The sequence below is a fragment of the Lycorma delicatula genome, chromosome 2 (assembly GCF_047948215.1).
Source record: "Lycorma delicatula isolate Av1 chromosome 2, ASM4794821v1, whole genome shotgun sequence".
Lineage (NCBI taxonomy): Eukaryota > Metazoa > Arthropoda > Insecta > Hemiptera > Fulgoridae > Lycorma > Lycorma delicatula.
In genome coordinates, this window is record NC_134456.1 from 260,760 (window position 1) to 382,655 (window position 121,896).

Sequence of the window (121,896 nt, forward strand, 5' to 3'; positions counted from 1 at the left end):
TCACTGAACTGATTGTTCTCTTAAACCGTAAATTTTTTTTTCTAGATTCTAGAAGTAGGTTATACTTACTTAAAAATATTAATTTAAGTTCAGAAGATTCTTGTACTTAATTTACTAACTACTATGATAATTTCCTTAAGGAAAGAGGTAGTTGTCCCTTCCATTTGAGAATGCTGTGTTGGGAAATTTAGATTAAAAAAAAAATTATAAATTGGACAGTTTGACAAAAATATAAAAGCAAGATTAACTAAACTGTGGATGAGATAGGAGAAATGTGAATGAAAGACACAGAGTGAAATGGTAGTGTATAATTCCTACTGATTTAGGTTACTGCATTAGGAAGGAAAATATATAATTGTATTTGAAATTAAAAGTTTTTTATTACATATTAATAAAAATTAAGTAATTTGTTAGAGGAGAAGAAATAAAAACTTGCCTGGATACAACTTGATAAGAGCTAGATTCTGGTATTTACAAGCAAGGAGGTTTTGGGCCACAACTTTGATTTTTAGACTATGATAAGAAATAATTTTGGATATGGTAGAGATTCTTAGTTTGATTTTCAGTAGGATTAATTAGTTTGTCTTTATTTAAACATTTTTGCGGTTAATAAATGAGGAAAAAGATACTGGATAAAAAAGTTTATTGTATGAGCAGGACTGCTATTGTTTTTCACCATGTTCTAACAATCTCACCCAGTTTCCTTTTTTATCAGACTTATGTATAAGATAGTACTGTATATTCAGGAACTTTGATATAAAATTAGTTAGAATTTGCCTAACTATAAAAATGTTAAACTAAAAATGCTTAAACAAATATAAGTGCTGAAAATAAATGATACATAATTCTTATTACACTTTATAAATAATAAATTATCAAAAGGTAATGTCAGGGATTTTGAGTTTCTTAACCTTAAAGAATGTATTATTAGTAATCAGGTTTATCATGTATTCTTTACAGAATCCATCTAGATCTGTTTAACTTATTTTAGACATTAACTGATTTTTGTTTTAATATTGAAAGAAAATGCTAATAGCAAAAATATTTTCTTTTTACAGAGGTACATACTATTCCTGCTAAAATGTTTCGACGTGTATTAACCATAGTTCAGTCGCATTGTAAATTGGGTTTAACTGCAACTTTGTTACGAGAAGATGACAAAATTGCAGATCTTAATTTCCTGATCTGATATTTATTTAGTTATTAATTACTATTATCTTAAAAAATAATATTAAAATAATTAAAATTTACAATAAATTATATTCAATTAATTATACACGATTGTAGGTGATGTTTATTTTCAATGTTTGTTAAAAAGCCATTTCAGTTTCTGTATGTTGTTAAAAGCAAAAACATTGGTTACAGACAATCGTGTGACTTCCAAAAATGATAAAAGTCATCTTTAGGAATAATCCCATGTCAAGTTTACTTCAATCAGCACATCAAGCTCCTTAAAATACAGGCGATACTTGAATCTTGTGAGTTATACTGTTGTTTTGTTGACCACAAGAAAATAGTGAAGTTCATTAGTTTTAGAGAAAAAAATTCTGCCTAATGCCTCTTGTACTGCAATAAGTTTACATGTATCAAAATCATAAGAAATATTAGAATAGATAATAAAAAGCAACAAATTTCTGTAATGAAATATTATACAATGGGCACTAGGAAAGTTTTGCAATATGACAGAACATATCTACCATAGGTGGTTACAAGTTTGCGTAGGGTTGATAGACAGGAGTCTACCAACCCCTACTGTAGCCACACTAGTCACTGTCTCAGTGTCACTTGCTTTTTAGCTGCATTAGTGAAAAAAATTACTGATGTGATTGAAAACTGAATACCAGGAAATTTTTCATGCGGGTTAAATATTGATCAGTGTGCTTACAGGAAATAACTCCTGTGGTTTGAGAGAATTGTCGTAATCGTACAACAATATTTAAGTGATACCAAGAGTTTGAAGAGGAAATTTTGGCCTCGAGTCTTCAAGGTCAGGTCGACCGTCTTCATCTATGACTAAGGGAAACTTTGTTACAATGTGAAAAATGCTAGAGACAAATAGACATGTTACCTATCACCAAATAGAGGTGTCCTCTGGAATTAATGCACCAGCAGTTCTTGCTACTCTGCGAGATCATCTTCAAATTAGAAAATTTTATACCCTTTTGATTCCATATAACTTGATTGATGATCAGATGGCATGTCGTGTTTCATGCTGCCTTGAAAAATGGGAAATCTCCCTACATGAACAGAATTGTGATAGATGATGAAACTTAGCTGATACTATTATGACGTCCTGACCGAGGCTCAGAACAAAGTGTGGGTGTTCGAAGAGTTATATCAATGAAAAATATCTGTTAGCTGCATTCAGGGGAATGTCAGTATGGAAGGAGTACTATATGATGTTCAGTTGTTGATTATTTTCAAGTATATAATAGAAATATCATTCTTATAATGATGCTAATATTTATGTTATGGATGGTGATTGTACAGGGACATCTGCTGCTTCCCTCAACTTGTGGGAAGGAAGCTATGTGCACAACTGAATTTATTGAAATCGGTGCCATTGCCATCATTGTATGTAGCGTTCCACTACAATAACTGGGATATTCTGCTAATATTTGAGAGGGTTGTCAATTCTCTGCTTTGCTGAAATCTCACAGTGACTATGTATTTAACAGACACAGAGTCTATACAATAATAATTATCCACCTTTAACTCTTTGACTTATATGTTTGTACTTTATTTAGGATTAGAATCGTATTTTTATTGTTGTATGCAAGTTCTATTATAATAATGCAATAAAATCAACCAAAAAAATTATTAAGAAAAATTATTTTTCAGTAAGGAGAAACATATTGTGAAATTCAGTCCATTAACTGAAAAATTACAATAACAGATTACCTCTAACTAAATTGTTTACACAAAACATCAAAAAATGTTAATTTTTTCAAATTATTTACTTCATAAAGTTAACTTACTATAGAAAAGATGTCACTAAATTCTTCGCTTTTCTCACCACGATGAACCAGAGCATAAGTATATGCTGTTTATATAATTACAAAACAAACGTGTGCCATAAACAAGACTGAAAATATTTGTTTTATTTTTTTCCATTTTAAAAATATGAATGCTTCTATTAAAGGATGTTGTATTATCTTAAGTTTTTCTGATAATAATGACAGACACCATTGATTTTTGCTTCATGTTATTTTTTTGTATTAAGATGTCAAAATCAAGGGTTATCTGTTGGAAAAAATAAAAAAAGTAGAAAAATTATTTGAATCTTTTCCTAAGAAAACAATTTGTTAAACATAATAAACTGCTCATGAATTTAATACATATAATTATATCAGAATAAAACATTAATGTATCTATTAAAAAGAAAAATATCAGACCAGAGTTTTTCAAGAAAGCTGCAACAGTATCATGATTTTCAAATCATCTTTAGGGAAACAAAACCAGTAATTTTAACTCGATTCATACACAGAACGCATAAATACATTCCAAATACTGCAAAAAATTAAAAAATACTAAATTATATGTGAGAAATAGTTACAGAAAATATTTACGAAAAAATCATGATTCAAAAAATTGTATACAAAATATATCTGTAAGTAGCATTTAAAAACAATTAAAATGTAAAGAAAATGCATAAAAATAAATGGCATCTACTCAAAATTTAATACTACTGAAAAGATTCATCTCTTTAAAACCATTACTATGCGTCTTACAGACTGAATATTGGAGTTGGGAAAAACCCTTCTTCATATTTTCCTGGTAGATGGCTTTAGGATCATATAGCTGGTAATATTAATCAAATATAATAACATGTGTGGTTTTGAAAGGTGACATAACACTAAGTATTTTTAGAAAGGTTATAATTATATTAGTTTATTTATTTCAGAGTTATCGCAACTTGAAAATAAAGAAAAAATTCAATAAATTTTGAAATTTTATAAACAAGCGAAGAATATGACTCAGGCTACAAGAATAACTTGTGACATTTATGTATGTGATCAGTATGTATGGCACAAAACTAGTTCAAACATTTTCAGTTTGGAAATTTTGATGATGCACCTTACTCTGAAAAATTCAATGAAATCATTTAGAGTTGACACATTAACAGACATGATATCAATGATGAATAAACATAGACTACAAAACAGTTTTAAACCAGAAGATTGAATGGAACTAAAAAACAATGTGATGTTTGAGTGCTACATTATTTAACAATGAAAAATTTAATGGATTAAATTTCCATTACAAATCGTTGCTAAACTGGAATAAAGTCAAACCATTTTTTAAGGCGATGAAATTACAGGCGATGAAAAATGCATCACACACAACAAAAATGTTTGGAAAACATCTGGCGAAGCGAGGTGAAACTCCACAAACAGTAATAAAGCCCAGAAAAGTGATTCTATGTATGTGTAGTGGGATCTGAAAGGAACTGTTCACTATGAACTGCTCCTGCTCGGTTAAATGATTGATTTTAACCTCTGTTAATAACTGGAAAAATTACTCCAAGCAGTCAAAACTGATCTGTAGGAAATTTGGAATCTTCCATCTTTGGTGACGTATTGAAAATTGAGAGAGCTTGGCCAGGAAGTTTTAACGCACCTATTTCATAGTCATGACCTTGCCCTGTCAGACTACTATTTGTTACGTTCTGAGAACTCTCTAAACATAAAAAATTGGCTTCAAAAAAGGGCTGTGAAAATCCCTTTTCAGAGTTTTTCGTTCAGAAACAAAAAAATTCTACAACTAAGGGGTTATGATTTTACTTAAAAATTGGCAAAAGGTGGTCAATCATAACAGTACATATTTGATCAAATAAACTTCATTTGAAATACAAAAGGATTATTTTATTTTGCATTAAAATATGAAAAAAGTTTTCTTTAAAACCAGTATATACTTTAGGTAATATAACCAAACAGGTTGTAAACAACACGACAAGAAATCCAAGTTGCTCTTGAAACCACATAACTATTCTCAATGTAACAAGCATACAATGCCAAGTCTGCAAAAGAAAATCAGGTGTGAAGTGATTTCCTGTTCGCTCTTTTTTTGCACATGTACATCAGCAAGTGTGCCAAGCCCACTAAAATGCAGATGTTCTGCTCTGCAAAATTGATCTTCAATGTGTTCACTGTAGGGATTGATAATTAAAATCATTATCCACACAGATAAAGATAAGAACACATTTTTTTTTTTACAGAATCAACAAGAATGTGGTCTTATTGAAACGCAACACATTTAAAAAAATAGTCATACATTAATGTTCAGTCACAGTCACAGAGTGCCTAGTCTTAAAAATTTAATGTCAGTGCCAATTATTAATCATTATGAAAAATTGTAAAGAATGTTAATTTTTTAGATAAAATAGGTGAGAACATTTGACATAAAAACTGCTTCTTTTTAATTTGTGGGAGATGTTGCAAACAGATAATCTCAGAAAATTTTCTTTGGGATCACTTTAATCGGTTGACTGTCGGTCTTGAATTTTTTCCTTGCTGCCAAATTGAGATACTTGTGGTCATGCTATCTTGATTGTATTCTGGCTCATAATGATGGATCAAGGCCTCATATAAGTTATACTTTAAAAATTTCATTCTTTTCATCAGAAATTGAGTTGAAATTCCTCACTGCCAAATTCAGGAATTTGTTCATGCTACGTCGTTTGGATTCCAGCTCATAATGATGGATCAAGGCCTCATTATAAGTAATTACACTTTAAAAAGATTCATTTCTTTTATCAGAAATTAAGGTAGCCAAAAGCATGAAGTTTGATTTCTATATGATAAACTGTTTGGAATTTATCTTGCTTATTATTGTTTACAGTTTTTTTTTTTTTTTTTTTTTATATGCGGAGCGTTATGAATAATTGAGTGAACTGTACTGATGTTTAATAATTTTTAGGATTTACTACTACTGTAATTTGGCTGCCGTCTTGTTCATTACACATTGAATAATCCATTAGTTTTTTAATTCTGTAAATCAGTTATTTATAGGTCACAATGACTCACTCGTTGATCAGAAATAATCAATTTATACTGGTTACTTGATGGTAGTTACATGCTGGTCATTGATGTAACCATTATCTTAATCAAATCTCACCCTCAGATTATCAAAAAGATAAAGTTATCAAGATTGGAAGATCATCCTTTTTCACCGTTTCTTTTCCTAACCCTTGATCCCTTCTTTACTATCAATTCTTTGAGTGCAAGTCTAATACCACTAAGCACTTCTTGATATAAGGATTTGATCAAGATTCTATCAGGTAAAGTCGGGTTATCTAATGCTCCCCCCAAAAAAAACAACCCTTTCCCATTACTCTTGATCCATTCATCCCCATTCTGTGAATTTTAGGTTGATTTTACTAATTTTATGTTCCTTTATGGTTATTATCTGCTTAATATTGTGTAGTTTGATGTAGAATAGGGTTCATTGATGGACTTACCCACTGAATAGGAAATTCAGGTCCTGTCAGATGCTGTACATAATACCTATCTAGTAAAGTCAAGCTTCAATTCATTCCTAATATATATATATATATATATAATCATACACAGAACCTTTTGGCATGACGTGTCTGTTTTGTTTAAAACAAGGTTTTTTAAAAAATTCATGAACTAATTAAGAATTTTTATGTAAAATAAATAAATCATTGATAAGCTTAAAATACCTTTTTTTTAAATAAGAATAATTTTTTTACCTTAAATCTATGATCATTGATTGGTACATCATTTGGAGTAATTTTAGAATCTAGTATTTTGATCAAGAAATCTTCAGGACGTGGCAAATATGTAAATATTTCATCAACAACAGTGAGACCAGTATGTGTTTCAGCAGTTAAATCACCACCATTATTTAATAAGATATTTAGACACTCCTTGTTGCCACTGAATGCTGCTCTATGCATTGGTGTATAACCTTCCTACAAAACATTGAAAGACATATAAGATGTATAATGAAATATATTTTACAGTCTGCCAAATGTAACTGTGGACTTAAACTGAAGTGTACCTGGATCTTAATCACTAAGATACAATTTATTTGTTATTTGATATAGTCACTAATGAAACAGTTTACTTTATACTTGGATATTTTGCATTTTCATTGTTGACTACATTTTTTATTTCTATAATTGCTGAAGCTTTTGTTTCCATTGTGACAGTGTTTTAGCTTGCTTGAAGATTGCATCTTTTTATTGAAAATATATTTTGTTGTGGTGACTGAATGAGTAAATGAGTGACTGAATGACTGAATGAGTATACAGAATGTATGAACGAGATGTTTTATCAGAAGTTACCAGACATTGTTGTTTCATATCATAATGCTGTGTGAAAATTAAAAATAAGTTCCAAGAAAGTGGATACGTCAATGATGCACTCGAGTACAGAAGACCATCTATCCTACAAAGAAAACGTTAGATGGTATTTGTAATCGCATAGCTGAAAGTCCCAACAACTCTACCAGAAAATTGGCTCGACAAACAGAAATCTCAAGGAGTAGTACGCACAGAGCACTAAATAAACATTTAATAAAAAAGATGACAATCTTCATGTGACTGTTTTTTCAGATGAAACATGGTTTCATTTATCGAGCCATGTCAACAATCTGATGTGGACTGTAAATAATTCTTGCCAGATCTTTGAATGACCATTACACAATGAAAAACTGAGGTTTGGCATGTTATATCATATAAGCAGGTAATCAAACAATTTTTTTCAGAATACAGTACTCAAAATGTTATTACAATGAAATCATTAATTCTTTATCGGTCAATTAAATGAAGAAGAAATTGCTTTATTTTACTTCCAACAAGAGAATCATGGAATTTCTAAATTAGGTCAACAAATGTTTAGGAAATGAAAACATTTTAAAAATAGTATACAGTTCACTTTATTTTAAGGTAAAAGTTACAGAAACCTTAATTGTATCTGAGCTAGATTTTGACCTAAGTTAAATTCTCTTATAATATACAGGTAACATTTTTATAATTTTTCATTTTAAAATAAAATGTATGGTTGTTTTTTAAAATACAATAAAATCATGAATATCAATATCCTAACATTTAAAATGTGATCAAAAATAGTAATGGAATTGAACTGGATCTATTACACTTATATTATTGTTATGTATGTTTATTTATTTCATAATGAGTATTAAAATATAAATGCAGTTTTGCATGTTTAAAACAAGGTTGTTCTTAATGTTAGTGGATTTGTGATCAGCGGTCTACAAGACAGTCAGCAAATGTTGATTATATGTTACCATGGAGACCTTAAACGCTTATTTTATTTTTTATTAAAGCTGAATTCCATTTGAACGATGTCTTACTTAAGCAGTGTGAGCAGATCAGTTTATATTCTAGGAGCATTATGTTTGTTTGGTATTGTATTTTTTTTCTTTTGAATGGTCTGCTTTATTTTGCTTTTCCTAGGGCCATATTGAATCCAGATTTTTTTTAATTCATGAACTATTTTCTGACTACTTAATTATGCATGCTTTTGATGTATTTTTTTTTTTTATAAGTAGATCAATAATGAGTACATTTATGAATGATGAATGCTTTTTCATCACATATTTATTCATAAGTAATGAATACATTAATAGTATATACATTTAATAGTATATGTTTAGTACCATTTATATGTTAAATATTTTATTCTAAATCAAGAAATTGTTTGACCACATTCTAAATCCATATCTGCCAAAGTTACATGTGATCATATCTAAAAAAAAAATACCAGTAAAATTATTGGAATATATGAATTAAAAACAAAAAAAAGGATTTAAATAGAGAATGTAAGATGCTGACCTTGTCAGGATAATTAATAATATTTTTACAGTCATTCATTAAGATAACACGAAGAACATCAATGTTGCCGAATTTAGCTGAAACATGCAAACATGTCTCACCGTTTTCTTCTGTAGAGCTAATACTAGCACCTTTTTAGATAAGGATGGTGGTTGCTGTAACTGAACTGATTTCTACCGAATAATGCAATGGAGTACATTTTGTAATTTCATTAGTCATGTTAACATTAGCGCCTTTTGAAACTAATTGATTCACGATATTCTCATATCTGAAACAAAATAAATAACTGTGAGGTCATGATACTGCATGGTACTGAATGTATATACAGAGTATTTCTAAATTAGTTATATAAAAGTAACCTTTAATAATAAAAAAAGTAAATAACTTACAGAAATGTTTGACAGAACACTAAATACATTATATCTTCAAGTTACATTTATAAATGTTCAATATGGCTACCTTTTGTAACACGGCAGATGTCCCATCTGTAATCAGTTTCCTGCCAAATCCTATGAAGCATGTCTTGGATCTATGGTGGCGACTTTGTTATTTGGTACCACAGCTCGTCAACATTTCCTGGAAGCAGGGGAACAAACATTCTGCCTTTAATGTAATTCCATACAGAGAACTCTACTGGAGTTAAATCAGGCGATCATAGTGGTCAGGAAATTGTTCCACCACATTCAATCAAAGTCGCCACTTTGCCATTGAGAAATGGGACAACTGCATAATGATAATGTGGTAGCGTAGCATCTTGCTGAAAAATGAATTCTGTGCCCATACCCTGTTGTAATTGTGGCATAAGATAATGTTCAAGCATGTCCAGGCACTGTATGCCAATTATAGTTGACGTGGCTGATGGTTCCACCAGGTGGGGAAGAACTCGATCAATGGTCTGATGAAGCACAGTTACACCTCGATAGATACATCAATACACAGAATTCACCTGTTTGGTGTACAGAAAATCCACATCAGCTGCACGAGTCTCCTTTGCACAGACAAAAAGTGGGTGTTTGGCATGCAATTGCAATGTCACATAGCGAATCTTCATGACATTCTTTCATGGCTCAATGAACACTGAGTGCTACATACAGAAAGTGCAGCAATTCGTAAAATCTATTCCTGCAGACCAGCTAGAGTACATGTAGTTTCAGCAGAACAATGCTAAGCCAATAACACTATGAATTTCATCAGTGTTTTTTTGGACAAGTGATTTCAAAGGGATTTTGGCCCCCATGGTCTCCTGATTTATTCCTTCCTGACTTTTTCTTGTGGGGATACCTTAAGGATGTTACATACAAAAGTCATTCTCTCACCATCCCTGAATTGCAGAGCAAAACTGAATGACATGTCGCTGCAATTCCTCAACAAACATTACAATATATGTTTAAAAGCATGCAACATTGTATTCATTTATGTGAATTACATAATGGAGGCTAATCTTAACGACTATTTTAACTTGCTCATTACTAGTATATGTATAAAGGATTGTCAATGTTGAATTTAATAATTAATTGTTTATGTTGAATTATCAGTGTTCTGTTTGTATGATGTTTTCTGTCATACTGACATCTCTGGTCAATGGTTACGAATGACTAAGTAAACCACGTATAGTATCAGTTGCTCCATCAGAGTTACCTCCTGGCAATATAATGATTATCATTCCCACTACAATTATGAACAGAGTGAAGATATCATTTGTAGAGCTGAATATCATGTGAATTTTTTCCCTAGTCTTACTGGTGTGTCATAGTACATTTGTTTTATGAAGAAGGCATTGGATCACTCAATCCAATTTTTCCCTAGTGGACCAAGAATGTAATGCTTATTATCATTGAGAACAATTGTATTATTTTCAGAATCAATCTATATCTCATACTAGATTACGTACATGTTTCTTTTTGTTATCTAATAGGCAATTTTGAAAGATTGATTAACCCAATTTGTTGATGATTCACCTGGATCTGTTTAAAATTTAAATAATTGTATAATTATTTTTAACAATGCTGAACTTTTTTTACCGTTGTTATACTTTATTCTGCAACTGGGAATACAAACTGCTGAATAATAAAAAATAAATAAAATGTTTAATTTAAATTGTATAAATAATATTCCATAAAAATAATACCTTTCAATGCTTAAAATTTTGTTATTGCCAGATGTTACCTCTGCACTTGCCAATAATAAAGGGCTTAGACTATTTTCATCTGATGCATTTACATTTGCATCTTTTTCCAATAGTATTTTAACACATGTAATATGTCCACCTTTTACTGCTTCATGTAATGGTGTACGACCCCCCACTGGCACTGGCAGCTATAAAATAAAAGATACAAATATCATAGAATTACTGATAGGTAGTAACTAAATTTCACTATCATAGTTTTTCCTTTTTTAATTTTAAAATTTATAAAAGATAAATAACCTAAATATTGGCATGCAGCCACACAAATATTACATGTCATTACAAAATGTTTTAATTAATTTATCGTTATTCTTTTAATGTAAGTAGATTTAATGTGTAGCACAATCTTGGAATGTGATAAAAAAACATATGAATTTTTTTTTTAATAGAAACCAATATCTTAATAGCAAAGTAAAGAAAGAGTAAATATATTGTAAATAAAAAATGTCTCTTCATAAAGAGCATGCACTGATTTCTAGTAATTGTCTGTAGTAGGTGTTTAGATATGATTTAGTTTGTAGGTAGGGTTGATTAACTTAAATATGAAATCAAACCATCCGTTGTATCAATAAGCGCATAGAACAGAATTAAAACTTGTTAGAAAATTTCAGTTGACCGTAGTTTGAAACTCTTGAATCATTGGCATCATTGGTTGAAACCTTCCTTGAAGAGTACAAATTCACATTACTCAATTCTGTGTTTAGTTGGTGAAACAGGAGGGAAGGTAATGATATATTAATGAAATTTATTCAGTAGGTCTCCCTCCAAAACTTTTAAGAGAGAATTTTATCGATTCGGTTTTTCTGAGTGATTCTGAAAAGGGTCTCGCTTCCGTAGGTGACTTCTGGCTGAACTACAGTTTTATAATGTTTAAGTTTTGTTTTAGTCTTTAAGTTTTTTATATATATATTAGCTATGGTGTGGGAGGGGGGGGGGGTTTAATGCCACTATGTATCGCATAGAATTTACAATCGATCACATGTTTGGTGTAATATACTACCATACTTTTACCCCGGCAAGGTTAGAAGTCATTAAGCTGAGGGCCTATCTCCCCACATCATTATCATAACCCCCATTTTAATTATGCTTCAACCATGATCATTATTCCTTTTTTTTTCTGAAGTTATCTACCAATTTATATAAATAAGTTTTATTATTCTATGTGCTACTTTTCTTTTTCTGTTTCTTTTATAATTACTGTTTTCATGAATTTTGAATTAAATTCAGATACGACTTTTTGCTGTTGAACTTCTGTTTTCCTTATCCTTTTTTCTGTGAATTTCTCTTTTATAGTTGTTATTAAAAATGAAATAAAGATTTTTATTTATTTGATGAACCAGCAAATAATAAAATATCTAGAATTAAACCTAAGGAGGTATTGAACCAAGATGGCATATTATTCAACAATTATAACAAAAAAGGTATATATAACAATGCTAACTGTTAACATTAATAATGTAAATTAAGAAATATGATTATGATATTTATAAATATAAATATAATATTTATAAACTATTTATAAACATTTATTATCAAATCTAACACTAAATTGCCATTTCGATTGTTAAACAATCATTATTTTCGTTAGACACTAAAGGAAGTGTATATATTAGAAAATAAGCCATATAAAACAAACAAAAAGGTAAAAACAAACAGATCAGTTGTTTAACAGCTGAAAATCAGCTGTTAAATAATAAAATAACTGTTAAATAAAACAAACAACTGATCACTGTTTGTTTTTACCTTTTTGGTAAATCAGCTTTAACAGCTGATTTTCGGCTGTTAAACAACTGATTTGTGACGTGTTAACTACTAGACCAGCCTGGTGGGCCAAATAAAATTTGACTAAAGTGATTTTGATGAAATTTGGCACAGACTCGTGTTAATGAGCAATTTATTGGTAAAATTTTTGGGGTCAATATCTCCAGGAAGTGGGGTTTCTTTGGGGTCAATTTTCTTAAAATTTTGCAAACATAACACCACCTTGCTCAGTACATGCATACATGCTTAACTACCGTCTTTAAAAAAAAAATGTTGCCCCGCCAAATTCTTCCCTTCTTCAGAAATCAAAAAAGCTATTTTTATTTATTGCATATTTTTAACCCAATTTTTTTTGTCTTCCTAGGTGTAGTAGTATTACCCGCCGGGTTGGTCTAATGGTGAACACTTCTTCCCAAATCAGCTGATTTGGAAGTCGAGAGTTCCAGCGTTCAAGTCCTAGTAAAGCCAATTATTTTTACACGGATTTGAATACTAGATCGTGGATACCGGTGTTCTTTGGTGGTTATGTTGAGACTGTACAAGACTACACTTCATTTGCACTCATACATATCATCCTCTGAAGTATTATCTGAACGGTAGTTACCGGGGGCTAAACAGGAAAAAAGAAAAGAAAAAGGTGTAGTAGTATTAGTTCAAATGACCCAAAAAAAAAAATGTAGAGGACAATATTGGAGGTAGGGGAGCTGATCAAAGTTTAAGAATATTGATTTTTTAAAACCTTTTTTTGTTTATTTAAACTTTTAATTTACGATAAAATTTTATCATAATTTACCCCCACCCACCAAAAAAACAAATCTTAGATAATTTTTTATCGGTTGTACATTTTCAGTGGAATTTTTTTAATCTCCTCATTTATTGTAGTAAACGTAGACAAATTAACAAATTTTCTTTAGGAGGTGATTTTGTGGGTGGGGGAGCAGAAAAAAGTAAAAAAAATATTGATTTTTCAAAACTTTTTTCATGTGTTATTTTTCACTAAGTAAAAATAAATAATCAATACCAGGAAAACAACTACTTTATTGTCAGTTTTTTCAACTTTTAAAATGTTTATTTGTGTTTTTTTTTGGTTTATTTTAAATAAATTAAAAATATTTATTTATATTCAGATATCAATCACAGTATCTCAATAAATATTCAGTACTACCTCCTACTGTTCAATATATAATCTTTTACTACCATACCAATCAAGATATGATCAAAACTACCTACGTGATAAAAAAATAATTTATGAGTTAATTATTTTAAGAAGTTTGTAACGGTCAAAATCATATTTAAAGATTATTAGTGTTTACACTTCCATAAAACCACACCTTAAAATATTGTACTATATTCAAATTAGTAACATTATTTGATGTTTTTTGCTTATTTTGGGAAGTTTTGGCTGGCAAGTGACAATATGTTAACTTATTGGGCTAAACAATTATTTTCAATTGTAAAGTTTTACCGGCTAATACATAATCTATTGTAGAAAAAATTTCCCATTTTCACCCTCAGTTTAAGAAAGATTACAGTTGCTAATACAACATAATTTAGTAATATATATGACATTATAAAAATTTATTTCACTTACCTTAGCACCATGATCTAAAAGTAATTTAACAATATTAGCTGCATCCTGCTGATTTTTTAAAGATGATGCTAGTTGCAATGGTCGTACCTTCATTGCCCCACAATGACAATTTACAATTAATTCACTATTACCACATGTTCTAGAAAAATCGAGAACATTTTTTACTTCATTATAACTGGAGCAATGTATTGCAGTCATTAATCTTGCAACAATTTCACATTTATCAGTCTTTACCCATTCTCCCATAGTTGTTTTGTAAAAATTCATTTTGTTATTTTTGATTTTTTATAACATAATAGACTTAAAATTAAATAATAAAATTAATATAAACTAAATAAAACTTTTTATTAGCACCAAATACAGATATTTGGTGCTAATAAAAAGATAAATATTTTCATCAGAATGAAAATATTATACCGCAAGAAATAAATGCTTATCATAAAAGTTTAGATAGGTTTAAAAGAAATACATCTTAACACTGAATAACTGTGATATTTTATGGCTAAATAGGTTTATTTAGATAAGAAGTGGTTGGTATTTGGTTGCACTGAGGTTTTTTATTTACATTATCAGGAAATGTTTGGTGGTTTAATACAGATTAAACTACAAGATAATATTATACATTAAGCCACAAAACTGTATATATGTTTGCAGTTGTTGAAATTATAAAATCAGAAATTCTAACACATTTTCCCCTTAATAAATTATGTTTTTGTCTTTAAAAAATTACTATTTAAATCAGTAAATCAAATAGTGTAATTGCCATGCTATTTGAAGTTTATTTTTTAATTAAATAATTTACAAACTAATAGAATTTATTTTTATAAAGAACAATGTAAAAAATAAATATAAAAAAATAAATAAATTATTATTTATTTATTTATTTTATAAATAAATATAAAATTTAATTTACCCTCAAATATTTAAAAGCAGTAAGATTCTTCATTGACACTATGGTGGCTGCGTAATGTTGCAGCATAGAAGCATGGAATAATGGCAGAACAAGGTCGTAAAAGGACTTCTTTCAACGTTTAAAATGATTTTTAAAGTTATTTATTGTAAAATAATAAATTTTTGTTACTTTTATTTAGAGTAATTTTTACTTTTACTTTCAAATATTCACTTTAAATGTCATACTCTATTAACTATATATATATGGTTTTCTTAAAAATGCTATTTTATTGGCCTAATAGAATATTTTAAAATATAAGTATAAGTTGTGGAAATGTTAAGCATAGATTTATTTTTAAACCAAAATTAATGGGGCCAAACTGTTACCTGAGCATTTAGTTATCCAAGGTATGGTCCGTTTATATAAACTTGACTGAGCAATATTCTACTGCAGTTTAAACAATAATGCTATAAATTAATTAAAATGGTTTTAAAAAATAATATGAAGATGCTACAAAAAAAAACATCAAATAATTTTCACTTGAGCCCTCTACTCTACCTAATCCTCCCAAACAGTATTTGAATGTGAGGTAATAGAGAGAGAACTAGTAGAAACATTTCTGCGAGACGTACCTTAAAAAACTCTCAAAATTGTTGGCCAGATCAATTGTAATCTAGTTAGTTTGCAGTCACCCAACTGTTTGCACAAATGGAGAACCAACTGGAAAAATTATACAGCGAGTTAAACTTTAGCAGAAACATTGCAGAATTTAATAGATTCAAGGTTATGACTGAGGGGTGGAACTCTGTTTCTTTAGAGATTGATGCTGGGATTTCTGAATGTTGTGTTGCTACCACTGGTTGCAATGTAGGTGTTCAAATCGGGTTTTGAAAGGTAATATTTATTTACAACAAGTACGAACAGCATGCATGATTTTAATTGTTTGTGTTCATTTAATTAAGCAAAGATCTTTTAAAACCTAATTAGAACACTAGTGCCTTGTCTAGAAGCAGAGCTGGAACAATCCAGTGGCAGTCTCTGAATTAGCTTAACATAGAGCAAAAGGTGCAGTAGGAATGTTTTTTTTTCTTGTCTATAAAGATTCAGTAAGCCACTGACTGGTAGGAACTTTCACATTGTGGTAGGAAATCTGATGAGAAAATAATAATACTTGATAATGACCCTTTCCAGATGAATCGCACAAATGAAATTAATGCGCATCAGTTTTTAAGCCCTGAAAATCAGGACCGCTAAAAAATCAAAAGTATACAAAAGTATTGGTATATAGTCCCGACTTAATTTTCTGTTGTAACACAATATATTTAATTGAGAAATATCTTGAAAATCTTTGTACAGCTTTCTAAGTAAAGTAAAAGTGCAGGCGACGGTCCTAGTTCTTGCATGGAACAAATGTAACTTTAAAAATATTTTTATAGGTTAGTTTCAATAATTATAATAAAGATTAAGCGAACGTAATTTACTATACAACATAAATGCAATATACATTACAAGCATTATGTAAATTTCCAGAGAAGAAAATAAATCATACATAGATAACATTTACCGCTTAATAACTTTATCATTATCATAACCTCTACAATATGTCACTGAAATAGTTTAAGATAAATATGAATTATTAACACAAGTAATCTGTCTTTATCATGATATGAAAAATAAATTTTAACTTAAGATTGTATACATATTCTTTTCTGACAGAATCACTTCTACTTAAAAATATTAAATGTTTAAAATATACAAGAAAAGTAAGTATGTGTGTTTATATTTAAAATATATAGGCAAAATCATTTAAAAAATTATATAATTGTACTCAGACACCATCATGTATAATTACATTCAAAATTGTTTTACACTTCATGTCGCTAAATGCATTATTTGAATTTACAATAAAAACCTTTGAACAACTAAGTTTCATTAAAAATATCTATAATTATTGGTGGTGCTAATACAGGTACTGTAGTAAAGTTGAATTCTCCAGCAGATTAGCAGTTAACAATAATGGCATGCTTGATATTCCTGTAAATAAAACCATTAAGTTAAACCCAATTCATGTTAAGTTAAAGTCAATTAATGTCGAGTTACATCCATTTTTTACTGCAATACATTTTATATCTATTTCTAAATCTAGTTTTTCTTTATTATTATGTGTGTAATGCATTACTCTACTTAACATGTTTGTAAATGTATTAATTCTGTGTGCCCAAGGATGATTTGAACTTATGTTTATAGTTGTTTTGTTAGTTGTTATTGGTTTCCTATATACAGCTGTTATAATTTTATTGCGTTTACTAATTCTCTGTCAACATCTACAAATTTATTTTTCTGTATTTGTCAGTTTCGAAGATAAATTTTAAATTATTATGATAGGAATTAAGTTTTTTTTTAAAATTACTAATTGTTCATTATTCATAACAGGTTCATAGACTACCAAAATATAACGAACCCATAATTAAATTTTATGAATATGGATAATCCCATATACTATTCTGTGAATATAATTCTCCATAATAGAGCCGATAATGGAAATCACACGGGTAAAGTATTATGTTGAGTGTAAAATTCATTGTTAAACTCAAAATAATTTTGTTGACATATATTTCTGATGATAGTTATAATATTATCTATCTATAACTTAAGATCAACCAGTAAGTTTAGGCCCTAAAACTTTACTGGTCTTCCAAAGATACATAAAAAAGATAACCCAATATGACCATTAATTAATTTCAAATCTGCTCGTTGTTACTTTATTACTAAAATAATAGATAAAATATTCAGATCTAAAATCAGTTTGCCTAATAAGAATATTATAAAAAATGGGTACAATTTAATTAAAAATTAAATAGTTTAACTGTAAACGAAAATGATAAGTTATGATGTAACTAACATGTGCCCTAGCATCCCTAAGATTAAACTGTATCTATAACAAGAAATAAACTGAAAATTAATAATGAAGAACTGAAAAACAATTTGAACAATAGTTATTTGATAATTACTGATTTACACTATGAAAAAATTATTTTTATTATCATAAAAATCATAATAGTAAGCCCCTATAGCTTAAGCAACTCTGGAGAATATTTTTAATTAGTGTTTTGAATTTAAACTTTCTAAACCTTAAACAACTGAAAAATCCATCTGCACTTTTACAAGTTTGTGTTTAACGCAACCTACTTATATACACAATAGTAATCTGTTAATATTATAAATTGAATAAATATATTTATTTTTTATTTTTATAGGGAAAGATACAGTATGATTGTAATTATAAGAAAATAAGCAAATAAATGAAGAAATAAGTAGAATGATTTTTATTCCTTCAACTGCATTAGTTTTGGATTTACTAACAACGAAAGTGTGATTTATTTTTAGCTGTTTAACTTTGTATCTCAATGAGATACAAAGTTGATTTGAGTTAAAATTTTATTATAATAGGATGTACGGTTTCTATAATTTTGCTTGTACCATTGTTTATTATTAAAAAAAAATCATTCAGTTTTTTAGTTAGTTCTGACACATTAAGTCTTCATTATATCTGCTTACATTTGTAGATTTTTGTGCATGAAGTTTGATAAAAAGGAAAGAGTGAACCCTGTCCTTTTCATATAGGGTTTTCCATAGGGGGGGCTTAATCTTCATTATTATTTTGGTTTTGATATTATCTGCAAAATTTTGTTCGTACAAGCTTTTATTAATATGTTTGTTTTTTCCTTCCTTCCATGCACATTTTATTGTTTTGATTGCATTGAGAATACTGAATGTATGACTATTATTGGAAGGATATTGGATTATTGGAAAACTGAAATATGATTTTGACTGAAAGCATTTTTTCTGTAGTCAAGGGGATGGTTTTATACATTGAGTTACAAGGTCATTAGTTACAGATGTTGCATTTGTTACAGTTCAGGGCAGGAATATGTAAATGTTTTGCGATTACACTGGTCATCATGATGCAATGTACTTAGTGCAGTTCTTCCTGTTTTCAAATATGTATTCGGGTGATGTTGAAATATGAATTTCTCATCACCCACAGTTTTTTTAATTTTTTAAAATATTATAAAACGTTCTTTCATCCATTTTTCCGTTGTCAAGTAAAAGCTCGTACAGCATTGTATATATGATGGAACCAAATAAGCTAACTCATGGGTAACGTCGCTATTATTATGCAGGTTCAGACGTGTATAGATATGTACACATATGTGTACAGATATGTATAGATGTGTGTAGCTATTATTATGCAGGTTTAGACGTGTGTACAGATATGTGATCTAGTGTAGCACACATTCATCAGAACGATGCCAGTTGTGAGATAGTAGTGAACCAGTAAACATGTCATTGTGAATGCTTTGTGTGTCTGAATTGTGTATAACTTATTTACAACTTTATTTCTTTTAATTAGTCAGTTCAAAATGCCTAGAGTATGAAAGCTTACTCCATTAGTAAAAGAGTGTTATGAACTTTATTTTGAGTGTAAAGTCATGGACCAAACAAGAGCCTAGGCCCCACATAACTGTTGTTTATTGTGTTCTAGGCTTCTCACTGGACGGAAAGAATGGCACACGCCACATGCCATTTGCTATCCCTATGATTTGGAGAGAACCCAAAGATCACTCTCCTCACTATTATTTCTGCTTAACAAATATTAAAGGGATTACATCAAAATAAAAATGTGCAGTGGTATACCTAACTTGCAATCTCCAATGAGACCAGTTCCACACTGCAAAAAATTGACCAAACCAAAGTTTCCAGAACATGTGACATTAGTTGAAGAGAGCTCAGAGTCTGGTGAAAGTAAGGAAGAAAAAAAAACAGATTCTGGTGATACAACTTTTGAACAAAGCAGTTCATCTGTATCTAATTTACTGACTCAAGAAAGTCTTAACAATCTCATATGAGATTTAATGTTAGGCAAAAAACAGTCTGAGATGTGTGCGTGCCAGCTAAAAGGATGGAATCTTCTTCAAAAGAATACAAAAGATATGCACTTATCGTAATCGTCATTCTGAATTTAAAGAATATTTTTCTGAAGAAAATGGCTTAGTGTTTTGTAATGACATTTCTTCTCTTATGTAGACACTTTGTAATGATCATAACCCAACAGAATGGCACTTGTTCATTGATTCCTCTAAAGTTAATTTAAAGCGTGTACTTCTGCATAATGGCAATAAATTCCCATCAGTACCTGTGGCTCACTCTGCTAATATAAGAGAAACATATGAAAACTTTCAATTTATATTGGAAAAGCTTGAAATGTATGAATGGAATATTTGTAGTATTTGAAGGTAATTGCACTTATTCTTGGTCTGCTGCTTGGTTACACAATGTACTATTGTTTTTTGTGTGAATGGGGTAGAAGGGACGAAAAAAACCATTTCATTAGAAAAGAATGGCCTAAATGCAAATCACTCATTCCTGAACAGAAAAAGTGAAAGATGACCCATTGTGTAATCCTTAAATTGTGTATCTGCCTCTGTATCAAACTAGAATTAACAAAGAATTTCATCAAGGCCATGGACAACAATCCTTCCAAAAATGAGTGATGCAAAAATTAAAGAAGATATATTTGTGGGTCCACAAGACAATCACTAATGCATGATGAAAAGTTTGAGGAACTATAGAATCCACTGGAGGATGCAGCTTGGCAAGTATTCAAAAATTTTACTCAGAGTTTTTTGGGAAATTGAAAGGCGGAAAATTACTGTGATATTGTCAGTGATCTTATAAAAATTTGAGTTGCAATATTTCCTTAAAAGCACAATTCCAGCACTCGTACCTAGATTTCTTCCTGGAAAATCTTGGTACAGTGAGTGAGATGAGCATGGGGAGCAATTTCATCAGGAGATTTCAGCTATGGAAAAGAGGTATCAAGGCAAATGATCCTAATGCTGGTCTATTATTATTATTGGACCATCAAGAGAGATGCTTCACAGTCAAAATAGAACAGAAAATTGTCATTTCGTACTTTCTAGAAGAGTCAAATGTTTTAATATTCTGTAGTTAAGAATGCAGAAAGTATTGAAGTATTTAAAATTATAAATGCTTGTCTCTCAGCAACCTTGCATGATGGGGAAAAACTGATATCATATTTGAATTGAGGAGAAAAAATATTACCATAATCACATTCTTTTCTTCCAGAGACAAAAAAAAAATTTTTTTTGTTTCCTAGTATTATCTAGAAAGATTAACTTTGTGATACAATTCAACAGGATATATCAAGTATTTATGGATAAGTATTAATTTCCATTACTATATTGGTGATATTCCTGGAATTTGTAATATTATTTCTGTATCATGCTTAAAATGAAAACTATATGACATAATTTTAGCTGTAAATAGTATTTTTTTTAGTGCACGCTTCCTTCTATTGTTTCTTTTTCATGACTTTTTACTAGTACTGTAAGTAGAAGCCAATCTGTCTATTAGAAAACTTGTTAATATAAGCGTCTACATAAAATCAAGTCCATGTTTTACCTGTAATCTGCAGGGCTGTGTATAATAATAATAATACTTAATTTCTTTGCTTGTATCCTAGAATAATTGTATAGCCTGAACTGCAAATTATTTATTTACAATTAGCCTCATATAAAAACTAAATTTACAAATGATTATGAGAATATTAATTTTAATCAAATGAGTTATATTTTAAAATTTGATAATGCAAATAAGTACAGAAACTTGTGTATTTAATGAGGAACCCTGGATTATTAAATTGAAAAATTTGTCTCTGAAAATCTGAATTTCCAGAATTGTAAAACAAAAATAATAATTATTTTTAGTAAGACCTTAATATTCTGTATGAATGGTATTTTTAAAAATGTGCTATTTGAATAATATTTTTTTCTACTTTTAAAGATTATATAGCATATTGTAAAAAATTCTTTAATTTTTTTTTTAATTTAAAGGTATTATAGTATTTTCACTTTTCCAACAATAAAACAGTGTGGTACATTGAGTTATTGAACAATTAATATAATAATATATTAAGTGTTATCTTATCCCAATTTGTTACAATTGTTGTCTCTACTATAATTAAATTTGTTGTGAGTTATAATTGTTCACAATTCTGGTAGAACTATGTAGAAATTATTCTTCTACAATTAATTATGTAAACTCGTTTGCCCCTGGAGTTACCAGCAGCTCTGTTGTTAACGGCATACATCGTAAAAAAATTAAGAAACCCTGATATATGCTGTCATGTTGTAATTCTTTAAAAACCTTTATTTTGTTTTATTTAGTTTATTAAACACCCAATGCAACATACTAATAAAAAGGTTTTGTTCCATTTTTAAGTCAAGCACCATTAAATAGCTGTGTTACTATTTACTAGTAACATCAAATAATAAAAAACGAAATACGAAAACCAGCTTCTACCGATGAAGAAGCTGAACAACTATCTCCAGAAAGATCTCTAAGAATAATTTTCACATAGTTTGAAAGTCATTTGATAACATTTTTTAAAAGTGTGGTCATATTTTGTTATGCCGAGCAATGTATTTTAAATAATATTTTATCATCAGAGAAAGCTAGGAAATCTAGTAGGCGGATGACACTTAAAAGTAAGATCATTTTTTAAAATATTTTAATTGATTATTCTTATGTTTAAGTATTTATACAATTTCTCACCTTAAGAATCACGAGGAAGGTTTGTTAATTATAATTCAGTATGTATGTTATTGGCAGTAACTTACATTGTTTAATTTTTACTTATTTTAGAAGTTAATATGTCTGTAATGGTATTTTGTGCCAGTAGTGTGCACTGTAAATTTCCTCCTGTTTTACAGATAGAAAATAAAATGTTATCATTCCTATTTAAGTGTAATTGTTCACATACAGAAGTACTGCTCATTGATAAGTAAAATAAATTATTCTTAGAATAAGGGTGTATATTTTATGCACAGGTAAATTTTACTTTAATCTTCTTGTCAGATGGCAACACTTTATTCACGGTTAGTTGCACGTAACAGTTGAAGTAATCCTGTCTTGCACTAATGTCCATTCAGTATGTATTCCTTTGTATTGTGTCAGCTGTGTTGTTTTCAAAGGATGACAAGTATGTAGTGTAAATGACCTGAAAAAATAATAGTAATTTGGTTTGATTTTTTGTTAATGAGAGTTGGGTTGTATCGCTGGATCATATTTATTTTAGTAACTAAGAGTTTATTTTTTCACCTTAGTATATACAGTTAAAATTGGCAGAAGTCCTTACTCTTTCCACTACTACAGAAAAATTGAAAACTTGTAGTTTTTCAGAACAATTCTTATATTCAACTAATCAAAAACTTATTGAGATTTTAAATATTACTGAACAAGCATTATGAAAAGCGACTGTGAAAGGAGGACTTAAAAGTTTCTTCTTTGTTTTTCCATACTGTAATCATATATAAATGTGTTTACATATGTTTTTCCATACTGTAATCATATATAAATAAAATACTATATAAATATATCGGTTACCTATGGTAAAAAATTCTTAAAAATATTTTATTGGTTTCTTAAGTATAATCTTTGGTTAAATAACTTAATATGACTGTAATCTGAATAAAATTGTAATTGATTTTATCATGTATAAGTTATGTATTAGATTATAATGTGGTGATTGTAGGTAAACCAAGTAGTGATGAAGGTATTGATGACATTGAAGGTGATATTGATGATGATGAAAATGATGATGATGATGACATTGAAGGACCCAAATCGGGAATCACACCCCTCACTGATGTTTTGGTGATGGGGGAAAAGGAGAGGTGATGGTGTAATATGTAACTGATGCTTGCTTTTGCACGCTACATGCACGCTTTGTAGGATGATATGATATTGTATGTTTTTAGGATTATAAGTTTATTATAAAGCTAGAGCTGCTCTTAGGCTTTTACAGTGTTAATTTTTTTTTTGTATTTAGAAGGTTTTACTTAATTTTATCTTTGTAATTGTTGTATTGTATTAGGAAAAAACAGTTGCTGGTTAATTTGGATATAACTGTAAAGGTAATCTCAAAAAAAGTTAGGAACAACACGTAGCAAGTGTAGTTTTCCGTACAATGTGTAGTGCATGGAGTACTGAGAGAATGATTTGAGTTACCAGTACAATGAAAGGCAGATTTTGTAACAGTCCATTATATTTTTCAGAAAATTATTTACTAATAGAAAGTAAAAGTTCAGAATCTAAAAAAACATTTTTGTCAAGCAGTTTGTATCATTAATTGTACAGTTTCAGGATATGTTTTTAACATTTTTATGTTAAAAAATATTCAGTGCTTTATTTTAGTCATTCAATTTAAATTAACTAAATATTTATACTAATATGTATAAAAAAGTACTCTACTTTTTCCTATTTTCTCCATGGTGCAAATTCATCATTCTATTCTTTGCCGTATATAAAAGTAGGTGTTAAATATTTTTAAGATTGAGTTTACCTATTGTTTTTAAATTAAGGTATTTTAAATGAAGTATTTTTTTTAACTTCCTGATGGTTAATTTATAACCATTTAAAAAACTCATAATAAGTAAAGGAAATGAGTAAAAAAGCAAATATAAATATAAGGGGTTTAGTAAAAAAAATAATAAGATTGTAGAAATTTTCACTTTAAGAACTGGGATCATATGTATTCATATTAAGGTACCTAAGGTTAATTTGGTAATGGAAGGTTGTAGGATAAAACCTATTAATAGTGACAAAGATTAGAACGTGTGAAAAACAAAAATACCTATAGTTGTTTGGGTATATCAGTTTTGTTGAAATAAAATTTAAATCCACTATAAAAAGGTTGGGTGGAATCCAATTAGACAAGTAATTAATAAAAATTTTTTTATATGCATGGATATACAGTGAAAAAATTCAGAAAATCCCATGAAAAAATCCAGAAAATCAACTGTGTAATGTCTTATTTGAAATTTTTTTACAGGTGATACTGTTTTAACTAAAATGCAATAATAATAAAAATAGTAGTAATTGTTCTTTATATATATATATGTATTGATATAGAGCCAAGCAGTGTATTTATTATTGCCAAATTTTTACAGTTTGTTTTTTTTACTTTATTTCAAATATTTTAGTTAACATTTGTAGCTTTTGTGTTTGGTGTTTGTATTTTATTTTGGTGTTTGGTGTATTTTATAAATTTTCTAGTTTTAATTTCATGGTATAATAATTTTTTTATAAATTTTTTTTAAAAATTAAGAACATCTGTTGTAAAAACAATTAAGTTAACTTGCATGGAATAAATCTATTTTTTATCAAAATAATCTAAAGTTTTAAAATTTAAGCGTAGTTGGAACTATTTTGACAGACTTTCACCTTATCTTTCTCTCCTACTCTTTACTCACCATGACATTTTTGGTTTTAATTACAGATGTTTTCATTACCCATTGTTTTTCATGAATATGTTAGTTATTTCTCACCCAATTTCTTTGAGATTTTTCCTTAATTTTCTATTCCACTTTGTTGTATTTTTTATTTTATTCTACTCTATTTCCTGTATCATTGTTCCCCCTTAAAAATGTATTACTATTATTAAAGTTGTGTGTAGCTGATCCTGTATATTTCAATCATGAAACTCGGTTAATGGAGAGGAAACATATGACATATAGTGAGATCCCTTTGTTAAGTCCCCTGTTAAACGACAAATCTACCATAATAGCCAGTACTATCCAAAAAGCTATAAAATATAAGTTTTTAAATATCTTTTCTGCCTAAAAGTAGATGCCATAACAATGGTCACAGCTATCAGCAGCCTGACATACCTGAGATACAAACTGCAAATTACAATCTGTAATTGGCGAATGGCAATTATATGGCCATTCTCAAGAATAAAAAAGTATCTCATTCCAGACTTATAATGAATTAAATTGTTTCTCATTGCTTTCTTTAGTGAGCTAAATACAGTGTTGTACTTAATGGCCAAGTTCACCCAAGTGAAGGGTGATATATTCGGTTTACACAATGGTATAAAGCACACCTTCCATGTGTTTGCATCATGGACTTATTATGATGTATAGTAAATGAACATTGTCACTTGGAGAAAGCAACTCTAATGTGTTGCTTTTGCAATATTCATTTATTCACTGACATGTGAAGACTAGGATAGACATTGTAAAGGCACAGTAAGTTAACTTACCTTTTTCTGATCTTATATATTTTTTTAAACATGTTTAAAAACCACTTTCAAAAGTGGTTTGAAAGTTTGACAAACACTTTCTTAAATAAACTGTCATAAAATTAACCATAAATTAACATGAAAATAAATTTACTATAATTCAATTTTTTAAATAAATTAACCGGTTTGCAAAATTGATATGAAGTTGACCACTTGAAGTAGAATTAGTATGCACGTACAGAAATCTCTAGTATTAACTGGTTGTTGTTTTTTTTATTATTATATTTAAGTCATAAATTGTTATACCACATCACATTTGTTTTTTTAATTGAATTGCTTATGTAGAAGTGTTGATAGTACCACTGCTTTGAAAAATGATTTCCGTGAAAGTACAAAATCTAGCTTTTATAAGAATTTGCGGTTGTTTTGAACACTAGTTATATTGTTATAAAGTTGTCAATTTTTTTTTTTAATTTGTAGAAAAACAACAATTTATTAACTGGGAAAAAGTGGGTAATTTCAGTAAGTTTGTTCTTAATTTATGAAAATTTAACTCTTCTCCTGATGAATTTTCTAAGTGGTACTGCCAACTTGAAAAATGTTTCTCTTTGTAGAAAATAAAGTTATTATACAATTAATAATTAAAAGAACCCGCTTGCCAACAATTCTTTTATATATACATTCTTCGAGCTCTTTCAGAATAAAATTCCATTATCAGAGACTTAAACATTTTTATGTTTTCGTAATAAAACTAAAACTTCTTTGTCATGTAAATTTGTTTATGTAACATAATATAACAGTGGTTGACATATATTTAAGATTGTCGACTTAACATCCTGTCATTATAAATGTTTCCACTATTGGTGGTTTTAGTTTTTAAGATTATAACAAACATTTTTAAGTTCCTGATGATGGAATTTTATTCTGAAAGCGCTTGAACAGATGCAGAAGAATTGTTGATAAGTGGGTTCTTTCATTTTTAATTATATAATTATACCAACGGGCCATGTTTGATAAAATTATTATAAAGTTGTATACACTGCCTGCACTCAGTTGGAAATCCTTGTTAAAACTATTCTAAAATAAATAAATGTGTATTTTGCTTTCATAGAATGATACATAATGGTTGTAGTTCATTCTATATCGTATAACTCGCCTTAATCTCTTGGTGAGTACAGTGTTACTACGTTCATTACTGTAGCACTTTCATTCTTAATGAAACCTATGGCAAAATAATTATTGAAATTTCATATCAAGTCTCTTAGCAATTATCAACGTAGCAATTATCATATAAGACATGAAAGGATTTTGTACGCAGCTGGAGTTTGTCAGTGCTGACAAACTATAATAGTTAATGTATGGTAAAAGTCTATGATATTATTAATGTTTTGTAGTAAAATCTGTTAAGCTTTTTTATGTGTATAAAAAAATTTTTATTTACTAGAGAGTAAATAACTGAAATTAAACATTTTAAGAATCATTGTTTTATATGTTGAAATTTATCAAGTTCAGTTGCCTTCCCAAATTTTGTAAATGTTTTTTGCTGAAGTTTTAGGGGAATTTTAGTTTTTATAAGGATCTAGTCATTCATTAGCCAATTAACTAATTGTATTTATATCCAATTTTTTATGTATTATGCTGAAATTTGTTTGGTTAATAAATATTGGTATTAGTTGTTTTGATTCAGTGTATGTAGCTTTTCTGTTTATGCATGCATAAGTCTTAGATTGGATATTTTATTTCATGGTTTAAGCTATTAAGCAAATTAAAAAATAGTCTATATATAAAAATAAACCAATATATATATATATTGCTCTAAATAAAATGCATTGATTAACTGTTCTATAACTTTGTTCTGTAACTGCATTTCTTTAAAATTTTATTACATTATTAATTACTGGATATAGTGATTTGCAAAAGATTTATGACTTCACAAGTAGTGAAACCTCTCCAATTTCTCTCTTTTAATTCATTATCATTAACAATTTATCATCTTAAGAATTCTTAAGAATTTGTGATTACTCATCTCAATGAAATTTTGTTTATGTAGTTTTCACTGTAATAGATTCAGAAAGCTCTTAAGATGAATTTAGAATTAAAAGGAGATGAAGATTTAAAAACTAGTCTAGGCCAGTTATACAGATTCAGAGTGTTCCATGGAAGTTTTCAGTTTGACATGAATACAAAAAGTTAAGCAAAAACTTTATAGAATAGACAAGAGCATTCAGCATTCATTGCTGATGTTAGAGAAAATTGCAAGTGAAAATGAAACCAATAAAACCAAAAGAAAATCTAGTTTTATGTGTAGAGGTAGTAAAATAATACGATCTGCTTTGACAAGGGGAATATTGACATTTTCCTTTCCTGGGGTAATCTGATTTCTTTTTGGCCAATCTTTAACAGCGTAGTGTTGATCTGTAGCCTAACTAATCCCACAAACACAAGAAACACATATATTTTGTAAAGCCACTCTAGAGACTAAGAAGAAGCCCTATTGCTTTCAGATCAGCAATGATTCTCCATGAGTAGCTTTTAAAATTTTTGACACACTTTCATATGTTTCTTTCATTCTACAGCATGTGTAGAAGAAAACTTACTCGAGTTATGTAACAACACTGCCTTTTGATGAATCTATAAATGCCGATCATGAATAACATTCTCAATGTCCAGTTCAGACATTAGTCCCTAACATCATGGCAGGAACAAATTAAACCATCCCTTCTAAAGTAATTTAAGTAAATTTTCGTTTTGATTTCTATTTACTGAAACTTTATTATCATTGTATAATAATTTGCATTCTTTTAAGATGTGAACCAAGGAATTCTGTATGCTGTTTCAACAAATACATGTCACAAATTAGGTCCCTCAGTTCTGCTGAACTCATGTGATGAGATGAGGTTCAGTATTTCATTCTTCTGGAATCAATATCTATTGAAGATAAGGGTTCATTGGTCGAGCCTTCTGGAGAATCAGGAATTTCTTTCCAAGAAGTTGGAGCAATCTGAATCTGTAAATCAACATCATGAAGGTACTGGTCTCATAGCTGAACGAACATTGGGTATGCAGTACTGCTTTTATTGTTTGAATTAAAATCAGTAACATTTGTTAAGCAAAAATAACAGTCATCATAATGGTTAGTAGGCTCTTGCCAAATTATAGATATGCCAAAAGGCAAATGATCTTTTTTTCCTTTTAACCACCGGGTTAGTTTAACATATGACTTGATGCATGCCGATCATGAATAACATTCTCAATGTCCAGTTCAGACATTAGTCCCTAACATCATGGCAGGAACAAATTAAACCATCCCTTCTAAAGTAATTTAAGTAAATTTTCGTTTTGATTTCTATTTACTGAAACTTTATTATCATTGTATAATAATTTGCATTCTTTAAGATGTGAACCAAGGAATTCTGTATGCTGTTTCAACAAATACATGTCACAAATTAGGTCCCTCAGTTCTGCTGAACTCATGTGATGAGATGAGGTTCAGTATTTCATTCTTCTGGAATCAATATCTATTGAAGATAAGGGTTCATTGGTCGAGCCTTCTGGAGAATCAGGAATTTCTTTCCAAGAAGTTGGAGCAATCTGAATCTGTAAATCAACATCATGAAGGTACTGGTCTCATAGCTGAACGAACATTGGGTATGCAGTACTGCTTTTATTGTTTGAATTAAAATCAGTAACATTTGTTAAGCAAAAATAACAGTCATCATAATGGTTAGTAGGCTCTTGCCAAATTATAGATATGCCAAAAGGCAAATGATCTTTTTTTCCTTTTAACTACCGGGTTAGTTTAACATATGACTTGATGCATGCTACACGTGGAGCCCAGGATTTATCTTGGGTCTCCCAAGGAACAGTCAAAATAATGTTTATAAGCAGTTTTCAGCAGATTCAATACTGGTTTTTGCTGACTTCATAGTGAATTCTCTGCAGATGTAATAAAAAATATTTGGAGAATTTTACAAGCTCAATTTTTATTCATTGTAAAATTCCAAATTTTTAATGAATGAAAGTAAACTGAAATAGCACATAATTACTTAAAATAATTCATAAAATTGTTTCACTATAGAGTGCAATAAAATACAGAGTGAAACACATGCGTGCACGTGCGCACACACACCTTAAAAAATCTTGATGTTCAATAAAATAATACCAAAAGTTCTGTCGTAAAAATGTTTCACTAAATTTATGACATCACTTGAGTATGATAAAACCACTACCACAACTGAAGAAGCAAGTCATACCAAGAGCTCATACTCATACTGAAGAAAGTTTCATCATGTTGAATTACTCATTACTTGACTTACTGTCATGGCTGGCTTGACATCATTCGACTGTTATGTATCAAATATAGGTCTACAGCCTGCATCACAATATAAATCAGATGTCAGTAAGCAAACATATACAGACGTATTAACTTATTTATATTGTTTGTTCCATGAATGATGGAACAAATAAATTTAAGAGGTTTTAATTTAAGAATGTTACATGATGGGTTGTTTCGGAATACATATTCGAATTCAATACTATATAGAACACCTACTCCTTTTTCAGTTCCAAATTTTATGTTGATAGTGTAATAATAATAATTTGTCTACTATTTCCTTATTTTTATTTACTTGGTAAATAGCCCTAATTAATTTTTTAACATTAAAGTTACTTTTAACATATTTTATTTATCTATAGTTAATTAGAACACAAAATAAAAAATAAGTTTTTCTTTCTTTTCTAACAATTAACCTCCATTACAATTATTAGTATGGAAATACTAGTTATCTTTTATTCGCTTATTGTTAAAAAAAAATTCATCACGATCATCTGGGGATTTAAATAACAAAATGAAAAATAAACTTTTTGAAACAGTGTTGATGAAAATAAATACAGTTTTTTGATGATGTAAGTGTTACACAAGTTTGAAAAAAAATTGTACGAGGGTTATTTTTTTTCAAGGTCCGATCGGTCATGAAATAAAAACCCACGCAAAAATCGGATGTACCTTTGCGCATATGTGTTGCACAGCGTCCCTAGTATGGCCTTCAATCACGCCGCATCACTTTGTTTAGTTCTGAACACGCAGCTAGCACGTAAACATGTCTACAACAGTAGCATCTCTCGCCAAGTGTGAAGTGCGTGCGGTAATTCAATTTCTTCAGTCTGAGGGGTGTAATGCAGCTGAAATTCATCGACGAATAAGTGACAGCAAAGTGCGACAATGGTGCAGGAACTTTAAAACAGGACGTACAGATGTTCATGATGCAGGCGGTCAGAGAAGGAAGCAAGTGTCAACCGATGATCTCGTTGAGCAAGTGGATGAGGCAATTCGAGAAAATCGTCGGTTCACAATTTCTATATTGAGTGATTCGTTTCCTGAAATTTCAAGGTCAGCTCTCCTACACCATTGTGAGTGAGAGACTTCAGTACCGCAAATTTGTGTGCAAGATGGGTTCCCAAGATGCTGTCTGACCATCACAAAACAATGAGAATGGACATCTCCCTAACGTTTCTCCAGCGCTACCACAATGAAGGAGAAGATTTTTTGAACAAAATTGTCACGGGATGACACATGGGTCCGTTTCAAAACTGAAGAAACAAAAGAACAATCCAAACAGTGGATGCATTCTCATTCTCCCAGTAAACCAAAGAATTTCAAGCGAACCTTCTCCAACAGAAAGTGTATGGCTACTGTGTTCTAGGACCGGAATGGAGTTCTCTTGGTGGAATTCATGGAACGTGGCACGATAATCACTGCAGCCTCATACTGCGTGACTCTTCAACATCTACGAAGGGCAATTCAGAGTAAGCGGAGGGGAATGTTGTCATCAGGCATTGTCTTTCCCCATGATAATGCTCGGCCGCACACTGCAGCTGTAACAAAGAAGCTCCTGCAGCGTTTTCGTTGGCGACTATGTAGAGAAATAGCGTAACTATGTAAGTACTTGTTACAAATAAAAAATTTTTTATTTTCACTGTGGTTTTAATTTCATGACCGATCGGACCTTGAAAAAAATAACTCTTGTAAAATGTTCATACTGGAGTATGCTTCATGACTATTTTACTGAGTCTCCCTGCCTAATGACTGCTGTGAATTTTCAAGCTTAATATATATCTTTTAACTACTTGTTCTTTTCATTATCCATTAGTGTACTTTTCCACTATAGACTCTTAGACCTCTCACTTGTCACTTTAAGAAAACTTATTCTAATCTCCTCATATTCCAACTGTAGTTATACACATTTATTTGCCTGGTGAAGCAGTTATTACACTGATGGGTCTAAGCATAGTAATTCCTTAGATGGTTTTTTTTTGTCACAAAATTTGATATTTCCTTCATTGAACGTGTATACTTTTGAATCGAATGCTATACTCATGACTCATCATGTTCTGTTGTGCATAGCTCAGCAAGTGCTCTTTAAATATTCTTTGATACTTACTCTACACATCTAATAACTGTAGATATACATATGTCGATCTTTAGTTTCAGTTGGGTTTCTAGTTGCTTAGGAATCCCCAGTGACAAAAGTGCCCAAATAGCCACATAGGAAACGGAAACATATACCCAGCTAGCTTTATTGAACTATTCATACGTTCTGGTTGAAGGCAACTTGGCAGAATGAGTGATTGACAGTTATTGAAAAGCTGCGACACAATTGAGTATTACCATAAAAAGTAATTGGTGAAAAACAGTTGTGAAGTGAATTTTGTTTATAATTTGTAGTTTAACATAACAGGTTAATTTATGGATTCCTCATGTCATGGTAAAAGAGGACCAATGTGACCCTTGAGTATGCATAATATTCTTTTTGATTATTTACATTAATTCATTTGTAGTATATTCAGTTCATCTGTATGTATATTATTGCTTATTTATTTTAAATCTATTCAGTTTTTTATTTCTATATGTGTTTTCTGACTGTTGTTTTGTCAATTGTCTGAATAAAAGATTTTTCTTTTTTTTTAGGTCTCTTTAAAACTTAATTGTTTCAGTTAGTATATACACAAATTGTAAAATCACTCACATTGGAAGCAGCTACTTATGGGTTTCAGTGATTTATTTGCAGAAAAGCAAAGATTTCACCCCATCTTAACAAAATGTAGTTTATCTTACACAAAAGCTATAGACTAAAACTACAAAGTGGATGCACTTACGTATGGGTTTTGATCAACAAAACTACTCAAGATACCTGGAGAGTTACATAAATTATGTGAATCTATTTACTTAGTAAGATGTGGAAAAATGTTTCTGTTTATGAGCTTAGGTTTATGTTTTTAAAAGTGTGGCTGTTGTTTCATAGGCAAAAGCCAGTATCAAGCTACTATTGTGGTCATTTACTATGGTTAGTGTGAATATTAGAGATTGACATTTAGTGGAGTATTAACTCCAATGAATGTTTTCAGTGTAAATCTTTGTATACATGAATCTAATTTGTTGCATCGTGGTATTGTTTTTATATATATTGTTCAGTTTTTCTTAAATGAATTTTGTTGTAATTTTTGGCTGTAGTTTGACGTTTTTTTTGTGGTTTTCGGGTGATAATAATACTTTTTTTTGTGGTTTTCGGGTGATAATAATACTTTCAGTGTCTTGTCTGCACTTATGCGAGTTTTTTGGCCTCTTGTTATAAGAAAACAAGAGTAAAATAGTTTCTTTTTCAGACACTCTCTGCATTAAATTAATGACTCAAGGGTAATTAAGGCTGAAGATAGCTATTTGTAAAACACACACACTAATTCTTTTACAGGAAGTATTACTAAGTACTGAAGAGAATACTACTTAATTTACTACTTTATCAAGTAGTAAATTAAATATATTTGTCAACTTTTTTATGCTGTTAAATATAAAATAGTCTACGATTAGTAATTTAACTGATTTTAAGCATGATGAAAATTAGTGTAATTTTTATTTTTTACTTTAGGACTTTGTTATATTTAAAGTAATAATTTCTGATTTTTAATGTTTAGTTATTATTTTATAATTTTTTTTTCATTGTGATAATAGGTAACACATTATGAAATGTAATAAATTTTGAAAAAAGATATTGCAGTAGTAACATATTTCATCATTTTTGTAATCATCAGTTATTACGAATCATTCAGTCGGGTGTTGTACTGATTCTGTTAATTCTCCTATTTTGATTGTAGTATTTCCTTTTTATTTTTGTTACTTTTAAGAGAATTTTCCAATAGTAAACTATTTCATTAAATTTATTTATTTTTGTCTGTTTTTTCTTTTTTCAGATGATGAGGGTATTGCTGAATCCGGTATGTAAAAATGATGGAAACCAGTATTGTGCCATTTCAGTAATAGTTTATTAATTTATAAATATATGATTGAACTAATTATAGAATTATGTATAAATTGTTGTATTTGTATACGATGTGCTCATCAACGTTAATATTTTTATATTGCACAGATATTACATCTGTTAAAATAGATATATCTGTTGTTGATGTTTGCTGTAACAGTTGATTTGTAGCAGCATGTGATTTAAGTTAAATGTACCTTACATATGTAGTTATTATGTACATAAACATAATAAATATTAATCAATAATGACTAAAAATTATAAAACCGTTAAAAGTGTGTGTGATTGTTACCGGTGGTGAGGCATGACCTTTTTGTATAAATAGCGGTAATTATATCTTCCAGTTGAAGTTTCAGTCGCTTTGTATTTATTTGCAGAAAAGCAAAGATTTCACCCCCTCTTGACAAAATGTGGTTTATCTTACATAAAAGCTATAAACTAACACTACAAAATGGATGCAGCTACTTATGGGTTTCGATGTATTTATTTGCAGAAAAGCAAAGATTTCACCCTCTCTTAACAAAATGTGGTTTATCTTACATAAAAGCTATAAACTAACACTACAAAATGGATGCAGCTACTTATTGGTTTCAGTGTATTTATTTGCAAAAAAGCAAAGATTTCACCCCATCTTAACAAAACATAGTTTATCTTACACAAATGCTATAGACTAAAATAACAAAATGGATGCAGCTACCTATGGGTTTCGATCAACAAAATTACACAACATATATGGAGACTTACATAATATTATATGATTCTATTTACTTAGTAAGATGTGAAAAAATGTTTCTGTTTATGAGCGTAGGTTTATGTTTTTAAAAGTGTGGCTGTTGATATAGGCAAAAGCCAGTATCAAACTACTATTGGTGGTCATTTTCTATGGTTAGTGTAAATAAATTGAGATTGACGTTTAGTGGAATATTAACTCCACTGAATGTCTTCAGTGTAAGTCTCTGTATAAATGAATCTAATTTGTTGCATCGTGGTATTGTTTTTATATATATTACTCAGTTTTTCTTAAATGAATTTTGTTATGGGAGTACATTAATAGGCTTAACTCAACTCCTGAATGCATTTGGATGGACAGACATGCTTTATTAATTAATTTTTACCTCTTTTTTAATGAGATTTCTTTGAATGGTTTTTCTTTTAATTTCTACCTTGATGTTAGGCAGTGTTCATAAGAGTGACTGAACCATTAAATAGCTCATTGTGGATAAGTGCATAGAAAAATTGTATTGAAAATATGAGTTGATATTAAAGACTGCATGCTAGGGAGAGTTCTTACAGTTAATTTACATTAATAAATGGAAAAATTTGTATGAATATTCAGTTGTTTCTTGGCTACCATTTGTCTTAATGGTTTTATTGTAATTCTTTTTATTATTTGTAATGGTAGTACAAGTGTATTAATTTTATTACTTCTGATCTACAGTAGTTTGTAAACCGTGTTATTACCTTAGCATTTGAATTAAAACTAAGTGCCACTAAAGCTTCACCACTGGACACTATTTATTTTCATTGTTTCTTACTTTAAATAATTTTTTATTATTTTCATTATTTATTTTTACTATTCCTTGATAAAAACTTATTGTTATTAATTTTATTGTTCACCGAGGGCTTGAATAATCTTATAGTTCTATTTTGATATATATTTCTATTATTGTTAGTGGTACAGTTAAACTCAGCCTTTGTTTTTTTATTACTATAAATTCAGTCCTATTATAAATACAGCATTTATATTTATAATTGTTTCTTTTGATCCTAATGTTATGCACCGCTAAATGTGTAAAATTAGTGGAGTAATTTTGTTTAATTTTTTTATAATAGTAGAATCATTTTAAGCCTTTTAATCTCATTGTTAAATACTAGGGCCGGTTTTTTTTCATTCAGTTCAAGTATTGTTAAGGCTAAATTATCAGATGGTAACCCAGTATTAATGTTTTGATCAATGTGATTTTGTTTATGTTTGCCGTGTCAGAAATGGCTAAATTAAGGAGAAAGTTTTTAAATTAGATTACTTTCTTGTAATTTCAAGTTTAATAAATTTTCAAATTGTAATATTTTGTATTTATTTTTAATATGGAAAATTACTGATACACATTTTATTAACAAAATTTGTTGTGCAATACTGTCCATTTATTGTATAAAATTTGACTTTACATTTCTGAGCTTTATATTGTTCTTTGTATTTACTGAAATAATATCTATTTTTCCAGTAAAAAAAAAAATGTAAAAGTAGGTGTGAATTTCAAGTTGCAGCTATGTTTAAACATATTTTTAAAATTGTACAAAATTAAAACTGGGTTTAACTGTATGTTGTTAACACGATATTTTAATTCAGTTAATATAGGGTATTTGTGTTTTCTTTAAGAATCTTAATGAGTGAATCTCTTTATATCTTTTTATAAGATTTTTTTTATACTTTTTATATAATATTCCACTGTTATTTCTGATCTTATTTTATATAATGTTACTAATATTTCTATTTATTTATATTACAAATTATATAATATAAATCTGTATGGTTGTTGAATGACTATGAATTTTCAAAAGTAGGTGTGTGAGATACACTTCCTATTAACATCTTCAGACTGAAAACAAATGTGACTTGTTGCAAATGAGAACTGATGGTGTAACATGAAGTGATGGCTGGCAAAAGCACATCTTTATCAATTAATATGCAATTTATTATTTTTGTGAATATACTGTGATAAATTCAAATAAACTGTATAATTTTATCAGTTTTTTTAATATTTTCAGTTATTAATTAATGATTACATATGTTGTATGTAGTTATGTGATTTTTCTCTAGTATATTAAAACAACTTTTATTACTTTCAACCAAATTTTATGTATTACCTTAACATTGTTATAAAAAATGTACATCTTGCTTTGTTTGAAAGTAAAAAAAAAAAAAAAACATATTTATTTAAATAAAAAGTAGTAGGGAAAATAGTTTTCCTGCTTTACTCAACCTTCTCTCATGACTGTTCTTGCTCAAGCTACTGTACAGTTTTTTCTATTTACTTATTTAATCCATTTCACTCTTGTTTGTTGACTAAGACCAAGTTGTGCATTTTATAAGTTGTAATAATTAATATCCATTTCTTTAGCACGCGTGCACACACATACGTGCATGTAGCGTTTCATTGTTCTTATCTAACATTATATTCATAACATAGTGTTCTTCATATTTACTGAAATACCTTCATAGTTTAAACACAAGCATGTCAAGTGTTTTATTTAGTAAGTAATAATCCTTATATATTTTTTTCTTCTTTTTGTTAATCACAGTTTACAGCTATTACGCCCCTAGCTGTTTGCTATTGCCAATCCCTGTAGTTTATAATTATGTTATATTTGATTGTAATTATGAGGTTTGTACACTTCATAAGTGTACATAGTGCATAAAAGCAGCACTATGTAATTTTTTTTAAGTAGCATAATGGTCTATAATCTATAATGATTACAGTTTATTAATAGTCATTTAAAGGAAATTTTTAAGTCCTTTTTTTGTTTTAACTGTGAATTTATCCTATATATTCGAAATAACTTAGAAAATATTTCAAAACAAAGTTTAATTTATTATTTGCCTAACAAGGCAAGTGAAACCAGTAATTTTTAGGAAAATAAATTATGTTCGTTTTCTTTTTCAAATAAATGCCTTAACATTTGAATTGTAATATTTTTCTCATGATACCACTGGAAAGTTTTCACATTTAATGTAATTTGAGTATTTTGTATTTGTTTTATTTAATTTTTTTTACATATAAATTAAAAATATTACTTTATTCAACTACATAAATGTAATTCTATTATTTTTAAATTAATAAAAAATAATCTAATTTATTTTATAATATTATTTCATGTTTATTTTCTTTTTCTAATAGTTTTAAATTTTTTTTATACTAAATGGATTGTACTAATTACATTTGTATTTAATTGCTATTTTACACCATTATTAAAATTTAATTTGTTGCAGTGTATTAAATTTTTCACATAATTGTTTAAAAATATAAATTTATAAAGTAACATAATGAATGGATAATTTTGTTCTAATTGTGTATTTTGATATAGAGAATAAATGTTAATTATTTTAGATTTGCTGTTTGTTAATTTAAAGAAAAATTTTGGTTTATGTTTAGTGCTTTTAAATTACTAAAGTATTGCAAACTTGTTGTTGTTATTAAGAGTAAAGCATCATTTTGAAGACTGTTTTGTTGCAACTATTAATAATAATTTTCTTAATTATTTAGAAGTTCAACATTCCATGTTTAACATTACTTTTGAAACAGAACATTTATTTTTACTATATTCAGTATTAACCTCTGAACAATATGATAAAAGGAATTTCATTACTGACTTTATTATATTATGTCTTACTTCTTCCTTCTAAACAAACAAAAAAAAAAACTTATAACAAAAACAAAAAAGAGATTATATTTATGAGTTTATGTAATCTTTATCTGTTATGTAGACATTTTCATAATTCCGTTTTATAAAAGACATTACAAAAAAACGTTTTACTATACTTGTCAATTTTATGTTTGTGTTAAAAATGATATATATTTATAAACAAAAAACATTCATTTTTAGAAATGAACAAAGTTCATTAGATTCAATTGTAAAATGTTTGACTTACTTTACTATCTACTTTGTTCTAAGATTTAATACAAAAGATTTTTAAAGTATTAGTGTTTTTATTGTTAGGCTTCTTTTTTTTCTGAATTTTTGTGATTGAAATTATGTGAAACTGGAGGTAACAAATGCACATGGAATGTTGGCTGATTTAAAATTTGTAACCAAATTTTTTTGATTAAAGATCTACATTGATCAACAAGATGAAAACAGTATGAAAATTATAACCAACAAACATACATTGAGTCTTTAACATGTTTATGATGTAACCCTCTACCCTAAGATAATTAAAACTATGTAGTTTTAATACGTAATACAGAATTGTGCTTTTTATTTATTTAAGGAACTGAATGTTTTTGTGTTAAATATTCAAGACGTACTTTGATTTGAAAGCAAAAATTAATTTTTCCTTATGATCCATTTATCTTTAATTTGAAAAAAGATGTGTATACAGTTACAGTTATTTTCTTACTAATAATGACCATTCATTTAAAGTCTATTTTTAAAAATATGACAATCACATAAGTACTATATTTATTATTGATACTGCCATCTCATGTAGAATTCAATAGCTTTCTCATTTACGAGTATTGCGTAGTGTTAAGTATTACAATTTATTTCCAAATGAAAGAAATGGTATGATATTTTTATTATTAGATTATTTCTTATTAGATAGCTTAACAACAGAATTATGCAGTAAATTTTGTTTATATATTTTGTGATAATAAAACCTTATCTAAGTAATACAGATATTTTTAGGTATACAAATGTGGAATAAACTGCAATATTTATAAATGTAATTTATATATAAATAAAAACTACTTGGAATTTTGTATTTTTTTAATTGTTCTCTATTTTGCAATAGATTTAAATTCATTTGATGATGTGTGCTTACATATACTCATTTCATTACATTTTGATTGGAATATCTCTTACAGTATTGATTACATTTTACTATAGATTTTGTTGTACTCTAGGATGATTGCTTTATACCTTCTCTTTAAAATTAACTCGCAACAAAGAAAAAAAAATCTAGGAGAGATGCAACCAATGAACATGGAGTAAAAAGATTTTCAGATAATTTTTTATCATTGAAGAAGTTGCTAAGCATCGTAATTATTTCACTGAAGATTTGACATGGCCTTGTTGTAACCAACAGTAATATTCATTGCTGCAAGCACACCTACAGATTGATGTATGATGTCTTCTTCATACAATCTTAATATGTCAAATAAAAATAAGATTAACAATTCATTGACTAATTGATATATCACATTCCTTCTTTTGCTGGATCTCGTGCAGTGAATGATAATTTTTACAGCCTAAATCTGGATATTCTGGCTGTTAAGATATAAAAATAAAACTAAACCCCATCACTCAAAAGAATAACATAAAAATGTACTAAAAAAAAATTAACTACATTATTATGAGCGAGTCTCTTAAACCACTTATAACAGGCGTTACAGTTTTTCTGAATCCAAAAATGTAGTTCTGGAACTAATCAAATTTAATATGATCATAGCTTCAGATGTTTAATAGCCCTTTGGCAGGTTAAGGTATTCTTCAACTTGCCGAGGCAACTGCCACAGTGATTTACCCAAAAGTAAGGCATCTTCTAGGCTATTTTTAACATTACTATAATCACAAAAACGCTGAAGAATCATGGTTGTTTCCCTTGAATAAGAGCACATTAGGAAATTCCTCTTGAAACAACTTAATGCAATAGTTATGATTTACAATATAATTGCAAAGTGCCCTTCTGATTCTGTGTCAAATTCATAATAGACAACATTTCTTGCCAATTTCAACACATTTGATTGTGTAGAGTGATGATGCTCATCCTCTAGCATGATCCAAGATCACCCATACTTTTGATTAGCAACAATATTAACAGTCTTCCTTAGTTTTACAGCAGATCATTTAAAAAGCTAATTCTGGGGATATTTTAATCACTATTATGTATGGTACGTGTTACTGAAGACATTTTTGTAGTTATATACATATTAAATAATATATTACAATCTCATAAAAATGAATATCATATTTTCTACTTTTGCCTCTCCAGTAATTTCATTTTAATTACTGTAGAGTCCTTGTAATGTAAAAGTGATTTGAATTTATGAGCGCTTCTGTTATAGTGTGTGTTGTTTTCTTTTTAATTTTGTGATTTTAAATTATTACTTTCTTCTATTTGAGTTTACCTGTTTTCATTTATAGCTTATTATTTTTCATAGGAAGGATAATTTGCGTGTTATCTTGTTTGTGCTTTTATATTGTAGTTCAAATGTAGGTGAGCTCTTGCAAATTTTTCTTGCTTTCAGAAATTTTTTCCAGTTTGCTAGTCTTGTACTCTCATTCTAATGAAATTTAGTTCTAAATGTTATAATTACCTGATCCAGCAGCTTACAAAATAATAAGTAAATGTAAGTTAAAGAGATAGTCTTTTTTTAAAGGGTAATGTATGCAACATTTTAGTTCCTTTTTGTTAAAAGCAAGTAGAATTAAACTAAGTCAACAATTATTTATGTAGTTTAATACCGTATGTAGAAAAAATTTTTTGAGCTTATGAAATTTCGATTTTATGTTTATTAAAATTTATTTTAAAATTTGACATAGTTTGTTCAGTTATCTCAATGTTTTAAATTTATTTAAACTTGCAAGTATTTGAATTGAACTAAAGAAATTTTTCTTGTTTTATGTACAGGCTGTTCAAAAGATCTGAGTTTTCATTCAAGTTTAATATTATAGATTGTCCATATGCCCTCTGCCCTAGAATTTGAGTGAATGTTGTATATTTATATTAAAAATACAGTATTCTTCTTATAGGTATTTCTGATTCTCTGTTTAAATGTGTTATAGTTATTAACTTTAAATATGATAGTTATTGAAACTAGTTATTATCAATGTTTATTGTCACATTTCAAAAAAAAGTCAATGCGAATAAACCTTTTCATTTAAAATATTTTTTTCTATTTTAAAAAAAAGATTTCTTTTATTTTTCTACTTTTTTAACTTTTCCTTATATAACTTAAGGAATGCTAAACGTTCTTTCAAATTTTATCTTTTTAGAGCTTCTGGGGTCTGATTTGTGTACTTTTCTTTGTTGGAGAGTATTTAAAAATCGGTTATGAAATTTTTTGATAAGTTTTTACATAATAGGCAATGTATTTTTCCTTTAATGAAACATATAACTCTATAATAGTAATTATTAAATTTAATAATGATGTAGAATTATGATATTTATTTACTGTTACCATTTTATTTTATTTTTTAATAAATTTCATATTTATATATGAATATATTATGTAGATCAACTGTTAATCATTATGATGCATTAATATGTATATTTTTAAATATATTATATATATATATTTCACTGTTGACATAATCATAGATCTATTATTGATTCATTAACAGATAGCATATAATTTGGAGCTGTTGATGTTAAAAGTATTTTGTGCAATTAATTATAAAGGATCGTAATATATCACATTTAATAAGTTATTTAATGTAGATTGTATGCTTGTTATATTACTGGGACCAAAAATATGTCATGAAATTGTTAATGTGTTGTATATTTATGTAACTCAGAGGAAAAATGTTTTTTAACTGTGTTCTTATTCAAAAATATGTCAAAATTGCTGTAGAATCTAGCTGTTTTTAATGTTGTTATAATTTGTACTGCTCAATTAATTGAAATTTTTATTGTAAATTTATTGTTATTATTAAGTATTATTTATATTTTTCAATTAAATGTGACAGTTTTTATATTTCCATGATGGGAGAACAAGTATGTTTGCTACTTGTTTTAACATTTCATGATTGGGAAAAATGAACTGCTCTTCACAAGACATCATTAACAAATATATAATTACCATAGTTTGATCTGGCTTGTATGCAATTATATATACAAAAAGGGGAGAAAAGGCATTTTATTATTTTCATTTGATATTAATAATATTGATTATTACTGCAAAATATTTATTATTTTCTTATCAAAGATGTCATCAAATGAAAATAATAAAATGCTTTTTCTCCCCTTTTTGAGGCCTTGTAAACGCAGTTGCTTTTATATGAATTTGAATGGTAGACTAGAACAGAGTTCTATTAATCACATGTCTCAGGAATGGTGGACCTGAGTCTGTTCCAGACTACAAGTTTACTGGTACATTTGCATTTGCCTATACGCACATACACCCAGACCTGGCAGTAGCTGGAAAACTGGTTGGAGAAAACAAACAAGAAAATAACATTAATTTATATTGTTAATGAGATATTTTTATTAGAGTATTGGCATGGACAGTTTCCCATATAAAAACTGATTATATTTAAAAGTTATATAAGCATTTTTTTTTTCTTTGAAAATGGAATTTTGTATATACTACCATTTAAATGATCTTTTTCCATTTTTATCAAATAACCTCATAAAGTATATGCAGGTAATAAAGAATGAATGTTTTAGAGCCCTGTTTACATGCATTGAAAGTGAAATTTTTTTGGATTGAGAATACATGTTGAGATATGATATGTATTTGTATAAAAATGTGCAAGTCATATTTTCTACTTGGGTACTTTCAGACTCAATTTTTGTATGAAATATATGTATATATATATATATTTAGGCACATTGTTTGGTAAAAAGTATCTTAATTTTATTGTAATTATTTTTAGGCATTTAATTGTGATGTTATTATAAATTTATTAAATAGTATTTAATTTTTGTAGTGTTTAAATAATTACCTATTTTAAAATTGTTATAACAATTTTTTAACCCGTTTTATTAAAGGTAAGTGTTAAATGACTTTTCTTTTATTTCTTTGAATAATATTAGATTTCTAGTTGTACTCATATATTCTGGATGGACTTCTCATACAATAACTTGTAAATTTATTTTTACTCTGATAAATAATTTTAATATCATCGGCCAAACTGAACGATTGGCAGGTCATTTGCACATTAATTTAGCGGGTACTGTTTCACAGCATTCACAAAAACATCTCTTATAAATTTGGATGACAAAATCTTGTTATATAATGTCTTCCTGTTTTGTTTACATCATTGAATAATAATTGTAATTGTCCACCAGATCTGACTGCAAATGTGTTTTTATAAATCTCATTATTACAGTTAGGTTTTATTGTCACCTCTAAAGAAACTCATATCTCTTAAATGAAATTATTAAAACAATAATGATGTTATGGCAATTTTAAAAACTGGATATTTTGTTTGTATTAAGAAATAAGATAATTGTCAATAAATATGTTTGTTTAGCTTTAATTCACTATTAATATGTATATAACTAATTTTTTAACATTGAAAAATTGATATTATTATTGTTATTATAATATAGTTTTTTAATGATGGCTATTGTACAGCAGTGCTGCTGTTGTTATTAATATTAGTTTGATGTATTGAATCTAATAATAAATAAAATGTTGCAAATTATGTACAGTTTTGTTGAAGCATAAAATGATTGTATTAAAGCAGGTAATTTTTTATAGTTTCATTAATAAATTATGTTAACAAAAAGACTCATTTTAATTAGAATACACACCTTGTTGATAAACAGTAGCATACAAATTAATCCCTACACAGATGTTTAATAAAAAGTAACTTTATTTAGTAAAAAAAAAAAAAAAAAAAAATACTTGTACAATTTGAATATCTAGTAATTAATATGTCCTCCTTTATTCTTAATCACTTCTCCAAGTACATGATTTGGCATCAATTCAACAAGTGTACTACACTTTTTTTTTTACTTCATCATGAAACCATTCCGATATTATTGCTTTACAAAGTGAATCTTTGTGATACATTTCATTTTTGAGAGTTGTTTTTGTTTGTGCTGAAATATTACAACCTCGTCCTTCAGAAACTTTGTACATCCATCAATTTTGAACATAGCACTACTAGAAGTAATGAACAAGGACCTTTAAATGTGAAACAACCTGAAAGCCTTTTTTTATGAGAACGTTTAACTAATTATTGTTGGATATGAGCCAGTGATGTATTTTCATTTGATGTTATTCGTTCATAAACCCTAAAACATAACGTTTTTCCAGTCTTAATCCAGTTATGTGCTCTGACCCACAAAAGACGTTTTTTGCACATTGGTGGTGTGCAAACTCCTTTTTAGCTGGCTGGTGAGCTTTCTGTACAGATGCAAGAAGTCTACATCTAACAGTTATCATTTGTAAATATGTACCACCGGCTGTTAATTCTTGATTTCCACAACAGATAATTTTGGATAGCAATTATATACTGGCATATGCTTTAATCAGAACTACCAAGAAAAATTACTACTTAAAACAATTACCTGAAATTATGACTGAACGATTACTCAATTTGCTGAAATTTGATTAGTATCAAATTCTTCACCCAATGCTTTGACAACAATTTATATTTTCAGAAGTTATTGTTTTTACAATTGAAAAAAAAATTATAGAACGTTACACAAAGATAAAACTGTAAACATTAAAAAAAGCAGATCCAGAAATTTACAATGAATAATTTTCTAATTTTATGATACTAAAGATTACATTTTGAAATTTAAAAATTCAGATTGTTCTTTCAAATTTTTTGACTGCTATCTTGATGTTTTAACATTTTTATACTGTCGTTTTGAATATTAGATTAACTTCTTTTTTGGGACACAAGCAATCCAGGTAATAACCAATTTTGATAATTGAATACTATTGAGAAGCTCAATTAGCTGTATTCAATTTCTATTTATAAAAATTGTATTTATTTTTTGTCATATATAATGAAAAAAAAAAAAAAAAAATTAAGTTTTTATTTGTACTTTTTAGACATTTGCCACTATTATGTTAACTATGCATCCTGAAATGATATCTATATATGTACTAGTCTGAATAAAATATTTGTTTATTCAGCTTTTTTGGTATCAAATATTTTTCACTTACAAACAATATTATAGTCAAAGAATTATTTTCCTAATAATTAATTATTAGCCTCAAATCAAATAAACTGAAACCACAGAATTCTTTTTTGAAGTCAAAAGAGTTATAAGGTTCAGATCCTAGTAAAGGCAGTTACTTTTTATATGGATTTGAATACTAAATGGTGGAGACTGGTTCTTTGGTGGTGGGTTTCAATTAAATACACATCTCGGGAAAGGTTGACCTGAGGCTAATGGTTCTGGAGGGTAAACAGAAAAGAAAGAAGTGTTGTACTAGGAGAAAGTCTACATTGTTATAAGAGAACCCTAGAAATTTAGAAAAGAAAGCTTACAGAAATTGAAACTAAGGTGATCACAACATACAAAAATCAACCTAATTATAATTATCACTTTTTACCAACTTGTTTTTTCATACTATTCGTTCCATATGTTTATAAAATTGAAAACAGAAATCATAAATTAATATTTATGAAACGTGCATTAATATTTATTTTAAAATATAAAGAGCAACACAAACTGTACACAGAACAAATCAATTTTCTTTTTGTATGTTAACTAAGATTTTTAGCATATTGTTTGAGTTTCATGAAAGATAAATTACACTTAAAAAGAATAACATTTTTGCTATCATGTTACTTTTTTCTTTTTCCTGTTTAGCCTCTGGTAACTACCGTTCATATATTACTTCAGAGGATGATGATATGTATAACTGTAAATGAAGTGTAGTCTTGCACAGTCTCAGTTCAACCATTTCTGAGATGTGTGGTTAATTGAAACCCAACCACCAAGAACACTGTATCCGCAATCTAGTATTCAAGTCCGTATAGAAATAACCTGATTTTACCAGGAGGACTTGAACGCTGGAACTCGACTTCCAAATCAGCTGTTCTGGGAAGATGCGTTCACCACTAGACCAATCCAAAGGATGCTATCATGTTACTTAGAAGCTATTTAAAAATATTCATATAAATAAAAACTCCAAGCTAAAAAATAAGTTTGGATTTTAAGAAATCACTAAGATTTCTTAAGCAAAAAATTACATTGATTATAAAATGATTGGAAAATTTTTTTATATGTTCACTATAATTAATGCTTAATAGCATAATTATTGACGTCATTCTGTTATTTACAGTCTTTGAATATTAATAGGAAAACTTAAAATAAAAAATTATACTATTTTCATGTTCCAGAGACCCTTAACTCAAGCTCCACTCAGGTCTTCTTGTCATTTCTCTGCATTATTTTTCTCATTTTAAACCAGATCCAGATTTCTTGTAACTGGCTTCATTAATATGAGTGGTGTTTTTTGTAGGTCACACCATATTAAAAAAAAAAACAAAAAACAACTGTTTAACATTAAAAATAAGTATAATAAAACAAACTTTAAAAAGTAAATGAATAAGTTTCAAATTATTTAATAAATTTTAGTCAAGATGTTTTGTGGATTTATATTTAAAATTTTAAAACTGCTGTCAGGTGTACACTTCAGAAAGAAATGTGTAATTCTGTAAGCAGGTTAAAGTTCATTTTTGTTTACAAAAATATTCATGTCTGTTCAACACCCAGGCTTAAAATCACGTACTGATGTCCACAATTGCAATACTGAGCAAACCAACAGTTCACAGGTTGTAAAAATAATGTATTCATTAATATTAATACAGACAATAAATAATGTATTAATAGAGAGAGATTATTGTAATGTAACAGATAATGGATAAATCCAGAATGGACAAATTGATGAATTATTAATACAGATAATTTTAATTATTTATCAATACTCATTCTGCAATTAATTATCAATAACCTATTGATAATTTTGTTAATTAATATTTTATACTTTTCAACACTTAAAGTTTTAAACATTATAAATAATTTACAATTTCATGAAATAAATATCAATGTTACTTGGTTCTGCTACCTCTTTGTTTAAAAATGTATCTGTTTATAAAATTTATTTATATATATATTTTTTACTTCTACTTGTAACTGTTTACATTAGTTTAAATACAATCTTCAATGTTCAGTCCTTTATTTTTTGCCAGAGACATTTAGTGAAGATCATTAACACTATAGCAACTAATCCAATAATCAGTTGCAATATCATTAACATGTTTTTTAGTATTTAATTTCAGTTGATTTTTGATAGCGATGGTAATCATGTACAGAGAAAATTATATTGGGTTGTTAATTAGTTGTGTACTGTATATTGAATCATACAAAATACCATATTCTAAGTCGGACATAATATATAGTTAAGATTTAAGTGAAGAAAACTACAAAAAAAATTTGCTTTAAATTTTTGATACTGTGAATTTCTTTCATCGCAGAACCTAAAAAAATAAATGGGTCTGAAAATTTTCTGGTCGATACTTGTTCCATAGTATTTCATTTCACATTTATACTTTATTCCACATTCTACTCTATTTTAGGATCAGGCAATGTGTTTTCTTAAAAAAGCTCAATTTTTTTCAGATCGCTCTACACCCAGACAGAACAAGAAATAGTTTGTTGCAGCATGTAATTGAGCTGCCTTTCCTAATTCCTTCTGTTGCATGCAGATTTACATCGCTTGTTGATTTGAAACTAGTCTGTAGAGGAATGGTACCTTGAGCTAGAATTGAATATTTTCTGAAAACAAGGAGCTGCAGCAAGAGTTAAACTAACTCTTGCTGCAGCTCCTTGTCTTCAGTAACAGTACTTGTGTAAGATCCAGGATAATCTGGCGCCATACAATAGGACTACTTTATGTTCTAAAATTTTAATAAAAATATTCAATTCTAGCTCAAGGTACCATTCCTCTACAGACTAGTTTCAAATCAACAAGCGATGTAAAGCTGACAGTTTGTCAGCTTCCTGTTTAGGAATCTCCTTGAACAGGTTGCTATGCTGAATCATCATCGATACATAAATATCAATGACAAGAGGCTTGGTATAAACTAGTCAATATTATCTTAAGATACGATTGACTAAAGAGTAGACCATAAGAGTCATGGACATATCCAGTTTGAAACAGAAGGGGGTAGCAGCTTTGTGGGTTTAACTTCTTTCATGGGGGAAGGATTGTTTACAAGGAACTAAATAAACACTCGATAGTACTTGTTGGGCAGGGCTCTGAAAACAATCAGCAGAGCCTTTCTAACAGTCTGGAAAAATGATTCACTCTTTTTTAAACCTCAATTATGTCTGGCGCTTCCTGTATCTCAAACTACAACTCCCTTTCTAAACCGTAGAAAGTTGCACGTGATGTACTTTCACTCCATTCCTCTAATGAAACACCTCTCATGTTACTCAGATGGAAATTTGTCTATGAAAACGCATGTGATTTGTCTGCAGAAAATCTGACTTCTAAAGAGGATATGATGGAATCCAAGTAGGAATAATTAGACCTTCTCCAAAATGACTATGTTAAGCGTCTTCAAAAGAAGTGCATTTGGTATAGGATCCAGAACAGCAGAATAGTCAGCAATTAATGCTACCGACACAATAAATGACGATATGCATGTTACTGCATGGATTTGATAAAAGCATTTTTTTCTTGCTGCATTTTTCTCTTCGGCTAAGGTGAATACTTTAACAACATCAACAAAGTGATCCTTAAAAACACAGATGCTCTTTTATTTCTCTGATAGACTAGTCGCACACAATTTGATAATGTTAGTAATATGCTTGTCGTAAAATGAACTCGTGAAAAAATGCAATATCTCCTTGATACTTCCGACATAGTTCTGAATTTCTGGTATATGTTTAAACTTTTTCACAAAAAGATGGGAAGAATAATGAAGCAGAAAGCTTTTTTGTATTTTTATCTCAAGATTGCCTACAGATCTTCTTTCTCAGTCATGGTTCATGGTGTAATGTCCGTCAAAGACTAACCTTGCATACTTATCAGGGTCTAGTTTGTCACAAAAACTTCAATGGCTTTGGCAGTACTCACCGCATTAAGTCCTTCAAGCTCTACAAAGCCTAGTAATTCTTTGATTTTGATGGCCTTTTCATCAAAGAAATGTAATCCAACAGACAGCTGTTCTTTTCCAGAAATATCCGTGGTTTCATCAGCCTAACTGCTGTAAACACAAGCATTTTTAACCCTTGTGACATGTTCCCTGATTGTAGTGCCACATAGGTTTGGATGGTAGGCGATTGGCATGATCACAATCAAAATGGGTCTTTTTAGTTGTAAATCACCTGCTTCATTGCATAAATTGTGTAAGTCTACGCCTCCGAGGTAAATCAAGTGTGCTTGATGAGGCATCAAGTACACAAGGTGAATCAAGCGTGTTAAAAAATGAGGCAGGAAACAATTGAGGATAGTATTTTTTTCCTTTTTGTAATAATATTCATCAAAACTGGTGTTCACTTTCGTGAAGTTGTACGTCCACAATAACGCCCTACATGAACAATTTTGCAGATTCCATTGTAGTCTATCTCTGCAACTGTACATCTGCTTTGCAATAATCATGCACATCCTTGTACTAAGTGAAAGGTCTGATGGAAAAAGAACCCCAACCACCTCTATCGTTCTGGCTAACTGTGGAAACTACACACAGTATTTACAAAAAGCACCTTTGAGTTGCCTTGTGTAAGCTAGCCATGGTGACTGAATTTCCTGTCGTTTGGCATCTGCCACACAATCGATCGGCATAGTGCTTGCCAGACTGATGAATTTTCCAATATTATCTTTATGACAACCATAATCTTCAATTTCACTGTGTTGCATATTGGTTTGAACTGTAGAATGCCCCTGCAGTTGCAGTGTTTGAACCGGAGGATGGTTTGTACCTCCTTGCCCTCATTCTCAATGCTGTTTTTTTGTTTTAAATTCACTACAAAAAAAATTTAATTTAATTTGACCAAACATTGATGAGTACATGGATATGGCAGCTTGCTGTATTGATTTGACAATTAAGGTTTTAACTGACATTTTTGTCAAAATTTAGTTTTATACAGTATGACGAGGAGTTTAATTCAAAAATATGTTTTCCTGTTTTTAACTAAAATTCTAGAAACGAGCTTTTTTCTCTAATACAAAAATCAAGTAATTAGCATAAGCAACATAATTAGGCAGGCATGAAAACATATTCGTAAAAAATTGTATACACTACTTAACACGTGCTGTGAAATGAGACAAGACTACTGTATAAAAAACATTTATTGCCGCCAGTAACAGTAGTTTTTAAATATTCTCATAGACGGTGTGTCTATTTTGTAAAAAATAGAGCATGGGCACATCCAGAGAACTGTTGCTGCCACCCTTCCAAAATGGAAAAACGTTTTAAAGAATTTTGTAATCAAATTTCTTTGATTTGAACCCAGAATCATCCAGGTGAAAGGCAGAGGAGATGCACCTACTACGCCACCATGAAACCTGGAGTACTAATAAATTAAAATTATCTTACATAACTAATCCAGGGTAAGTACTAGCTAAGTGAAATGAGTTCAAATACATAATGGAGCTTCTCAATAAAATGTGTAAAGGTGTTACTCTGTTAGTAACTATAAACACGTAAAAAAAATTGAAACATTATTTAAACTGTTTATTATTATAACAGTCAATTTAACATTGATGATACTCTGGCCAGCAGTTCTTAATAAATAAAATATTAAGTACATAATATATTATAAAGAGTAACTTAATTTTTTATACTATATAATACAAAAAATAATATAAGCAAATAAAAAAGAACCAATTATACAATAAAATTCGAATTAAATATTTAACTTGTATTATATGTGTGAAAGAAATATTTGATTTTTTATTTTAAAATCTAACATTACTTATTTTTCCACCAAAAATATTTGCAGAAAATCATTTGGAAAAATCAGTGTTTCCCAAAATTATATAAGATGCATTTAAAGTAAATTAAAAATGAAAATGTTTAAGTTTATTTCAAATGTAATTTATTTTCAAACTTCTACAAAACTACAGTACACATTTTTCCTTTTTTAAATATTTGATATAACAAATTATCAAGGCACAAATATATATTCAAGAAAATTTAGTAGTCAATGGACTTTAGTAACAGGAATATCACTTTTTTTACCCTACAGAATTATCTATTTCCAGTATCCTTATTACTTGAATGAGCACTTGATAATCTACATCTACAACTTTAGAATGTTAATGTAAATCTACTTCTGCAGATCATCTTTACTCCCAGTACTAGACTACTACATCTGAACTGAACTGTCTGTAAAATTATATAATTATTGATCAAGTTACTTATTTACATTAACTGAATGTGCAGTTGAGAAAAAAATAATAAAATTAATAAAAATAAAGGGAAACAAGAAAATGTATTGATACATAATTTGGAAAAAATGAACTGGTACTTAAGCTGAAAACCGGGATGTATTAACACCTCACCACATTTTTAACTCTGTTAGATTAGATTGTTTTAAACATAATTAAGTACATCCTCTGTTGATATTATTTAAAATAATTGAAATAAATTGGTTCGAGTGCTTCTAATTCAAAACAATAATTTCCACTCTTTTAATAAAACTTACAGAATTCATGGAATGTATAACTTATCAATCGGGGAACTCCAAATATTAATTTTAATATTTACACAAACTGCACATCTTAATGACAAATCTATTGACACTGCTAATTGTAACTACATAATATTAATCGGTAGTAATTACTACCAAACAATTATAATAGTATATTAATGAGTAAATTATATTATGAGTAAGTAATACATATTTATATTTTTTAACCAGGAAATATTGGTAACATTTTTACAGTAAAAAATTCAATTTATACTTTATATTCCTCTACTTCTGTAGTTTTTGGATCAAAATGTTTTTAAAATTATATAAAAAAAATATTATCAAAATTTCAACAGAGCTTTTATATTTATATATCATGCCTAATTACTCCAAATTTCAAAATTTGGTCAAAGGAAAGAATGCAATGCAACTAATAAAATCTAAAAACTAGTATCAAAATACAATTCTATGATCTTCTCCATATGAAAATATAAAAATCATTTATAAATTTCTATTACTCCAATAATTAATTTATAAAAACTATTACATTTTGAACCTTCAGAGTTTTAAAAATTAACATTTTTAAATTCTGATGGAAAAATTGAACAGATTATAAAATTGTTTTTATCCCAAAATAAAAAGGCGTTTTCAGTTTCATAATCCAACTTTTTTGATAATGTAAATTATCTCTATAACAAATAAATGACCTTAGAATGATTTCATATGGTGAAAATCATATACAGATCTCAAGTTGCAAGGAGAAATTAAAAGTATCAAACCAAAAATGTGTACCAGCCACTCTTAGGAATAAACTAACAGATTTATTATTGTAAAGTATTACTGCTAGTATTATAATTATTTTCTACAAGTACCTGTTTTTGTTTTCATAAAAAATACATAATAAAAACATGCATTTTTTTAGCTATATCAGCCTTGATCAATTATGGTGTGAAAAATGTACTGTACATTACGTATTTGTACAACTATATTGTTGAAATTTATTTTTATGTTTATTTTTTAAGCAGTCATATCATTTAAACTAGTAGTACTTCTATAAGTCATAGATAATATCCTCATCATAAGGCCATGGGAGAGGAGTTGTTTACTGTTCACTAGATTGCAACGTACAGATTAGAACAAGTTTAATAAAATAAAAAATAAATCAAACCCTCAGAATAAGTAAAAATCCTTTTTCTAATTTTTGTTCATTTCCTTAAACAATTTTTTAAAAATGTCATTCTCCAGTACACTATCTTAGCAGTTAATGTTCAAAGAAATTTTTTAAGGTAATTACAACCATACAACAAAACAGCAACTATTTCAACAATTTGCAACAAACAAGATGAACAAATTTTTAATTGAAAGTTCATTTATAATTTTTTTAGAATTTTCACAAAATTTACAGAAAATAAACAAAGTAACCAATAAACTTTAAATAATTTACCTTGAAAATGATATTATACGTGTAATTTTGTTTTTGAGATTTTCTGAGAAATTGCAAAAATAGACAAAGTATAAGCAAGAACTTTATAATTTACCTTGAAGTGGCTATTTTAAAGAAAGCACACACATTCTCCCTTGATCTTCATTAAACAATCGCAATATATGTTAAAAATGAGGAATTAATTCTTTTTAGGAGAATCTGTCTTTTACCAACTCACAAAAATAAAGAAAGAAGTAGAGGTTCATTAAAGGTGCAGGAAATTAAAAAACTTGTTAAAAATATATTCCCTAAAAAAAAAGAATTCAACTACGTTCTTCACTTTATACTGACTTCAATTTTTCTTCTTAACAATCCTCTCCTTTCTTCCATGATTTTCAGCAGCTGAAAACAACTACTATGCAAGGTACAATCAAAGAAGATTTTTGCCAGTCTTTTCATCATATTGTACAGTACTCATTCTTAATAGCTCTTCCTCATTTTGTCCATTCAAAAATTCAATATAAGAGTAATTTCAGTTTTCTGGAATTAGTTGTATCAGTTATCAACTGACCGTACAGATTCTATGTTTATATTACAGTTATTTAATTAGATACTAATCTTCTGTTAACTATTCATATTTTCACCATGTTATTGCATCATGCGACCTAAAGAGAAGGATTAAATGTTACAATGAAAATGAAGTTCATAGAATGAGTTTACAGCTCAAGTGTTATTCAACTTAACAATCTTTTTGATTAAAATAATGTACAGTTTGAATTTTTTAAATTATTCACAAGTAAATATAACCAATTAAAGGGTATCTGCTAATAGAGAAAGTAAACTGATTATCAATTATAACATGACTATTTATTAGTCAAAAATACAGTAAACTAAATATAAAAAAGGAACATAAAACTTCACAAAATTAATACTAATGTAAAATAAAAGGTAGGTATAAATATTAATTATCACCAATATGCCTTAAACTTATTTAATAAAATAATAAGAATAACAAATTTGATATCACAAGGTCAGAAAATTAATCAATATAATCAGATATGTAACTGCAACACTAAATCGTGATGCCATGTTACAATAAATTTAATAATACAAAATATTTTACTTTCATATAAATTATTAAATAATACCACAACATAACCATTTTATTTTTCCCTAATTAATAACTTAACAGCAAAAAAACTTTTATTCCTACCACTGAGCCTATTTTTATTCTATTCTCGTTACAATATCAATTGTATTAAAGACAAATAAATTATTAATATATCTTGAACCAAAATGAAATGATTGATGGTAAAACAGAGAAATTTAATACACTAAAAAGTTAATAGTGAAAATATCATGATTTATATCCTGATTTATATGTTAAATATAAATTCCATAAAACCGTTTAATATTAAGCAATTAAAAAAATAATTATTTGAAAATTCAGCAGTTTCAACTGTACATTATTATAAAATAGCAGGAAAGTAAAAAATGAACAGCTATTTCAAATATATGATGCAATGACTGTTCAAATGGATATATATTTTCAATGAACATTATTAAGAGTTCTCATTAAATAAATACTGGTATATCCTGGATGAATCAAACCTAACATGACAATTTTGATTTAAATAATTTATATATAGTCAAACAATATTTTTATTATTACTTTTTATGAAAAATATTTAATATTTTAAACCACAAAGGATATATAGCAGCAATCTCAACTATTCTTCGCTGTATAACGAAATTAATTTGGAACAAGTTTTATTACATTTAAATACATATATCTTTTTAATTACCTACACTTCTAACAGGACTTGAAAGAAGGAAAAATGACATCAGGTGGTCGAAAATGAAAAAAATGCATTTAAATAAACATTTTTAATATTTGCATTAATATTACGGAATGATAATATAAATAAATCTTTATTTAACAAAATTTATCTTCTATAATTATTTATTTCCTCTAAAAATGTAACAAAAATTACAGTTATTACAAATCAAAAAATAATTACAAATGCACAGAGTACATCTAAAAAATTCATGAAGCATGAGCTTTATTTTCAGAAAATACCTTATTCTCTGTGAATAATGAGTAAGTTTGATTCACAAAAATAATCCTCTTACAACACACATACTAACTTAATAATACAGTAACTTTTTAGTAAATTACACATTCCTTTTAAATTAATGCTTTTTACATAGTTCTTCTAAATATTCTGATCTCTTTCTTGGCATTCATTTCTGAATGCATAAAGATTGGTGAAATAAAGATTTCATTACAAAACTGTAATAAAATAATTTTGGTGATTGTAGAAATAATTTTTTTTATACAGCAAAAGTTTTTTAGCTTTTACAGATAGATTTTTTAGCTTCTAATCTTCCTTCCTTCACAACAAAGGTTCTGTGTATCGTTATAAAATTTTTCTTCTTATACTGCATCAGCAAAAATCTTGCGATGAAATACTAATCGCTACCTCTACAATGTTACCATACCATGAGTACCTCTACAAACTAATTTCACACACTATATAGAGGAAAAACACAAAATTATGCATTTTTATATACAAATTTTTAAGAATGTTATCAAATGGTTTTGTTACAAATTACAGCACTTTTTTCTTCAATAAACAGAACACATTCAGATCTTTCAACAGAAATTTACATGGCAAAATATATATATATATATATATATATTTCAAATATATTGGGAAACACTGTCACAAATCTACAAATATATGCAATATGTATTTATTTAATTAATTAGAAAAATATTCTTTTTGAATAGCAATGGTCAATCAATTTTAAACAAACTCACAACAAAATTAAAAAAAAAAAGATCTAAAATTCAGTATTTATAATTTTATTCACATAAACTACAAAAAAAAAAAACTAAAAAACTAATTCCATAAAACGAAACAGTTTTTTTCTGTAAATATTTTCTTTTACAATATTAAAGGAAGGAAATTTCCATTAAAATAAGAAGCACTCATTAAAAAACAACAAACATAAATGCATAATAAATTATGTTTTGTATAAAAAAAAGTAACAGAAAATAAAATTCTATTAACTCTTTATTGGACAGTTTTAAGAAAACAGATGGTTACACAGTTTAATACCGGCTGATGATATTCATATTTCAAAATGTGATTTTTTTAAATAAATAAATACAGACAAAAATTCCACGTTGAAGTGCCATTGACAGCAACAACATTTAAACCTAGATTTAATTAAATAATTAGTATTTATTATTATTTAATTACAATATTATATTTAAATATTTATTCAACGTCCATTTTTTCTGTTGAGTTCTGATCACCGTGCGGAGGCACCTGATTCTTATGGTCTCCAGTAGGTGTTTCTGTTGATGTTTGGCCATTTTGTTGATTCTGATTATCACCATGTTGTGACGGTGTAGGTTTTGGTTTAGGCTTATTAATTAATGGACTAACAGTTTGATCAAAATTCTGAAAAAGAAAATACAGAAAAGATTAACCCTCATCATTTTTACCGATCTAGTATTTCACCTTGTTCATCCATATATTTGTTTAACTTGTCTTTAAATGGTTCTATTTATTAATGTTTCTTGTAATCTTAAATTTCAATGGGAACCGTGTAATGGGCTCTGTAAAATTATCTTTAATTAATGATTTATTTTAGTGGATATTTATCTTATAACCTTAATATTTAATATTAGTCAATGCACTAGAATCATTACAACTGAACTGTACAAACTGTTGCTAACCAAAAAAGGTTATAGAGATTAGGCTTAAATTTCCTTGTACCTCATTTCAGACTATTTAAATTTTAATGATAACAGAAATGGTTTTAGGCAAGAAATTAAATTATGAATGATAAAATTCAGTTATTATATATAACACTATACAAGGTCAAACCTAAGGTCACCATGAGGTCCTTTCCAGGAGTAACTTTTGTTGAGGTAATCTTTTTGTATTGTGTGTATTTTACAAGAAAATCGCATGGGGTGATTAAAATGAAACATCCTGAAAAAAGGTCCAAGGTCATATGGTGACCACATATTTAAGTGTAAAATTTTTTGCTCTTTTCATTGATGGGGTCAAAAATAGGTCATTCCATTTGAAAAAAAATTATGTTAACACTGAAATGACAGTCAATGTCAAATCCAAGGTAACCATGAGGTGTTGCCCTCCAACCTGAATAATTTTGTTTAGATCTTTTTTTTTGTATTGTGCGGAGTTTATGAGAAAATCAAATGGGGGTGATTAAAATGAAAACCTATTATTATGCTTTTACGGCCAACATGGGACCACTTAAGTCAATTTTAGTTGGATCTTTTCTGAAAAAAGCGTGTTATTTTACTCTTCCGAGCTGCCCAGTATTTCTTCATCCGTTCAGATCTTGCTTTCTTTTCTTCATCCGTAAACACCCTCTTCGTTGTATTTTGTCATTTGTCTGTCTTTTGTTTAAATCTAATGCTTTTGTCTTTCAGCTTTGTAATTTTTCCAGTTTTATTCTGTAGGTCGGTCAGGGAAATTCCCAATTCTTTCATATCTTCTCTAATTTCTTTGATCCGTCCTACTTCTAGCTTTTGGAACCAGAGATTTTCAATGATATTTCTTGACGGTCTTGTTTCCGGTGTCCTTATGAGATGACCGAAGAAAGAGATTCTTTTTTCCGCATAGTATCAGTAACAGGCACTATTTCTCGATACACCACCTCGTTTGGCACAATCCACCATCGGCCTTCTTTTTGGTATTTTTTATTGATACAAGTTCTGACAATTCTCCTCTCTATTTTCAGAATTTTTTCAATTCGGTTTTTCTGAGTGATATTGAAAAGGGTCTCGCTTCCGTAGGTGACTTCTGGCTGTACTACAGTTTTATAATGTTTAAGTTTTGTTTTAGCAGAAAGGCATTTTTTGTTATATGTTTACGGAGTTAATCATTTTATTTGTCCTGTTTTGCCATGTCACTTTTTCATTTAAATTATAAGTTATTATTTCCCCTAGATATTTAAATTGTTTTACTATTTTAATTTTCTGATTGTTTACCGTAATGCGCTCTATTACCAGAGGATCTATGGCCATTTGTTCAGTTTTTCAAAAGAGATATGAAGCCCTATCTTTTGTGCTAGGTTTTGAAGGCTCATGATTTGTGTTCTGGCTTCTTGAATATTATTTGCTAAAAGAGCGAGGTCATCTGCAAATCCTAGGCAATTTAGTGTGATGGAGTTTTTCTTAGTACCCATTTTTATATTTTTGGGATTTATTTCATACCATTTTCTCATGACAAATTCTAGGGCGCAGTTAAAAAGGAGTGGTGAGAGGCCGTCTCCTTGCCTCTGTCCAGTTTTTATGTAGAAGGGTTGAGAGACTGGACTGGATATTGGTTAAAGTTAATTTTATCATGTTTACGAGTTTAGGGTGAAGGCCCAAGTTTCTCAGAATATTCAGCATGGATGGTCGGTGTATACAATCATAGGCCCTTTTAAAGTCGACGAAGGTGATTATTAGTTGTTTTTTCAGTCTTTTATATAAGTCCATCATAAGTTTTAGGGATATTATTTGCTCCTGGCAACCTCTCCATGGCCTAAATCCCCCTTGGTATTCCCCAAGTTCCAGTTCAAGTTGGTCTTTGCATCGGTTGTATATGATTCTAGACAGGATTTTGTATGTGCAATCCAGGAGAGATATGCCTCTGTAGTTTTCCAGATTAGTTTTATCCCCTTTTTTATGTAATGGATGAATGAGGGCTGTGGTCCAGTGTTCTGGAAGTTTTTCTTCGTTCCATATTTTCACGAGGCATAGATGTAGGGAAGTTTTGACTGAATAAACTGACGAGTGTTTCCAGAGTTCTGCGAAAAGCTGGTCTTCTCCTCTTGCTTTGTAGTTTTTTATTTCATTTAAGGCTGCGAGAACTTCTTGAATTGTTGGCGGGTTGATATTCACCGGTGAAGTTTTAACTGGAGTTTCAGTGTCAATCTCAAAAAGCTCTGGGGAGTCGTCACACTTGAGGAGTCTATTGAAGGTTTCTGCCAAAATTTCAGCATTTTCTTTATTGGTGTGGGCCATATTTCCTTTTTTTCCTCTCAGCATAAGGGTGGGTGGTTCATATCTTAATAAGAGGCTGACCAAAAATTTTATAATAGTCTCGGGAGTTAGTTTTCTTGGAACTTTCTTCTATTTGCTGAATCAAGTTTTTTTGGGCTTGTCGTTTGGTTCCTCTTATAATTTTCTGAGTTATTTTCCTTTGTTTGGTGAATTCATGGTTAGATTCTTCAGTTTTCTGGGTTTGGTGGTTGATCCAAGCCCGGTGTCGGTCTTTGAATGCTTTGTCACATTCTTCATTTCACCATTGGTGTTTTTTTCTTGGGTTTATAGGGGCTAGTTCTTCAGCTATTTCTTTCAATTGGGATGTCAGTTCTTTTAAATTATTAGTTAATTTGATTTTTTTTTTGTTTCTTCCAAGATGGCATTGTTTATTAATTTATGTGGATCATAAGCTCTTTTGTTTTTAGGTTGGGATTTTTTCTTTTTATGCGGGGTGAATTTTATTTTAACTTTAATTAAGTAATGGTCCGATCCAGTATCTGTTCCTCTCAAGACTTTTACATTATAAATCTCCTTGTGATAATTCCGGTCCATGCAAACATGATCGAGTTGCCATTCCCCTTTTTTCCAATCTGGGTGTTTCCAAGTCTTCAATTTGTTTGGTTTTCTCATAAAATAGGTGGATTTTGAGATCATATTATGGTTTCTGCAAAATTCGACAAGTCTTTGGCCGTTCATGTTAGTTTTCTTCTGGGCAGGCCATTTTCCAATAATATCACGATATCTTCGTTCTTTACCAAGTTGGGCATTAAAGTACCCTATTAAAATCTTGGTGTGGGTCTTATTTATGTTGTTTGCAGTTTGGTCAAGAAGTTCCCAGAATTTGTCCATCTCTTCTCTATCTTTTTTAAGGTTGTTTTTGTCATTGGAGGGAGCATGGACATATATTATGGTGTAGAATTTATTGGTTGATTTTAGGGTTAAGGTTGAAATCCTGGGGGAGTAAGACTTAAATTCTACAACTGAGTCAATTATTTTAAGATTGATTGCAAATCCTGTTCCGAACTGTAGGCAATTCTTCATCACACGTTTCCTGGAGATTCCTTTGTAGATTTTGTAACCCTGAGATTCAAACGGCTCTCGATCGGTGTTTCTCATTTCTTGAAGTCCTACGATTAGGATTTTTTGTTTGTCCATTATGTCTGTTAAGAGTTTTTAGTTTGCCGGGTTGAGTTAGAGAATTAATGTTGTGAGTGGCAATGTAGTTTATTTGCTTGTGTTTTATACTCAATTTCGAAGTTGTGTTGTTTTTGGGAGTTTCCAAACGCTCCGATTCATTGTTATCTTTTAAGCAGCTGCCCACCGGATCAGAGTGCAGCCCTCTCTGGTATTTACCAGACGGTGGATTTTTTCTTAAAAGACCTTCCATATTTGACTTTCAAAGGCACGTCAGCCTTGGGTGGGAATAAATTCCCGAGTTACAACTCTGGATGTGATCCAGAGAGGTGATTCCGATTTAGTTCACCAGTAGAAATCTCCACGTTTCTAACTGGTTATCCAGACGAACCAATGTGGAGGCGCAAACCGATTTTCTTAATTGAGATTTTAAGTATGGAGAAAGTTTAAATCGGTTCCGGAATCATTTCGTCCAATGAAAACCTATATATATATGTAAGTTCAGGTTATACTACAAGATGCAGTCTTCAAAGCTAACAGATAGTGGAATTGCTCGGGTATTTAATAAATAGTGATGACAGTGACATTGACAAAGAGATTGTATTCCTTCAGAAAATGAAAATATATCGGGTAAGTTTGTTATTTACAACTTCTTACATAATATTTTAAATCATGAATAACCTGTTATGTTTGAATTAAAAATTAACAGTTAAATAATGAAATATTTAAACATTAGTAACACTGCCCAACAAAAAATTTTTTTTGAATGTTTCCTTCACTTCATGAATCAAATCTTTAACTAATTTTTGGTTGAGAAAAATGAATATGACAAAGAAATTTTTCAATAGTTCTAGTTTCTGTGATATACAATAGGTGAAAGTATTTTATTATGGATTAAGAGAAAACTATACATTTTAATTACACAGACCAGCAACATAGTCAATTTGACATATTTTTAATGACAGTTACATTCTAAGAGTTCTTAATTGATGGGAGAATACCTGGCAGTTGGTTGGGTCTGAAGAAAATCATGTGGTGGCTTCATGAGATCGTTGTCTTTTAGCTTTCCTCTTTTAAGCGAGTTCAGAAGCATCCCTACACACAGACAAGCAGCAAATCCACAAACATTGTTTCATTCCAACAGCCCTGATATATTTGCTCCATTATCGAAGAACATCTTTTGGGTCTACGAGAGGCTCGACGACATTTTTCTTCCTTTTCTAGTGTTAAAATAGATTTTAAAGAACATGTTGCATCTGAGTTAATGGTGTTTTTGCAGAAGTACTGTCATCAACTGACCGTAGTTTTCATCTCTTTTATTGCCTAAAAATTCATGAATGACTCGCTTTACCCAAGCTTCCTTTTCTTTCCCCCTCAAAAATTCGGTCAAACACAGTATCCTTTATAAGCTGTCAAATTTGTGGCCCAACAAAAATACCTTCCTTAACTTTTGCATAACTTAACATAGGAAATTTGTCTCAAGTACTTAAAGGCCTGTCCTTCTTGGTTCATACTTTGACAAATGTTTTCATCAAACCCAGCTTTATACGAAGGGGTGGAAGAAGAACATCTTTTGGGTCCATGACAGGCTTGACAACGAAATTTTTCTCCCTTTTCTAGAGTTAAGATTTCTTGTACGCCAGGCTCCTTGAATATGCGATTCCTATCCCTTACTGTCCCACACACATAAAAGCAGCAGTATTTAATGTACAGTTGCACTCCTAAGAGTACACCGATGACTTATAGATCACCACAGATTTTCCACTTGCGTTCAGCACATTCGATTGAGTCTAGGAAGATTGCTAGTTTGCCTAAGTTTCCAGGTGAACTCGACCCCCCCCCCCCCCAGGGGGGAGAAGATCCCACCACGTAGCGTGTCTGGTTGCTACACCACCCCCTCCGTTCCTTACCAGTAGTGGCTTTAACAGAGGTCTTCTTGCCCTCGTACTGATCACATTCCACAGTGTTCAGTCCGGCCTCGTGAGATGCCACCGATGCAGATTCTCCATGTGAACTACATGACCAACAGGAATAGAAGGAAGACTGTTGCCATTGTGAAGTAATATAGCTTTCAAACTAAGCTTGGAGGAGTCTATGAATAGACTCCAATCAGTTAGATCATGATTCAAACATTTCATTTCCATTAACTTCTCAGCAAACAAGATTGTTTTTCTTCTAAAAAAAAAGAAAGATCCCCACGATAATGTCTGTACTGTGAGACTGACATCACATGGAGAGGATTTCATTGCTGTAGTCTTGACCCTAGAAGTTCTGCCTTTTCCTTCAACAAATCAAGGTCTCTAACAAGATCAGTCAATTCCATTTGACTCAGTCTTTGCAGTTTAATCAAAATAGACTCATGGGATGCGGAAGGCTTGTTGGGTCTTCTTCCACACTGTCTTCATTTTCTACTTCAAACTCATAATTTTGGGGTGAAGTACAAACTGGTAAACTATCTGAATGTGGATTAGTTCGAATAGCAGATGGAAGGATAAGGGTATTGAACACTGTTCCTCTTTTGTTCATCGATAGGTAGAGTCAAGCAGAGGTAGCAGTTACCTGTATGGTTTATGGGCTCTTGCCAAACCATAGGCACAGCAAAAGCCACAGATCTGTTTTATTTTTCAGCCATTCTCATAGCATAACTGAACAAGAGTTACAACACATATGTGGAATCCAAGACTTATACTGGTCCCCTTCCTTCATACCAAAATAATGCTGATAGACAGTCTTCAAAAGAGGCGTCATAACAAAAATTATTCACTGAATTTGAACATTTTCATGGTATTCTGATTTAACAAATTTTTCACTTCAAAACTAGAAATTCTAGACTAATTACAACATAAACAATATGAAACACAGTCACAGCAACAGTAATGTTTATAACCTACAAGCAGCTGGAGAACGTTGTGTTGTCATTTAACAGGTGTGACACTCCAAAAACAACATTACCCCCAAACTAAAAATGTAAATTGGATAAAAAAATGACATGTCATTGTATCTCCAGAGCAAGAGCTAATCTATCATTTTTATGTTGATTTTTTAATTCAGCAGATGGATATACATAAAAGTAACTATTTTTGAGCCCAAAAACTTTTCACTGCCGGGCAGTGTAATTAATAATTAACATTAATAATTATAGTAAATAATAATTATTAGCATCAGGGCTTTAAATGTGGCAGATTTATTCGCTTCCAAAATTGTATTCTAAACAAATACATTTAAAATTTTTTAAATATTTTTTTTATTTTAACTCAAATACAATATATATGTTAAACCTTATTATATGTACCCTAATAAACAGTTAATTCCCATACTAATTTTGTATATTAATGGTTATAATAATAACCATTTTTTTTTTTTTTTTTTTTTTTAGAATGTGCTCATTTTGCAATCTGCTCATTTCAGATTCAACTACTGCAGAAGATGAATCTTGAACAGTCCAATATATCTCCTGAAGTCAAGGAGCCTAGCCAGGCTTTAAGGCAGCAAAATGTTTTACCTTTTAAACCTTGACAACATTAGAGGAATAAATACAAAACAACTGACAAAAAACTTCATACCTCAGGACAAAATTACTTAAATATAAAGAGGAACCTGGTAGAATCCAAGAAATTACAAAACACTGTTTGTGGATGTTCTAAAAAAATGTATTGAATTGTTTACTAAACATGAGACTGGAACACGATGTAAATATTTCCAAAAAATCAAGACACTTCAGCATGTAGAACGCATATGGGCTTTGAACAATTCATACGGACATACATCAAATACCCATTAAGCAAAGGCAGCCCTGGGATGGAAGTAAACAAGGTAAAGCGATGTACTAATTTTAACATCCAGAAAGAAGGTAGTGTATACAGTTCTTTTTAAATGATACTTTTGTTATAAGTGATGAAAGATTGACCAGAGCCATACAAATATTAGTGGAAAGTCACCAGAAGATTTAAGAGGTAAGCATATATCAGCGCAGAAGATAACTATCCCGAGCAGAAACAATTAGTGAAAGATCATATTAACATTTTTCCTGCCTTCCAGTCACTAACTACACAAGAATGGATAATCCACACGGGAAATATCTTCTTAGTCCAGAGTTACATTAGAAAAATGTACAAATTTTATCTGGAATGGTGTGAGAAAAAACTAATGAATCCCATTAAAAGAGTATTTTTAGATAGACTTGTCTAAACACAATTTAGTTTATGTTTTCATGTCTCCAGAAAGGTCACCTGTAAGCAGTGCGATAAATGTAAGCAATTAGTTAATACAGAAGATGATAAAGAAAAAAAAATCACTTTGAACATGCAGAAAAAGCCCAGAAGAGTCTAAAATCCGATGAAGCAAAACATTAAAACTGTTTTTGAGACATACTGCAGAAGGGATATGTACTGCTATAACTTACGACTCTGCTATTGTAGTGCTATATGTACTGTTATTCGGGGTAAATGTATGTTTAGGATAAGGACGATCACATTGATTCACAAGAAGTCTCATTGTCTTACACAACATATTCAGCTTAACCAAATAAACCGTGCAATTAGTTACATTGATTCTGGCACTGGACAAAATAGGAACAAAGGTTGCAATGTCACTGACTTCACAGTGTGTGCACGTGCTGTCTATCACTCCACGTTTTAACATAGTTTTGATCAGGTTTTTTGGAATTTTAAACCAAATGGATATTGTATATTGTTGGCTAAGGTTTTATGGACACGTATACAAAATTTTGAGTTGATCAGACACGGAATACATTTTTTAATGCGATTTTCTTGAGAACAGTACATTTTAGGCTGCTGCTATACTTGAAGCAAAGTTTGTGTGATTATAGTGAGTTTTTTGATTGATCAATTGGGGTTGTGATCAGTGCTGAAGATACTGGGCTACAATCAAGGTATGAGTAGGTATAGTGTTTTATAAACCTGTGAGGTTATACACATATAGCCAATATAATAGAAACAAATTTTCCAAGTCCTACAGACAAGTTAAATTGAGCTTGTGATGTAGGTTGTTTACAAGTAAACAAGGACTTACAAAGACTTCTGTTATTTCACTCAAGTGAAATTAAATGCTGACGCACATTATAAAGGGGATTACACCTTTTTCCCTACATCTCCTTTCGCAGACCTCCAATCCCTCCCCCCAACATCTTCACGAACTGGGTCCTTTCTGATCCCTTGACCCCTCTCCGCCAAAATTTCTGAACCCATTTTTGTGAGATACATTTTCCCATCCCTGGACCCCCCAAAACTGGAGTGTGGGGGTGTCAAAAATACATGGAATCAAGCGTAGTACAAAATACTGAAATCAGACAAACATGTGATTCAGCATGAAAAGGAGCTTACAGCTATATTTAAGGAACTGAAGTTGTTTACAGAGTATCCTGTGCCATTAAAAGTTACAGCACAGGTGTTGCAGACTGATCCAGTTAAGGAGCCGGATTTGGAAGATATTCTTACAGCAGAAATGTCAAATGACAAAATATTGGATAAAATTCACTATAGGTGGCTGTCCGTGATCATGAATAGGGTGCGCATCAAGCGAAAGACCTGACTGTAAGGAGTGGAGATACTTGCTTTGTGAACATCTCATGCTCCACGAGGACCAATAGATGCAGGCCTGGGAAGACAGCATGAAACCAAATGATGTGGTGTGCGAAATCTCGTCTGTTATTGGGGATGATGACTGGACAGTTTAATGTAGCAAATTTTACAATTTACATTATAGTACTGCTGAAGGCAACCGGCAAACTAAGTCAATCAAGTGATTACTGGTTAAGTCTGCGTCCCCAGTGTTTATACTACTGCCTGGTCCTATTGGTTTTGCAGTATGGAAGTTATTTATTCAAAAAGAGTGAAAGACCAGTGTATCTGTAATGTTACCAAGATCCACAGAGACTGGTGAACATTCACGATCAAGATCAGCATCAGTTAGACGAGCGACTTAGTCATGTTGTAGTATTACAAGGACAGAGAAAGTCATACGCAGACCTACTAAAAACAATGAAATCCTCTGTTAGAAGGATGAAGAAGCGGGGGAAATCCTATCATTGAGAAAAGGTTGTAATGAAGAATTTCAGGTCAGAATTAAGGGCATTGAAAAGGCAGAGCAGTTTATTGCAACCTTACGAGATAAGGGGGCAGAGTTGCAAGTGGATTTATGATCTTGAGGAGACCGGCAAGCGGTCGTCCACTTCAAAGATAATGACATGGACACAACTGAACAAGAGATTTGTGACGCTATTGTGAATGTCACTGGAAAGCAGGAAGATTTTCAAATTACATTGATAAGGAAGGAATACAGGGATACACAGAATGTAACAGTCGTCACTGCGCATTGGGCGGCTAATAAGATGGTTGATGTAAGAATTCATATTGGGTGGGTCCATTGTCGGGCCTATATCACAGTAGATAGCAACAAATGTTATATATGTTGGGACTGGAGCCACAGGAGCTTCGAGTGCCGGGGTCCAAACAGATTAGATTTATGCTACGACTGTGACAGCAAAGATCATCACATAAGAGAATGTCAAGAGGGAATAAATGCTAAGATTGCAACAGTTTCAAACACCGCACCGGAGGCATGATGTGCGGCAAAGGCAGACATGATTAGGATAATCCTGTCAAACGCAAATCGTAGTATACTCTCCCATGATTTAATGGGGGAGCTGTCAAGGGGGTCTTGTTGATATTTTGGTCACCATTGAGCCCAATAGATACACCACTCCTAAGAGCGAGTGGTGTGCAGATGCTATAGGAAATGTGGCCATCCAGAACGTTAGTGGCATGTGGGGATGGCAGTTGTTCTACAGAGGTGAAGGAATACTAGCAGTCGAGTTGTCTGGGTTTCTTTTGACAGGGGCATATGTTAGCCCCAATTGTAATTTGCCGGAGTTCGAGGCTTATATGGGAAGACTTCATGGCATTGTTGCCAGGTCGGTCAAGAAGGTTATCTTGGTAGGCAACATAAATAGTAAGGTCATCGTAGCGGGCAGCTCATATACTAATAGATGCTGTGACAGCCTCGTGGAATTTATGATGACAGCAGGTCTTTTCTGTTTAAACAACAACACGCCAATGTATGAAGCCAGAGGACTCAGGTCAGTGCTTGAACTAACAATCTTGGGCAACAAGTGGGATGATCGCTCTAGGTGGAGGGTCGTATAGGAGGGAATCGCTTGTGATCACCTGGCAACTCTGCTTGAGGTAGATGATTCATTCTTGCTCAAGATGGCCGGCTGTATTAAATCGCTGCGACTGACTCAAAAGCAGGTGTCAGCAGTTGTTTCAAATGTGGTCAGAAAGATTAGTGATGGAAGGCAGACATTGCCGGAACTCTACAAGACCTTATACTCCAGGAGATAGATAGCATTGTTGCCAAGACCTGCTGGTAGGTTTCATTTGGTTTACTGGTGGTCAGATGCAATAGCACAGATGAAGCAGAACCTCCAGAGTGAGAATGAGAAGAGCCAACAGCGCCGAGTAAGACAAAGCTGCAAGTAGATACATCGCTGCTCGACAAAAGCTCAACTACAAGATAAAACAGGCCAAGATCAATAAATCGAAGGAGTTATGTAGCAAGTTAGACATTGATCCATGGGAACAGGCTTATCAAATAATCATAAAAAGGCTTGTCAGGCGCTTGCCAGGGTATCAAGACACTTTCCTTAGGAAAGTCTTGTTAAGAAAGTTCCGTGGGAAATGACTGACATCACTAACTACGAGCTAGAGCATAAATGTATTCCAAGATGTTGGAAAGACTAGAGATAGGTATTTTTACCAAAACATACAGAAAATGAAGCCAACATTGATTACCGGCCCACTTTATCACATAAATAATATGGGCAAGGCGATCAAAAGAATGTTTGCATCCCCTATTATATAACAACTTATAACTGTAGAAGAAGCGGGTAGTGGAATATGGGTTTTAGCAAGGCAGGTCAACACTGCAAACTTTGCAGAAAGTTGTGACTTGGGCCATCTCTGCTAAGCAAGGGACGCAGCAGACAAGGAGAATGCCCATGATGATATTGCTGGATATTTGTACTGGAGATGCGATTATGTCAGCATTGATGACTAAGGGCATAAGTGCTTATCTCCGGAGGCAAATAGCAGAATACTTGTCAGAGAGATGGATAGCGGCAGAAACACAGGGCAGAGTACTAAGTTCCAGGTTTTCAGAGGCGTCCCCCCCAAGGATCAGTCATGGGACCTTTGTTATGGTTACTGGTCTATGACTGTGTCCTAGTCTTCAGTTACCACCAGAAACAAACTGTGGCTTTTGCAGACGATCTTGCTGTACTGGTGAGCAGCATAACAAAGGCTGATTTGGAGGAGACAACAATACTGCCTTAGTTGCGATTGCAACATGGATGCAAGATTACTGTCTAGAATTAGCACCACAGAAGTGTGTGTACATTATTCTCACTAGTAGACAGAAAGCTAGTAGAATTAATGTTAGGGTCGGTGGACAGCCTCTTCAGGGTAAAGACATAATAAATTATCTGGGTGTGCAGATAAACATGGCCTGTAAGTTTAGCCTGTTGTGGACAGATACCAAAACTCAGAGAAAAACTGAAGATGCTAGATATGCTGATGTCGACCCGGACAGCCTCAAGGGCATCCAAGTGCAGACTGATTATGTCAATGGTCATGTCTGCCCTACTTTTCATCGCCACAGTTTGGGATGTGGCAGCAAATGTTGTTGGGTGTTGTTTCTAGTTACTGCACATTATCACATGAGGCAGCATGTGTGCTGACCTCTGTTTTGCCTGTCGATTTACAAATCCAAGAACGAACACTTCACTTCAAGGGCATGGAAAAGTCTGAGGTTGATGCCATTGTTAGAGATACCTGGAGGAAGAGATCAACGAGAGATTACGATTAAGCATAGAGAGATTAACTACTTTGTTACACAGATGCTCACTGGACATGGCACCTTTGAATTTTATCTCAACAGATTTGGCAGGTGTGATTCCCCCTGCTGTATGTTTTGCAGTGGGTGGACACTGAGCACACAATTTCCATGTTCAAAGAATGGTACCCCTGGCGTATGCAATCTGAAGGCCTAGTGTCATTTATTCTGGCCACTGAAAATAACTGGAAGGCATTAAAAAAACTATTGCTACAAGCTAAGAACAAGGAGGGGCGGCGACATGATTATTAGTGATAAAATATTTCAGCACAAGGATAGTGGCAGGTAGGAGGGAACATCACAGGTAGCATCGATAGGGAGGGGACAGCTCACTGAGGTGGAATGTTCTTACGACTGACTGAAGACCCCAAGGACCAGACAGCAAAGGGTTGAAAGACAGCCCTCTGCAGAGCCATCGTTCATCTTCACTTCTGCAGATGGGCGATGGTAATGAGGTACTGGGACTCTTGCCTCCCAAGCTCGAAGGCACCCCCGAGGTTGTGCTATGCTTAACCGGACCTCAGGTGGGGAGAAACAGTGTTATAATCTGTAGGATGCAGGGACACATAGGCTCTAAATAACATCTAGCCGAACGCGTGCTAGTCCGACACTCCCCCACTTGTGGGGGGTATGTAAATGGCATTTCTTTGCAACACTAATAACAAAAAAAAGTCAACTACAATAGAAATAATTGACCATAAGTTTATGATAATTGGCCACTTATCTTTTGAATGATTCAGACTTTGGCCTAAATGAGGAAGCTTCTCGACATAAAATTATCTATATTCCAAATTGTTAGTATAACATAATTCAGACCCCCAGGAGACAACAAACACACTCCTTTGAAAATGCAGGAAGACAACTTCATAAAAGCTGTAAATTGGTTAAAAATAAAATGACAGTTATAAACAAGAGAACCCGCTCTCTCAATCTTCTATAAATAGACATTAGATGAAGACACTCCCAACCCTTCGAGCAAGTTGAATATTAAATTCAACAAAGATGGTCAATCAAAAAGTTTGGCAAACATTAAACAAGAAAATCATTACAATGGTCCATGCGTGATAAACTACCAGAAAGAAATATTAATTGAAATATATTCCACCATTCAACCACTCTTCTTCAAGGGGATCAGAAGCTTGTAAAGGAAGTTTGAAACTGGTCAACAATTATGTTACTTTTTTGCTTAATATTGAAATGATTTTTATATTTTTTACTACATATTTTTTTAATTAAACAATAGTTTACTATATATTTTTATATATATTTAAACAAAAATTAACTTCTTTAACTGAATGTAATATAATAGTAATTAATAAAAAATTTAAGTTTCTAAAAATCTGAATGTACTATTTATTTTCTCAAGTAAATATTTAGAAATATACTGTTGTAACTGTCAAAATTAATTTAATCGCTTTTAGAAATTAAAAAAAAAAATTAATGTAATTTTTTATAACATGGGCTCAAGTTGTGTTGAGTTTTTTAGGGCAGCAAATGCAAAATACTATTTTATGATAAATGGCAGTGGACTGACACCATTATGATTCAAATACCCCATATATACAGAATATACCATGAAGCTCTCTCCTGGGACTTTCAGAATCTTTCTACTCATGAAAATAATGGAAAAAGTTCATGTAAACATATATCCTAAAATGCTAAGTTATGGCTAATGAAAGATTTCACTCTGATTTCAGTTACCCCAGTGAATGAGTTAATGAAATTTTTAGGAAAATAATTAAGGGCCTGAATTAGTGATTTCTTATGGTTTAAAATCTTAAAATTGCAAATAAAATAGGGCCTGTATAAATAGGTTCAAATAAGATAAAACCGTATATACAGCATTTTTGAGAAATCTGGGGGGAACCAATAAATTGGGATAAAAAACCCCTGGTTTTTATGTTTGACGTACAATAATTTCGTTAAATGGGTATAATAAACAGATAAAACTTTTAAACAAAACTTGTAGAATTTAATCCTAAACAAAATGAAATTGTGTAAGAAAAGTTAAATAAAACGAAGAAAGTCAGAACAATACAAATTTTATTTACAAGTAGACGAGACCTAAGTGTATTATATATACCAGTTTATAATAAAATATTCAATAATCAACCTGCTATTTCTCAATAACTTTCTTGGCACCCTTTGGTACTGCTTTTGTCACTCTTTTTAGTTCTTTAGGGCTCAAGTTGCTCAGTGCATCCATAATGTGGACAATTAATTCACTCACAAGAATATATTTTTGTTTTTTATACAATATTTTTCATCCAACCACACACACACAAATCTAAAGTCATTAGATCAGGTTATCTTGGTGGCCAGGAATATGGACCTCCACAACCCAAACATTTTTCAGGGAAATGATGATTTAAGTGAGTAGAAACAGCACAAGTGAGGAGATGCACCGTTGTGCTGGAAGTATATTTCACATTCATCACTAGAGAAACTTCAAGAAGCTGTAGTTTCTTAAAGGAAGTGTATATATACCTCAGCATTTAAGCAGCCACGTAAAATTAACGATCCAAACAGCTGATTGTAAAGAAGGCCACACCTATACATTGATGCTAAATCTGTATGGAAAATTACCTTCCACAGTTTCATTAGGACTTACTTCTGTGCATGTATGCTCATTGCACAAGCGCCTTGACAATAAACAAAACATACTTGTTGTAGAATTGTCAATTTGCATTCCACTGCTTCTTGCGAAGTGGAGTTCTGCAACTAGCTGTTTATGACAAGGATAAATCTTGTTTTTTAAGCGTCCTCCAAACCATCAAATGCAAAACTCAGTCCAGGTGTTCCAGCACTTGGACTGCGGCTGAACTGCATCAATAATAATTTCATCAATAACAGTGTCGTGTTGGACAGACCGTTTATAGCTGATATGAATACTATGTAGAACTTGTTTCCCACAGATTGTAAAACTTCAAGCGAGTTGTGAAATCTTGCGATTCGAAAAACTTATTTTGAATACTTAGTGTTTAAATCATTTTGTAAGGTACATTAATATAGTATTGCGCACTGCTGATCAGCTGTTATTGACAACTTTGAAATAATAATTTTTCAAATTCATTTATTGTATTTCTGACCTTAATAAAAAAAATTATCTAAGCAATCTTTTATTATTTATTTTTATTTTACAATTGTGTAATTTCCAGTTTTTTTTCATCTTTAACAGTAAATTTTCTTTTTACAAATTTTTCACATCACAAAAAAAGTATTTGGTTTTCGTTTCAAATTTTTTCTAACTTTTCTTTGTTTCATTCAGCTTATCTTACACAATTTTGTTTAGGATTAAATTCTCTACAAGTTTTGTTTAAAGTTTTATGTGTTTATTATTCATTTAACACAAAAAACAGGGGTTTTTTAACCTAATTTATTAGTTTTCACTCCCGATTTCCCGATACGATTTTCCAGATACGATTCTGGGTCCTATTTCATTCAATATTTCAGGTCAAAAACCATAAGAAATCACCGGCCCTTAGGTTAACATCCTAAAAATTTTATTACCTCGTTTCACCAGGATAACTGAAATCCTAGCAAAATATATCACTAGCTATAACTCTCTAACGAAGCATTTTAGGATGAATGTTAAAAATCTATTTTTAAAACTAACTATGAAGCCTGTTTTTTAAATTAAGGTCAGTTCTGAAATAAACTGAACTCTATGTACCAACTTTATTACTTATGCATAAAAACTACATTTATACACTACTTTCCTACATAGCTGCTTTCAACTTCAACACATTTTCATAGCATTTCACAAGCCTCTTCATTCCCTCAAGAATTTCCACTGCCGGTAACTTAAACCAAAACTGTCATTTTTCAATTCGTCATCATCGTCAAACATTTGGAATGCAAGCCACTGGTGAAAAAAAGAAAATAATTGCTGGGAAGACAGACCTATATGATGAATGACTGAATATTTTCCGATCGTTTCACTACCTTGATTTGCTGGTCAGGCATTGTCATGCAAAAACAAAATCCATGGCAGTGCATCCTCATGTCATTTTTTATAGCTCTTCTAAAAATTTTAATGTTTCACAATACACATCAGCATTCACAGAAGCTTTTTATACTAAATGTTCTTGTTTGAACTTCTTCAATGTAGGAGATAAATGAAGCGATCATCACGTCAACCACTGCTTTGTCTCAATGTTCATCAAATAAGAAATCCAGGTCTCATCTGGGGTTAACATTGTACTTCAACATGTTCATTTTCTTAACGCTGCAAATATTCATGCACTGCAAGATGTTTTTCCTTGTGTATGCCAGTTAGCATTCAATGGCCAGGAGCTACATTCATCATTCATTCACCCTTCTCAAAATGAATGACACCACCATCTTACTTTAGTGTCACTTGTAATATCTGGCACATAAACATCATTACCTGTGTTCGCAGAATTGTTTTTTGCCATAAAAAGATGTACCAAAATAGAAACTAGACCAGAAAATTTTCAACAAAATTATAACATCAAAAAAGAATATAAAAATATTTTTGAACTATAATAATATTACCATAGTTAAAGTATAATGATATAAAACTATCATATTTTAAACAGCTATTTAAAACAGATTCTACATCATAAATAAAAACATATACAAACTACTTACAATTTTCTCCTGACGAATCTGTGCTGCAACAACTGGAGGATTTTCAGTTAATGGACAAGCAGCAAGTTCTTGTCTTTTATCTTCAAGCCATTTCAGGGCTAAATCTACAGACTGTTGCACTTTCGCAATATCCGAATCGGCGAGGTGACTGTAAAATTTAGACCCAGCCTTATATTGCTCAACAACAGTTTGTGCCTGTTGAATGCTTTGTGCCAGTTCATTAAATGCCGTAGGTCGTTGTTCAAACTCTTGTTGCCTCATTTTAATAGGTTCACCCACATTCTTCAAAGCGGCTAGTTTTTCAGCATAAGTCTGTCTATTACAGTTGTCACCATCCTCATACAACCAATTTTCTAACTGATCTAATTGTTGTATTAGAGATTTATGGTCGGGCTCTTTAACAAACTGACATAAAGCTGGTCTTCCACTCAGTTCTGTACAAGGCTCTGTACTTAATTCTCCACGTAATTCATAAATGTACTCTTCCAAAGCATTTCTAGTATCGACTCTTTCCTTTTCCTGCCTATCACTAGCAATCATCTTGCACTGTAACACAAGTAAATTTATAAATATTTAACAATCGGAACTAATTTTTTCTAAAAATTAATATTAATTATAATAAAATAAGAGGTCACATACGTGAGATTTTTGACATGCAAGTAGTGTAACAGGGGTCAATGAAAGAACAATTTTTAATGTAATAAACAAAAAATTGATTGTAAAACATATTTACCCTAAAAAGACTTGAATGTGTGTGAAAATGGAAAAGTTAGACGATTTTACTAACACCGCTATCAGAAAAAAGTTCATTTTATTTCAATAACAAGCTTTCTTGCCAAATTTTTCTAGAGGCATGTTACATCGTGTTTAAAATCAATAAATTTTTATTTCATTCCAGAAAAAGTAATTCTTAATTGAATGAACATGAAAATCATGAGAGGGTAAGATAATTTATTATCTACATGAAACTTGGGTTAATTTGGAGATGTATGGGTGGATAAAGATTATGCGTTATGAACGATTTTTCAACTGGGGTGAAAACCCTGGTTAAGAAAAGAAAATGATTAACAGTAACACGCATATGAAATATGAGAATTTTAACCTGATAGAATTGATACGGGCACAAGTCAAAGGCTACACTGGGAATAACAACATATTTAAGATAAGCAATGTAAAAAAATCTTTTGACAGATTAATAATAGATTCAAATCTGTATTCAACATTTTAACTAAAAAAATAAAAACACAGTTTGTATGAAAATATTATAGAAGATATCAATTTGGGAAATTATGACCAAGTTTTACAGACAGCAGCTTATCAGATACTGAATAAATACAGCGCAGTAAAAAATATTTTTTCCGATTTACTTTAATATAGCGGTAATGTACTTTCATGACAATTTTCTATTTTTTTTTATTATAAGTTTTTTTTTTACTTCATTTTAATATTAAAAGTAAAGAGAAGTGTTTTTTCCCCAGAAAAATTGCGCTAAATTAAATTAGGATCATCATACTGTTATGTTTTGGTTTTCTGCACGCTTTCATGAAACAAATTATAAGTTTCTACAACATATTTCCATGTAACGTTCCAAGTTTATGCACAGAGTTATTAATCCTGAAATACATAAAAGAAAAAATATATAGTAAAAACACTGAAAAAAGACAAATCTATTTTTGTGAAAGAAAGCTAGTTTTAAACTAACAGAGCCTTGCTCTATACAGTTTGGATGAGTATCAATAACAAAGATCTGCTTACTGTAGGGGTAGGGGTATCTCCCAGCCATGCAGAGTTGCTGTAATATTTTCTGCTGTTTATTTATAACCCAGTAACACTTGAATTGATTGACTGGCAGAAGAAAGAATGGGTTCAATAAGAGCATTAATAGGATTTCTGATGGTGAAGATCTTACAAGATCTGAATTTATAAGTTTTTATAAGATGAAGGAATTTTGTCCAATATTAACAGATTTAAAATTTTATTTTTTATATGTTACTGAAAAACATACCTTGCATCTTATAAATTAAAATCTGAATACAATAGAAATACATCATTTTAGAAAATAAAAGATCTCTAAAAAAATGTTGTAGGAAAAAAGCTACAGAAGCTAAAAACCTCCAATTCTTTATTTTTCTACAGCCTTAATGGTGTAATATGTTGTACACACAACTTATGAGTGGTACATAAGAACCCAACAACAAACCTGACCACACCGTTATAAGCCCTAACCTATTTAACATATTGATCGGTTTAATCCAGCACATTGTCTAGAAAAAAGCCTTCACATAATCCAGTATAAATATAACAAAATTACAACTATGAAAATGCTGATACTTACTTCTTGTTCAATGTAGTTGTTAAGTTCAACTTGTGAATATCCATGTGTGAAGGCCTCAATTGGAAGTTCTGTCACAGTTATCTTCTTTCCAGCTTTTTTGGCTTCCTTTTTCTCCGCTTCTTCCTGTAGACAAATAACAAAAACTAAGGTTATTGTAAACAAATTAAAAAGTCCAATAAATCTGATTGACTGTTGCAACACTGATAAATCAATGTTTAGATTCAATTTACTAGAGTTCTATTTTTGGATACACATCATCCTTACTCTAATAAATATGCTTTTTTGCAATACGAGAAACCAGAATAAATTAAAGACAAAAAAAAACTGAACAAATTGATACATCTTTCAAAAAAAAAAAAACAAATTAGAAAAAAATGAATAGTATAATTAAACATCAACATGATATACTAAAAAATATAGTTAGATAGTCTTAATGTCTTGTTAGTTCCATATGGAAAAAGCTTGTAGTAATTATTGGAACACTCATCAGATTAAATATTCACATACTGTTATAAAGTTCATTCTCACTAGTTTGGATACAATAAATTTGTCACTGTTAACCTACATCCTATTGCAAATACGTAATGTTAAAACTAATATATACAACACGTGTGACAATAAGTTCCTAGAAAACATTACTTTTCATATTTTGGTAAGGTATCAGGTATTTTACAACACAGTGATCTGCAATAATGTGTGTCTGATGAAGTCAATAGAAAACCACTCAAATTCTCACAGTCTTTGGCAAGGCTAGAATGGTATGTTATTTTACTTCAAAATGGCTGTAAATTCTTAATTCTCAGGCTTGATTTTTGTCTTATTTTATTTCCTGTCATCTGACACTAACAGGATTTTACTGATGTAAATCAAGGTATGTGATAAATTAACATTTTAAGCATTAAAATAGCTACATGAAATTATATTTCTTTGTAACAGTTTAACTAGCCGACACAACCAAAATAAATTTTTAAATTTTAGATTTTAGGAGGCCCAGTTTTACCCAATAAACACCTTTGCCACTATTTTTTTTCAAACTCTTTCTCAAATCTGATTTGTATGCATGAATCTTTTATTACTTTATTACATGAATTATTACTTTATTAATACATTGTAATATATATTTAAAATATCCTTAATCTTCACTTAAGAGTTCACAAGATTTCTTATTTTATAAATAACTGCGAACAGCTCAGTTGTCAAAATAAAAAAAATTGAAATTTGCAAAAATTCCTTTTTTCCACTTGCAGTCCAACTACTAAAACAAACTCTCATTTTCATAGCCAGCACTGTAACAAAATCTTTTTTAAGTAATGTTTAACTAATAGCAAGAGTAAAAGAATACTTGTCTCCTAAAATTCATCTTAAATAAAAGGGAAATCTAACTCTTGCTGATTAACTTAAACATTATTAAATAACCCAAAACTCAATCGATAACAGAAATTAAAAATTATTACTTTACCGATCAAAACATTAAAAAAATATAGATAAAGGTTTTTAAAAAGTTTAATTATTTTACTGACTGGATCAATAGCTAACAGAATGAGATCTCACTATGAGGAAAGGTATTTTTTATCTTTACTATGAGTAGCACCTCCTTGTTATATCTGTTACAGTAAGTTATGTATCATTAAAAATCATTTGATTTTTTGCTTCAGTTGACACAAACAGATGAGTTGGCTATCAATCAATCTCCGATTTATTATCAGCAATACCCAATTACAACTATTCAACATTTGTAGACTGTAAATGTATGATGATGTCCACATTACTGATCATATATGATCAATGGGTTCAATCAACAATATTATGAAAGCTAAATTTAAACTGCAATGGCATCTGAAATACAAAGCATTATACACAAACACTATAAGGTTGATTTTTAGCAAAGAGACTGTCCAAAACTGGGAGAAAGATTTATATGCAAAATTATATAAATCAATAATAATTAATTTGAAATCATTATGAGAACAGACTGCACTATTATTAGATAACCAATTTTACAAAAAATATTTGTATGAATTGACAAGCCAATCAATACCTTTGAAAAAAAGATCAATCAAAAGTACTCTTCTAATCATAAGCCATCCACAGATAAAATACCTTTCTCGGATTTGTTCGTTAAAAAAAGGATATAAGTAATCATTACCATTAACCATTAACATCTTATATATGAAATGCTCAAAATATAATATATTAACTATTCTTGACTTTCTACAACATGATTCTTTTCATTTTTATAAAATACAATTGGACCAACTACTTCATAAAACCACAGAGACAAAATGCCCACTTAAAATGCTTTCCTTGACAATACAGTAGCCCATACTATTCTGTCTAACATCAGTACCCAAAATTATTTTCATTAAAAGTATTATGTTAATAGAAATTATTAAAAAATCTTTAATCGATAAACAAAGAATTGTAAACAAATAATTAAACATAAATCACAAAATTACTAGATCAACAATCAGATGTTACAATGAAAGTGTTACAGATATTAAAATTCTTGGGAACATTATTGTCACACATCATTAAGTATAAAATGAATTTGTCAGAATGCAGCAATACGGTTTGATGGTATGATTGTAGCGAGCTGTTAAGAACTGTTAATTAGCACTGCATATTTAGCAATCCGTCATCATATTGCTTACATCTTCCTCTAGCATGATTTGGGGATTGTGTTGATGCTGTTGTTGCATAATACAATATTCACGTCTCATCTTCTTTCTAGAACTGGCAGCGGAACGGTCAGATCGACAGCACTGGAGGAAGGTGTCAAACAAAGATGTAGATTCAATTTCATCATTATTTTCATCCCTCATTTTTCCCTGCGATTCACTCCACTGCACCGAAAATTTCATCAACGCCACATCAAATCATGGAAAGTTTTAATTATTGTTCAAATATATTCATTAACAGTATATAACATAAGCATCTGAGAAACGATTCATTTAAGATATAATCCAATATACAAAATTAGATTTTAAGTCATTTCAAGTTAAGAAATATGAATTTCAATCAATAAATATGGAAATAAAATAAAATATAAGCAGATAATATTTGAAAACCTATACACACTACCAGGACTTAGAACTTAGGTTTCAAGGACTAACGTAATATGATATACTACAAAGAATACAGTTAATGTAGTTATTCATTGCAGCAGACAAAGTTCAAAATGGGGTGAAACACTATAGCACAAACAAGAGGCAAAAAGACTTTCACACAAACATCAAAGATTTTCTGGACTCATTTTTTTTTTTTTTTTTTTACTTTTTTTATAACACTGTTCTTTATAGTGAAAAATCATATTATGCCCTTTTTTTCACCAAATTTAATTATATTTTTGATTTATGCAATTAAATATGACAGAAAAACTAATATAAGGAACTATTTATATATTCTTCTTATTGTGCAATGTAAAAAATATTATTTAAAAGTTAAATTATATTGCTATCATTTACACGTGATGTTCATGCTTTTTTGTACTAATAAATATCTCTTATCATTTTTAATTAAAATAAATTTAAACTCTCATAAAAAAATTACTAAAATTAGGTTACATAAAACATCCACAGACAAACAGTTGGAAATAAAAACACGACTGAAAATTACATGAACAGTAAAATTATGAAAATGATAAACACATACGCAACTTAAGGAACGATCACAACAAAAACAAATGATGGTTAACAGCTGTTCAAAACAAGAGATACAGAATAGAGAACAGATATGCTAGTAGCACTTCACCATTAAATTACAGTAAAAATGTAACCAGACATTTTTCAGCAAAAATGTGGATTAGTTATTTCATCAAAGGCAATTTTATCAAGTTAGTTAATGACAAGTTATTTCTTCAAAACTGGTAAGGGGTAAAGGGGGGGGGGGGGAAGAGCACTGAAAATACATTGACTAAAAAATCCTTCAAATAATAATCAATAATTTATTATAACTGTTTTTTAACTATCTTCTGCTCACTGCAGTTAATTTTGCTCAACTAGTTAATTTTTATAACTTTTCAGAGAGCAGAAATTAGGAAAATTTTATTTATCTTCAAAATAAGATTTTATTATCCTCATATTTGTTTTAAAGGAAAATATTTTAATCTAAGAGAGGCCAGACACAGGAAGCTTCACTCTCATCAGGTTTTGTTCTTGGAATGACTGGTAGGATGTTGATGAAGATCTGGGATAACCAAATCATGGGATAACACAATTTGGTTATCCCTCTTCCCATTACCTGGTAGCGCATGTCCCACAACATACAGTCAAGAGTTTCAAAACTTTTTGTGGGGCACCGTATATTCATCGATGAACATTAGAAATGACACTTGCAATATTTTTGAGATCAAACTTTTGAAAAGAGGACATTAATTAAATCTTGGCACATAACAGATAAATCTTGCTTAACAGATAAATATGTCTTGTATTAAATGCTTTTTGGTTAAGACTGATTCATAAGTTTTAACATAATCATTAAGCTCAGCGATACTATATGAGGTTAAACAGAAAAATTCTTTATTTCTGTGACAGTTTTACTAATTTTCTTTGATAGATCGTCTTCATATTGCGGCCATTTATTTTTTGATAGGAAATTTCAGTTGATAGTAAGGGGATCTATTTACTCACAGAGGCAAATATCCGTCATAACAATATTGAAGCAAAACCAGGTCACCATGTTTTTAAACACCAGTAACTGTTTTTAAACCAAGAGTTGTCAGGAAGAATAACAAAGACTTCCTGTATAGTAGCACCCTTGTGCAGTAAACTTTACAGAAACTCTTCCTTTCTTCCTTCATGTACTTTTTTCCTTTCCTTTTTTCAAAAACTCTTACACGAGTAATTTCCCAACCTTTTACTTAATTAAAAAACCACATCTTTTTCAGATTTTCTACAATAAAGCAGATAACTATTTTCAACAGAAAAGTTTGAACAGACCATGTACAAAGTGCTTGACTATGCCAATCTCAGGTAGTCAGATTTTTAAATAATTTTTTATCTCTGCCAATTAGGATTGCACATAAATGTAATAAAGTATGGCAAACCACACTTCTGAACATAACAGATAGCAGCAACAAACGTTTTTTCATGCGTATGTTTTTTTGGATCCCTAACAAATGTAGTCTGGTAAAATTACCTTTTACCCTGCATCCTCTGGAATTTTGAGAATTACCAGTCTTTTGGATGGTATTAACTATTTATTATTAACTTCATCTGGTTAAATTTCATATAGTTCAGTCTTATTTTATTTTTAGTGTAGTTTAATATAAACTCCATTTCATAAAAAATGAACAGATTTATAAGAATTCTGAAATTTTGTATCTGACTGAAGGAAGGAGTCATCTCAATCTGTAAGAATATAACATGACACAGAACACCATTAGAAATTAATATCTTGATGGATATCTTTTGAATATCCATAATCTCCAAAAGGAAATATTAAAGGATATTTTAGTAACACATATGAAGAAAGTAATTCATTGATCTATTTATTTAACATTACCAGTGCGCTATGCAAGATATCTTGATTTCCAAAATGCTTTTCTTCCAGTAGAACAGTTACCATGGTGTGTGGGGTATTGAAACACCTTGTGCTTCTCTAGTAGATTACATTCTTCTGATTTTAATTTTAAATTTTTAACAAGCTGATCTCATTTGGTTTATTTTTCATGCTGAGATTTTTTATATAATTGTTTTGCTTTAGAATAATTTTAATATCATAATTATAATAAAAAAATTATACTATTGAGCAGTAACTTAATTTATCCATATGATGATGATGCTGATGATATTACTCTAACAGTTAATCTTCTTAATTTATTCATAATCATATTTGATGCGATCAAAATTTTACTATTCCTTAACCCATATTAATAAAATAGGATGAGCATTTGCAGTTTAATTATTCCATAATTACATAAAATTCAGATTCCTTAAAAGTGCATTATCTTTTATATGTTCTTCCTTTTTATTCTTCAAAGTAAATATTAGTTGACTCCATTGATGAATAATACTACTCTACTTATTCGGGTCTTACAAAGGAAAATGCATTGTGAACTAACGTAGGTTCAATTAATTGGATTCAAATACACATATTTATTGATTATTAACCATTTTACATACATGTGCTACGTATAAAATATTAACAATTCCCACATAAAACCCTCATGTGAACGTCTGTGAACACTGCTCCTTTAATTCCCACTTCAGTTGTCCGAATAGAAATTGTTCTTTCTTTAAAACTTTACATCATTTGCTAACTTGCTGCAGCAGCAGTTACAGCGATAGCTTTTTAAAACAAGATTAATTTACAGCAAAATAATAAAACGATTAAATAAATTAGACAGCTAAAATACTTATTTGCCTTAAACTGCACAATATGTTCACAATTTTTTAGTAGATGTGTGACAAATGAATACATTTACAGATAAATTACAACAAAAGAACAACTAATTATGTGATGTGTATGGTAAATGTTTGTTTTTGACATCTACTAAGTTGAAAGTATGTTCTAGCGAAGCAAGCAAACAACATTCAACTTTTTTTTTAATTAGTCCTGTAAAATTAGTCCTACATAAAAAATAATTACTATAAAAATCATTAATTTATGACCAAGTTAAAATTTTGAGTTAGCTGTAAAAACAATTTTTAAAAGCATCTCCTGATAACTTGACAGATCTAGTGACATCTATGGCAGGATAAAGAAATGGCTTATTATAGTTATTGTCTAAAATATCTTTGTCATTTAATAAAACTGTTTTTTTTGTCATCAACTAAACACCATATCAAATTAAAGGATGATCAATTTTTAAAAATAAATTTATTGCAGTTAAATTTGTTAATTAGCAGCAAATTATCAAATAGTTAAAAGTTGGCATTTCAATACCTGCTGACTTAACAGACAGCATGTGTTTACAATGTTTGCCAACTGACAATAATTGCAGTGTACATGTTGACTTAATAATTTTAAATTTTAAGTTCAGTTGTAATTTGTATTTTCAAACAATTCTATTTTTACTCTATTACATTTTTTTGAGAATTAAAATTCAAGTTAAGGCTAATTAATTATTTAGGACAATACAGTAAATAATATTTTTTGTTATTGTGTCTGCAGGCCACTGCTTCAATAATTGATTAAAAGGTAAAGGAGTAGTTTAATATAGAGTTTATAACTGAATGTTGAAACAATTCATCAATGTGCATTTATTATTATTTATTAATTGTAAAATTAATGCATCCTATTAAGTCAGTTTACCGACAGCATAATAAACTTTAACAACCTTCATAGTCCAACTGATGTAAGATAAATAACACACAACTGAGCTAGCTGTGTAAAAGACTAACCTCTAAACTAAATCATATTTTACATAGGAAGATAGTGGTAGGAGGCTACAATACATATGCATTTTATAATGGTATAACTATAATCTTTTTAAGAACCTTTGCTAGCCATTATTTTTTTTAAAAATAAAACTGCATTACTGGGTGTAAGAATGCATTATACCTACCAACCACATTTGATAATTTTTATTGAATCAAATCCAAACTTATAGTTCAATACCTAAACTATGATATAGTAGATGCCAAGAAAATTTATTTTATTCCACCTACAATACATTAGCATCATTAAAATTTGTTAATGTGGTATATAATTAACCAAACTTTTTTAATCAAATCTTCAGACAGTAATATTTACTCTTATTAGATAAAAAATATTACTCCACAAAGAATTTTTTTAAAGTTACCGATATATTCAGAATTTTTAATATATTTATAACATTGTTTCACAGAATTGAATTATGATAATTCAATTATATAAATTCATTATATAAATTTCATCAAGTTAATAAACAATCTATTAAAAAGCCAGTGTTATTAATAATTAACAGTTGAGTGAATCTCTTTGTTGCCTAAAGTGGATTAAAAAATGAACAAAATCAACTTACAAGTCAAAATGAATACAGCAAATTCAAATGGAGGGGAAAATCATTTCAAAATTCATTTCATGGAAATTCCTTTATTTTTATGCTGGTAGAAGGTATAACTGTACTTTTGCTGAGAAAGCTATTTTGTTAAAATAATTATTAATCATACAGTAGTATGACACAAGAAAACAGGTTTAACAGGGTTTTATAGATCTGTTCTAACTAGCTATTACTTTAACAGCATTTAAGTAGCCATATTAAGTTTACAACACAATATTTTCTATGTGGAAAATACTGTGTACTTTCCACAGTATCACCATACAGTTTTATCATAACTTTTTTAGCATGTTTTTAAATCGATTCTCTGCTTGTGTACATGTCACCTTTAGGTACACAAGTAAAAATGTCAGTTTTATTTAAGTTAAACTAATATATTACATCATTATATTCTTAAATATAGTTTCTCATGTGTAAATACCTTAAAGTACAAAAATACCTTAAGGTATTTGACCTTACAAGGACTCCAGGATTAATCCTATGAAACGCAAAATGTTTTAAGAACCAACTGTAAATTCTATCACACACTTCAAACTTAGAAACGGTATTCATACCTCAGCATTTATTGCTGCATTCTCTGCTGTGGTTTCATTATCTTGTGCCGGGTTGGGACTTGCTTCCATCGGTTCTGGTTGATGGGCATTCTGTTCCTCAGATGGTGTCTGCTGTGTTTGTTGCTGTTGATCATTTTCTACCAATGCTTCTCTTCGTGCACTTGTTACAGACAGTATGCCATGAAGATTTATTCGTACCTTAACCTTGACCTTAGCACTTTCACCATCTGCATTTGGCTTCACATCCTTCACTACAAACTGTCCTGTAAATGATAAATTGCATAATTAACTTGTTCTGAAATTCTCTGTTACTAATATTCCAAATATCAATCAAACATGCATTTTAATTTAAAAGATATCCTTGTTGTGAGGGAGTACAAATACAAATCGATTGATCATTGAATTATCACCATGCTTGTGACTACATATATTTCATTTAAATATTAACAGACAGTTCACAATCTTCCAAATGATTGACAAGCAGTTAATATAAACTGCAATTCCTAAAGGCAAGAAGAGAAGACATCTATCTCTTAACAATTCAATGGGAAAACCCCATTTTTGGTTTGTAGTAAGTAACCTTAAGTAACTTGTTTTGTAGTTCTTCTAATTTTAGTCTTCTTCGTTTTGTTTTAAATCTTAATTTAAGGTAGTTCTGCCACTTGACTTTCCATTAACATCATCTTTTGTCTTGAAATTAATAAAGATCTCTTCATTTTTTAGCTCTTCATTAAATTTTCTCATCAATGGAAGTAATAAATCCACAAAACTTATGTTAAATTAAGAAAAAAGCCTTCATCAGGCTTATTCCTGGTGATATCAAGAATTCCTTAATTTCATCAGAAATTTTTATCATTTTGATTTCATTGTTAATCGAAAGTTTAATAAAGCTTTGATGCTAAATCTTATTCCTACTAATCATAATTTATTACTTCACATTAAGAATATTAAATTGCTGGTTTATTGTTAAGAAAATCAGATATCGTAAAGTTTTTGTAAAATTAGAAAAAGACCACTGAAATTCCAAAATACTGGACAGAAGTAAGTAAATATCATATTTACTAATTCAGTGGGAAGTGAAATTCCTAGAACTATAATGCAGTAATAATATTTTTGTTTCATGCTTATAATTTAAACTGTACAATACAGAGTATGTGGTTTGATTAAAAAAAAAGCAAATCTTTTCTAAAAAGTAGTTTAGTTTTCATTTATTCATCAATATCGATTTTCAGTTAATTGATTTTATATGCTCATTATAGTAAATTTTATACATATAGAGTTCACAGTTACAGAGTAGCTGGACCGAAGGTGCAACCATACCGGAGAGGTGTCTCTTGGTAAAGAGGACGTCTAACATAAGTTGGTAGGTTAGAAAATTTAAAGAGGGAAATAGACAGGTTAAATAAAGACATAGTAGGAATTAAAGAGATTTGGTGGGAAGAGGAAAACAACTTCTGGTCAGGTGATTTTAAAATAATTAACTCAGCATCAAATAAAGGACAGGCAGAAACAGGTTTCATAAACCACCAAGTTGGTCTAGTGGTGAATGAATCTTCACAAATCATCTGATTTCAAAGTCAAGAGTTCTAACTTTCAAATCCTAAAAAAGACAGTTACTTTTATACAGATTTGAATACTAGATTGTGGATACCGGTGTTCTTCAGTGGTTGGGTTTCAATTAACCACATATCTCAGAAATGGTCAACCTGAGACTGTACAAGAGACTACACTAAACTTACACTCACTCATACATATCATCCTCTTAAGTAATACCTGACTGTGATTCCCAGAGGCTAAACAGAAAAAAAGAGTAGGTTTCATAATGAACAAGAAAATAGGGAAGAGAGTAATAAAGTATTTTAAAAAGCTTAGCGATAGAATCATTGTAATAAGGATAACATAATGTTTATATGCCTACAAGTGCCCATGATGATGATGAGGTAGTGTGTGTACAAAGAAACTGATCAAACAAACACTTAAAAGGGGATGAAAATTTAATAATAGTTGGAGATTGGAATGCAAGCATCAGAAAAGGTAAGGAAAAAATATTGTGGATGAATACAGGCTGGACAAATGGAATGAAAGAGTGGACAAACTCAGTTTAAAAATCATAACAGAAGAATAAACACATGGAAAAAGCCTGTGATACTGCAAGATATCAGGTAGATTATATAATGTTTAAACAAAGATTTAGAAATAAACTTCTCGACTGCAAAGCATATCCTGGAGCAGACATTGGTAGCAACCATAATAGTGATAATGAAATGTACATTGGAGTTTAAAAACCTGAAGAAAAAGTGTCAGATGAAACTGTGGAATTTAGAGAAGTGAAGAGGTAAGCAAGAGTTTTGAGGAGGATATGCAAGAGGTCTGAGTAAAAACTAAGGTAGAAAATATAGAAGAATGGGAGAATGTTAAAAAGGAAATTCTTAAATCAGCAGAAGCGAACTTAGGCGGAACAAAAAAGATTGATAGAAAACCAGAGACATCAGAGGATATATTGCAACTGATGGATGAATGTAGAAAGTGTAAGAATGCTAGTGAAGATAAAAGGAACTATCGACAATTAAGAAACACTATAAACAGGAAATGCAAATTAGCAGAAGATGAGTGGATTAAAAAAAAGTTTTCAGAAGTGGAAAGAGAAATGATCGTTGGTAAAATAGAATGAATATACAGGAAGGTTAAATAAAAATGGTACAGATTTATAATTTGAAAAAACATTGACAGGTGGGTGAAATATATTGAGTTACACGGAGGAAAAGGATTTAGAAACTGGTGCTATAGAGGAAGAAGAGTTGAAAGAGTTTGAAATAGTGCCTGTTTAATTTTAATTGTCTACTTTAACTCCAGCCATATATGAGCTTTTATTATTTGAATAAATGAAGAGTTATTTTTTCAAAACAAAAAGCTTAACATTTCATCAAATAAAACATTACGAAAACTAACATTTACAGAGTTACTAATGAATAAATATCACTGGCAGCCATTTTGAAACTTTTAAAGGTAACATTTTCAAAATTACTTATTTTGAATAAGTTACTGGGTACATATATACATGTAATTTCATTTAAATATCTCAATTCATGAGATGTAAATTTTATTTGAAATAACAGCCGAAAAGTGAAGTGAAATAGACACTTGTCCCGTGAACTTTATTTTAGCTTCCTGAATCTGTCACAAGTTTGACCAACCTCGCCAGGAACATCTGTGTAGCTATTGTCCTGGGAAAAAATACAAGTACCATATGCCCCTTGACCAATAGCATGGAAAATAAGGTCAAAGCTAATTATATATATTTACTTTACTGAAATTATTTTTTTAAGATTCATGATATTTCTCTGAACAGCAAAATTATATGTACTAGAAGAAACCATCTAGTACAAATTATTGAGATAAGACATCTTACCTAATTTTTCATGAATAGAATTCAATTTTTTATTTTTATTACGCAAAAATGAAATTATTTCAATGACTGAGGATGCGGGATCCATTCCACATGAAAAATTAAAGTAAAATATGCCTTCTCAATAAGCGATTTAAAACAATTTAAATATATATTTATTCAAATTTCAACTTTTTGGTCATTGAGATTCTGAGACATGAAGTAAACAGTTTAGAAATAACACTTATTCACCCCACCTCTAAATCTAACTTAAAACTTAATATTTTAATTAAGTACTTTCATCTTATTAAAACTCGATTTTCTACATATTAAAACTCGATTTTCTACAACCACTATAAAAAAAAAAGTTTGTGCTTATCAGTTTATCTGTCTGCACATATTTTTCTGTTCCTACAGGTTCACACTGTAGTTAGCAGATGGCGCCACTGAAACGCTATATTGAAATAAGATAATATATAAATATTATTATAGATAAATTTATAAATATAGTCTAACCAAACTTAACCTATGCTTGCTAGTCAATGAGGGAAAGTTAATGCTCACTTGGCTGCCTGCAAAAAAATATGTGAGGTAAGTTCCAATGGATTATAGTAGTAAACTAGCAGCCAGTTTGATTAAGAAATTGATTTAAACTATGACTGTACATGGCGGACAGGTAAGTACCAAAACGTTTTTGTGAAAACTACCCCTCCCACGTTTTTAATCTGCCAAAAATTTAATACCACCAATGGTCCACATAGAAACTTTTTTTACATGGAGGCAACACTAATTTATTTTATTTTTTACAGGGCGGCAATTTTATTTTTTGGACTAAGTTAACATTTGTATAATCCCGATACCCGAAATATTTGCCAATTACTATACTTTCCCTTTATTACTATGTTTGTGAAAATAGACCTAAGCTGGTGTAAAAAAAAAATTAATAAAACTTGTGTAATTTATTTAAAATTATTTTTTAACAGGATGCTAAAGTTGTTAAAAAATATTTGGTCCTTAACAGGCTAATATAACAAGAAAAGGAAACTTTTCAATTCAATTTTATATTGCTATATGACAAGTGTAACACCATGGCATCATGATAACTTACCTATGTAATTGTCTGGATATGGTATTGGTCCAGAATAGAATGCTTTAATAGAGAATGGCTCTTTGCGGTAGAATGTCAACATTTTACTGAATGGCACAAGATGATGCTTTGTAAATACTTCCATTTCTCTGCAAAAATACAATATTTTTTGTGGACTACAAAAAAATCTGAACAACATTAATTAAAGTAACAATAAATGAATGACACACTAATTAAATTTTGATAATCTTCAAACATACTAAATCAGTATAACCTTTAAAATACTGCTTTCATTTATCACAATCAACAATACTAACTAAATATTAAAATCAAAATTCTTAACACGAAGCTTTGGATACAAAACTTGTAATGTCAACACATCTGAAGTCATTCAAAACTAATCTACTCATCATAACAAGTCAATAAGAATTAACTGTTGAAGAAAGAAATAAGAATAAAACTAACTAGTAAATTCAGTATTGAACTACTAAAAAAGAAGCTTACAAAGAAAAAACTGTTTTCCCTGTATCAGTGTAACAGAGATCACAACTCCAATTGATACATTTTACTACTCAACTTATGTGAGAATATTATTGGGACTGAAAACGCATGAAGATTTATCACATGAGAAATGATGGCACTTCAGCCTTATAATTGAATTTTTAAGTGAATAAGGATTAGTCACCAGTTTTTAAACAAATACTTCACTTACTGATGTAACTGCAGAGGAAGAGAAAGTTTTTACTGAATATATAGGCAAGTAAATGAAATGCTCCCATGGAATGAACTGATGATCAAGATAGAAGGAAGTAAACTGGTGATTTAGTATTTGTATATTTTTATCAGCTTACCATCGAGCTAGCTCTCTTCTTACCATCACAAAAATCTCACAAATATAACTGATAAAAAATAATTAAATTAATAGACTTTTTTTACTGCATTGTGTGGATGGATATATATTTTTAGTTTCTTTCATTAATATGTTTACATATTAATAACTTCCTTTTATATAAACAAAAAACATTACAGAAAATTCTATATTTGCAAATTTATAGTTAGGTTACATTAATATTACATTATTTAGGTAATTAATAGTGCGTTTCCCAAATTGCTATAATTGTATAATATGTTACAATTATAATACGCAGTTTATTATTTTTCCAGTTACATTACCCCCCCCCCCCGTTCTGTAGGTGATGAACTGCACAGATTTTACTATATGCTGTACATGCAATAGCAAGAGAAACTGCTATTACAGTATGCGTAGTATCTAAATTTGGAATTATTTCTCATTTGAATAAGAATACTGTATTAACATTTTTATTTTTATAAAACAAAGAATTTCAAATGTTCATTTAATATAAAAATGAATGATTAACTGGAAAATAGATGTATAAAAAAAATAAATTACAACATACCCATCTTCTCCCATAGTTGCATCCCAAACAAGCTTTACAGGATAGTTTTGGATATCAGTAACACTGAACTCTCTCACTCTAACCGCAGGTGACAACATGGCACACTGAAGAGCACATCCACGTGCTACTGCTTCATCCTGGTTCAGTGTTGTACTAGGATTCTTACCAAAAACTGATGTAATCAACTGTTTAAGAGCTGGAATACGAGTTGATCCCCCAACAACTTCTACAGCATATACCTCATCTAATCGTAATTTAGATTCTTCAAGACATTTTCTAAGTGTTTTCTCCACACGCTGTAACAAATGTTGGCATAATTCTTCCATTTCAGAACGTTTCATATCTCCAGTAACATCTTTATCATCAATAAAGCAATCGATAAACAATGATAATCTAGTAGAATTAGCTGACATTTGTTTTTTAAATTTTTCTATTTCATTTATCAGCCGTAAGAAGGCGCGTGGGTTTGATCTAGCATCTACATTGTACTTCTTCTGAAATTCCTTATTGAATTCATCACAAAGAATCAAATCTATATCACGTCCTCCAAAATTAGGATCTGAAGCACTTGCCAGCATCTGAAAAGACAGTATTCCATATTAGCATATCGATACACTTATTACAGTGATTTTTCTATTAATTTAATCCACCAACCTAAAACTTATTTTTTCAACTTCTAAAAAAAGAGATCATGAGAATTGTATGCGTGTCATCTATTCATGAAAAAAAACCTTTATCATCTATATTTTCCTCAATGGCCTGTAAACTATATCAAAATGCTTATAAACTACATTATTTTCACTTACATGCAAAAAAAATACAGTAGTATAATAAATATGTTATATATTTATTTATTTTTTATTACGCAATAACAGAATTATTTCAATCATTCTGAGGATATGAGATCTCAAGAAAATACATTTTTGTACTTTTTTTAAAACAGAATTTAAATATAATTTACCAGTATAGAGAAATAATAAAAATCTTAAAGATTCATTACATAAAGCAATTTTTTTTGTGAATGTGTGTGTAAAATCAATAATAACTAACAAATTACTGAAATATCTTAACATCGAAAATATCAGATCTGAAAATATTTGTTAAAATAAAAGTTGCATAACATTATTAATTTTTTTTTAATTTTAGAAAAATAATACAATACTATACATTACTATAAAAATGTAAAACTGAAATTATTGCAGATTTAGGGAAACTAATTTACTTATATAACAATAAAAAAATCAGTAATAACTGTGATGATTTTAACCCACGTTACAGTGAATACAGTACAACAGACAGCAAAAGAGTGTGATAATGAAAAAAGCGAGAAATGATTTTAATAAATTTCAGTAAAAAGTTGTACAGAAAATACAAAAATCAATCTTATATTATTAATAAGCATTAAAATTAAATAAAACGTCAGAAAAAACTACACTTTTCTCAAAAGAACTCTAAAATCATAAAGATTCATAGAAAAAAAAAATTAACTATTGTAAAATGAACTAAAACATCCTTGTACTAGTTCTCTAAAAGTAGTAATTCAGAATCTGACAAGAAAATCCTGATTCTCTCACCACGATAAAGAGAGTATGCAATATATTAACAATTACTCTAGTAAATAGAAGTAGCTAATGAGTTATTCCCAGTATAAAAAACTCATGTTGTTAAGGATTGGGATGTTACCAAAAGAGTTTACTTGTACCATAGTAGAAGTACAGTACATATGCCAACATCAATATGCAGCATACTGAGGATGTAATAAAATTCAAAAGGAATGCTCTGTCAGAGAATAATTATTATTAATAACAATTATTTATAACGAACATTTGATTCAAAAAACCATAAAAGGAGGAGCAAACCGTGCTATCAGACAGATCATATCTTAGTAGATGAAAGATATAGAAATGCTGTTAAAGCCAATGGATTACAAGTCAATGATGTTCTCATGTTACTATGTGTTATTTTGATGAGAATAGCTTAAAGAATGTAGAGAAATAAAAGATAGTTAAGAGAATGGTTAAAACACTGGATGAAGAAAAAGTACGAGAAAAACTAGTTAAGGTAATTAAAGAAAGTAAAAAAGGAAATGAAAACAGTGGGGCATGGAAGAAAATAAAAAAGGCCTAGTAAAAACAGCAGAGGAAGAAGTAGGCTATTATGAGGAAAACAGATACAAAAAACCACGGGTAACAACAGAAATGCTTAAAAAATGGAAGAAGACATAAGAATTACGACAGGAAAAAATTAAAGAGTGATGGATCACAGATTAAATAAGTTAAGGTGGGAAACACAACAGCTACGGAAAGACAGTTGAAGGAAGAATGCACATTGACATGGAGGATCTAGTGAAGAAAGTGCAGTACAATATGATGTATAGCAAAAGGTGAAGAGTGTTACATGAAAAATAGAAGAAGAGTGATAAGAATAATGATAAGCACACTAAAATACTACACAAGGAGAAAGATAAAGAACAAGTGGAAGGAATTCATGGAGGACCTGTGTATGACAAGAGAGAAATAGACAAGAGTAATGTGAAGTAGCTACGGAGGATAAAAGACCAATATTAAAAAGTGAAAACACACACACACACACACACTCAAAGCTTAACAGTTCTGGAGAAAGGAATGAAAGAATATTGAATGAAAATATAGGAAAAATTAAGTAATGGAAGTAAGCAGAGTATTTAGTGATAAGACCAAATGAAGAGAGAATAGAAAAATAAAAATTTACAGGTATTTAGGCATTACGGTGATAGGACTGGAAGAGTGCAATGGAAATAAAAGGAAGGATAGCAATGGCAGAGGAAATCTTCAGTAAGAAAAGGGAATTATTACTGTGTAGTAAAAGTCTTGCCTTTAACAATAAAGAAGAAGGTAGCCAAATCCTACGTATGGAGGGTCTTGTATGGGAATGAAGCGTAGACGAAGAGGAAGGACTGGATTGAGGCTTTTGAGATGTGGATCTGTAAAAGGATAAAGAAAAGAAGATGGATGGATAATGCTAGGAATGAAGACATAATGAACAGGATTAAAAAGGAATCAACACTTGCGGGAAGTAAGCAAAAGAAGGAAAATAGACATGCGGTTAGAGGAAATCGAATCTTGACAACTGCATCGGAAGGAGAAAGGAAACAAGGAAGAAAAAGGATTATGTTAATAGATGAGGTGAAGCAAAAACTACCAAGGGACAATAGAGAAGGCTTGGGGCAGAAATTAATGCACACAGCGCAATGGCATAAAGGACCTGAAGTCAGGAGGAAATCTTTCTTAATTAATCATATTTAAATTATTTATAAAGATAAGTTTTAGTTAAACATAAAACATCACAACAGATATAACATTACATATTCTATCAAAGAATGATACTACATTCCTACTTTTTTCTGACTACATTACTTAACCGGCTTCAAACGATAGACAATACTATTAAAGTTACCTTTAATTTGCCTTTATGAAAGGCACAAGCAGACACCTGCAATGATGAATGACCACAATCAACAAATATAACATTGCGAGGTTTTTCCTCAGGTGTTGGAAGATCTTCCTTATAGATACCATATGCCAGTGCAGTAGCTGTTGTTTCATTCATTAATCGTAATACATTCAAACCTGCAATTGCTGCTGCATCCAATAAAGCTTTCCTTTCTCCATTTGTAAAGAATGATGGTACCTACAACAAGGTGACATCAGTCAATCAATCAAAATCAACCTTTTTTAAGTATAAAAATCTCTGGGTACTACACCAATTTATTAATTTTTTTTTTTGACGCTACTAAACCTACGGTTAATTCTAAACCTGCACAAACATAAATAAGACAACATTACTAAAAAGTAGTAAAGAAATTAGTAATTAAATTTGAATAACTTTTTTTACTATGTGAATACATCATAAATACTACCGATTATACTTACTACATTTAAAAACAATTGTAATCATCCAAAACTTTTCATAGGCAGTGGAACGGGTGAAACACTTCTTCGCAAAGGAATCTTTCAAAATACCTCTGTCAACCTAAATTTCACTAAAATCTAGGGCTATTACATGACTATCTTGATTAGTCACAAGCAAAAGTAACGACTGAATAATTTACATGAACTTTAAAAATATACTCTACCTTATTTCTGATTGCAATTTATACTTTTCAAGAAATATTGTATTGATGGAGGGGATTTTCACCAATTTTTTATTAATAGTAATATTGCAAAAAAAATAATACCTATTACTACTTATATACCTATAAATCATCAGACACTTTTAATAGATATGATGGTTTGATTAACAAGATTTGCTAAAAAATCATGTTTATTTCTAATCCAAACGATTTGTTAAAAATTTATAAAAAATATTTTAATTTCTTTTTGTAATTGATATTTGTTTTCAATGGAATTGAAAATATTTATTGTTCTGAGTTTTCGTTTTGCCAAACTTTTGTATACACCATCAGCGGTACAATTTTATACAAATGCAGTTTACATTTGAAAATAAGAAAAACCAGTACTTAACGATTATTCAGACTATCAGAAGGGTTAGCAAGAGAAAACACCAGAGGTAGTTTCAAAATTCTACTACAAAAAAGAAATTCTATCTTTATCAAAGAAATTCTTACTTGTGCACAAAATAAAGTAGTGTTGTAAAGGCACACCCACTAACAAGAAAATCTTGAAAGGAATACAGACACTGAAGATGCATCTCACAAATATAAATTATATAAAAAGTAAAATCATTACTATCAAGTTTTACTATTATTTTTTTTTTTTAGATTTAAAGAAAACGAATCCATAATAAAAAAATAGTAGAATACAATCTCCCATTAAATTAATAAAGATTTTTATTCAATTTTGTATTTATCATTTTTCTTTATTTCACTGTCTGTTGTTAGTTACAGTAGAGTAGTGTTATAGTTTTTAACTATTTAAATATAATAATGTGATTTTTTTTAATGAGTGTGAGTGTGTTAAATATTTCTAATAATGAATTGACTTTAAAACCTGATCAAAAAATTCTACTTAATGAATACAACAATATATTTTTCTAATCATTTCTCCAACCTATTTTAAATTTGAATTATATAACCATATAATATTATAACATAGTTTGGTCCAAAAAAAAACAATATTTCAGAAAACTGAATCGGCAAAAACATAAAAAATGACTTAAAACAAATAAAATTTTCTTCTTCAACATAATTATAGCACCATTTTTTATATATTATGGAACACTGATAAATTTAATTACAAATGCATCGCCAATCTCCATGGTGGAGTGGTAGCATTTCTGCCTTTCATCCAGAGATTTCAGTTTCAAATCCAGATCAGTCATGACAATATTTTTCATACGCTACTACAAAATTCCTTTCCATATTCCAAATACAAGCTTTAAAGCTTTTGTGTAATTCATCGTTTAAAAATAAATAAGTACAACTTTTTCACTATGAGTGAAAAAGGCAAAAAAAAAAAAACAGGGTACTTTATGTATCTGCATTTTCCTGTTAATTCCTAAATAAAAAATAATACAAAAGAGCAAATAAAAAAACTGTAAAACTTTATTTTTTCATTACACAGTTAACATTTAATGAGTTGTATGATCAACTCTTCCAAGGCATGTTTTTTCTTTAGTGATTTATGCTGCAATGAAAGTTAAATTTTTAAAACTTAAAACTTATTAGTATAAAATAAGTTTTAATTCCCAATGTTTGGGTTTACAGCTATGAAAAACTTTTTTCCTTAATTAAAATTATTAAATTAAATTGTTTAAATATTAAATATTTTAAATGCATGTAAAAACTACCAGAGAAGTAGAGGGACATCTGTGAATAATGACTGCCATCAAATTATAATTACTTTCCAAAAGTGGACATTAGCTTTAGTGCACTTTTGGGTACTGTGATATTCAGTAATTATTCATTAATACCCCAGGGCAATATTTGGCAGTTAATCTTAAAGCTGATAGTTGCAAGTTGTTTTAACAAGTATTTTAGAAGTGTTGAAAAACTTTTGTAGAATAAAATATTTTAAATTATCAATTTCAATATAAATTTTACTGCTACTGTATCAATGTACTGAAAATCAATATTTCAGATTCATTAAACACCATAGTAACAAACAAAGAACACTTTCCCCTACCAATATTATTTGTGTTAATCTAATTTTTATTTCCTGGTACCGATATGTTTTATTATCATAAAAACAGTTGTAATCATAAAATGAGAAAAAAATTCACTTTTCTTTAACGCATATTATAACCTTAATACAAAGTAATAACACATACACAGTCAAGTATTTAACATAACACTTACAGAGATGACACAATCATTGACTTTTGTTTTCAATGCGATTTCTGATGTTTCTTTAAGTTTGGTAAAAAACATTGCTGTTATCTGTTCTGGAGAAAATATATGCGTCTCGCCCAAAAAGTTGACCTACACAAACAAAAAGATTTTAAATTCACTTTGAAACAGCAACTCACAAAAAGCGATACAAGCATTACATGAACTTACTAGCAAATAACGGATTATTCAAAAAGAGACTTCACAAGTTTAAAAGCGTATAAAAATTTATTCAGATAACTTACAGAATCAGTAGATATCTCATTTCACAGTCTAGTTTTGACTTATGAATTTCATCAGTACTGAATTCGGCCACCAGCACTATCACCAATATTATTAAAAATGGATACATTTACTGGCAAGGAACATACTCCCTGTGCATTATGGTTTCGCAATTTGCAGTCAGCAACTGCAGTTCAACATAATTTTCATAAAGCACAGGTAGGGATAACCTGTCTTTGTTGAGACAGATTCTGTCAACACAAAAGTGTGTTCTGTTAAACACCAAATTACCAGGACACCCATGCATCCCTGAAGCTGCTGTGGAACAACTCAGAGAAAGCTTTTCACATAACCCAAAGAAATCAACTCGATGTGTGTCATGTTAGACTGGCATTCCACAACAATTGTTTGGCACGTATTATGTAAACAACTGCTCTCGAAGCCAAACCAACTAACTGTGGAACTCGATACAGATGACTACAAAGTCGCTCAGCTGTAGTTTTGTGTGGGAAATGATGGATAGAATTGCACACAATGTAATTTTTAATGAAGAGACATTTCACATCACTGGCAAGGTGAACACTGAAATCTGCCGAATATAGGGTTTAAGGCAAAAACCCTCATGAAAGCTTACAGCATATTCGTGATAGCCCTAGGATCAATGTTTTATGTGCCCTAAGCAAACAAAGACTGCACAACCAGTTCTTCTTCCGGGAGGCAATTGTAAATGGTATTGTTTATCTGGACGTGCTTCAAAATTTTCTAATTACTCAATTAGATGATGATGATCAAGATGGACGCCATTAATATCAATAAGACAGGGCGCATCACTTCATTACTACCTAGAACTGAGATCTCTTGATACTCTATTCCCAGGTCAGTGGATTGGCTGTGTAGGTCCAACTGCATTGGTCACCTTGCTCCCCAGATTAGATCCTGCTACATTTCTTTTTGTAGAGTTTCATTACACATCAGGTTTACGTACAACCTTTGACTGCTGTCTTTTTGAGCTAAGACTTTGAATTAACATCGCAGCTGCAGACATAATGCCGATTTCCTGGCTACAGTCTCTGGAATGATACAGATTTCAGGTGAAGTGGCATAACTAATGGAAGCCGTATTGACCTAAAGTGAATGTCGAGTGACAAACTTAATCAACTCTAAGTTATCTCGATAAATCTTTATATGCTTTTAAAGTTGTGAAGTCCTTTTTGAATTACCTGGTATAGGAAGTGCACCAACAGATAATAAGCTGAAAACACTATACTCTATTAACAAATTTAGATTAATTTTGCACTGTTCAAATGTTTTAGAATATATATTTTTTTACACAAAACAATACAAATATCTGATTATTCATAAGTTCAGATTAGCTTATAAAGAGTTAACTGATAATTTGACTAGAAAGTACAACACATTGAGAGTGAACAAATTACACTTTGACAAAAAAAAAAAACAATTTCAGATTGTTAAAAAACAATTCAAAAAATTATTTATAAAACAAAGTATGCCTCATGTGAAGAAAAAGAGTTATCAATCACAATATCACACATTATCAATCTACCAAATGGCAAAACTGAAGACAATAGTAAAACACGAATATTACACTATACCTTAATTCCAATAGAACCATTGTTTTGTTTGACCACTTTATAAGGTAGATCTCTTAACTCCTGTTGAACAGCCGGATCATTGTAACTACGACCTAACAACCTTTTAAATCCATGAATTGTGTTGTCAATATTGGTTACCATCTGATTTTTGGCTGCAACACCTAATATTCGATTTCTGTCGCTGAATGCCACACATGATCTATAACAAAATACAAAAAGAAAATTGTTATCACAGGATACACAACCAATGAACTTGATAACTGAAATTAAATAATTCATATTGATTTTTTTATGATAACTTATTACAATCAGTTTGGAATACTTTAAAATCACAATTTTCTCATAATACACAGTTCTAGATTACTCCACGTGACACCTGCTTAAAATGAAAAGATCCAACAGCTCTATTATTCTTCAATATATTAAAGCCAAAAATAATATATGTTTACAGTAAATAAAACACTTTTACTAGACATATCTATAAACAGACATACTATAAATTTAAACGAATTAAAATACTGAAACAGTTCTTTTCTGGAAACATAGTACACGTTCACAAGAAAACAGTTTAGACATTCTTAAACAGGCTTATCAGTACAAGTACACAACACCTCAGACATCCAGTGACAAAAAAAGGAGAAACCTGCCTGCAAGCAACATAAAGAAATTATTAGTATCATCATTCATTAACTTTCTGACTCCATTTAATACTCTGTATAATTTTGAGTCCAAAAATATTTAGTTCTAAGAAATTTTTAAGTTAAAAAGATAATGTACTTGTAATGCAATAAAATTTAATAAGACAAAAAGAAAAGGATTGGGCTGGAAGCTTCACTACAACCTAGAAATTAGATTGGACTGAACAATAAAAAAAATTCTTTCTAAAAAAAAACATTCTTCTAAAAAGTACATAGAAAACTAGCAACGCCAATACTTTCAGAAATATGTACCACTCCCAACAAATTTACTCATGTAAATACCACATCATAGGTCTGTAAAATATCTACCTGTAAAATATCTACCGTACGTAAATGGATATAACACCACACATTCCACAACATTAAGAAAAAACCAAAAACAAATATAACGCGAAAGAAAATTACAACACTAACATAAAAAGACTGTGAGAAGTTGCAAATTAAAAAAAATCTTACGTATGTAGCCTTCAAAACATCAGTGGATACAGAAATCGTTTCATTACACACAACACAATCAGCAAACAAACAAATCTTACGCCCCTAGAACATGTAACAAAACTGTTCTGACTACAAATGTTTAACAATGAACAGAAAGGTACAGTTTCAAACAAACATACACAGCGTGTCAAATAAGTAATGAGGCAACTACCATCACATTGAAACTAAGAACTTTTTAATTTTGCAGTTACAAGGATTCAAAATAATCCCCTTGCACCTCCACACTAGATTACATCGATCATACAAGTTGTTGAAAGGATGCTGGAAATCCTGATTGTATACCTCCTTCAGTCTGTCTGTCACAGCACCTTGGACGTCCTCAATGTCACTGAAACATTCTTCTTTTAAAGCGCATTTAATTTTCAGAAATAGAAAAATGTCTGCAGGTGCCAAATCAGGCGAACAGGGTGGGTGTGTTCAAGCATACGGATCTGTTTTGATACTAAAAACTGTTTCATGGGTAGTGTGCAGTGAGCTGGTGCACTGTCATGCAGAAGAACCCAACTCTTGCTTTGGAACAGATGCGTCCTGACACGACACATGCAAGCAAAGAGATGTTGCATGACTTAAGTAATACTGTTTGGTCACAGATGTGCCCTCAGGGAGAAATTCACAATGGATCACTCCAGAAGAATCAAAAAAACAATCAACATGTTTTGATTTGTGATTTCTACAACCTGAATTTCTTCTGCCTCGGTGACACTGTTCCATCTGACACCTTTGTAAACTTTGTTAACTTCTGATGTACAATTTTCTAATTTACAATAAAATTTTATCACAACTCTTTTGATCCATAATGCTATGTTTGACCACCGCTACTTACACATTATATTCACGACTGCTGTGCACACACTGGCTGTCATCGACACGGACACAATCAAAGCATCTGTGTGTTCAGCACCATCTAGCGGGTAAGATGGTTACCACATTTGGTGCGTTTCTTTAAAAGTATTCCAGAATCAGTCTCATTACTTATTTGGCACACTGTGTAAATGAACACTTAAAAAGCTCTCCGTAGTAACAGTCAACAATTTCATAAATACAAATCCCAAATCAAACCACCAATACTGGGAACAACTTTGTCAAAAAAATCTCAAAAAAGAACCAATTTTAATAGACTGAATATTATAAAATATACAAACTTATAAAAATTCCACATATTAATTAAATGAAATAGACAATTCAATTGCAACATACTACTTTTTGATCATACTATCTACCTAATTCTAAACACCAGCTGCAATAAAATCACCTGACACCAGTAAGAAGAATGCCAATCGCTGACAAAAGTTACAAAGATGAGTAAAAACTTAATGATGTAAATTTAATAAAATTTTACTGTAGATTTGGGAATAACATATTTCAAATTTTAGAATGATTTCTATTAGCTCCAAAGATACATCAAATAACATTTTCATGAATATATGATATATTAAAGAATACAGCTGGAAAAGTAAATTGCAGAAAAAAGTATACATTATATAAATGCTAAAACTAACTTCCTACATTTGAAAAACGAAACGAAACGTCATAATAACTTTCATTCATTATTATTATGTCATAGTTAGGACAGAGATGAAATTTAATATCACTAATTTTCCATAACCCTGTACTATTTCTTTTTTGTGGATATGAGAGGGGAGAAAAATAGAGAAAATAAGTATGAATCAATCATATTTTTATTAAACCTGACCAGGCTGTTTTTCTAAATTAGTAGAGCATTCTTTTCTTTCATTTATCCAATACCGAACGATTCAAAAAGGACTTCACATATAAAAGCATACAAAAATTGAGATAACTTACAGATTCAATCGAGTATAATTTCATACAAAAACACACCAAGTCGCCTAATATTTACTTTGGTTCTATATGGCTCCTGTTTGTATGCGACATACATCCCATCTTAAGTCGATTTCATTCCAGACTGTAATCAGTGTTACCTATGCGGCTGCAGTGTTAGTTCAATCTTAGCTCAAGATCAGCAAGCAAATGCGGTACATTAATCCATCTTTAATAAAGCCCTACAACAAAAAATCTAGCGGGGTCAAATCTGGGAAGCAAGGCGGCCATGCAATTCAACCTTCATGACCACACCGACCTAGGAATCTAGAAAATCTCAGACGGTAGTGAGGCGGTGCCCAGTCTTGCAGATAGTAATGGTGTCCATTCTGATCATCATCATCTAACTAAGGAATTAGAAAATTTTGAAGCACGTTCAGATAAACTATAATGTTTACAGTCGCATCCTAGAAAGGCAAAAAAATAACCATTAACGTTAGGGCCATCACAAATGTGCTGCACAGTTACACGAGGGTTTTCGCAACCCCATATTTGGCAGTTGTCGGTGTTAAACTTGCCGCCGATGTGAAACACCGATCGCAAAAAATTACACGATCAAAGAATGTATCACCTGCAATTCTATCTATCGATTCCAAACAACGCTGCAGCCGAGCAACTTTGTAGTCATCTGTAATGCGTTGAACTAATAATAATAACCCATCGGCTTGTTCTAGTGGTGAACGCATCTTTGCAAGTCAGCTGATTTTGAAGTCGAGAGTTCCAACATTCAAATCCTACTAAAGGCAGTTACTTTTATACGGATTTGAATACTATATCGTGGATACCGGTGTTCTTTGGAGGTCGGGTTTCAATTAACCACACATCTCATCTTAGAAACGGTCGACCTGAAACCGTACAAAACTACACTTCACTTACACTAATACGTATCATCCTCAAGGCTACATTCTCAGAGGCTAAATAGGAAAAAAGCGCAAGCATAATATGCGTCAAACAGTTGTTGTGGAACGCTAGTTTCACACGATGCACGTCAATTTGATTTCTTCAGACTACATGCAAAGCTCTCTCAAGTTGTTCTAAGCAGCTTCAGGGACGCACGGGTATCCTGGTGATTTTCTATGTTTAACAGAACCTGTCTCGACGAAGGTTTGGTGCCAAAAGTAAATTTTACGCCTACTATGGAGGTTCCCTGCCGTACAAAAATTTCATTGAACACTGCAAATCGCAACACCAAAACACACAGCAAACATGTTCTGCACCGGTAAATGTATCCGTTTTTAGCAACACTGGTGATAATGCTGGTGGTCAAATTCAGTACTAATGAATTCAAGTCAAAACTTGATGTGTTTTGCTATGAAGTGTGAGACCTCAACCGAATCTTATCAAAATAAATTTTTATATGCTCAAAGTTGCGAAGTTGATTTTGAATCGCCCAGTATAAGTAAATACTACCGATTAATTAATTAAAATTTTAAAATGATAATATGCTTGGAAAAAATGATTTAAATTATTTGACCCTTTGTATAAATTTAAAAAAAGTTGTTTATAACACGATCACACATGCAGTATTCTCATACTTGAGCAGATTTAACAATAGCAACGAAATTGTTTAAAAGTGAAAAAGTAACATTTTACATATTCTGCAGAAAGGATGCATTCTAATAAATATTCATCCAAGTTATGAAACTCTAGTCGAGGGATGTATCCAGCTCAAAACGGAAGGGGAGAGCAGCTGAGGGGGGATGATTCTATGCGATAATACACAACAAAAGAATAAAATTATTTCAAAAAATTTCTAGTTTAAAAAGCAACAGGACTTCAGTTATAAAAAAATTAAAAGACTGTTTTTTGAACACAGAGTAATGAAAAAGTTTGGTTGATATTACACATACTTTTTGTTTTAATGCAATTTTATTTTACTTTGTGCTGGAAATTAAATTCTTTACAAATATATGTATATAGACACTGCAGAATTGTGTTCAGAAGATTCCAAAACTTAACTTAAGGAAAAGTTGGTCTCACCTCCCATGACACTCTTATAAAATCTGACCGGGTGCGGTAGTAATTTCTACAAATTCTTTGGAAATCTGCTAAAAAAAATAAGATTTATTGTATTTTTGTAAGGATAATTTTCTCAAAACTTATACAAGAAAAAAAGAAAAATTTCTAGCGGCATATAGTTAAAAACAATTTAATTTAGTAAAGCATTTATTTAACCATAACCTACAATAGTATTCTGTATGCTTCACACAGTCTCTATACAGGTTCAAACCAGAACAGCTGATAAAACATCAAACCGGTCTCATACGTATAATAAATTCGCTTGAAAATCAATAGGACTCTACTCCCAAAAGGTGTACGCATCACCCTGCCAAATTTTATAAAAATCACTAACTTTATATTCAGTAGAGCGAACAAAAAAATCTTGCATACAAAGTCTGTTCAGAAAATAACCGAACTTTGTTTTTTAATCTTTATTAATTTTACGATTATCGGTCTTGCCCCCTTCAAAGTATTTCCACTTCACAAAGCAGTCCTGGATTCCTTGCTTAATTTGAAATGGCCTTGACAAATTTGCTTTAACATCATTCGATAGTTTCAAACCGGTGGCCCCTTTCACCGCAGATTTTAATTTCACAAATAAGAAAAAAATCGCACTCGGCCAGGTCTGGTGAGTAGGGAGACCGAGGAAGGCCAATCGTCTGATTTTCGGCACAAAATTGACAAAGTTCACTGCGTGGGCGCACTGTCGTGGTGAAGGAACCGTGAGTTGCCGTGCCGCAAATCTTTGCTCTTTTTGCACATTTTTTCATGTAACCGTTGTAAAACACCTGATAGTGCACACAGTTCACCTTAAAACAAGAATTCAGAAGGAACAATTCTATTAAAATCGAAAAAACAAAGAGCATCGCTTTGAAGTTGGATTGAGACCGATATGCTTTCTTGGGGTGTGGAGATCCTTTGCCGATCGATTATGATGATTGAACTTTTATCTTAGAGATTGTAGCCGTAAACCCGGCTTCCATCTTCCATTATGATCCTTTGCATGAATGTTTCATCATCGGCTTGTTCAAGAAGCTGCCGACAAAACATTCCCTCAATGTTTTGTTGGCAGCTTCTCGTCTGCTGTTCGGTCATCAAATGAGGTACAAACTTTGCTGCGACTCGAATGTTCAATTTTTCACTCAAAATCTCATGGCACAATCCAATTAAGATGCTAAACTATTCTGCAAGTTCTCTTGATAATCAATCGGCCGGCGATTTGCATGCACCAGAGCGTTAATTATCTGAACGTCCGTGTCATCATTTGACCATCGGGTTGGTCTAGTGGTTAACGCGTCTTCCCAAATCAGCTGATTTGGAAAGTCGAGAGTTACAGCGTTCAAGTCCTAGTAAAGCCAGTTATTTTTACACGAATTTGAATACTAGATCGTGGATACCGGTGTTCTTTGGCGGTTGGGTTTCAATTAACCATACATCTCAGGAACGGTCAAACTGAGAATGTACAAGATCATACATATCATCCTCATTCATCCTCTGAAGAATTATCTAGACGGTAGTTACCGGAGGCTAAACAGGAAAAAAGAGTGTCATCATTTGAAGTCAAAGGCCTTCCTGATCGAGAGTCATCTTAAATTGACTGATGACCACTTTTAAATCATGAAAACCATTAACACCGCAGATCCAGAGGTATCATTCCTGTAAGCTTGTTTCAAATGTTGAAACGTTTTCCTGTTTCACACAAAATTTTTCATTGTATCATTGGTACTAACATGTTGCACTCAAATAACAATAACATGTTGCACTCAAATAACAATAACATGTTAACTAAACAAGATATCAACAACCCAAAGAACATGTGGTTACAGAGGAGGTTATACAGAACACAATGATGCCAATCACACTTCACTAAATATCTCTGTTGGCACAATATATATGAAAAACACGACTGAAAACTGTTTCCAAATTCTTCAGAGATCTGCTACAAATTCACTGTACTAGAAAGAATTGTGTATATTTCATACATCAATCTTCCATATCAAATCATAGTTTTGTTGGGATACAATGAATCCTGTCAGATAGAATTTTGTCCACAATTAATTGCAATCATTAAAAATCCACAATCTTAACACAGACATATTAGAATTTATCATAATGACAATGTAATTCATTAAAATTTTTACCTGAAATTCTGAACTTTAATAGCTAGTGAAAATTTATGTCTAATTATTGGCAATATAATTTAGAAATTTTAGAATTGTGCTTGCCACTATCGTAATAAAAACTCTGCTAACAGTAGATTAGTTCTCTGTCTGCTTTCTGTTTTGATCATGTAAGATATTTAAATGGCATTTCCAAGTCAAATGTGAAATCAAATAAATTTTTGGACACTCAGTAAAGTTCCACAACACCATAAAATGACTGCTAAGCATCTTCTAACAGTCGCAACACTAAGTATTATCAATTTCTATGTATTCCAAATAACTTTGGAATATCAGCAGGACTGAGTACAAGATCAGTAACGTTATTTAAATCTTTCAATATCACCACCGTATTTCTCACCTCTAAGCTCTTGTAAATTTTGACATACTTACATACGTTTTAATTATACCATAGGACAGTTATGCATCCAGTGAACAGGTAACATTTTCCAAATGAATTCCTCCAACTAGTTATTAAACTATTATAATTTTTTTTTAAATCCTGCCTATTAAAAATTTGTTTAAATCATGAATATAGGAATTCATGAAACACAAAGTTTTTATTAATATTTTTATTTTTCAAGAAAATGAGTGGATAAATTTAGAAATATGTTACCTTTTATCATGTACTATTTATCCAAAAAATAAATTGTAATAATTGACTTCCCTTTAATTATTAATTATTTTCTTACAATTTGCAAACGTTTTACATATTAAGATGTCTTAATAATGACAATATTCTTTAGCCCATTTAGAAAGAAGTGTTATAAGTATACCTCATGGGAATTGTTTAATGGGAATTTTGTAAAATCAAATTATTTGTTATTTATATAATCTTCAAAAACAAAAAAAAATCCTTTAAAATTCATTAAGTTGGTTAGTTTTATTAGTCAGATTTCTACATTCCAAAATTTTTATTTCGCCCGATTCTCAATGGGAAGTTATAATAACTGTTAATTATGTTATTTTTGAGAGATATTACAAAAAAATTAAAACAAATAATACATTCATAGAAACCATTGCAAGGAACAACTGGGTCATCTATATTAAAAAGATAGCCAATGCTTTCAATACACATGTATGCAGACTTCATGCTATGACAAAATTATTGATTAAGTAAAAGTTTCCTGTTGCTAGAACAACTTTGCAAACAAAGACAACTGCAATAAATGTTAATAAAAAATAAAAATTGAACAGCCATTTACATTGAACAGCCATTAACATAATACAACAAATTTATTCAATTTGGCTAAATTAAAAATTTAGGCACAATAATAAAACAATCTGCTTTTCATTCTACTTAAATAGTTTCAAATTTATATGCAGTATCACAATCATTATATATAAACAAAATTAGTTTGAATAGAAAGATTAGTTTACAATGATTTACTATTTACTGCATAGTTAACGTTTAATGTTTGCTAAATTCTTTTAATAAACAATGCAGACGAAATAATTGTTATGCATACATTTCAAAGAATAAAATAAAACTTGCTCAATACACTAATTATTCAAAATGAAAAAGGTTTAGTTTTATAATGATACCATAACTAACTATGCATGTTATTATTAGCAACCAGTTTACTCCCATAACAAACTTGAATGTTTCATATTAAATTACAAACTACATACATATAACTTACTGGACCATTGTGGTAAAATTTTAATTTTTTAATAAAAGCAGTACTGGGCTCACAGCTTTTAAATATATATATATATATATAATAAGCTCACATAATAGTCACCACCACTTACAACCTATTTATAATATACTACACAAAAAAAGAAAAAAGCTGGCGCAACAAAGGTGCTGAACTTTCCACAAAACTTAAACCACAACAACAGTTATAACACTGAAAGGTTTATTATTTTCTCTTATGAGACATTTCTTTAAAAAAAAAAATACAGATGCAAGTTTTTCAAGGTTAAGTTTTTATAAATTGTTGAATGATGATTATTATTATTAAACAAACTTTCAAACTGATAACATTAAAATTATATCTGTGCAATGATCTAATAAAATAGTTTTATTTAAGTTTGCTTCAAAAATCTCCTCAAGCTGCTTATTTAACTATAGAAAGTGTGTATTTAACTAATACACATTTCAAAATTTATTAGTTTCTTTAAGAAACTGCTCCAGAAAAACTGGTGGAGCTGTGGTGCCTTAGGATTTGGTGTCAAGTGTTCAAATCAGATTTAAAAAGATTTTCAAAAAAGTTATATATTCAAAAAGTTTACACTGTATTTGTTCATTTGAATGCTATTTTTATATATTTTTACATTTCAAGATCCTCAAGTGTGCCCTTTACTGTTTATACATAACATTTACATCTTGCATATAAATGTGTGGCTGTTTAAATGTCTGATTTGCAGAAGTGGATTTTGTAAGTCCCTTTGGGATGGTTCTGAAAAGTCAAATACTGTTAGTTCTATTACAAACTTAGTCTGAGCAGAAAATTTGTACACCTATTTTAAATCAAATTTGTTGAATTGTTTAAAAGAACTTTTGCCCAAGAATGTGCATTTTGTTCGATCTATGGTTCAATATCAAATGTTGTAATCCCTTTTCTGATTTTTTGTGTTAATATGAGTTAATTCATTGGGTTTCTTGTTTATTTAATTCTGTTATTTTTGTGAGTTTGTCTATAAGTGTTCTAGTGCATCTTTGGCACATTTTTAAAATGTAATTTTGTGGTTTATATACCACAATCCTGAAAGCTGAAAGTTTATATTTTATACAATGATTTGAAGAGCTGTGAATGAATGTCAGTTGTAGTGCATTTTCTGTACTTATATTCAGCACTACTAGAGGTAGTCGCTGAAGAAGCTTACATTAAGGCAAAAAGTAGCTCTACATTATGGTAATTTTTTTTTTCTTAATCTACCTTTTTAAAAGTGTACTGTAGTTTTCAATGATTTGATAATTCTATCACAGTGATATGACTACTTATATTGCATTTACAGATCAAGAGATAGAAAAATTGCATTAGTATTCCTCATACTAAAATTGCATTATTTTTGCTGTTGGTTATTTAAAAAAAAATTTATTAACCTATTTTCAAATTAAACAGAATCATTCTTTCAGAATTTTGAGTTATAATTCCTTCAAATACTGCCATTAATACAAAATTCCTCATTTTCAGAAGAGAAGTAAAAAGAAGTGTGTGCGTGTGTGTGTGTCACCCACTAAAATGTAAAACTTATGTTATCTGCTCTAAAAATTAAATTTGATTATAAAATTCTCCTTTCAACCATGGTATGTGATGTAGAAAATGAAACATGCATGCTGTCAGTGTGAAAAATGTCCAGACACTAATGAAGTGCTCAGATTACTGGAAGAGGGCTGGGATATTTTGATTATGAGATTGTCTTCAAACTGTGGGTTTCTGTTGATCGTTGTGAACTACTATTCAAATTTTTTCATTTCAAGAGTACTTAGATAAACTTACTGAAAATTTAAATAACCTAAAAAGGAATCATTTTGTTGCAAAGACACAAGCTAATTTCCTCAACATTAAAAAAGAAAACTTGGAGGATGAATGTATTGTAATGGAAGACTTCTCTCAAAATTTTCCTTTTGTGATATAGGTTGAAGTCCAGTCATATCAGTGGTCAAACACTTAGGCAACAGTAAATCCATTTCTCATATATTTTAAAAAGGAAGGAAAATTACAAATCCAAACCTACTGTGTGATTAGCGAGTACTTGAAGCACACTACTACATCGTTCTTCTGCTTCCAAAAGCAATAAAGTAAAAAAACTGTTACAAGTAAAAATTTTTTTTTATTTTTCTGATGGCGGCCATTTTTTTAAATGAAGGACACTCCTTTAAAAAGACACTTTTAAGTACTACTAGTAACTATAGTATATAGTAGTACCTTTACCTTAACCTTAACAGTAAAAACAGGCCTGTTACCTTAAGCCCTTCATTATTTATTTTGGGCTCAAAATTTGAAAAAAAACAATTTGTGAACATAACTTCAGTAAACATTTCAAGTTTTGGTTATGTAACAAAATGAATTTTGAGTATAGTAAGATGAAGTTCCATCTTTACTCTTTCCAAGAAGCCCCTCTTGACCCTCTATAGAACGTAAAATAGGAATGCTACACAGTTCGTGGAAAAGTGACAAAAATGGCTGTTTTTATCTGTTTCTGAGTTAGAAAATAGTCTACCACTCAATTTTTTTTTAAATGTAAAAAAATTTTTTTTTGGCCACTACAAGGTGGGTAGTTATCTATACCAAATTTATCAAAATCAAAAATGGTGATGCAATAAAATTTTTGAAAATTTGTTGAATTAAAATGCAATACCCCAGAACAATGTATAAATAATTAAAGTCATAAAAAAACGTGGTTCAAGGTAAAAATATTTTAATGCAGAGAAATTATTACAATTATAAGAGATAAAAACTTACACTCTACTTTCTATAAAAATGCTGTTTTTAATGTAATTACTCTGCTTATGAATATATGTAACAACCAACTGCCTTTTAGTTAAATTCCTTCTTTATATCAATTTTGGATTTCTTTATTGGCATCTGCATCTACTACTTTTATATATGAGCACATTGCAGTCAATTCTTTTGATGCAAAATATTTGTTTCCTTTAATGTGAATCATGCATTAAATAAATGCTGCACAAATTAAATGCTGTAGGATATTACGTTTCCAATAACAGTCTACATTTAGTTGAAAAACAATACACATACAACACACATATTTCATAAAATTAGTATCTATTGGTTAGTAACAAAATAATGTAAAAATTAAATTGAAGAGAATAGTTTGTTTCAAGAGCACAATATTTTAAACTGCCCATGAAATAATACACTTATTTAGGTAAATTTTCAATAGGGAAAATTAAGAAAGGCCAGTGACAATAAAACTTCAGACCTTTACATTTTCCAGATGTTATTTTAAAGCATCAATCACACATTTATAAATTTTTTTTTTTTAGTCAGATTAAAAATATTTCCAACAGCAGCAGCCTACTGATTCCCAGCAAATACATGTTTTTTTATTGTCTTAAAAATAACTGGTTAATATTCTTTTCCAAAAAGAAATAACAAATAACTTCATTATTTAAAATCTAACTTAATTCAGAGTAGCTTAGGTACAATATTAATAAAATAAGCAAAGTTATAAATATTTACTTTAGATAAAAATTAAACTACTTTATAACTAAGTTATAAATATTTATTTTAGTTTTTATCTATTTTAGGCATACAACAAAAATAAGTTCATATTAACATAGTCTTAAAAACATTTAAGATACATAGTACAAAATCAAAGTTTAATGGCAAATTAAGCTTTTCAACATTTAGGTGGGGAAATGTTTGCTAAGATTTTGTTACCAGAAATTCTTAAAATAGTATTTTAGTTCCAAAGGTTTTAAACATAATGAATATTGAAATGACAAATTACTTAATAATTCTGCTCAATAAAATTCTTCCAAAATGTTTATAAATCTAACTGCTTAATTTGAATTCTTAAATGAATATCAAAATATATCAACCAATAAATAATAATAATAATAATAATAATAATAATCATCATGGACTGATAAACGATGAAATGATATATTACATCAGGGATATTAGGGATATTAGTGCAATATCCCAATCAGGGAAACAAGGATATTTCACAGATAATTAGTAGAATTAACATAGTTTTTGATATAATTTTAGGCTTGGATTAATTAGCCCTATATTAAAATGATAAAACACATTTATATAAGATTTTACAAATATTAATGGAGACTTATACAAATATGCCAACCGAGGCATATGTAAATATTTTTTTTTTTAAAATCAAAAAACTTTCAACAAATAAACATTAATGCACAAAAATATAGCGGTAAATCTGTTGTTCTGTTAGTCATGCAAATGTAAGATTTATTATTTATTACAAAAACAAGCAATATACAGAACAATGAAATTTTTGTTTTTCTACAAAGTTCTTTATATTAATAATGTTTAGTTATAAAATAATTCAGTACAATGCACAATTTAAAAATAAACACTTCATAGTGGGACAATAGTGTAATTTAAAAAAAAAACACTTAATGAAAAACAATAAACAACAATAGCAAACTCTTAATAAAGATATTTTAACAACACCTAACTTCTACCAATAAATAAATATTTCTAGACTTAGTAGATTATAAATGTTTCTTAATGTCGTGTCATTACAAAAGGTCAAAGTGATATATATATATATATATTTATATATTTTAACTAACACCACAATCAAAGCAATAAGCCAAGTGGAATAATTATTATTAGTAATCTGAATACAAGTAAATAAAAGTGACTTCTGTACTCTAGTAGTTCTCACTGGGACAATGATGGTTAGTCTAAAACTGTAACACTTATGTAAACAAAAATGTTCAATATTTGTTCAAACAAAATTTCCTCTTATTTATTCGGCACAATTCACAAATCATAAAACACCTTCAGTCTTTCCAGTATAACCATATAAGGTTGGATAAGTAGGTTGCAAAACAATTAGTAAATCCTTCTATGGCAATTGTTTGCTTGATCGAAAATGATAAATACAATTAAAAACAATCGTCGCGGTTAAAAACGCAATATTCATGCTTTTTTAACCAGTAAGGCAAGAAAACGTCAAATCGATAAAAGTAGCCTAGTCCATGACAACCAAGAGTTGAGTGGCATCAAGGCCACACACAGTTGCTTCGCACATTGTAGTACATGGGGAAATTATGATAACTGGCTAAACTTTCTTTAAAAATGAGTAAATAAATTTAATTAACTATTAACAGTTAACTTTCGGTTAGTACTGAAGATATAAAATAACAATATTAAAAATGCTACTCACGGTGTGGCTCGTAAACTGTAGTCGTTCGCAATGGTTTCGATGCCGCCCGCTCTTGCAACAGCAACATAAGATGACTGATTTCCAAAATCAATTCCTATCACAGACATTGCAGCCATGCTGTATAATTTGCTAAACTCAGTCTCAACAATTTAACCTTTCAACGAAATAACAGTTTTATAGAAAGTCGTCGTTCACAGCTCGAGTAACCGGTGATAATCACAGTCCGCACTACTCCACATGGAGAACATCAATAGAATTGTTGGTTCAGCCAATGGGCATTAAATAACCTCGGTTCTGGAACATTCTAGATTTCCTGAAAGTAGATAATGTAGAATATACAAATCATGCACAAAACATAACAATATTTACGTTATAATATATTATCTGTAACTTACAATAATAATAAAAACATACCTTAATTTTAAAACTAGTCACGGGGTCAAAAGTTGTATATTATATAAAAATTCAAAGTTGATTTAAATAAAAATTACAGAATATAATGGATTTTGAGAAATAATAAACATCAGAATTTGTTGCCTAACTGTGAGTTTTATTTTACTTCTTTTGTTAATTGTCAAAAACATTTCAAATGTAGATATATTAAAAAGCTGTTGTATCTTTAAAAAAATATATATACACATACACTTTTTTATAATTTTAAATTATTAAAAACCAAATTTGCAAAATATTGAAATTTGGAATTAATAACATATAAAAACAAGTCTGATACTTTGTAGTTCACGACATTAATGATTTCGAATGCTGGTACCGCTACTACTATCGTAATTTTAAAAAAAAGGCGCCAAAAAATATGATTACCATTGATAAATGTACAAATTTATACGAGCCCCAATACACTAGAGAAAAGAAATTTAAAGTAACATAATCGTTAAAATATTCTTAACTCACTTTATAAAATCATTATTTTTTACTTATATAAATTTATTATAATTATTAATTTAAAAGTATAACGAGAACCAAAGTATTAATTTAACTGTATGCTCAAACATCAGTAAGAGTACAATTGCCTAGCAGTTTGTGTAGTGATTAAGATTCTAAAGTTGTTTTTGATCCTTTGCAAAGGAGACGTTGCTTATTCATATTCTATTATTTCATCTAACCTTTCATCCTTACTTAATATATATACATACCCGAAAGTCAAATAATACCAAACAATAATAAAATAAAAAACTGCAAAAGTGGTCTGTGCATAAAACAAGTTTATTTATGATTCACAAGGGGTTACAATTATTGCACGAAAAAGTTTTAAATAGGTAAAATAGATGTAAAATTTGAATGGTTTACTTAAACCAATATATTAATATCAATATCTAAATCTGAAATTGGTTCATAAATTAGCCAAAAGAGAATAAATATATTATTGTCCAAACTTTGTTATCAAAAATTAATACTGTTTATAAATCATTCTGTTGTCACTAATAAGTTAGATTTAAGTAGATGAACTATATCTACAGTAAAATTCCTCTTAATCAGAATATTATTGGTGGTCCCTTACTAATACAGTTGGATATTTAATGGAGAATTATTTATTTACATACACATTGATTTTACATGTTTTTTTCTTCTATCTGATTTTATATATATATATATTATATATATATATATATATATATATAAAAGAGAATGTTCTGACTAACTGACTCATAACCAACATACAGTCAAAACTATTATAGGTAGAGACTTGAAATTTTCAGGGTACCTTTGTATCTTTAAGTAGGCTTGCTCTAAGAAAGGATTTTGTGAAATTTTGATTTTAAGGGGTTCAGATGAATAATCGATAGTATTTTCAGTATTGATTTTTTGTGTCAAAAATATTTGTGTTTTAAGATCAGTCGATATTGAATGAATAGATTATGGTAGTAACATTTATTAATAATTTAATTTAAATTTATTATTAATGTTGTTATTTATTGTTTATTTCTTCTGGCTCTTATTTGTTGGTGTTGCTTCTTCTACCAATCGTTTATAAACATTTAAGAACAAAGAAGTGATATGATTTTTTATGAATCAACAGATTAGTGTAGTGTTTCAAAAAGTGAATGAACTTGTCAATTGAAAAGGTAACTGTCAACGACACGTTAATAACCCAAACAGTTAAACCTATCAAAGGAGATGGTGCATGCCTGTTCCGAGCACTTGCTTTTTACTTATTCAGTGATGAAGAACGATGGCAGGAGGTATGAAACACAATCGTTTCGTACATGGCTGATCATTGGATTGACTTTGCTCATATGTCTTACAAATCTGCAAATGGTGACAACTTTCCAACTTGTAAGGAATATGTACACAAAATGTCAATTCATTCAGTCTATGGTGGTTATTGCGAATTAGTCGCAGCTGGTAAGATATTTCCATCTTTATTTGAAGGTTATTACAACTGCAATCTTTATTAGAAATTTGGTACTGACACATTGCCCATAAAAATATTACATCTTACTGGGAATATAAATAGTGGTCATTTCAATGTATATTTGTCTGATTTAGAAGACAACATTTCACAAAATTCTTCTTCAACTATTTCTGTTAGAAATAATAAAAAGCATCGTGCAAGATTCACGGACAGAACAAGAAAGAATCAAGTCAAAAAAGTGGCGAAAAACTATGCACAAATCAACCCAGAAGTTAATAGAATAGCTGTGAAAAATTATCAACAAAATCATTCAGAGGTCCATAGAGCTGCAGTAGTAGCCTATCAAAATAGGCATCCAGGACATAGAGCCACTGCAGCTACATATCAAAGCAACCATGCTGAAGTTCATAGAGCATCCCAAAATTGATATGAGTGTAAAATTCCAGGGATTTGTACAAAAAATCGTTAGCGCCCATGGAAAAATAAAAGACTGTCTGTCTGGTTTGGCTTACGATCCTAATATAGATTATAAAAATGACATTGGAGTTATGACTGAAAAACGTCAGTTTTGTTATGCTCTTAAATGGAAAGGTGAAACATCTGGCATGTGCTGCAATTCTGGAAAAGTACAGCTAGAAACTTTGAAACCACCACCTGAACCATTAAATGGTTCACCACCATTATTAAATGGTGATCACCCTGACCATGGCCACTTTATTGACTGTAGTAGAAAACATAATGGTTGTTTTCGGATGATATCATTTGGTGCTAAGCAGATTGTTGAAGAAGGTTTTATGCCGACTTTTAAAGTGCAAGGCCAAGTTTACCATTTATATGGCAGTTTGATACCACATTCTCAGGAAGAGGCTAAATTTTTGCAAATATATTTTGTTGGTGAAGATGAAAAAGAAGTTAAATTTAGATGCTCTAACTATCCAGAAGTCAAACGAGGATTGGTGAAACAGTTGCAAGATATGCTCCATAAAGAAAATAAGTACATAAGAGACTTGAAAACTACCATGGATAAAATGCCACAGAATTGCGAAAAATTTCAAGTGGTGATTCGCGCAGACAGAAAACCAGCAAATGCTCACAGAAGTTGTTATAATGCTCCAACATCTAACAAAGTAATTTTAGTAATAGTCAGACAGCAGTTTGAAAAATGAGATATTTTTATTCAAAGTCACGATAATCAACTGCAACGTATCAGTGAACTTCATTGATCTTACGACGCACTACAATATCCACTTTTGTTTTGACGGTTATTTAAAACTTTCGGTTATTCTATAGATATTTTTCAACATGACCCAACAACAAAACTTTCTTTGAGTAAGTCAGTACCTGCTGCCAGTTTTTATGCATACAGAATCATGATAAGAGAAGGAGAAAATATTAATTTGCATTATGGTGCTTTATTTAATCAGTATTTAGTCTATATGTACACCAAAATAGAAACTGAAAGATTAAATTTCATAAGATGCAGTCAAAAAAAACTTAGGGCAGATAGGCAGATAACTATAACCATTTAAAAGATGCAATAGGGGGACAAGACATTCAAACAGATCAAATAGGTAAAATTGTGGTTTTGCCATCATCTTTCACCAGAGGTCCATGATATATGCACGAACGAGCTCAAGATGGACTGATGTATGTTCAGCATTATGGCAGTTTGGATTTATTCATAACTTTTACATGTAATCCAAAATGGAAAGAAATTTAAGAAGCATTATTACCTGGGCAAAAGCATTATCATCGTCCAGATATTATTGCAAGAGTTTTTAATCATAAAGTTAAAGAGTTAATGGACCTATTAGTTAAAGGAGAACTTTTTGGAAGTGTGAAATGCTTTATGCGTTCAATTGAATCGCAGAAATGAGGCTTGCCACATCTTCATTATTACTCTGGTTACAAAATAAAATTAGAGCAGATATGATAGATAAATTCCTGTGTGCTGAAATTCCAGATACGGATTCACTATTACATGAGATAGTGAAAGCCAACGTGATGCATGGACCGTGTGGGCTTTTGAATAAAAATTTACCTTGCATGAAAGACTGTGTCTGTACCAAGTGTTATCCAGCAAAGCTACTTCAAAAAACTCAAAAAGGCGAGGATGGTTATCCAAAATATAGAAGAAGATCAACAGATTATGGAGGTTTTAAAGTAAATATTAATTCAATGGATTTAGACAACAGATGGGTTATCCCATACAACCCCATATTATTACTAACTTTTAATGCAAACATCAGTGTTGAAATAACCAGTTCAGTTAAATCTATAAAGAACATATGTAAAGTACATCAATAAGGGCAGTGATCAAGCAGATTTTGGCTTGGAGAAAAATGTTGACATTGATGAAATAAAAATATATGAATGTGGTCGATACATCAGTAGTTCAGAAGCAGTCTGGAGAATTTTAGGATTTCCAATTCATGATAGATATCCAACCATAACTCACCTAGACGTTCACCTGGAAAAAGGACAACGTGTGTACTTTACAACAGATAACATGATGCAGAGGCTATCTAATCCACCTAAAACAACTCTTCAGGTGTTCTTTGAATTATGTGAAACAGATGATTTTGCAAAAACCCTTCTTTATTCTCAAGTACCTTCTTACTATACTTGGCAGAACAATAAATTTGTTCACCATAAACGGGGAGAGAACGTAGAAGGTTGGCAAGGAATTAAAAATGATCCAGCTTTGGGAAGAGTATATACTATTCACCCTAACAATGTAGAATGTTATCATCTTTGTCTTCTCCTACATCACGTTAGAGGACCTACATCGTACAGACACTTAAAAACTGTAAATAATATTGAATATCTGGCATTTAAAGCTGCATGCAAGGCACGTGGCTTATTAGAAGATGACCAGCAATGGGACTTTACCTTAGCAGAAGCTGCACTATACCGTTCACCTTGCAAAATGCAAGAACTTTTTTGTGTAATGTTGATATTTTGTCATTTATCAGATGCATTAAGTATTTGGAAGAAGTACAGAGACAATCTTTCAGAGAATATTAAGAATCAGTACTTTAGGCAGCATAAGGAAAATAATGTAACAGAAGATGAAATATATAATAGATGTTTAATATTACTTGAAGATTTTATTTTAAATTTAGGTGGTAATGTTTAAAAGAAAATACTAGTACTGGTAAAGCTTACCAGTACCATTAAGACTTTGTGGAATTTTGACAAACAGAGAATATTTGAGGGAAACCAATTATGATGTGCTTTGAATGAGTTTGTGTCAGATAACAAACCATCTTTGACAGATGAACAACGTTCTGTCTACTATCAAGGAATACACAGCATTGAATCAAATTCAGGAGGTGTATTCTTTTTAGGTGCTTCCTGTGGAACAGGGAAAACTTTCTTGACTAATGTCCTTTTGACTAAAGTAAGAAGCACTCACGGCATTGCTTTGGCTGTCGCATAATCTGGCATCGCTACTACATGATTAGGTGGAGGAAAGACTGCACATTCCGCTTTCAAACTACCACTTAATCTCAATAATATCAAAACTCCTACATGTAGCATCAGTAAACAGTCTAATATGGCAAAGGTTTTACAAGAATGTAAATTAATTATCTGGGATGAGTGTTCAATGTCACACAAGAAAGGAATTGAAGCTCTAAATAACTGTCTCAAAGATTTCAGAAATTCAAATACACTCATGGGAGGAGTTGCTGTCCTTTTAACTGGAGATTTTCATCAAACTCTACCAGTAGTACCTAGAGGAACTTGAGCCAATGATGTAGAGGCATGTAACAAGATGGCCAAGATGTATCAAGAGGATGTATCAAGAGGCATGTATCTGTGGCCTCATATAGTAAAACTCTCTAATACTAAAAATATGAGAGTGCACCTAAAAGGAGACAATCCCGCTGGACAGTTTTCTGAGCTTCTCTTAAAAATAGGAGATGGCAAATTGCCTGAATCTGAAGGAAAAATTACTTTTACCTGCATCATCAGGTACAGTAGTAAGTACTTTAAAAGAGCTCATAGATAGAATATATCTGGATATTCGAAACCTCAGAAACAAATTTATGGACTGGCTATGAGAGAAAACCATTTTGACTTCAAAAAATTAAACAGCAGCTAAAATAAATCAAATATTATTAGAATCATTTCAAGCAGAAAGGATGGAATATAGATCTGTTAATTCAGTATTGGAAGTCGATGAAGCAGTTAATTACGCGGTTGAATTTCTCAATTCTCTCAATCTACATGGGTTTCCACCACACATGCTAAGTTTGAAAGTTGGTGCTCCAATTATGTTATTGAGGAATCTTTGCCCACCTAAGTATGCAATGGTACAAGACTGTGTATAATCACCATTCAAAATTTTTTATTGAAGCTAAAATTATCAATGGGTGTGCCAAAGGAGAATCGGTGCTCATTCCTCGCATACCAATGATACCGTCGGACTATCCGTTTGAATTTAAGAGAATGCAGTTTCCTGTTAAAGTATGTTTTACAATGACAATAAATAAATCGCAAGGCCAAACGTTACAAGTTGCTGGGATTGATGTTAGAGACGACTGTTTTTCACATGGGCAATTTTATCTGGCATGCTCCAGAATCAGCAACCCTTCAGGTTTATTTATTTTGGTGCCAGAAGGAAAAACATCTAATGTAGTTTACAAAGAAGTTCTAGAATAATTTTATTTTTATATTATACTTAAAATATTTATATTAATTTTTTGTTATTTATTATTAGTTATTTAATGTTTTTTTTTAATTATTTATGTTGTTTGTTATTTAAATATATATTACCGTTGACAATTGAATTTAAGGAACTCATCACCTTTTTCTGCGTAGCACATTAAAAATTCTAAAGCAAATCCCATTCAGATTTTTTGTGACGTTACGTTAAGACGTGCGGCACCCAACGTGCACAAACCTTTCTGAAGCGTAAGTGATCATGAACAATGCGACCAATAACAGCTCTTGAACATCAGGAAAAAGAATTGCCAGGTCGGAAATTGTTGAACGACGATCTTTTCTGGTTTCATCATCGACGAGTTTCAACAAGTCCTCGGTGATTATCGAGGGCCTCCCCGAACGTTCTTCATCATGTACTTTAATTCTGTTATTTCTAAACATTTCACACCATTTTCGAACGTTTCTTAAAACCTTTGTTGTATGGAAAGTCTGAAAAAAACTTGCCTACCCAATATTTTCTTAGTTTGTTAAATCGTTTCATGAAAAAAAGTTATTTTATGATAATTTAACTACAGTTTCAATGTACATCATATTTCAAGAACTGCAAAAAACATCAGAGGCCGCTTGGTGATCCAAGCCTTCATTTAGTTGAAATGTTAATGAGGTTTGCTTTTAAATTATGAAGAAAAAAAAGATATTCTGAATTCTAACCAATCTTTTTCAAAACTTATATTTTTCAGTAGGAGGGTTTAGATTTTATTAACCAGTTATTTATATCATGACTGGCCCTCTTTAAAATTCAGTAGCCATCTGCTGTGAGTGTGATGGACCTTAAAATTAATATTTTAGAAAATTAAATAATCGTTGAAATCTATATAAATAATATTAAAGTTTTGTGTACACATCCCACCTATATTTTTTCTCATGTATTAATGCTGTAAAACAAAATGATGCAAATAAGCCTATTTATCCACTTTGAACTATTTTTATCAGTTGTTTTTTATCACATTAG

General features: G+C 30.3%; 2 protein-coding genes across 6 annotated transcripts; both read right to left on the reverse strand.

The window, feature by feature from the left end:
* Positions 1-6,793: 6,793 nt before the first annotated feature.
* Positions 6,794-14,620, reverse strand: LOC142320096 (ankyrin repeat domain-containing protein 61-like). 4 transcript variants are annotated; one of them, XM_075357772.1, is made up of 4 exons: positions 14,362-14,620; positions 10,953-11,140; positions 8,926-9,092; positions 6,896-6,937 (listed from the first exon to the last, which is right to left on the reverse strand). In XM_075357772.1, the coding sequence occupies exons 1-3, from the start codon at positions 14,605-14,607 to the stop codon at positions 8,960-8,962; spliced, it is 567 nt and encodes a 188-aa protein (XP_075213887.1). In that variant the 5' UTR covers positions 14,608-14,620; the 3' UTR covers positions 6,896-6,937; positions 8,926-8,959. The 4 variants fall into 4 exon arrangements, 3 of the variants coding, with proteins under 3 accessions (XP_075213888.1, XP_075213887.1, XP_075213886.1); XR_012755286.1 differs by lacking the exon at positions 6,896-6,937 and adding an exon at positions 8,695-8,738 and having other exon boundaries at positions 8,825-9,092; XM_075357773.1 differs by lacking the exon at positions 8,926-9,092 and having other exon boundaries at positions 6,794-6,937.
* A 41,475-nt stretch (positions 14,621-56,095) lies between these two features.
* On the reverse strand, positions 56,096-114,100 carry Hsp110 (heat shock protein 70Cb). 2 transcript variants are annotated; one of them, XM_075358099.1, is made up of 11 exons: positions 113,843-114,100; positions 99,808-100,006; positions 97,943-98,065; positions 95,083-95,316; positions 91,648-92,225; positions 90,251-90,378; positions 85,758-86,020; positions 79,874-80,065; positions 77,223-77,345; positions 74,888-75,433; positions 56,096-57,623 (listed from the first exon to the last, which is right to left on the reverse strand). In XM_075358099.1, the coding sequence occupies exons 1-11, from the start codon at positions 113,956-113,958 to the stop codon at positions 57,438-57,440; spliced, it is 2,688 nt and encodes an 895-aa protein (XP_075214214.1). In that variant the 5' UTR covers positions 113,959-114,100; the 3' UTR covers positions 56,096-57,437. The 2 variants fall into 2 exon arrangements, with proteins under 2 accessions (XP_075214214.1, XP_075214215.1); XM_075358100.1 differs by lacking the exon at positions 79,874-80,065 and having other exon boundaries at positions 113,843-114,099.
* Positions 114,101-121,896: the final 7,796 nt, after the last annotated feature.

What these genes read in the sequence shown, in the direction of transcription:
- Hsp110 (XM_075358099.1), bottom strand. Translation starts at nt 113,958, where the DNA reads ATGGCTGCAATGTCTGTGATAGGAATTGATTTTGGAAATCAGTCATCT. An exon ending in ATGGTTCTATTGGAATTAAG is followed by an intron (nt 98,066 to 99,807) that starts GTATAGTGTAAT and finishes TTGTTTGTGTAG; the next exon opens with GTCAACTTTTTGGGCGAGAC. An exon ending in AGATTCGTCAGGAGAAAATT is followed by an intron (nt 57,624 to 74,887) that starts GTAAGTAGTTTG and finishes TTTCTTTTTCAG; the next exon opens with AATTTTGATCAAACTGTTAG.
- LOC142320096 (XM_075357772.1), bottom strand. Translation starts at nt 14,607, where the DNA reads ATGGGAGAATGGGTAAAGACTGATAAATGTGAAATTGTTGCAAGATTA. An exon ending in TTTTAGATCATGGTGCTAAG is followed by an intron (nt 11,141 to 14,361) that starts GTAAGTGAAATA and finishes TTTATTTTATAG; the next exon opens with CTGCCAGTGCCAGTGGGGGG. An exon ending in AAAATTTTAAGCATTGAAAG is followed by an intron (nt 9,093 to 10,952) that starts GTATTATTTTTA and finishes ATTTTGTTTCAG; the next exon opens with ATATGAGAATATCGTGAATC.